At 39.1% G+C, this 144179-nt stretch overlaps 3 protein-coding genes across 3 annotated transcripts; all 3 read right to left on the bottom strand.

The window, feature by feature from the left end:
- Positions 1-550: 550 nt before the first annotated feature.
- On the bottom strand, positions 551-29346 carry LOC114557645 (doublecortin domain-containing protein 2). The gene is made up of 10 exons (XM_028581228.1): positions 29248-29346; positions 22551-22860; positions 21485-21539; positions 17475-17551; positions 17210-17344; positions 16734-16883; positions 15545-15599; positions 14291-14474; positions 2969-3039; positions 551-1950 (listed from the first exon to the last, which is right to left on the bottom strand). The coding sequence occupies exons 2-10, from the start codon at positions 22835-22837 to the stop codon at positions 1165-1167; spliced, it is 1800 nt and encodes a 599-aa protein (XP_028437029.1). The 5' UTR covers positions 22838-22860; positions 29248-29346; the 3' UTR covers positions 551-1164.
- A 3756-nt stretch (positions 29347-33102) lies between these two features.
- slc6a3 (solute carrier family 6 member 3) lies at positions 33103-48255 on the bottom strand. Its single transcript, XM_028580694.1, has 15 exons — positions 48183-48255; positions 47546-47756; positions 45423-45554; positions 42606-42822; positions 40388-40526; positions 39923-40057; positions 38588-38691; positions 37679-37803; positions 36918-37030; positions 36579-36707; positions 36258-36357; positions 34491-34591; positions 33569-33736; positions 33351-33422; positions 33103-33151 (listed from the first exon to the last, which is right to left on the bottom strand). The coding sequence occupies exons 1-15, from the start codon at positions 48237-48239 to the stop codon at positions 33128-33130; spliced, it is 1827 nt and encodes a 608-aa protein (XP_028436495.1). The 5' UTR covers positions 48240-48255; the 3' UTR covers positions 33103-33127.
- A 5872-nt stretch (positions 48256-54127) lies between these two features.
- Positions 54128-102812, bottom strand: LOC114557369 (lysophosphatidylcholine acyltransferase 1). The gene is made up of 15 exons (XM_028580800.1): positions 102350-102812; positions 93674-93813; positions 80365-80579; positions 74150-74262; positions 73552-73612; positions 72960-73018; positions 69385-69404; positions 68862-68894; positions 68368-68422; positions 67898-67980; positions 66152-66277; positions 65261-65414; positions 64646-64744; positions 62235-62376; positions 54128-58278 (listed from the first exon to the last, which is right to left on the bottom strand). Exons 1-15 carry the CDS (start codon positions 102470-102472, stop codon positions 58046-58048), a joined length of 1656 nt encoding a protein of 551 aa, XP_028436601.1. The 5' UTR covers positions 102473-102812; the 3' UTR covers positions 54128-58045.
- Positions 102813-144179: the final 41367 nt, after the last annotated feature.

The following is a 144179-nucleotide window of genomic DNA, read 5'->3' on the forward strand; positions in this document are numbered from 1 at the left end:
CTTTATAGACAATCCATGACTAGCACAGAAGTCCAACAACAAACAACCACTCAGGTTTAGATCAGGGATGCCGTTCCTCCCAATCACGCCTCTCCATGTGTCTCCATCATTGCCCACGTGCACGTTGAAGTTCCCCACTGGAGCCCCATGCAGGACTTCATTCAAGGTCTCCAAGAAGGCCGAATATTCTGAGCTTTTGTTTGGTGCATAGGCACAAACAACAGTCAGAGTTTACCCCCCCCCCCACAACCCGCAGGCTTAGTCCACAGGGGTAAACTCCAACGTAGCGGCGCTCAGCCGGGGACTTGTGAGTATTGTATATTGTTCAATTTGACAAACAAGTCTGTAAATCGATACTGACGATATTCACTGCCACAAACAAATTAGCATTATCACACTTGGTGTTATTATTTTTATTATTTTTGGACAAATTTGATTACAGTAATTTTATTTAAAGTATTTTTTAAAAGGTGCCTCACTGTAATGTTTCTCTTTTATTGTTATGGTAGAAGATAGATGTAAATAAACAAATATGCATGAGACATAATGAAGGATTATGATGTGGAACATTCAGACACATACTGTATGCTTACAACATTACACACAGCTTATTGTATCAACTTAAAAAAAAAGTTCACTTCTATCACTTGCTTTGGAAAATAGACAAAAATAACAAACATACAAAAACATCTTTAAAAACAAGCAACTAGTATAATCACACCTGTTAAAAATAAACATGTTTAAACATTTAAAGTCTGTTACTAGTAATTTTAATCACTCACTACAGTGCTCACAGACAATGTATACTGAAACGATAAAGCAGCCCAAGAGGTAATAGTATGACTTAATGAAAAATAAGAATATGTAGGTAACTTTTATTTGTCTGTTTCAGACATGATAGTTGAATAGTTGAATGAATAATGTTTCGATAAATAGCTTTTGAATACATACCTGAAATTCTGATGGTGTTTTTGTACCTGACATCATGTAGCAGCCATTCAAAGCTTCTACTACTTGCTCGTTTACTTCTCAGTGCATATTCTACATGGCCGTAAAACAACCCTTGCTTTCACTTTCTGTGAATTTGCTCTGCCACCTTCATTACATTTAGATTGTAGAAGTATTGCTTACTATTTCCAACACTGCCCATCCCACAATTTTCTCTTACATTCCTGGATTGTCTTTGTCACCATCCACCCCTTCCTCTCCATTTGCTGCGGCATCCTTGGCTGAATTCTTGTCCATGTCTAGCTCTGCTCCATTTTCCACCTCATCATCGCCTCCACTGACCTCTCCGTTCACCTCTCTCTCATCTTCTCCTGAGTCCTTGGTAGCTCTCTCTTCTGTTTCTCTCACATCTTCTCCCTGGCTACGGCCGCTACTGCTACTTCTGCCGTTATCGTTCTCTTTTGTCTCGTTACCTGACGGAGTCTTCCCTGGGTCACTGCTGTTTTCTGTCTTTTTCTGTTCCTCCCCCATGTCTACATTGTTAACTTGTTCCTCACTGCTTCTCTCACCATTTTCACTGTCTTCATCTTGCTTCTCTTCTTCTGTATTTTTGTCTTGCTCATCTTTTTCACACTCAGAAGATGAATGGCTTCCATTCTCTTTACTCTCCTGGGTCTTATCAATGTTGCTACTACTGGACTCACTCTTAACATCCTCCTTACTTTCATCTGTGACCTCCTTCTTCACTTTTTCTTTTATTTCACTCTCCTTCTCTTCAGATCCTGCTGTTGCTTCTCCCTCTTTTTCATCATTTTCCTCGGCATTCTCCTCCATCTCTTCCCCTCCCTGTTTTTTGCCACTTGTATACTGGTTTTCATTCTTTTCTTCTTTGCTTGTGGAAGTGTCTGCTTCTGTGGTGTTTTCAGAAGCAACAGCCTCCTCCTTCTCTCCTGCCTTTTCACCATTTTCATCTTCAGCTTTTGCATCACCATCTGCAGGTTTCTGTAATGCAATAATTCCACAGAAACAATTTATAGCTCTAAATAATAACAATAATTCTCCCCATTTTCCTGAAAGAGAGTGACAGCGCTATTGAGTGTTGAGCACTTACAAATCCAAATGGAGCCAAAGCAAAACACTTTTGATGGCATGTCAATCAATATGCAACAAGTAATGGAGTAACACATTAGCTGGCACATGTGAATCAATCCAATTCATAACATTACATATGGGTGACATTTATAAGAATTCTGTATATCTTAAAGCAGGGTTAAAATAGTTGAAATAGAAATTGTGGGTCATGAATATGAAAATACAGTATATACTGTACATCTTCAAAACTAAAGCAAACTCAGTTAATATTGAATACATCATTCTCCTCATATTATGGGACAGGATGACATTGGACAAAGCACTGAACCCACGTAATTATGTTAGGAAAAGTACCTGCTGTGTGGCCCAATGAGAGGTCACATCAAACACAATGTATGTCTCTTTAAAAAGATGTAATTTCTTGCTCCCGTAATGGTCTATTACACGTGTCAAACTCAAGGCCTGCGGGACAAATCTGGCCCCTTGCAGATTTAGATCCGGCCCGTATATAAATTTGGGTTCACAATAAGTTTTGGCCCGCCTAGTTGTGCGCCAAACTGCAATTATATGACATTCAAAGCAGAGTCAGATTTGCTGACACTGAGACTCAGAGATTCCCCCAGAAGCAGAGAGAGAGTTTTCGTATTCAGGGTGTAAAACAGGTTGTTAAAAAAAAAAGTATCATTGTTTTGCTTGATTTGCTCTATGACGACTAAGGACCTCTTTTGATGACTTTTGTAGGGCTTCATGTCAACAAAAAATGCGACAAAAACAAATTTAAAAAAAGGTGACAAAACAAAAGCACATAAATAATAAACTCTACATGTCTGGCCCTTGGTGTGGTTCTTTTTTTTCAGTGTGGCCCTTAGTGAAAATGAGTTTGACACTGCTGGTCTATTATGTACAGTGCTGTACTGTATGTTCATACCTCATCGGCTGGCTGGTCTGGGGGGGTCTTGTCCTCAGTATCTCTATCATCATCTTTTGATTCCAGGTCATCTGGTAATAGAGAGAACATGCAGTTATATTAACTGAGCACACATATTGCAAATAACATCAGAGAAATGTGGGCTGATTTCACAGAAAAGTGTGCCTGTGATTTTGAAGCATGTTTCAGCGTGATATTATGACATATGCATTCCGTGATCAAAATGTGTGATATTGTGTCCTGAATGGGCTTGTTAGGCGCAATATAAGATGAAACTTAGTTATGGTTGTCATCCAGGTGTAAATACATCTACATATATTGGATTTTACACAGGCATAAACAAACGTTTCTTGGCCAAATCAGACAAAATAGAGACAGAGAGGTTATGCAATGGTATGAATTGCATCAAAGACATGAATAATATTTTGATTCAACATTCTGTTTTGTAGAAGCTCAACATGACTTAATGTAGCCGAATACAAAGTAACTCTGCACATTACAGCATTGCGTATGACTTTAACGTAAAACAATCCCAAATAGGCTTAATTCAGATTAATTTAATGCCACCCTCGTTATGTTACATTCTCATACCATTTATTTTGTCTGATCCTCTACTGTAATTTTACAGGCTTAATATAAGGAATATTGCTAACTACTTTTCAAGACCCTAAACCCAGTCAGAGCACATTACATCATTTCAGAAACCCATAAAACCTCTCCTATAAACAAGGGAGCTCTTATTCATCCTCCAGTAAGTGACTTGTTGAAATTATACATTGTGTATACCGCAGCTGTGTTTTCAGTCTTTAACAAAACACAGTTCAAGAGTGACATCTGGTGGTAAAGAAGAAAAACACCCAAGCCTATTTCAGGCAAGTAAACAACTTCCCCAGACAATGGAAGTGTGGCAGAGAGAGCCAGAAAACATGGTGATAAGGTGAGAAGATCCTTGTTAGTATTATCACCAACGCAGTAATCACCCTAATAATCCCTAAAGGTATAAAGGTAGATGTTGTTCTACTTTTACCACTGGCCAGCACACAAACGTTAAAGAGATTTATTCAGGTCCCCATCACCAGTGCCTTTTATCCCAGACACTGGCTTTCAACGTTAGGCACTCAAAATTGACTCAAAGGGAGAAATGGGCCCACCTTTTCTTTTTAATTTGAAGAATTAACTAGTTTAATCTGGAGAAGCTTTTTCAATTTCCTTTATTTTTTTCATCAAAGCCACAGCCAATAGTATTCTACCCAAGAACAAAACAAAATAAATCTGATGTAATAATAGTCAAGATTATAAGAACATATATTGCCCAGTTCCCCAGAGGAACCACCCGTCATAATTTACTGTCTAAACTGCATAGTGAGTCTGTGTTTTTCTGTGTAGGAAGACATCACACCACAACTTGATACCAGCTACACACCCATTTCTATTGAAGCAATCAGCTCAGCAAGGCAGATTTGTTGGAGTGCAAAATTAATAAATTTTTTTCTTCTTCAGGTTTTCATGTGAGCATGTGCATCAAAGGCCTTAAAGTAATTAACCCTAAACATCATAAGAGGGATACAACTATACGCTCTGATAAACAACATAATTACACACTTGTTTTGAAACACTGGATGAGACTGAAATTTCCAATCAGAAATAAGCGGCAAAATGAGTGGAGAAAAAAAAAGAAAAAAGAACAGAACAGTGTAATTAATGTCTTTAATATTAGTTCCCCTTTCTACACAACTTAAAGAAGAAAAATGACTTGGGTAGAGATTAGAAGAGTTTATGGAGACATTTAATGCATTTCAAATGCAAAACTGATTGAAGTTTAGCTATGGTGGGAGATGAAACGTTATGGTAATAATAACGGACCTCTTTAAGAATATTTTATGGAAATCGCCTGCATTCATTAACAGTGAGGGCCGAACGATTGCGTGTAAGCAGTAAGCAGCGGATGAGCCGCTACGACTCTAAATATCTTAGCGTGATTTGAGGACGAGGCACGGGCTCATGAAAATGCTAAATCAAATTAAACACAATATTTAGAATCTACCCTTCTTGCTCTTCATTAAATCCAGTAGATTTGGGTTCTGGTGTTGCAACTTGCTTGTGTGCAGTCTAATGTGTCAGTCTGTCTCTTTTTTTCCTTTCATAATCAGGCACACACACACACACACACACACACACACACACACACACACACACACACACACACACACACACACACACACACATTCCCTTATGTATTATTGGCACAAACTCAGACAGAGCCCACCCACACTTCAGGGGTAATGCTACATCTCATCCATCAGTGTGAGGTAAAACAAGAATGCAACAGTAAGTGTGTATAATTACTCATTATTATGAAAGGTAAAGTTATAAATGACTGTTGTTCCAGAGAAATGTAATAAAGCACAACTGAAGATGAAGTGATAGCTGATAGTAAACTACAATAACCTCCCACTTCTTAACAAGCAAACTTCATCTCTCTCTTTACAAGCACACACACACACACACACACACACACACACACACACACACACACACACACACACACACACACACACACACACACACACACACACACACACACACACAGTCTGCCTGACTGCTGCTTTTGATTGATTTTAGTTTTAGGGAACTGGTCTTGTAAAAAAGAAAATACAGGAGTTGTGATCTCCGTCTCTACACATTCAGCTGCATACAGTTGTGCAGCATTGCTTTGATCTGTGTTTCCATTTGATGTGCTCATCCAATTCTAGGAACCCTTACACACTTCAGTGTGCAGATCACACCAGGCAACATGATGTCAATTCTATTCCATAAAGTATCTATGGTTTATATTCATCAACTCAATTAATAAAAACAACATAATGTATTACAACAGAAACAACCACCAGTGGGACCCTGTGCTCAGATAAACCCTGAAATAGAATTGTCAACAGAACTTTTTTCCCCGATTCAAGTCCTAGCACAGTGTAAGCAAACAGGTGCATCGTTTAATTTCTTCCACAGGACAGGGATTGTTGCCAATCTTCTCTTTTTTTGTTGTAGCAATGAGTTTAAACTCCACAGGGAGCTGGGTGGTAAACAATGTGTGAATAAAGCTTTTATTTTGTTGGATAGAATATTTTCATCTTTGTCTCTTTTCATGAAAAGCCTGCTGACAAATGAGACAATTTTGATGTGCATTACTGCACATCAGTCTTTTCTTGAGTCCTCCACTGCAGAGTTGGAGTGGACAACCATGTCTTGCAGAGACTAGCAGGGTCTATTATAACCATGTCTTGCAGAGACTAGCAAGGTCTAATATCATGTTTAAAAGCTTCCCCACTACTCCTTGAAGAATTTATGAGTAAAATCCATACAGCACAAACAAGTTCTTGACTCCACAGGAAATCTGTAGCAGACCAGGGCATGAATCAGGGGAATTACAAATAGGTTTGTTGAGGAATATGTTGAGTTTAACAGCTGTGTAGTCACTACGTACGTAGTAGTAGTCACACTGGAGAAACCTTCAGTTAATGTTGCAAATCATTTATTCCAGCTGTTATGCAATTTTTCCAAGATGTTCTCAGTGCTGTGACACTTCTGGGAAAACTGAATAAAGCTTTTAGTCTGGAGACACTACTAGAAAACCAAATCAGCGAGGGTTTTCAGCTCAGAGAGAGTATTGGAAATGTCAAAAACAAAACCAAATAATGGGAAATGTTGCCTCTTTTGTATTTATTCCAATAATTGCACTATCCAGCATTTCCTGTGCAACTCGAATTGACCACCTAATATCCACAGTATAATCACAGCAGATTGTTTAATCAAGCCTCTCTCACCACAACTGTGTGTTTCTTGTTTTGGCTGTAGACGAGCATATTCTTTATTTTTCAAATTAATACCTAAATGGCAGAGGTTATAGTTCTAAATAAATGATAAAAATCACAGTTTCAATACACTGTATTTATGCTTATAAACCAATGGATGGGCAAATCCTTGGCATGGCCTCAACAAGCCAATTCTACTTAGCTCTGCAGTGTTAAATAAACACTTGACGTACTACTTTATGTACCGAAATCACTCCCAACAACACTCCCTGTTTATCCCCATACAGTACAGTCTATTGCTTATTTACACCCAGCTGATTTAACCCACTCAGCACATGGCTGAGTTATGGCAGGGTGTAAAACAACATGGGTATTAACTCTGAATGGTAATTATGAAATGTTGCCACTCAGCAACTGCGCTCCAGTCACTGGCCAGGGTCATGTTAAAACATTTAATGACTGTTTTGTTTTTTTCTCTTATGCATATACACAATCTATTTGAATGCAATTCAGAGGATTATGAGGCAAAATTAACCTGACGCACTATGGTTTGTTACACAGAACCATCCAAGAAGCTGTCATTGGTAACGGTTTGCAAAAGGGCAAGCACTTTTAAAAGAATACCTGGCCGAATTTACCATCTGTCTATTGCTACTGTTTTGAACAAACAGTCGCGGCTGTCACACACACCTAAACCACGCCGTAGCTGTCAGTAGCTCGTAGGGACTAAAATTCACATTTTCAATTCTCCTCTCTTCAATTTGACCTTTCTTTTTTAAATTTCCCAACTTTATGGAATTGCAATGCTAAATTGCTCAATGATTGAGCCTGGTGGAAACTGTGCTTTGGACCTAAACTATCATAAGTATATTTTTTCTGAACATCTTTAATGCACTAAAAACAGACACACTGGTCTTATATTGTGTGTGGAAAGGACATATACAATAGTAATGTAAATTATTTCTAGTGTATAACATCCTTTAATGTTTGTTTCCAAGATGCATCTGAATAAAAGTATTATGAGTGACTTTTATCTATAGTAGTGTGCAGCCCTGTGCTTAGATAGCTTTGACATTAAATCAGAAGAAAGCTTTGCTTAACAATGTTGCAGTCAGACAGGCACAGTAATATTCATAAAAAGTCATGGCTTCAGTTAAATATTTTAATAATTTATGGAGTTGTTCTCTCTCACTTTCCTTACAGTTGCTTGAAACCTTATCATCCAGTGTCTTCATCATATCAAATGTTTATTAGGTTGAATATTGGATTATTGAACGTAACTCACAGCACAAATATTTTAGGTCACTAAAATGGAGACTCAAAACAATAATTATGTCTTAGAACTTCAATTAACACAGGCAGAGCCCTCTGTGAACTAGAAGTCGTTAGAGTAGATCATCTAAAATCTACATGTATATCTCTTTGCACCCTGAACTGCATTATTTGGACAAAAACTGATAAGTGACAGACATGTGCAACATTTGAAAGTGTTTGTGCGACTGCATTATAACTGACAGTGATGAACACAAAGCACTTAGCTCTACCAACACAGCAACTTCCTAAGCCCAGCTCCAACACATGATGTCAATTTCAGATCTTCACACATGTATAATGTTTACTCTTGCCATTTAGGTTGAATGTCAAAGCTGTTTCAGGCTGATACAAACCCTGCAGATGCTCCTATCACAGCTACTCCAGATGTACGTCTACTAGCTAAACCTCGACAAAAATGCTAAAATGGGCAACGCAGGCTAGATTAAAAGTGACAGAAATTAAGAAAATTTGCGTCATTGAAAGTGTCACACGTCACCCTAAACCAATACTTTAGGTGCCACAGCCTGGACTGTTGTATGTCACAGCTGAAACACTTGTTAACAGATTAATGTGGCAGATTAGTACAGCTACCCTGCACTTTAATCCAGTAATCCTGCATCAAAGGGTCATGAAGCACCTTTTATTTTCTGCTGTGAAAAGGAAGAGATGAAAAGAGAGGAGGAAAGAAGGAGGGGATTGGGAAGGATGGCCGTGTTGCCTGAAATGTGACATGCGAGGGAGTGCAGATAAAAACAGTCACGCATATAACACACACATAAATACTTTTAACGCAGTGCTCAAAAACCACACTTTCTAAGAACTTGGCAAGGAAAAAAAACTTCCTTTAAAGGTTGCCATCTCTCATCCTTCTCTGCTGAGCCTCTTTACACAAGCGCATGATTTCAGACACACAGTCTCTTTGTGTCCACATCTCTTGCCTCCCAACTCTGTTTTGAACCTTATTTCACTTTGACAGGAATTATAGATACATATGCTAACAGGGCTAATTCCCCAAGGCAGCATCACATTTTATGACACCAGAGGCAGAAGGTTGATCTGGCTTGTGCCTGTGCAAAGGCACGCATAAACACACAGACACACTCACATATGCAGCCATCTTCGTTCCTCTCACATTCAACTTGCAAATAATGCCAAGCATGTTTCAATTTTGAGCTTTGGAAATAATCTTTTCTGAAAAAATCCCGCAATTTAAAAGTTCCATGACTTCAAATTAAAGTCCCTTCAAGGAAAATAATAGGAAAGGACATAATGTAGACCCATTGTGTGGCATGAATTTAATTGGCTCCTTCTACATTAAAGGATGCAGCCTTGTACATAAAATGAGGCAAATAGCTTCTCAGAACATAAGGTTTTGTGTAAAGTGGATGTCTTTGAATGTTTTAATAGAAGCCTGGGCAGAATTACCTGGATTATTTGAAACTCATCTTCTCCAGATTTAGAGATTTGAAACAAAAGGCAAGATGAACCTGAGACATTATTAAGACTGTACAAGTGAGATACAAAAGTGCTCTGTCTGTGTTTGTATGTGAAGGAGCACAGGTGCAAGGCCTTAGGGTGTGTGTCTCCAAATTTTCGCTGTTGTAAAATCTGCTATTAACTGGTACTGCTTTTAGTTGTTTTGAACCATTTCTTTTTAACCATATTGCTGTTTTCCAGGCTGCTGAGAGTGTGTGGACTAAATAGCTTCCAAAAGAATCCACATAGCAACTACACCTGAAAATGTGTTCAGTATCAATAATCAGTAGACCCCCTTCTCCTTTTATTGTGCTTTCCCTCTCACTTTGGCTTTCCTCTCTCTCCTCTTGTCCATACATTTCTATCTGCCCCTCCTTCTTGAAGTGCAAGGCTCTTTTGTTGATTTTCGGAGCAGCAATTTGGCCCCAGCGAGGGGCAGAGGCAAGTAAAATTCTGCTTTGATGACTCTAAATGGGCAGATTATCCAAATGAAAGGCAATTATACAAACCCCACCCATGCCTCTAACCTTCAATATCTCTGCCTTTTTTCTCCAACACAATGCTCATGCTCCACCATCTCACGCTATTCATCATACTCCCTATTCGATTCCTACTGTACTATTTTTTCTCTCTTCACTTCTCTTCTCCTCATAATGTCCTTCTGCTTTCATCAATCTCAACCTTTTATTTCCTCTTCTTTAACCTTCTCTTTTGTCCTCTCTTCTCTTTACATCCTGTCTCCCCTAACATGCCAAAACACACGATTTCCTATTTCTAATATATTTGATTCTTCTTTCTTTTCCCATTCCTGCTGCTTCACATTTTACTTCTTCTCTTCTCTACTTTTTTCAAGAGAGCCATTAACTGAACTGGTCACAAAGGGCCTTTCAGAAAGAGAACACTGATGAGGACATCATATTTCTATTTTGAGGTTAGCAACAACTGCTGATTGGTCATAAACAACCTGAACACTGGCCAAATTAGACCAATAATTTACTCAATTTAAAAGGGCCATAAAGTATAACTATGCTGGGTGAAGCGTACGACAGGCAATGTGTCTTGTTGGTTAAGTCTTTTAAGCCGAATGTCTTTGTTATAGTGAGTTCAAATTCATTCTGTGACCTTTGCTGCATGAGTTGTCACACTGCCTCCCCCTTGTCTTTGCTGTCACTCACCACAGTGCTCACTCTAATGAAGCAGAAAAGTCAGAAGCTTTGCAATACACCAGACAGAAACTGCTGGAGTTCTCCTCAGTCTGGCTCCCTGCAGCTGATAGACAGTGAATAATGGGGACTGGCGTACCAACACACACACACACACACACACACACACACACACACACACACACACACACACAAAAACTAACTTCCCTGTCACAACAGTGTCGGCACAGAACAGAGGGAGAATCTCGAGTTACGGGGTCACTCTGTCTCATTTGTCTTTTTTCTTCCCTCTCTCTCTATTGTTTGGTTGTTTCAAAGCCGTTTAGTGTGTGCATCTCTTTTTCTCCCCCCCCCCTCCCTATCTCACAAATACATTGATAATGACATGACACCTTCATAATAATCTTTTGTTTTCATTCCAATGTTCCTGCACACCAGAGATCTGAAGTGTAGGTTTCATGCTGTGTTCTTTCCACAGCCTCTGCCAGGCAGCTAACCTTTTGGCTGCATTCCTTTTGGCACCAGATTGGGATGTGTTTACCTCATACCCAGCCGGGGCAGGGTTTCCCGAAGGGATGATACCTCCAAAAACACCTCTGTGCGGCTGTAAATCACTAAATAAAGTTGGTATGAACACTGTGTCCCTATTGAAAAGCTAAACTGGACAAACATGACCACAAGACTAAACGTAGTAGGTAATGGGTACACAAGTAATTTGTTGTTGGTAAGCCAATGGACAGCTATGATTTCAGTTCTTGTATGCTTTTGAGAAGGCAAATGCACAAATAACATTTCAGCATTGTTTTCCTTAGGGTGAGAGGAAAAAGACAAAAAGAGTAAAGAAACGTGTGGGAAACCTTAACCTGCTGTATCTTACAAAAGGTCTGTTCAGCACCATGGACAGAGACACAGAGACAGACTCAATGCCGTGCAGAGACTGCATTACATACTGTACACTACACCTACTAAGCCAGACAAATAAAGAGCATTTAAGAAAGCATTTAAGAAAGACTGAATAGGTCAAACAGTGAAGGGTGCATGAGAATGTAATATGGTCTCCAAGCCATTCAAACGATCTTTTCTAATGCCTGATCTTGTTTTCTGAGCTGCCTGTCTGTTAATTTAATCTTTGGCCAATGTCACCCAAGGGGACCAATAATGCTACATGGTATTCTCTGCCTGTAATACGACTTGCCACACAATCTGATGCACAGAGGATTTTAAGGGGGACATTACAGGTTTCAAATGCACACACACACACACACACACACACACACACACACACACACACACACACACACACACACACACACACACACACACACACACACACACACACACATTCCTCATCCCTTTTGATGCAAAATGCCAGCTCCCCTGAACCACAGACACAATTCTCCACGCTCCTTTGGGCTTCTGCTGTCAAGTCTCCTGCCAGAGGAGCAAACAGGCAACATCTATCATGAGCCACAAGATGACGTAATGGTGGTTCATACCGCAGTAGGAGTTATAATAAGGTCAGCAGCAGTCTGCAGACAATCTAAATCCCTTTTACTGTAAAATTCCCTGTCACAATGTTATATATAATGTATAAGAAAAACAGCTGTTAGGGTCACAGAGCAACAAAACATCTTATTGTTCAGATGAGGGCCACCTGCCAATAAGCACAAAAGCAAAAACTGGAGTTTCTGCAGGACATAATCTACTGATCATAAGCCCAGAAGATGGCGTAATGTGTTTCTCGTAATATAAGGTAATGTCATCATGCTAGACCTACTTTCAATACATCTTGCTATACAGTATTTCTTATTGCAGAGCAACAGTGCCACTATGTGGGCATTTAAGAATGCAGCAGGTTACATAAGCTTTCAAAGGCCATGCATTACATCATATATCTGTATATTGTATTATTCTTACTGTATATAAGCCTAGTTTGTGCACACGTTCATGGAAATTATTCATGGCAAAGACAATTCAGACAGTGATATTAAAAGGCCAGGCAGCACTTATAGCATGTGACATTCTTGTGAGAAGTGTCCTTAAGACAGACATTCATCATCTTGATTGCACAAGCACATGCAACCACACATGTAAGCATACACCCATGTGGTTATTTACTATATCATGGCTTTATAAGAAGAAACACACACTCTCTCCCACTTTAAATAGCACATGTGGACAAATATTAACATACAATTCACAAACTATTATATCCGTATGTGCGGTTAGTGCATTTTTAATATATAACATAGATATATTCATATACTAATATAAAAGACTTCTAAATCAATTGAATAATATAAGAATAGTACTGAACCAAAAAACCCACTTGTAGAAGCTACAATACTCCAAAGATACAGCCACATTGTATTTGCCAGTTTGTATTATCAGTTATGTAAACATATTGCACTCCTATCTAGGGATGGGCATGATTACTCGATGATCGATAATTGATTATTAAAAATTTCGTTGATCACGTTCATTTGTTATCGATTAAACTAATGCTGGTTGCGTTGCGTAGTGTGAGTCTTGAAGCAATGAAATACATTTCACAGTGTGGCAGCAATTAAACATTTTACCACCCGGGGGCAATATTTGACTCCATACTCAGTTACCTGGCTGCGAATTTCCATTTTGATTTCAAAAGTAATCATGAAGAGCACACGGCGCAGTGTGGCGTGGGACCATTTTGATTTTTTTTTTTTTGCCGTTTATAAGTACAACACGGCCACGACTCAAATGATGTAGCCTACAACTAAACAAAGTGCATCCGACCCTGGTTAATGTTGGTGGCGGCCACGGTGCATCCTGCTCTGTCTCAACCTAGGTAGCATAAACTCGGCATTAGCACAGAGGAGCTGCGATGCACAACGAGCAGAGAAAATTACCCAAGGGATCTGCAAGTTCATTGAGGTGGATATTGGAACTAGCATATCACATTTCGTCACAAAGTACCATCACCAGACTGGTAGAAACTCACTACGAAGAACGGAATAAGGTTCCCCGGGCTGGCCAAGTTAGCGCGGAGGTACCTGTGCATCCCAGCAACGCTGTTTTCGGCGGCTGGACTAACGGTCACCAGGTAGCGGTCGCGTCTGACCCCAGATCATGTCAACATTCTTAACTTTCTCAACAAAAATCAGTAGACTGGTGCTGAAGTTGTATGTGAGTTAGCCTACTTGTTATTTTTTATTAGGCTTTGTCCGTGCCTTGGATAGTTTTGAGTTACATTTTGACAAAACCTGTCAGATCTAAGTATTATTATGTTTTTGGTTAAGTTATTTAACATGATTGTTTTTATTTATTATTTTGGAACAAACGAGGGTCTCTGTTTAAGAATGCCGGCTCGCAGCTGCAGGTTCTGCTGCTTCAGAGCACCGCAGCGCATATATCTATAATCTATATCTATAACCTCCTTAAATAAATAATGAATTTTAATATAAAAACATTAATGATTAATCGAGAGTCGATCGTTAATTCTCCCGACGATCGACTGAGAAAATGTAATCGAATGCCCATCCCTACTCCTATCCATACTGTTCTATTTGTTTCTGCATTACCATTGTCAGAGTTGCCGAGAGCCATGCTTTGTCCACTCCTCCTCTTCCTGAGGGCCTTGAGTTTGGCCTGAGAGATCTCTCTGACGATAGAGGATATGTGCTCCTTGTTGCGGCCATTGTGGCCTGGAGGAGAGGCCTTGGAGTCTCCATCTCCGCTATCACTGCATCGAATTATAGATGTACCCTGGACAACAAACAACTCTATTTCAGTACAAAATGTACAAAATATATATATATATATACACACACGCATACATATTTATACAAATAAAACACACACACACACACACTCATATATTTTTATATATATATATATATATATATATATATATATATATATATATATATATATAAAAATTCACTGCTGCTGTTTGTCTAAAGTTCATGACCGGCAACCCAAGAGTTCGGTCAACAATCTTTAATAATGTGCCACGGGAGTAAAGGCAGATGTGTACATTGGACCGCAGGGATAGGACCTCTTCCTTCCCCACAAGGCCAAAGTGATAAACAGCAGCTGGTATTATGATTTTTTTTTTTTTTTTACAGCCGTCATCCAGAACAGCAGATGTGTAAGTGTGCAACATGGTACCCACAGCTGCAGTGGGTAGAAGGCAAAAACAATGCCAGAATTTGAAGTAGAGTGAGACTGCAGCTCTCCCTCTCTGTCGCAAGGAAAATACATACCCAGAACAGCCTACAGGAACGCTCTCTGTCTCTGATATTACCTGTGATTAACCAGGTCTCCTATCACGGCAAGATTATCTAAAGCCTGAAAACAGAGCCAAGAGGAAGTGCAGAAGTCTAGTCTTTTCTTAGACCACTTAAATTACAATATGATAAATGATTATTATGGAATTTTTGGCCAACTACGCCAAAAATCAAGTGCCTACCGCAGCTTTAAAGAGCTGGAAAAATGAGAACTGTGTTAACTAACTATTCAAACAACAACGCCAAATAATTGTTGAACAAGGCTGAGTTTTAACATTTGAACACTTATTGCTAAGCTAAATGTTTCATCCATCTACCCATTCCTCATTGAATTAACTCAAAGCAAAAAAAACATACAGAAAATCTAATACTTTCCTCTATTTGGTGTATGTTTGAGAATGCTGTGCTAATTATTTTTATGCATGTTGGGTTATGTAAGGAATGTATGGGACATCAGCTATGAAAATATTTGATTTCTTATTTCCAATTTCAAAATAAAACTAAATAATTAAAACAATGAATGTGAAAGGCACGTGAAATTCTTACATTTCCATTTTGCCTGGAGAATCTGTAGATAGGCGGTAGAGAGTAAGCTTTCATTCTGTAAACAAAACAGACACAAATAATTGTATTGAAAAGTTGGAGGTTTAAACACTGTGCTGTTTGATATTTGATTAATACGTAATATACATACCTTAATATAATATGGAAGACTTGTTAAATATAGCATGTTTAAGAAGCTGTAGCTTTGTGTATGTGCATGTGAAATGGTAGATATAGCACATTTTCTCTCTGATTTTGTTCATTTCTACAGTGTAAAAATTATTCAAACATTGCAATAGGAAAGGCAACACTTTTATTCACATGCAGCAAGGTATCCATCCTTAAAATAATATCTGGAGCTAAGCGATGCAGGTTTCAGATGATTGGAAAGCAGATATTATCCCCAGGGGAGTAATTAGTTGCCACACAGGAACACAGAAAAAAACACAAACTGAACGGTCTCCAAGAACCGTCCCTGGTAGCCATAGTACTACATTTTTACATTTACACAACTCTTCACAGAGGACAGAGGAATCTACGTACTGATGGATACTAAAAATGTGCATCATTGGCCAATGCTGTTAGTGTAAATGAATAACTTCAGGTACCTTGCTCAATAAAAAAAAATGTAAGTGAAGACATAAGCACAATTTGCATCTATGCTAGTTTTACGTAGGATCTACCTACATGCAACATTTCAAACAAATGTATCAGTTTGCGCAATGTCAAGGTTTTATCTGTATTGAGAAAATTCCAGAGCCATAAAGGCACAAGCTATTATGGTATTATTTTTGCACTGGTTGTGCTATACAGGGAAGGACAAAAAAGAATGCCTTTCTGAATTCTAATAGTTAGTGACAATGTATTATTGATGTTTCTGTAGCATATATAAGTTTTTTTGGGGTTGCTGAACCCTAAGCCCTACTGGTGTGTTTCATGTTTTGGATTTAATTTGTTAGTCCCCTCCCCAAGCTTATTGTCCTCCAGGTAATGAATTGCAGTCTCATACCACATGGGACCAGACAGACTTAGGGTTTTGTAAAAGCTGTCTCGGCACATCAAGCCCAACTAACCCCTGCTGCTGTGTAGTGAAAGCTGCAGCCAGTACACCAGTGTATCTATAGCAGTATTTCATACCAGCAGCGCAAGCCAGGGAGTGAAAGTGAGTTAAGTATTTGCAGATGTGGCTTACCCATTCACCCTCCTTGTCATTCTTGGTTTGGTGAAGAGAAGATCACTGTAGGGCAGCTTCTTAAACCTTTCTCTTCCCACAGCCACATACAGCTGACCACCCTCCAGCTGATTTCCATCAGTCACCTGGTGGCCTTCATAGGTGTAGAGACTAGAAAACAGACACAAAGTCAAAAGCCCCCATGGTTTCCATCATGTGTTTACCAGTTTGTCAAGATGCACTTGAGTTGCAGAGTATCCTCCAATAATCATGTGGTCATTTATTAAGACAGTCACATTAACAAGCACACACTGTGTTTATATACCACCAGAGCAAAGTCCATGTTAACAATGGCAACTTAAAGCAGTTTTTCTTCATTGATATGCATATGTCTACAACAGTGCAAACAAGTGCTAAAAAAATCTGTTCTTGAGTTATTTTGTTAACAAGTAAAGACAGTATATGTGAAGTGCAAGCATTTTAGTTTTTAGCTGTACCTTCGGACACCCCCCAGGACTTTCAAACCCATCTTCTCTGTGATCATCTCTAGTATTCTGTCAAACTGGCCGAGCATCCTCTGGTGGACCAACAGCCTCATTGCAGGGTCCAAGACATCGCCATTTGCTACCACACTAAGTAGAGAAAAAACACACGGTTAAAACAAACAATGACACAGCCTTGTTTCCCTCGTCGAGTATATCGCTCTGAGAAAATCAAAACAGCATGAAATGCTTCATGTCAAGCAGGGCAAATTGAACTTACAATATTGTGCACGGCTCCTTGATGGGTTTCAGGAATCGAGCTGACACAGTGATTCGATTCGGTGGCAGTGGTCTGGCCTGGAAAAGAGGGATACAAAGAGTAAAATATATGTCAAATATACAGCTGCTCAAAGATCATTAAAGATGATCTGGCACACAGATTGCCTACATCTGGTATAGGCAATGAAGCTAAAAGTACATAGAGAAATGCCTATCACCATATAAACACACATATAAGTATATTCTGGGTCCTGATAACAGGTAACCTAAGCATGCTTTGAAAGCTTGTTAGCAGATCAGTGTGTCCAGTTGGGATTTAAAGACAGCTCTTGTTTCCCAGTGGAGACTCAAAACAACAGACCTGTGCAAACTTTAGGGACTTTTGCTTTAGGGACCAATGCTTACACTGGGATCAATATTTATTTCTAGTTGGTAAGGACAACATTTAAGCTCCTAAATATAGCTGTCCATGTCAGGGCAGTCAACAGGGCTAAAACTGTAAATCCTCTAGAGCAGAGATCTTCAACAGGGGATCCGGGACCCCTAGGGGGGTCCTCAGAGTCACTGCAAGGGGGCCTCCAAATTATTGTTAATTTTTAAAACTTTCTTTAAAAACTATGCAACTTAATTTTATACAATATTAGTAGTAGGGGGTCCCTGCTCCGTCTCTCCTTCAGTTAAGGGGTCCTCTATTTAAAAAACGTTGAAGACCCCTGCTCTAGTGCCAGAACTGCTTGAAGAATCAGAGCCACCAATAGTGGCAACAGCTTGATGTAGCACCATGTGTTAATTGTAGACAATAATATGTTTATCTGTTTAAAAATCCATACACGTTTTTTCTCCGTTTGCTGTGAGAGATTTCAATACATGGTACAAAAAACACTTTGTGAAATAAAAAGCTTTTACCCCTGACGGAAAGGAGAAAGAGTTATTGTACACACTAAAATATTCTGTCTCTCATCTCTGTGACAGCAAAAGACTGAGCCCTCTCTGTAATCCTTTGAGGTTGTGGGGTTGCAAAGAGTGAGCACTGCAGGTCCTGTCCCATAACACCAGGTAACCCACTGTGACTCTAGGACTAAGATTTGGATCCTCTGAGAGAGAAACAAAGAGAGAGATAAGGAAGGAGGTATATTAAAAGTCTTCTGGGGGCCTGTGTGTGCACCCTGGCAACAGAGATGTGAAGTCCAGGAGTAGATTTCAAAAACTTACTTTATAAGAACAAAGTGTGAGACATATACAGAGGTATACCAGTAACAAAGGCATGAGGCCAGGGCACAGACACTAACTGCATAAAATACTATGGTGAGGTTCTTAAAACACAGAAGATGATTAATCACTAACAAAATGCATTTTTATTTACATAATTGCCAAAATAATCAATAATGCTTGATAGAAAAATGCAATGAACTAGTAGAAACCTCATAACCAATCCAAGCCTGGAACAAACAAGCAAGCAAGGCGAGGCATGGATCACTCGCTAGGGAGCCATTAAAAGCACTAGATTTGGCGCATGATCTTTGATTGCTCTTTTTAGTACCTATGTACACACGTTTGGCAAAAAGCATCATGTTTTACTGTTAGTGCTAAGCAGGGATGTTACAATGCTGCTTATACACTTTACTAAATCACACACTCACTCGATTCCATCTAGAGAGTGCAGATGCTAGATGCAGCTAAAATAATAAGTGCTAATTTATGAAGGATTTTGTGTATAATAAGGTACTACATCACCTATTCTCATTTCACCTAAACACTAAATTAATCTACCAGCATCAGTGTTTACTGTAACCTGTAAGTGACTTGAAGTGTAGTCAACTGGAGTACATTTTCAGGATAAAAGCTGACATTTGGCACGTTCATCTTTTTGTAAGATTAATGTATTTTGTACATTGTCCCTGACAAATAAACTAATACAATTAAAAAAAAAAAAGTATTCTCACATTTACATTTCTAATTAATGGCATGAAATAATATTAATTAATTTATGAGTTAAAAATACATACCGCTGTTAAAAATCAGGGTGCTGAGTCTAACTTCACTTTATGTTTTGTCTGTAGTTCTGTAGCTCATCAAATCTCTTCGCTTAGGGAAACAACATACTTCGATCTAGCAAGCCACACGCTAAAAATGCTAAGTTTTGAATAAAATATGGATCATGCAATAGGGCAGGCAGTTACTCTCTAACTGGGATGTTTTGGAGTGATGGCTGTGGAGGAAAGTCACACGGCGTTACACTGATAAGAGCAAATTACATTTAACCATGTATCCAGCTAATTTAAATAGCTCACAATACTGTATTGTGTGCACAGTTAACTTAATTTAATATTCTATGTGGCGTTTTCTTTTCCGGGGTGCAAATGTTCCACTAAAAACAAGACCATTCCCAAGACCATTTTGCAGAGCCACAGTCACTAAACCGGAGCTTAGCGCCGGCCAAGACAATTGTTATTGGTTTAAACTAAGAAATGCGAACGTCCCAGAGCAATTTTTATTACCCTTATTATCCCACAATGTATCTGGGGTGTAGCCAGACCTTACTCCACAGCGCAGTGGAGATAGGGCTGGCAATGCGAGACTACTTGAAGTGGGTCCTCTCAATTGTACGTAATCAAACATAGTGCAATAAAGAAGCACATTTCAAGGTAAATGGAAATTTAAGAACAATAGAAAATCGAGTAGAAGCAAAAAAAATAAGCATTTCTTTATAGCAGGGACTAGTGTCAGAAGCTGGGTTAATAATATGCCACATACAGAATAGTATATCTGAAGCAGTAACCTTCCTATAATTAGCCCTTCCCATAATGCTCCAAAATCAATAAGGACAAGAAACAAACTTGCCAACCATCCAGCCGGCTAAGAGTTCTCATCATTAATTGACACAATCGGGCAGGTTAAGTGGGGGAGTGAAGGGGAAGCAGGGTCCTTGTAAACTAAATTGGCTCTTCTTATGCTCGCCACGTAATCACAGCAGCAACAACAAGCCCTTGAGGTTACCTGTGATGAATGAGCTTACAGCGGGTGATAAGACAAAATCAAGACCACAGAGAGCAGTTGCTGATTCACTTTGTATGATTAACATGTTACCGTGAAGAACAGCAGGGCACACACAGCCAATGCTGTCTGTGGCCAGAGACAAAGTCAAAGATAGAAATGGGCTGCACACTTGTAGTACAGAGTACCCTGACAAATCAGCATGTCAAACTGTTGCACACATGTATATGTTGCCATGTTGTCATCATAACAACATGAATGGGGTTAATATGGTTTGGTAATGGGTGCTAGTACACACATCTGTGCCTTCCCTAGAATACTGTAAATGCTATTATGAAAAACATAACTCATTTGGAAAGATGACCTGAAGTTGACTTTTAAAACAGAAACAATACACCCTTGAACTAGCTGCTATTTTGCCTGTGACTTCATAGCTGGTGATTAAAGATGCATTGAAAAGGAGGGATGATTATGATCCATAAATCAATAATGCATGGCCACTGAGACCACAACAAAGTGATTCTTCACAGTAAACAATAGAGAGAAATGCTAAACATAACACCTTGTTTAAATGATCTTTCTAAAAACCTTCACACTGTGGGTGGGGGCAGGAGGGCAGAGGTGAATCCTCATGTATCTTGCATTTAGTCGCAGTTTCAAATGTTGTAAAGTTGGATTGAGTGAGAAGGCTGTAACTGAAACCCTCACCGTTGATGGGTTTCATTAATCTCTAGAAGGTATTACTTAAACATTTCACTAGGAAACACAGTTCCTACATTGCAATTCATATTTGATCTGGATTCTGGATGAATTCATTTTCATAAAGCTGGGGTCAAGACTTAAAGCTAATCCACACATGTAAACACACCGCTATTCCCTACAGCTATTGCACTACTTTCCTTACGACATTTTACTGCATTCAACATGAACTTGCCTTTCTAGACTGACTAAACACACAAATGACTTTCTACCTAAATGAAAGAAGGCATTTTTACTTTAGCAGAACTTTGGCTTTACCTGCATCGGAAGAGTCTGCATCATCCTCTTCCTTCTCGAGCCTATCTGTAGGTAACTACAGACAAAACATAAAGTGAAGTTAAACTCAGCACCCTGATTTTTAACAGCGGTATGTATTTTTAACTCATAAATTAATTAATATTATTTCATGCAATTAATTAGAAATGTAAATATGAGAATACTTTTCCTTGCTGCTATCTGTGCTACTAAAACATGGTTTAACATAATATAACTCTTATTTTATTAATAGTCAGTGTGTAGCCCCACATTATGCATACTAAATAAAAAACATTATTAAAAAGGTTAGTTGGAGAATTATTTGTGAATCTCTTGAATTAAATCAGATTTTCCCCACAATTACTCTGGGTATTAAAGCAACAACTGAATGGTATGCAGTGAAAGGACAACAGGATTATGACTATGGAAGCGCATATGTTCTACTAGTTATGCAGCGGATAACATACACAGTACCCACACCTTTACCTGGCATTAAAAAAAACTATGTCAAGGAGCATGGTGACAGTACACAAAAGTCATGGCCCCAAATACCTTCGCACTTAACTTCGTCAACCCCTACATTCTATGACTAACTCACTGCACAAATCTCATTATCTGCAGTATAAGTCCACTTATTTTTAGGTCAGAGCAGAGCACACTTCTCTGCAGTGCTGACTTCTTCTGTTTTCGTGCTGTGACTTAGCATTGTGCAAAACTGTTGAGTCACATAAACTTTAAGACCATAACTGAGTCAACAGCTCTGATGCTCAGTGACATATTGATTTTTACATTGACCACATTGTCACTGACTGTGGAATTCAGTTAGTGTGTGCCGTGTTTGACAACTAGGCCTAATATTTGAATTAGGATACTTACTATTAGCAGTAATTACAACTGACCAGCATGCCATCCTGCAGGCAATACGCCTACTGCAGTAGATGGGTTAAACCTGGTCAGCCACAGTATGAATGTAAAACTGTAACCGTACTGATATTCTTCAGGCTAATTTACTGTGAAAAAAAACAACAATTTGAAAGTAGTAATTTGTCAAACGTAAGTCAAGTCTTACTCCATTCTTTTGAATCTCTCCCTCCCAGCAGCGACGTACTGCTCCCCGCTCTGCAGGCTCTCCAAGCAGTCCACCTTGTGGCCTCCTCTCGGTGTGTAGATGTTTCTCACCGCTCCAAATGGGGCTTTTATCCCGCCGGTCACCTCTCTCAGCAAAGTCTCAAAGTTGGACACCCTCTTTTGGTTTATTACAATCCGGCGAGCGTCGTAGTAAGGGTCGCCGTTTCGGTACATGAAAATGTTCTTCACCACCGGCTGTGACAGAAAGTTTGGCTTCTCAGAGCCCATGGTTGTGCGTGAAAGCAAGCAAGCTGGCACGCGACAGAGAGAGAGAGAGAGAGAGAGATCTTTGTTATAAACTTACAGCAGCTTGACCCCAATTGCGAGATAAAGGCTTATAGGCCATTATAATAACATTAGAGCTGGTCCATCCTGGCCAAATGTTTAGGGTTGAGTGGGGATAAACGAAGTGGACAGTTTGGACACAGAAGCGTTCAGGGCGAAAGGCGACGAGCTCCCGGGTTAAAGATGAGGTTACTGAATAAAACATATGAGCGCATGCATCAATTCTGTTGATATTCCCCGGCGTTATGTCAACGCTCCATACATTTAGCAGAATCTCAATCCGTTACAGAGGGAACGGCGCAGAGTTCGCTTCGCGTGCACCGCTACGCAACAAGTGATGGTTTGGCCAAACGAGTCTCTGTAGTTTCCCCAGGATGTATGCTGGGAGCTGCATCGTGGGAGCTCATCTGTTGGGACGTATCCATGGGAACGCGCCGCTGTTTTCTCACCGCTTACCAGGGACTTCTCACAGCCGTAATGAACAGGGAGTCAATCATTAATTAAGTGATAAGTGACAACAGGCTTATTTAATAAAATGCGCACTGTCAGTGTAGGACACAAAGACGCATGAAGAGCGCTGTGAGCAGAGGAAAAAAAAAAAAGTAGAAACAATTGTTAGACTTAGACGATGCAATGCAAAACCCTCCAACAGCCATGTGAGAAAGTTAATAGGGTATCAAGAGAATTGGAAACCCAGCGGTGACATCTCGAGAGTGGGACAAAAAACATGTTTGTTCTGTGTAATTGTGTTGCGTAATAACAGGGATATACTCTATGTCCTTATTGTCAAGTGGTACGTTTCCTGTTGCAAACATAAAAAGACAGATTAATTCATAATATAGGCCTACATGTCTGGATTATATATATATATATATATATATATATTTTTTTTTTTTTTTTTTTTTTTTTAATGTAATGTCTTTAGTGTAAATGCATGTAAACATTTCCCCACTATATGAAGCCATGCATTGTTATAGCCTACATTATGTATTGATAGGCCTACCATAGTTGCGGCAAAGCTAGCCTATAGTTTAATTTTAAGTTTGGTCAGCTGCTGTATGGTACCAGAGGGATAATCATGACCAAAACCTATTCTTACTTCTTTTCCTCCTCCTTCACCGATTCAGTAAGTTTATATGCACACCAATATTCCACTATACCGAATATGACAATATTCCGAATTTGTCCAAGAGAAAACTCAGATTGAACAGATAGTCTAGCTAGCTGTCTCAATTTACTCTGCAGAGATCTGAGGAGAAGTTAACCATAGTCCTCATAAATCCACCAGAGTTTAAAATTCCAACACAAAGAAAGCGGAAGGGAACAAACATGCATCCGGCGGAATTCCCTGCGGCACCTGAGCGATCCCAGAAGTGGAACGTCAAGGATATAGACTAGTGTCGTCATGACCCCTTTTCATCATCAGCAGCAATCACCGGTACAATTACCGCTCTATTGAGACGTGTTGGGTGTCAACAATAAACTCAGTCAGGGCCAAAAGTCCCAAAAGAACTTTAGTATGATACATGTTGTGATATCATATGTAATGTAGGCCTATAGAATGTACAATAATGATGTTGGTTGTTGTAACCTACAGCAATATAGCCGCCTGCATTGCACAGCTGCACCTCAAATTTTCACTTGAGGCCACATGATGGTGCTGTATCATATAGTGTGCTAGTATTCAAAAATTGTGAGCAGAGGAGTAGCTGCAAACATAATTTCTTGAAGAACATAGGCTACTGAAATGTGATTGTATGCTCAAATATTAGAATATATAGGCTACAACAGCAAACTGGCACAGAGCTTATAATCTAATGTAGAAGTTGCAGTCATGCTTTTAGGAGCTACTTCAAAGACACTTATCTAAAATATGTTAGAGAAAAGGCCATGTATTACAGGATTTACAATGGAGTATATTAACATAAGGGTAGGCCTATATTTATTTATTTTTGTCTTTTTGTAGTGATGAATTTACCTGATGAAGGTCTGGTACCGAAACGTTGTATTTTTCTAAATAAATTATTGCTGGCGTAATGGTCAGTGTGCGGGATTTTCTCTCAACAAGTAGAGAGTGATAGAAAACATGGGGAGGTAGAGGAGGTCGACATGTGTCATCCTGATGATAAAACTTATGTAGGTATAAGATTGATTAGTTATGTTATATACATGCACTGTTATTAAGGAATTATAATTGTGTCTTGAAAAACTAAAGAAAGGCTTTAAGATGGCTTTAATTGTGTACATGCTGTTGTGTTTTCTGTTGGATTATTGGATATTATTTTAGTGCTTAGTATTTCACTGAATGTAGTTTTTGATACATGTTTTGTATAGGGCTTTTGAACATCTACTAGTCAAAGAGATATAAAGGACGCATGTTAGAATTTGTTTACAGTTCATCAATTGATTGAAATTTGATTATTATCCAGTAGCTTGCCAAACATTGTCTAGTCACGGCTCCTTTGGCAAAGATATGTTCTCTTTTTGGACTAAGGCATCTGGGCTTGTGCATGAACGTGTTGACTGTTGTGATATGTGACGATGACTGTAAACATATTCTAAAGGAGGGATATGTAGTACAGGTGTTTTGTCAGTAGAGGGCCCTGTACGACAAAAAAAAGCCCCCACAGACAGACAGACAGACAGACAGACAGACAGACACACACACAGACACACACACACACACACACACACACACACACACACACACACACACACACACACACACACACACACACACACTTTGGAGCACTCTTGCTCTCCGGTCTCTTTCTCCAAATGGCATGTTTCTCTAGGTTTATAGGACCTATTGAGAAAATAAGTTTCAAGAGCAGACGTCATTAAGTGCCTTACAATAAAAGACAAAAAACAAAAAGTAAGAGAGCAAGATACTTGAAATGTAGACACAATGCAACATAAAAAGTATATTTAAATGAGAAACTAAATAAAAGCAAGTACAAAACAAGTGGGTCTTGAGCAGCTTTTTATAGGTGTCCTCAGTGTCCACATCCCTGTTTCATATTAGGACAAAGCCAATATCATATAGTGCAGTGCACCTCTAAATAAGAAAATCCCATTCCCTTCCACATTTTCTTGTGTATATCCTTTCAGTTTCAACGTCGGTAGCGAGACATGCAATTATACATAATTACTGTTGTTTATTGGATGTGATAATGGCACCTTTTAAACCCAATCCTTGCATGGCCAAAATTGGTTTGAAATTGTCCTAGCTTGACAACATTTAGAAAATGACACAGCTAACATCTGTCAGAGGCCTTTACCAGTGTCAACAAATGGAGGAAAGGTGGAATCAAAAAAACACTCACATTTAGATTAATTGAGGACCCCTTTTCCATGTCTTTAAAATGTAAGAAGAGAATGACAGATAGTTAATGAAATGGGTTACATCAACAGGTTTACTGTAACACATTGTCAATGGAGTTAGAGTAAGTTGGATTCAATCAGTTATACAGTCACAAGACTATGTGTCCTCTTTGAGTGTATCCTAATGCTAATGTGCCATTTTTAGCTTATCTGATCTGTTCTATGAAAGTTGTAGGGTGCCAACATTAGAGACTCACTGAGTGGGTAATTATTGTGGATTACAGAGAACAATTACAAAGTAAATATTTACATTTAAAAACCCTGTCATTAAGAAGGACACAATTAACAATTAAATACAAATATATCTATTTTGCAGTTATAATTCCCTTTCCAGCGGTAGTCTGTTTGAGGATACTCTAAGCACATCAAGTGAACGTGGTCACACAGGGACAAAGGGTGCACAGGGATTTTGTTCTCGCTCAGGGATGAAATAGGGTGAAATGACAAAGATGACACATTGTATCAACAATGTTTTTATTTCTGTCTGTTCCTCTGTGTCTGATAAAAAAAAAAACTATAATAAGTTACTACTGAGCAAGACTATAATTATACACTTTCTTCACGCACAACAGGAGGCTAGACTGTCCAGCCCTAAATACAGTAAATATGAACTTTTGCAAAAGGTTGATAGCGTATAAAGCTTACAACAATAAAACTGACAGGCCACACGCTGATTAGAACAGAAGTCAATATATCTGAAATCTTTTTAGACAGTAATCATCCCCAAATGCTGTGTGCTGGATTTTGTGCACTCAGTGTCTACAGACTGTTGCGAGACAGTGTGTTTTGACTCTTTTGTTACTGTTATGAACACTGATGATTGAGGGTCATGCTAACCAATCTTGAAAAAGCTTACAATTAAAGGTACTCCTCACTACATTATGGCTGTTCTTACATTTTCCTATTTGTGCTTTCTCTGCAAGACATGCATGTAGATCTGTTTGGAGGCTACACAACCAATGTCTCATTTTGGGATATTGAACACAATATTATGATAGGCCAGTAATCTTTATTTATTTTGTGCAAGGCAAGCGGTAAAGAGCGTTAAAGACATTGAGTATAATATTACAGGGAAATGTGTTGTAGGATGCATTTTACAACTCTGATGATTGTTAATCGTGTGAGTACAGCGGTAGAACTGATGATTGTTAATTGTGTGAGTACAGCGGTAGAACTCTGATGATTGTTAATCGTGTGAGTACAGCGGTAGAACAAGGTAATATGCCATTAAATTTCATAATAATTGGGGAATGCTGTATCAATTGTAGTCTCGCATTGCTAGACCTACCTCCACAGTGTGCAAAGGACGGTCTGGCTAGTCCACACAACATTCCGGGATGGGAGAAACACGTGCTCTGGTTTATTGGCATTTCTTTAAACCAATCACAATGGTCTTGGGTGGCACTAAGCGCCTGACGGAGCAATGGTCCTCTGCGAAATAGCCTCAGGAACGAACTTGTGTGGGTGGAACATGTGTGCGTTCAGAAGTTGTTTTAGTCGTGCAACAGAAAACTCAGATTCGACAGATAGTCTACAGTAGTTAACCATAGTTCTCATAAAATCGACCAGAGTTTAGAATGCCAACACAAAGAACGTGGAAGGTAAGGGACAGCCGTCCGGAAATTAGGGACATCCGGCGGAATATTCGGCAGGACCTGAACAATCCTGGAAACAAAACTTTGTCGATATAGACCATATCAATTGTGATCATCATCCATGCATCCATACTTCTTCAACTGCTTATCCTGGGTCGGGTGCTCGATGATGTTTTAAGCCCCCCAACGTCTCCTTCCAGGCAGCGCTGCAACCTTTGATTTCAAGGCACCTAACCCTAACCATAACCATTGCCTAATCCTAGTGCCTTCCAGGCAGCGCTGCCTGGAAGGAGACGTTGGGGGCTTAAAACACAGATAAACGAGTCGGGTCGCGGGGGCAGCAGCTCCAGCATAGGGCCACTTACTTTGCTTTCCCAAGCCACATTAGCCAACTCTGACTGGGGGATCCTGAAGCGTTCCCAGACCAGGGTGGAGATATAATCTCTCCACCTAGTCCTGGGTCTTCCCCGAGGCCTCCTCCCAGCTGGACGTGCCTGGAACACCTCCCTAGGAAGGCACCCACGGGCCATCCTTACCAGATGTCAGAACTGGCATCCTTTCGTCGCAAAGGAGAAAACCCATTTCGGCCTCTTCTAACCTGGATCTTGTTCTTTTGGTCATGACCCAGCCTTCATGACCATAGGTCATGACCAAATTGACCGGTAGATCGAAAGCTTTGCCTTCTGGCTCAGCTCTCTTTTTGTCACAACGGTGTGGTAAAGCGAATCCAATACCGCTCCCACTGCTCCAATTCTCCAGCCAATCTCCCGCTCCATTTTCCCCTGACTTGCAAACAAGAGGTACTTGAACTCCTTTACTTGGGGTACGGACTCATTGCCCACCCGGAGTAGGCACTCAATTGGTTTCCTGCTGAGAACCATGGCCTAAGATTTAGAGGTGCTAATCTTCATCCCTAATGCTTCACATTCGACTGTGAACAAATCCAGTAAGTGCTGAAGGTCAAAGGCCGATGATGCCATCAGGAACACATCACCCGCAAAAAGCAGTAATGAGATCCCCAGCCCACCAAACAGCAACCCCACCCAAACCTGACTACGCCTTGATATCCTGTGCATGAATACCACAAACAGGTTTGGCGACAAAGCACAGCCCTGGCGGAGGCCAACACCCACCTGGAATGAGTCAGACTAAAGGCTGAATTACAGTGGGTACGGAAAGTATTCAGACCCCTTTACATTTTGCACTCTTTGTTTCATTGCAGCCATTTGCTAAAATCTAAAAGGTTCATTTTATTTCTCATTAATGTACACTCCCATCTTGACAGAAAAAAACTGAAATTAAAAAAGAAAAACTGAAATATCACATGGTCATAAGTATTCAGACCCTTTGCTGTGACACTCAACTTTAACTCACATGCTGTCCATTTCTTCTGATCCTCCTTGAGATGGTTCTACTCCTTCATTGGAGTCCTGCTGTGTTTAATTAAACTGATTGGACTTGATTAGGAAAGGCACACACCTGTCTATATAAGACCTTACAGCTCACAGTGCATGTCAGAGCAAATTAGAATCATGAGGTCGAAGGGACTGCCCAAGGAACTCAGAGACAGAATTGTGGCAAAGCACAGATCTGGACAAGGTTACAAAAGAATTTCTGCAGCACTCAAGGTTCCTAAGAGCACAGTGGCCTCCATAATCCTTAAATGGAAGAAGTTTGGGACGACCAGAACTCTTCACAGACCTGGCCGTCCAGCCAAACTGAGCAATTGTGGGAGAAGAGCCTTGGTGAGAGAGGTAAAGAAGAACCCAAAGATCACTGTGGCTGAGCTCCAGCGATGCAGTAGGGAGATGGGAGAAAGTTCCACAAAGTCAACTATCACTGCAGCCCTCCACCAGTCGGGGCTTTATGGCAGAGTGGCCAGACGGAAGCCTCTCCTCAGTGCAAGACATATGAAAGCCTGCATAGAGTTTGCCAAAAAACACATGAAGGACTCCCAGACTATGAGAAATAAAATTCTCTGGTCTGATGAGACCAAGATTGAACTTGTTGGCGTTAATTCTAAGCGGTATGTGTGGAGAAAACCAGGCACTGCTCATCACCTGCCCAATACAATCCCAACAGTGAAACATGGTGGTGGCAGCATCATGCTATGGGGGTGTTTTTCAGCAGCAGGGACAGGACGACTGGTTGCAATTGAAGGAAAGATGAATGCGGCCAAGTACAGAGATATCCTGGAAGAAAACCTCATCCAGAGTGCTCAGGACCTCAGACTGGGCCAAATGTTCTCCTTCCAACAAGACAATGACCCTAAGCACACAGCTAAAATAACAAAGGAGTCGCTTCGGAACAACTCTGTGACCATTCTTGACTGGCCCAGCCAGAGCCCTGACCTAAACCCAATTGAGCATCTCTGGAGAGACCTGAAAATGGCTGTCCACCAACGTTCACCATCCAACCTGACGGAACTGGAGCGGATCTGCAAGGAAGAATGGCAGAGGATCCCCAAATCCAGGTGTGAAAAACTTGTTGCATCATTCCCAAGAAGACTCATGGCTGTACTAGCTCAAAAGGGTGCTTCTACTCAATACTGAGCAAAGGGTCTGAATACTTATGACCATGTGATATTTCATTTTTTCTTTTTTAATAAATTTGCAAAACTTTCTACACTTCTGTTTTTTTCTGTCAAGATGGGGTGCTGAGTGTACATTAATGAAAAATAAAATGAACTTTTTTGATTTTAGCAAATGGCTGCAATGAAACAAAGAGTGAAAAATGTAAATGAGTCTGAATACTTTCCGTACCCACTGTATGCTTCTGCGTTAAACTGACGCTGTGGGTACGTACGTGGAGATACCGACCCTACACCGGACCGTACGCTGGACCCTACACCGTAGCCTGACATGCACCTCTCAAAATATTTAACTACACGTCACGGCGATGCACGTCGCTCGGCTGTGGCTGGGTATCGTTGCATTTCCCCTCTACTTATTTCCTGCTACAGATTTCTGACCATAGTCAGAAAGCACAGGAGAGACACTTTGTTTCTCCCACTATGCCTCTCTAGAGTCCTCACTCCGAAGCTAATCACCGTCACTCTCTCACTCGCCCTACCACACACTCCCCACGCACACACACATGCCAGCCCTGCTATTCTCTTAAAAAGATCAACGCACACACCAACGCACAAGCAACTTCAGGCCACTTACGTAGGCTACGGCGAAAGCTCTGCGAGGAGCTTCCGCAGAACCATAAATCAGCCTTTACTGCCAAGAACCAGGACACAGCTCTCACTTTGGGTGTACAGGGATTGGATGGCCCTGAGAAGGGACCACCTCACCCCATACTCCCGCAGTACCTCGTGATCATGTAAAATGTTAAATGCATTTTTAAATAATACATGTCAAATTTGTTTCAATTTGGGAATCAAGCTTCACATGATCGCCAAAATGTTAGAATTGTGATGAAATGTACACTCCAGGAGAAAACGTGCGGTCATTTTGCTTTGTTGGCTTCATGCCAAAATAACAAGGATGCAGTTTTATATGTGTCCCTGTGTGCCCTTCTATAAAACCACTGCAGTACTAAAGAGAAAGGGATACAAATTGGCACAGGACATTTTAATCACAAAATAAAGTTTAAAAAAGGGCACAGAGAGGGGCATTTTAAATGTAATAACTGAATTATTATACTTTATTTGACAGTACAAATAAAAGTCAGAAACACGACAAGGCACAGTACAGCAGCACAGGCATACAGTTTGGGACATAATTAACCCTTCAGTGTGTTACATGTACCACAAGGTGACAACAAGTCATTGCTGACAAGTTGGAAAAAATTTGTATATGGTCTCTGATTTAACAGAAAGTGTTCATGAGAAGAAGGTTTCTCATCAAGGTCTTTAAGGCTAATATGTATCAACTTCACAGTAACAAAGCAATAATCCACATATATATAATCTTGTTGGTCTTGTTATTCAATATCATACAGTACAATACAAGCCCCTCTACATTACATTTACTTACACAGATATATAACTTAAATTACTTCATATATTACATTACACACTATCCATTTGCAGCTCAATACAAAGCAGCTTTTAAACAGTCTTGAAACACTTAATACGATTATGTAAACAGTAACATTAAAGCTTTATGCTTTCTGGAAATTTGTCAGTCATAGCTTTCAAATCTTCACCGGAAAACTTTGTGAGGATAAAAACACACAACTAGTGTCCAATTAAACTAAAATGAAATGTGCAATGGCACTGATTTGTTACAATGGGGAAGAGAGATTGACCCGGCAAGATAAAGTTAACAATCAAATGGTCTGTAGATAGGTTCAGTTTTATTATTTTTTAGAATGTATTCACCAATGTGTTGGAATTTGTTGGACAGTCTTACTATAAACCAACCCTTGACAACACTACACAATTGCACTACTGAAATGATTTTTCATACTTTGTTTTAGTTTATTCAGATGATGTTATGTTGGTATATTGATGTAGCAACTGTTCTTTCCTGTACATTGTTTTGGTGTAAACAAAAGTCTGCAGGGATTGTGTGTATTATAATTGTCTTTAAGAAGAGCAAGTACATAAATAAATATAATAAACAAGACATGGACTGGGATTCAGTGAAACCTGTGGCATGCATTATGTCATCATGTCATCATGACTGACAGCTAAAAAAATTACAATTTAAATGATAAAAAAAAACACTGTCATTAATATTGTTTTGAAAGTGACAAATTGAAAATAAGATTAAAGCATAGAACAAATACAAATGATCTTAAAGAAAAAGTTATTTCCAAAAACAGATCCTGCAGTTTGGAAATTAACTTTTTCAGATGTTGTGTCCAAAATCTTCACCCAATGAAAATAAACCTATTCTTATTTACTGTGCCTACTTGCCTCAAAGAAATCCCATTTTACCATTCATAAAGAGTTATGTATTTATGTCAGAAGCAGTATGAACACAACATTATAGGTTTGACTGAATCCCATTCACTAGTGTCAACACAATGGTGGAGAGGGTCAATGCACAGCTTCACACACCCACTGCTGAAATTAAAGCACACTACAATATTTCTTTTCAGCACTTTTAACCTCCCACCACCACCCTGATCGACTCAAATTACTATTTCTTTTTTCTTCCTATTTCTTCAGACCTTTGCTGTGCATGCATTCCCACCCAAAGTCTCTCTCTCTCTCTCTCTCTCTCTCTCTCTCTCTCTCTCTCTCTCTCTCTCTCACACACACTCGTTCAGTCTCTTTATCTCTCTCGCTCTGTACTTTTCAGACCACCAGCCAGTGATGCAGCTGTGGGGGAAATTGAATATGCCCATGAAATAAAACACAGTACTTTATTATTATATTACTTAATTGAAACAGACTAAAAACAGTAATATCATTAATTTGAATACTGGTCCAAAACTGGCAACTTCACATTCAGTCGTCAACAGCAATAAACAATTCTAAGGATGCAATACAAATAAATCATAATTAAGTCAGCACTTACTGTGAACTGCCGAACCTCCCCATTATCTACCAAATGATGCTCTGTCTCTGGGGTGATGGCATAGGCCAGTCTCTGTTTAAGGAGAAAGGGATCAATTTATATAGTTTAAGTAAGTTGTAAGTTAAATTTTGTTTTTAAATTACTTGATTTTTAATGAAAGATTAAAGATTTAACATGTATACTAGAAATTCCATTTTGTCCAAAAAGCTCAGACTTACATCACAAAACTTCCCAGGCAGTATGCAGAGTTTGTAGATGGCGTATAGAGGCACCATGGACATTGAGGAAATAGCCAGACACCACCCCACCATGTTAGCCCATGGAGGAAATGTGTAGGTGCCGTAGTTTGGAGGGTTGAACGTGGCAAAGCTCACCACCACCATAAACTATGGAATAAAATAATTTGAGCACAAAGGACCTGAGGAAACATCCGTTCCAAAGATTCACTGTTCATTTCAAGTCCTCTTAAAAGCAAATTAATTGAGTGGTTCAATGCAATTTTCTGATGCAGGATATATATTCTATTAGCAGTAAAAAATAAGGGAAATATTTCTGTTGTCATGTTACGGAAGAGGATTAGGGCCACATGTGAAAACTGTATTTGAGTTCTGAGTTGAAAGTCAGAATTCTGAGTTTGGACTTTTTCCTGCAAATTCTGACTATTTCCATTTAGCTTTTTCCAAAAAGGCAAAAAAACACCTCAAGCGAGCGTAAAAACGTTTTTGCACAATCAAGAAAGTTTTATTGAATTTCGCAGTTTCCATACAGCTTTTCTAATGGGACACTTCAAAATGTGCATACAAATATGCTTGGCTTTTGCTCACTATAACCACTGGTCTGATGGATTGGATACGGTATATAGTGGTAAAAAATGACTTCATTCATCAATCAGCCTAAAAGTTCAAAATAGAATTGGACGGTTCCTGTATAAAGGACATTGGAGTCATGGTGAAAATAGTTTACATTTTTGTTTGGTGTCTTAAATTGTATGTGTTGTGTATGAGCTAAAATCATATAATGATGAGGTTAAACTCACAGTCTCAGTATTTTCATCCTGCTATCTATTGTCTGCTATCTATCTATATCTATACGAGCCTTGGTTTGGGTTCCAATGTACAATAAGTCTGTGCACAGACTCACCAGGAGGAAGCAGGGGCTGACAAACTTCCAGCACAGCCTCCAGTACATGCCTGGTCGCTGACCAATCATCTCTTCAATGTCATCACTGAATCGGTCCACTCCTGAAACACATGGAAATACTTCCAAATTTCCTTCCAAGACATGAATGAATACTGACATGATGATAAAGACATGCTAAAACTGAATATCAGATATTGAAAATATTATCAAGGCACTAGGTATTTATGTATATGGTTCTTATGCATAAGTTTAAATAAAAAGTTTTTCAGCCATTCAGAAACGCATGACGCAATATAAAAAAAAAAACCTATTCACATTTGCAGCGACTAAAGTCACTTTGCAGAGCCAATTGTAATATGATACTGCACCATTTTTACCTCCATCCTCCACCATTACAACTTTCTTTCTCTTATAAACCTGGCTGTATTGTAAATTTTGTTTCTTCTGCCTGGAAGGCATCTCTCACGACAGAGGAATATATCCAGACTGACGACCAGGTATTTAGCACAGCTTAATGTACTTGTGTAATGGACAGCCGAACGAAAGACCACAGCGGCCAGGGGTTCCTGTCAGCAGTTATGAGGATGAGGAAAAAAAAGGCCCACTGAAGCCGTAGGCTTGATTTATCTGGCTTGCCAAGGTCAGGACCCAGCAAAGTTGGCTAATATGCTGACCCCACCGCCTGGGACCTGGTTAGTATTTATCCCTTTTCTAGATCCCTCCACAGTCAGGTTCAGTAGACATGAGACAAAGAAACTGAACACGGAAGTTCAGGTCAACCTTTTCCCTAACCTTTAGATTGCTCTTATAATATTTTGTGCCTGCTGGAGTTTTGAAATGTGGGTGAGTTTTTCTGAAAAGTCAGTTTTTCTTTTTTTCAGCAAGTGGTGCTGTAAGTTAAAAATGCATCAAGGTAAATATTCATCATGCATCAGTTATTCTTTAGCTATTAATTTACAAATAAAACTGGAAAAAGGAGGAAACCCCAAATTGCTAACTGTGAGAGGTCACTAATCAGCACATAAACTGTTGAATTATGAGACACTAACATGTAGTATAGAAAGGGTTATTTACTCCTACACAACTAACGTATTTATTCCATGTTGTGCTGATGAATAATCACCCTGGAGACATGCTATTTACTCCAGAAAACGTCTTATCTTGTGCAGAGATAAACAGTAATTTATAGAGATTTGGTCTGTTGAATGGAGTGATAGATATAAAAAAAATAAAAAATTGTAACATTGTAGAGATGGCAAAATTGTGTAAAACCAAGTGTCAATACAATTTAGACATCAGGAAAGACATTGACTTAGAGGTCACCCCCACTTGCCACCCACAACAATCTACAACCTAGCTATTAGACAGCTGACTCCTGTCCATGACAAGTGTGAATTGCGTGTTCCCCAGCTGCAATTTTCTTTATGTGGAGGCTCACTACTGCTGAGTGAACACGGAGGTAACACAGGCAGAGTTCAAAACACGGGCCATTTAACCTCACTGAGCTCTTATGAGCAGCACAGCTACAGCGTATCCTTTTACCTTAACAACACATGCTTATAGACTGAAGATGCCAAAACCATCCATGGGAATAGACTGTCTAGCTGCAGTATCTTACTTCTAATCTAACGATGCTGCATTGTGGCACAACACACCCATACCAAGAAATTTCTCATCAAACCCTTAATACAGCATCAGCTTTGCTGGCCATGAAAACATGAATTATCTGTTTTATCCTTCGTCTTTCCTCCTGTCCATCTTTCTCACCATAAAACCATGCAATGCCAATAGCTTCAATAAGCACTCCAAAGAGAATCGATGTCCCTGCCGCAAAGTGGTCCAGCAGAGTGAACACATACATCCCACCCTAGAGAGAGAGAGGGGACATATAATAAATGTACAATAATTGTGCTAGTATAATAAGCTTTATTATACAGGTTAAAGTAAGAACAAACATAAAAAAATAATGATGATTCTATTCATTGAATTTGCAGAAACTTAGATTAGTATGGCAGTGTTACAACAAGAGCTTGTGAAAATGATTAGATGTATGTATGAAAGTGTATGACTACCCTGTACTATACTTACATTTGTAACACAGAAGAGGGATATGAGGAAGGTGGCAGAAACAATGAAGAGGGTGAACAGCTCTCTGTGCTTGTGGAGGCATTTAAACTCATCAATCAGCCCCGTGATCACTGATTCCATTCCACCCATCTGCAAGAGAAGACACAAGAGTTAGATTAAAACACAAAGTCAGAGAGTCACTGTTGATATCCCATTTTGTATTGCATTACCGCTGCACTGCGCCAAAACACCAAATAGTTGGTTTCACATTTTGTCCAATGAATGTCTAAAAAGCACATAATCTAAAACACCCCCAAACGCCGGAGATCTTGCAACATGTGTGAGTGGGTGCATACTCACAGCACTGTCAATTCCCAGTGTCAACAGCATAATGAAAAAGATGACCGCCCACACTGATGATCCAGGTAATGTTGCAATGGCTTCTGGGTAAATGACAAACACCAAACCAGCACCTACAGAACAACACATTCAAGCAAGGAAAATAGAAAACAGCCCAAAACACACTTAGTGTTGGAGCTTTTAACATGGAAGCGGACATAAAAGAATAGATTGCTAAAAAGCACAAAGTATGGTTAAAACGTAGATACAAGATACATGTTAATTAATACATATGGTATATTGGAGAAGAGTTTGTGCAACATGTTAAATTTGTAATGACTCTGTTAGGAACACAGTTCAATGGAAAGCATTGGTGGCATTTAAATCCAGTTATCCGGTTCATGTGGGTTTTTTCATTGATTACAGTCCTGGCAATTACATTTAGCTCATCTTTAATATTGTTGACTTGTGGAATAATGAGTGAGGACATGAGTGATGATGAGTGAAGCTTCTAAAAATGTGCTCAAGGAAATTTCATGTTTGCCTGAAACATGCGGTCCGTTTAATTTATTGAGCTCAAACTTTCTCAAAATCTACACATAAGCATGGCACATGAATACATTTTTTAAATACAACGTTACTCATCATATATTTTCAAAAGATGAGGGAAAACCCTTAACTTGATCATAGTCTGCATAGTCATGCCTCAAAATATCTACAATATACAGTATATATATATATATATACCACCACATTTCAATCACAGACAAATAATACCATACCGTCTCTTGCAACTTTGTCAAGGTCTACGTTGTGCTTGTGGGACATGTACCCAAGGAAGGAGAAGACCACAAAGCCGGAGAAGAAACTGGTTAAAGAGTTGATGGAGCTGGTGATGATGGCGTCTCTGGATCAATAAAATCAAATGAGATAAACAAAAACGACATAATTAGAATGTCTAAATGTCATCAATCAGTCAATATCATCATTGTTGACCAGTTGGCCAATTGAAGAGTATGCCATGGGTGGGTTAAAGGTGTTCTCTTGGCTTCGACATGAAAGGAATGTTAGCTTTCTGTAATGAGTCTGGGTCGCAGAACAGTTAAGATAGATAGATTTGATAGATTGATAGATTTCATGCATAAGTCAGGTAATCAATGATTTGCCACTTATGTCACAGACTTAAAAGTCATCCACCTGCCTTCGGATGGAAGGTAAACTTTCTGCCATTGCAAAAATGTTTAAGAAAGGAGAAAAGAATTAACAAATGAATGAGTTGGTCATTGTTGAATAAACACTTGGTGTGTGAAAGAGTGTGAAAGGGAAATAAGGAGAATTTATTTAACACTGTCCTACAGAAAATGTGCAATTCCTCATTAGGTAAGAACTTTTTGGCATTTTGCCGAAATATATGTTCAGTGTAGTAAAAAAGACAAAACAGGAAGATAAAAAGCTTCCTGTGGGATGATGATGATGATTTTCAAAGAGTGCGACAGTTTTGATTGGTGTTATGGCTGTCTGTTTGCACAGCATGGTGTCAAAGACATAGCGGGTTTCAAGGAGCTTCAAAGGTTATTGTAATTCACCTGCTTATGTTGCCTCTGTGTGTGTGTGTAGAAGCAACTCCCCGTCCTCCATCTGTCTCTGTGCAACCCCTCATTCCCCTCATTCTTCTCGTTGTGTGTCTTTACCTGTAACAGTTGTTGCTGAATTTGTTGTAGCTGGAAAAGGCAATTAGCACACCAAACCCCACTCCCAGAGAGAAACAGATCTGTGTCGCTGCCTCAATCCAGACCTGTGGAGCAACAGAACGAGCACACTTGTGTGAAGCGGCAAACAAAAGGCACAGGAGAGGAAAAAAGCCATTATTAGGGATAATTGCAGGAAACTCATTCAACGGCAGCAGATGAAAGACGCTAGTGAATACGGGGGGTAATTTTGCAAATTACTGCTCCATGAATCTATCTAATCTAATTCTCCAATTGCTGCCATGCATCTCTCCGTCGCTTTCCTTCTCCATAACTGAGTCCTTTAGTCCTGCATGCTTACTTATAGGGCTCCTTAGTGCTGTGACAGCTGCTTTCACAGATAAGGAACATATTAGAAACGGGTTACACAAACAATGTTTTCACACAGAAAATGCCTCTCTACTGATACTTAACATTGTAAACCACCGTTGTGTTAAATTATTTGGTCTACACAGTATACAATGAGAGGGGACTGACAGTTACCAGCTCTCAGATTGTGTGCATTAATAACGCAACAGTTGTCAATTGAGTTTGCAGGGATAGTTCCACGATCAGGCTTTCATCAGATCAAAATGAAAGACGATTCACTGTGCCAGAGACATTTTGTGTAGCATTTGCTGGGTTTGTTGCGTGTCTAATTGTGTTTAAATTTAGTTTAACTCTTTCTATTTTGTTATGGTTCTCTATTCTTATCCTATTTATTTTTTGTTCTGTGCATGTAATATTGAAACACTTGCAGCACAATCAACATTGCAAATAACGTTGATATTGCCTTTGTTCCTCCTTAGCAGTAACTCCTCATTGCTAGCAAAGCTTGAATACAGATTGTTATCTGCTTACAATAAATCCAGAGGTTAACTCACATTGTAAGAGCTCCTACTTTGAACACTTATTTGTCATTGTTAGCTATTTTGAAATGATTTAATGTTAACCTATATGCTTGCTTTCCATGCTGTTGTTAGTGATCTGCCACGCGCACAGCTAATGACGTAGTGTAATTATGTACCATTGCTATGTTAAGTCTAGCTTAGCACATTAGCATGATATAGTCAACCAACTATGTTACAAGACACTAGCCAAGTCTTTTTAGCACAATCACACTGTTTCTTTACACATTGATATACAGTAAGTGCTAATGTTAGATAAAATAAACTAAAACTTTTCAAAAGCAAAGCATTTCTTTAAAGTGTCTTTCAGCCACAGTGCCTCCTTTTCTTCTCCTGAACACAAACCACTCTCACCTCACTTGTGTCCCCCATCTCTCCCGTCCATACTCACCTTGGCATCACAGAGTCTCAGGAAGTCTACAGAGAGGTAGGCCTTAATGCCATCGATGGCTCCAGGCAGAGTGACTCCGCGGACCAGCAGCACAGTCAAGACCACATAGGGCATTGTGGCTGTGATCCACACAACCTGAAAGGGTCGCATGAGACGCGCACACACGACACCCGTACATTTACACAGAGAAAGAAGGCCACACACACACATACACAAAAAACACACACAGTCAGATTCACACATTGCATGCATGCAAGAGAGTGAAAATGCAAGTACACATTTATATACACACAAACGGTGGTCTTAAACAGCTCAGTGGATTTAAACTGGACAAGAAGACGCTGCATTTCCTTTTTAGACATTTCCTTAAGGTAATTATACATCTTAAATTGAGTCACTTGACAATTACTGGATAGGAATCATAGTATTTTCATAATGAAACATGGCTACTGTGTAATTTCCCACCTTTCCAGATGTCTTGACTCCCTTCCACAGACTGAAGTAGAGCAGAACAATCACTACAGCTAGACAGGAAGTCAACTGCCAGCGTGGGCGGCCCAGGTTATCAATACCATTACTGTCCTGGATGTGGAGCACCCGTCGTCTAAGGAAACAGAAAATTCTGGTAAGAACCATGACCACTTCTGAGTCCCCATTTAAAGTTTACAAAAATGGCCGTGACAGATATGAAAGAGCTGCATCCATATGTTCCAAATGTTAATATACAGTATATAATACATGATACATATGCTGTCTGTAACCCTAAACTGACACAAATTAGACCATGGACTGCCATTTGATAAATATTTTGTCCCAGTGTGGCCCACTTGATGGAATTTTTGCTATCACGTTTTATTACAGAAAGTGAACGAAATCCATGACCCAAATAGTCACACATTCCGTCATTGTGTTACTTATGGATGGAATTATAGTTAAAATAAATTATTCCCCTTTTTGCTGGGGACCCCCTGGAACCTCATTATTCACAACAATTGAGCTATACACTTGGACCTGGTCTTGACATCCTGCATATAAATTGGCTTAACAATCAATGCCTGGCCTTGTTGGAAGCTCAGTACCTGGGGGTGCAACAGTGACAAGAGACATGTAAGACCCTAAGCAATCTGGCCAGATGGATGCCACATGAAGTGTTGGTACATCCGTTGCTGCAAAATCATGCATTATTTAACAATGAAAAATGAATTTGCAATAAAATGTATCATATTCTGTAAAGTTGAATTACACGTGTCACCTGAAAGTCTTCAGAGGCAGCCTAACAGATGAGATTGAAAAGATCAGCTAACGCTCAGCCGATGTGGTCAAATTGTCTGCAGGTGGTTCTGTGTAAATAGCACACTGCCATTTCAACGAGAATGGATCAAATGTCGCAACTGTCACAACAGAACAACCCCTCGCTTGTTGGAATAAGAGGCACCTGGTCAGCTTCACAGAATAGAAGCTGCATAAGCTAAATGCAGCCAAACTCTAGATCCATTTTGAGGTATAAGTATAAGTATTCATAATAAGATATTCCAAGACATTCCTAGATCTATGCAAAGTGCTTATATATGTAGTAATTACAGAATCTTCAGTTATTCTGGAGACTGAGCTTCAAGCCAACTCCGCTCCATTACACCATTACTGCAACAGTTTTCATGTGCACTTCCTGCAGTGTAAATGTGTGGGTTATATACAGTAAAGCCTAAGTTGTGCACTGATGTTTTAATAGTTGGACATATTGTTATGTTTTAGTCTGTCAGCTGGTAGTGAGTGTAGTTAGCCTGATGAGAGGGTCAGACTGACAAATGACACATGAGGGGGTGTGTTGGTTGATCTGAATTAACCCAGCCATTGCAGGTGTGTGGGGGAGATTCAGATTGAGATAGTTACCGGAGGGAGACAATCATGGAAACAGCATGCTGCAGGCTGACACTGAAAACCACATGCTACCACACGGAAGGACAATTGAAGACAAAGATGCTGAAAGCCTATTCTTTTTTTTCCCAGAAGACAACTTTTGTAAATACACCTTTTAAAACCTAGCCGTGCTCCAGAATGCGGAATGACACGGTGACTGGGTGAGTCAGCTTAACACAGCACAATCCCTCTTAGGCAGGAAATTATACACTCATCCAGGCCAGCTTAGTCTCATTCTCATGTTAAAGGCAACACGCAGGGAGAGGAGAAAATACCATACCATGTTATACATGTAACAATATACATACAGTATGTTTGCCTTTAATTGATTTCAAAGTTTCCATTTTTCCTGTAGGTTCAAAGACCTCAACAAAAGATTATTATTTCATAAAATAAAAGTATTTGCTTAATTTTGGAATAGAACATTGTGTTTTAAAGTCATTTTACTGGTAGAAGTTATATAATGACTACAATGAATACAATTTAAAGGCAGTTAGATCTATAGAAATAGCCTTTTTTGTAGAACCATCATGGCAGGGCTTCTTAACCTTTTCTTTTTCCGTCACACTACTTTTAGGTCCCAAAATTCACATTCACAATTACCTGTTGCCATATAAGTTTGACTATGACACACATATTTTCAAAAGCATGGTGGGGCTCCAAACTGACTATAAATCTATGTCATTGTGTTTACCTAAATTAGAACTAACTATATCAAACAAAGATCAATGAATACATGTTATAGCCTGATTTCAGGCCAACTTACTCAAAGTACTCCTGAGCAGGGGTGGCCTTGTAAATATCACTGACTGAGCTGTTGTCAGCCCAGTCGGAGCAGTTAGGACTGTTCCAAGTGTTGTTGCAGTGGACCCACGGCAGCTCGCTGGTGAATGAGGAGAACAGGTAGAACAGCGCCCAGGAGATGATGACATTGTAGTAGAAACCAACGTAGAGAGAAATGAGGATCACTGTAAAGCCTACACCTGTTAGGGGAACACAAATGATTCATATTTATAGGCATTACATGACATAACATTAGCATATAACATCCCATCAGTGTCTTAGTCCTTCTACTTTGTACCTCAATTACAGAGTGCTGCTTTCCATGGTTGACTTCCATGGCTGCAAAGATGTCCAGGTCCAGTTCTGTACTTTACTTGAGTATTTTCATTTTCTGCTACTTTATACTTCTAACCCCCTACATTTTAAAAGGGGCATGCAGCTATAGTTAATAGCTACTTTCCACATGAAGACTTTCCATAAATGAAACATGTGATAAGCCTGTAAAATACAATTAATTGGTCCAAACTTTTTTGCTCATAACCCCTTACTAAAAAGCACTGACAACTGCAACCTTACCAGTCTGGCTGGTGAACTTTATTGCATGTCACTGTGCATCTCTCTTGGCATTTTCTGTCATCTTTCCAATGTTTGCTATCAAATAAAGGAATATTATACCCCCAAAATTAACTTGCAGGTTACTTAAATAACAGTTTGAGAACTAAAGCGGTTACATTATCTATGTATAATCTATATATATAGTTATGCTATTTGGGAAAAATCCATAATAGCAGTAATTGCATTTTGAAGTAAGTTGGAAACCACTGGAAAAAAACTACCAAATCGTATAAAAAGTAGTTTAAAATAGCTGAACCTGCCACAACAGTAAACTGCTGATACATCAGTAACGTAAATCATGTATTATATAATAATAAATCATTCAAAAGGATTTGTAATGGACAATTTAGATATTGTTGTATTGATATTTTTTCTTAATCAAAATGATCTGAATACTTATTCCACCACTGAAGATTTCCAAGTTAGGAACCAAACCTTGGACTTCTCTCAGATGTTTACCGAGTCACCTTTTCACTCTTTAATGCAACACAAACCATTAGCATACTGTATGCTTTTATCACCAAAACGTGAACTAAATGATACAGTGCTAATCTTAGGGTTTTACAAAATTCTTCTTTTTTTCTCTTAATTGCAGGAATGTTTAAAAGCTAAACAAATTATGCTTCTTAGGTATTTGGCCATGAAGAACAATTGTGAATCAGTAGAAACAGTTATATGTTCCAAACAAGGGTCAAACGTAGGCATTGGCTGTTCTGTACAGTGACTGCACCCTGACAGATTCCACCACCGGAGCGCACACCAGAAAGCACAATCTCTCGCTCAGCATGAGTACACCAGCCCGTGATACACACCTGCGGTGTTGCAGAAAGCACCACACCTTCTAAGATTGCCTCTTTATGCTTTAATTATCAACACATCTACCCTTTCTATGAATCTGAAACAATGTCCACTCTTCTAAGGCAGAATTTAATTGTTAACCTTTGCTAAGAGCCACGACCACAAGTGTGCCGTATTGATTCCTTTTGTAATGTTGATGTGATATTTGTCCAGGGAGCGATGCCTCTTATTAGCGCCACATGTGGCCATGCCATCTCGCCATCTCTCTCTCTCTCTCTCTCTCTCCGTCCGCCTCTCTCCATCATTTTCTTCAAATGCATTGATCCTGAGAGGAAACCAGCTTGTTGATCAGAATAATTACTGTCAATATGACCATGTGTGTGTATTTGAATAATTACTGTTATCCCCCTGCTGAGAGACAGAGAGAGAGAGTGAAGCGTGTGATTAGAACGTCAACCTACTCAGTTTGGTCCCTGACAGACGGCACATGTTCACACGCAGGAGGCACAAGCCCAGAGACACACACACAAACAGCATGAAGGAGCACATACAGTACACAATGCGGGCCACCTCCAGACCAACAAGGACATGATCTAACAAAAGACAGTGGTGCAGCATCATACTGTGAAGCAACAGCTGGTCTGCTGGTAATAATGTTATTTGAGGTTGCATTTCTGTTGAATCTTTAGATTCATAGTGAGGTGTTAAATATGGATTTAAGTGAAACTATAACTTTACCAGAGCAGGGTATACAGTACAAAGACAGAGATGGATGTATACACAAACGTCACAGATTGTAAACTGTGTACAGAGAATAACAAGTTGAACAAAGTGTATTATTATATTTTCAACCAATGACTTTGTTCAGAAATGGGAATTGGTCTCAATGTTTGTTTCTCCATTAGTGTATGTTTGGATGGCATTCTCCCCAACTGCGCTTTGCTTATTGATGTGTTAAAAAGTACCCCTTGAGAGTGTTCCCTGCCCGCCATTATTTGACAGGAGGATTTGAACAATCAGGACAAGAGTCTAAAAGCCCAATTTTCATTTGCTTTCCATCTGAGTGCCAACGGAACCTGATGTTCCGGGGAGGATAAACAATGCCTGTCGCCCCGCTCAAAACGGGAGACAAACAGACAAAAGAGACTGGCATGTGGACAGAAAGGCATGTGGACAGACAGGCATGTGGGCAGACAAGCAGACAGAAAGACATGTAGATATTACAGGTCTATTATCAGATAGACTAACAGGCATGTACATACCGTGACAGACAGATTTTAAACACATGCGAAAGCATTCCTGGTCAAGAATTTGCATGTGTACATCATCCAGTGTGGGCATGTGTCTGTCTGTATATCTGGATGTGTGTCCTATGACCACTTGTTACCTTTAAATATGGGACAGATCTTCCAGACGCCTGCTGCCCCCTCTCTGTTATACTGTCCCAGAGCCAGCTCCATGTAGAAGAGAGGCATGCCTGCTATCACCATGAAGAACAGGTATGGCACCAGGAACGCACCTGAATAAGCACACACACACACACACACACACACATAGAGAGAGAAAAGAGAGAGAGAGAGAGAGAGAGGTCAAACTTCTTCTCTAGATACATTCCATAATGCTATTTGTTTTAGGTGAAATTAAAAGTTTTCTGATCCCATATCAATTATAAAGTTACTGTTTTATAATTTTTTAGATTAGGTAAAACAGCCTATGCAAGGCTCTTTCTTCCTTTTTATTTTTCTTTATTTTAATTTCGAAACAAAAAATAACAATAAAATAAAATATAAAAACACAATAAGTGCGTAACAACACACCTAAAGGAAAAAACAATATCTATAAAGTGTTACAGATAATATGTTCAATCTGTCCGAAAAGCTTGTTGTTTTCCCCATCCGTCATTCAACTTTAAATAGTTCCTCTATTTATTTTGTAAATGTATGTTTCACATATTTTATATGATATATTCATAGCAAGATAACAAACACACATCAAAAATATATATTATTTTAAACACCTACCAAACATTTGTTACATTTTGCACAAAACTCATTACCCTAATCACCCACCCCAGTACAATCAGTATAACAACCCACCCTCACAATCATCTCTCTTCATCCTAATATCATTTTAATAAAGTGTTTTATACAACTTTTTTAACTTTATTATGTGTGTACAATGTTTTAGCACCTGGTCCAAACTATTCCACAAACTCACCCCACAGATCGTGATGCACATCCTTTTTAAAGTTGTTCTTATTTTGAGTTTTTTAAAGTTTAGTTCTTCGCTCAGATTATACCCACCCTGCCTTTCTATGAAATTTTTTTGTAAATTCCCCGGAAGTAAATTATTTCTTGCATACAACATGATTTATGCTGTCTTAAATGTAATCAGATCGGGGCGGCCTCTAGCTCACCCAGTAAGAGCGTTCGCCCCACGTTGGCCGAGTCCTGCAGCGGCGCACGGTTTGAGTCCGACCTGCTGCCCTTTGCTGCGCGTCATTCCCCATCTCTCTCCCCCTTTCATATCTATCCACTGTCTAATAAAAGGAAAACCCCCCAAAAAAATAATCTTAAAAAAAAAAAACAGATCAATGAACTTCAGAATGTGTAACTTTAAGAATAATGGATTTATGGATATATTATAATCTACCACAAACAATTGAATTACATAGCATCAGTAAAGTCACATAGGGAATATGGTGATTAAAAACACTCCCTCTTTCTGGGCACCATGGTGGCTTAAGGCTTAAAGCTCCCATTGTCCATGGTTTGCATCTAGCCAGAAACCTTTGTCTTATGTCTTTCGCGGTCTCTTTCCTCTAATTTACTGTTATCGATCTACTGTCAGCTATCAAATGTAAGCATACAAAATAATTGAAATTTGGGTTTTACCTTAAATTAAACTAAGCAATATTTTCCATAAATACAAGTATGACAACATGCGGGATTTGGGTGACATGTAGTCAGCCTCGACTATGGCTACAGTATCATTTATAGCTCTCAAACGTAATGAGAGCTCTATGTATGTTAAACAGCCATAATTAGTGGCAGTGATTGTTAGAGCTAATCTATTCGGAGCAGCTGTGGTGGTTTTTCCCCTATTTTGATCTCTGTGAAGGGGTAAAACAACCAGCACACACACACACGCGCGCATGTGCAAATAGTCTGAGCATGCACTTGCATGCGTGAATAGTACAAGCAGGTAAAAATATTCAGCATGCAAGCATGTGTGAATTACGTCTCACCTTGATTTCACCTTGTCTAATTTTTTCTGTATTTCACTTTTTTTCTCTTTTCTTTCAACACAACCACGCACAAACATCAACCCTTCAATTCCTTCCTTCACTTCTCTCGTAGGAGATGAGGACGATCTCTCTCACATAAAACACACCCTCCATCCTACCTTCACTTCCTAAACTCCCTTATCTATCCACTATCTCTGGTAGGGGACCCTTTAGACATGGGAACAGCATCAGCCTCCTCCCCTCACCCCTTTAATCTGTCTCACCTCCTCCATTCTTGTAGCAGAGGTAGGGGAATCTCCAGACGTTGGCGAGGTCCACGGCAAATCCGATCACAGACAAGAGGAAGTCGATTTTCTTCCCCCAGGTCTCCCTTTCGTCCTCCCCACTGGGTTTGGTCTGAGTAGGAGTCGGAGTCACTATGGTGGTCGAGGTGAACTGAACCCCATTCTGCTCCTTCACCAGGATCAGCTCCACCTAAAGTGTTAGAAATCACAGAGTTTAAAACAAGCAGAGGCAATAGGCGCTGACAAACATACTAGTGTAATTTAACGTCTCTTTAAGTCACCGAGTCTCACCCTCATTATTCACTCACTTCCCCACACATGACAATCACCTTCATTTCATCAATTCTTCATGCACCTTTATCCTCTGAGTAAGTTAGGCAAATTGTGAACATGAACAAATTAGTCCTTATTTCCATTTTAGCCTCCAGAAAATGTGGCTTTTGTTACCATTATGGTTCTTTTTCCCACCCAACGCTTTTTAGGTCTGCAGAAATTGAAAAAATAAAAATGCACTTAATTAGGAAGCTTGCCCCATGCTGTGATTCAATTAGCCCTTTTTAAGTAGTCTGAATTGCATGCCATTAATTCACTACATGTGCGTCAGATCTGCACTGACCTCTTTGGGGCCCATGGTGTTGGAGGTGGGCTTTTCCGGGGCTACAACAGAGGACATCAGGCCGACAGGGACTCTCTCTGTCAGCATGGAGGGGTGCACAGCCTTAGGGGTGCACAAGATAGAACTTTATTATTCCCTGTTTAAGAAATTGGATTATCATTGCAAACATAATCAGACTTGAACAGGATTCAACACAACAAAAGCCAATGGATTTTTCAAAATGTTAAGCAGACTGTACGGAAAGTAAATAAATAAAGATCATGGGTGATTAAATACATACATTTATTTCAAGATGTTACATGAAATTCAAAAAGAGCCAGAGGAGAGTGGAGAAAAGCAACAGAGAGTGGGATCCAGGCCGAGGGTAACAGGAGGGTGTGGAGGGGCGGGAGTGTCTCCACCAGGCCATCACAGCGTGCTCATTTTATTTCACACTTGTTGATCGCCATTTTGCTCACACATTTGGCCCAGTGTCTCCTACTCCCGACTAACAGCAACATGTTACCTACCAAATGTTGTTCAGATTTCCACTGAAATTATCTTTAGTAGAAAAAGTGCCAGTATGAGGCCCCATTTGTTTCTTAAATATAAGAAAATTATCATTACATTTCTAAATTCTAATTTCTAAAATGAGCATTATTTTTTGCTTTTTCATGTTGCAGTTTTATTTTTTCAGACTGAGTCAGAAATGTATTGTTGAAAACTGAATGTGCATACATTTTTAACATTAAACAATTCTAACATCCATTATCATATCAATGAAAACAGTTTTTTTGCTACATTTTTTGCCAAATTCAGTAATTATTTTCTGTAAATGTCCTGTCAGCATAAGACAACAGATAACACCTTAGGTCACAGCCAAATGCTGTTATATTCCCAAAAAAAAATAAACAAAATAATACTAAATACTAAAATGATACATTTATATAACAGTTATTATTATGTTACAAAAGAAACATTTTCAAGGACAAAAAAACACTCACCTTTGAAATATGACAGGTGAAAGCTTCTCCCGTTGTCAGTTTGGACAATTTAATTCCAGTTGTGCTGATGTTGTTCAGTGCGCTGCAAACTGATGCTGACCATATTTAGGCAGACCGTTCTGGATAAGTTAGAATCGGACCCAGACTGAAGCAAAAATGTTTAGAGAAACTGAAAGAAAAAAAAAAGACAGTTAAGACATAGAGTCAGGAGATGAGGATGAAGACAGAAAAAGATGACAGCAACTGGTATTCTATGAGGAGTTGTAGAAAGCCCTCCCACCCTCCTTGGCTCCAGTGACACACACACACAGAGCCCAGAGTACCCTGTGGTCTGGTATGGAGATCTGTCTGCGATACCACTCTTGTATGAGAATCAATCAACTACAACCCCCATCTCCGTCACACTCCTCCCTCCCTCGTCTGTTGCGCCTCTTCTCTCACCGTCACTGCAGTTTTTTTCTCATCTTATTTAAGCATTTTTGCAGTTGACTTTTCTTTACATCATATGTGGGGTAAAAATAAACATAAATGCATTAAATATTGCAACGTGTACACAGATACAATGAGATTTCTCGCAAGTGTAATATTTGAAATGTTTAAATAACGTAAGCACATTATGAATCTTTCTTCGCCCAGGGATATACAGTAACTGTTGTGGCAGATGCTTCAAGTTAGTTAGTGAGTTAGTATCTATTCTACATTGTGGATTCATATTCATAACATGAAGACCAGTGGAAGACGTTCACACCATGGTATCATGTAAAAACGCACCAAATGCTTTTTTAATACATAAACCATGTAGAGTTAGTCTCTTGGTAGATTAAATGTTTGAATTAAGGTTGAAACAGCTAGATGTCAGGGAACGACCAGGAGACAGACTGGAGTAGTGAAACAGAGCTTTATTACGATGATCCAAAACTGAGAACAGAGAGAACAGGCAGGAATCCGGCAGCAGAGGAGGTCAGGCTCAGAGCAGCAGGCAGACAACAGGATACAGGACAACAGGTAAGGTAAACTTGGGTGAACTAGACATACGTGAGTAGTCAGAGCGTCGTGTAGAAACGAGACTAGACAATGCGAGTGTGTGTGTCTGTACTGCTTATGTAGGTGGTTGTTGATTAGCTGCAGGTGGTGAACTGAGGATGTGGCTTGATGCAGTGCAGGTGTGTGTAATCAGTAGGAGGAGTGTGCTGGAGAATGAGAGGAGTAAGTGCTGGTGACGGTGAATGGGGAAACAAACAGAAAGTCAATGAATACCAACTAAAAGGCCATGTAAACCAGACAAAGTCCATGATAACCTGACACTAGAACTCTAAATATTATAATCAAAAAATCAAAAATTTTCTATAAATAAAAACCTAATCCAAAAACTACTAAAAAAAATTGATACATGATTATAATCTCTTCTCTTCGGGGCGGCTGTGGCTCAGTGGTAGAGCGGTTGCCTGCCAATCGGAAGGTTTGTGGTTCGATCCTTGGCCCTGCAGTCCTATGTCAAAGTGTCCTTGGGCAAGACACTGGCCCCTGATGCTGTGCATCTGAGTGTAAATGTGTGTGAATGATTATCTGATGAGTAGGTGGCACCTTGTATGGCAGCCTCACCCACAGTGTATGAATTTGTGTGAATGGTTCCTGTACAATGTTAAAGCGCTTTGAGTAGTTGTTGAGACTAGAAAAGTGCTATATAAGAACTGTCCATTTACATTTCTTAGTTTATTAATTATCTTACTGATTTCAGCGGGGATCTTAATTCTGTATCCATTCTCCAATGAATCCCGACGGTGGTACAATAGTGCGAAAGCTGTGGCTAATTCTTATTGTTATAATGTTAACTAGTGCAAACATCTCAACAAATACTCAAAGCAGTAAGATGTTTGTGAGAAGTTATGTCTTCAGCCATAAATGGTGCAAGAAAAGAAGACTGGTGAAAACTTGGTTTGACATCTTCAGTTTTTCTCAGAAACTCAACATATGAGTAAATAAGCACTAAATGCAGTCTGCTCTGTCAGGACTGTGTGGGTGTGATTTGATTGGATTTGATTGAGGACAGTGTCCTGGCAACGTAAGCAAACAACTCAACAGCTATTATCAGATTCTGATTCAAACATGGCTAAATTTTGATCGGTTCAAGGGAGTAAGTCACATAACCTTTTTCCAACCGAGCACCGCCTACTTCAATCCCCTGAAAAAAGCCAGAGACAAAAACACTCTGTAAAACACTGAACTCCCTGCCACTCCACATGAAACCAGTTGACCCTTTTCTTTTCTTCTGTTCTTGCTCCACCGCTCAAAAGACACCATTGATCCACCTTGTCAATATGGAGAAATCTCATTACCCGTAATGTCCGACAGGCCTAAATAGAATCAGCCCTCAGACACTCAGACCTCTCCCATGTCAAACTCAACCAAAACAGGACTGGGGATTTAAATATAATATTATAATAACCCAATCAGCCCGCTCCTCACGGACAGATTTATGATCCTCACGTCCAGAATGACAGCTTGTTGTTTGCAAGCCAATCGCAGTGATCAATCGGCCACTAATTCCCAACACCACCACCAGAACGCACACACCTCCAAAGTGCAATCATCTATCAAGCCTAGGGCCTCATATCTGAAATTGTTGGGTCGATGTAGGCCGCGCTGGATGTATGAGGTTTCTGATTGAGCTCAGACAACGATGAGGTGAACATAATCGAGTGTCTTGTTTTCATAAATGCAACAGCTGAGACTCAGAGAGAAGAAGGGTGAAGAGGAAGGGGGGGGAAAGAGCAGGAGATGGGTGAGGCAGGGGAGGAAGAGAGATAGGAGAGGGCTGAGGAATGGTATAAGGGGACATGAAGGGGAAGGGCAAAAAGTGGTGGCACAAATGAGAGTGCATTGTGTATTGTGAAAATGATATAATGTGAACAGCTAAAGCCTCCCTTGGCTTACTCATACGGTCACCTGCTAGCATATAGAATACATACTAACAACTATGCTCTGCTCTGTTCAAACGGTTAGATTTGGATGTTAACAAACAGTGCAGAACCACACGATTTCCTTCCACCCGTCTTACTTCATCTGAGCACTCTGAAAAGAAAAAAAAAAAAAGACACAAAAGAGGAATGAGGGCAAATTCTTTGTCTATTGAGTCATGACCATAACCACGGATTCCACACAATTAGAACTTCCCGCTCAAACGCAGACTACCAGTTTACCTGCTGAGCAACGCAGTGGAGACTCTTGATAAAGTCTCATTCAGTGATAAATGATGCATAACACGATCTGCAAGAGAGAATAGTTGTTGATTGAAAGAAAAAAATGTCATTAGTAATTACTAATTACAAACTTATTCTACATTGTCTCTGGAGTTAATGTGAAAACGCCACAATCACGTTTGTTTTAAGTTACATTCTGTATGAGAGCAGCCAAGCCCATTACACACAAATCAAAACAAGTAATACTTTATACACATACTGTAGTTGGTTTCAATTGACTGACTAAAGGTCGGCAATACTTGCTAACGTGACAACACAGACGATGCTAACATGCTGATGTTTAGCAGGCATGAGGTTTACCATGTTCACCATCTTAGTTCAGCGTTTTAGCATGAAAATAATTGCTAATGTAGCTGAGGTTGTTAGGAATGTCTTTAGTTTTGCAGGTATTTGGTGATAAACCAAAGACTGATGGAAATGGCTTGAGGAAAAGTTACAGGATCATAGAAGTTATTAGAATTCATCCTGAGGGGGAGATGAATAGCTGTACCAAATTGCATAACAATCTATCCAGTAATTGTCGAGATACACAAATAGGAACACTGATCGTGGTGCCAGAGGAGAAGTCAGGTGATGACCAACGTTGTTGGGATACATCGCCTGGGAATCAAGAATATCTGTATAAAATGTTTTACCAATCCATGTAGTAGACATTGAGATATTTCTCAGGATAAGTGAATACTTTGACCAGCTGGTGGCACTAGCGGAAAAGTCAGGGGATCATCAACATTATTAGGATTCATCTTCTAGGCAACAGGAATGTCTATACATAATGTCTTGACATGCCATCCAGTAGTTGTTGACACATTTCAGTCCAGACCAAAGTGGTGGACCAACCGGATTGGCTGAGCCATGCCGCTATAGCATGGCTAATAAAAAAATTAAAATAAAATAATACACAGGATATTGTGCCACAAAGTCTGCCAACCAGTCAAACCTGCAGGAAAAGAAACACGACAGTAACACAAATTAAAGACAGCCAGTCAAGCAAAAAAAAGAAATAAAAAATAGATCAACACATATACTGTACATAAACATAAGGAAATCCTTCAATCGCCTTCGGCACGCCAGTGAGACAGTCTATAGCAGTCTATAGACATCAACGTGTAATCAATGACAGCAAACACAGGCCTAGAAAAGGAGGGCTTTGATGCTGGTGAACTTAACTTGCCTATTAAGATCCACATCATGTTCTAATCTAGACATTTCATTTAAATATTGGTACGGACGGTTACATCCAACAATATTGATGACATGGATTCCTGCTGCCAGAGTCTTGCCAATACTACTTGTATCATGCATGTCCTGCAATAGGAATCATGAGCAACACAGCTATTTGAAGAATGTATAATGATGATTGCTCTTGATGCTCATGACTGCACTGCCACTATGTGACCTCAAGAGGGAGACATTTATGCAACAAGCTAGAAGGTGAGAATGGGGATTTGCTTACTGAAAAATGAGGATGTGGAATTACTTTGGTTTTAAGCCACAAGATCACTGCTGCATTTGTACTTTCATTAACATTACACTTTGACCATGCTGTAAACAAAATCTATTTCAAATTTGAGCAGAATGTAATCATTTTCTTGCAGTGCTGTGCTAACCCCCCCCCTCATACAACACCCTCACATTAACACCTTCTAGCTCTAAATCATGCTACCAAACACAGATCAATTAGCACTGTGACAGTGAAACAACAGTGTGTTAACATTTCAATTTTTAATTCAATCCAAGAGTCACATTAACAAGTTATATCATAGCAGTCCTGAACAGACAAATTCAAAGTGACTTGCAGTAATGACTCTTCCATCATCAAAATGCATTAATAAAATAAAACCTGTTGAGTATAGAAAAAGACAGGAAGTAAAGCTACAGAGAAAATGGAGATTTCAGTTTCTTGGTCCACAGACAATAAAGCCATCAGAAAGACACCATCGCTCTGTCAGAGTACATAAGTCTTTCGTCTTAGGCTCGCTGCTGGACAGACTGTGGTAAGCAGGCAGCAGTAGCATAGATACAAGTTTATCTCTTGCAGGTTTACATTTTATCATATAGATAACAAGTACAAAATAACTATACTATACTGGGTCCCTTTCTTTTCACACTTGTGAAAAGGAAGGGACCCAGTATTTTCATACAGCCCTAATGCCAAATTGTTCTGAATGTAAATATTGTGTGGATGTTTGTTTAAAAATAAACAAAAAAATGCATGAGGGGTTACTGTGGCTCATTACATTTCATTATGGTCAGGTCTTGAACATCAATGCTTTGTTTCAGTTGAAATTCACAGTCAGATTACCTACTTATGTACAACAACAGTACGTTTCCCTCATACATACATACATACATACATACATACATACATACATACATACATACAGGGTGAATTGTATAATTAACAACCTGCTGTAAAATCACATCACTTGGGAATACATTTAATACTTATCCATTCCACGGTGCATTTTTAGTCATTCAAATTAGTACGTTGTTGGCAAGTCCTACACGTTTACAAAGTCGTTTCAAGCTACAAAACATCCCCCATCCTGAGACAAGGCAGAAAAGTAGATCTAAAAAGTGTTTAAGATGTTAAAACTAACCAAGCTCTTTCTTACAGTACAAAAACAAATGTGGGACAAGGAACAGCTTCCTTTAATGTGTGACCCCTAATTTCCTCTGTGCTCAGAATATTGCAGCAAATATATGAATGCAAAAACTATTCATATTATCAAGATTGAGCTACAATACCTAAAAACTTAACATGCTTTACAGCAATGGGATATTTCTTTAAAGAAAATAATCTAAAGTGCAAGCACACACGTTTAATTTAAGGACAAAGTAGTAAGGGGGAAATACTAAAAGATTGTGATTTAACATTTAATTTAGGTTATACTGTGTGTGCGTATACAGTCCAGAGTTTGTGCGATGCGGCCCGTCATGTGGTGGCAGACATTACCTCAGGGCCTGACACACTGGCACACTCACATTTTGCTTATTTCAACCTGCATGCCTTAAACATAAAGTAAATGGAGAGAGGGTTCAAAAAAGGATAAAAAGTGTACATTTGAAAACCATGATTTCTTCGGGAAAAACGTCCACTGGAGATCAGCGCTTTGAGCGGCTTCTGATCGTGACAAGATTGTCTAAACATTCTCTTTTTCAGCATAAAAATTCTATAGATTCAAGGCTATCTGCTTCCATAAGAAATCTGCATTTTTGTTTCTAAGCAGTCAACTCAGCGATAATAGTAATAATATAACAACAATAAAACTGTACACTGTGTAGGAGGAATACAGCACAAAACAATTGCAGTATTATACAATGGAAAACGAAAATGCGGCTCATTTTTCACCATCAATACAATCTGCAGAAGAGAGAAGATCACAGATCTTTGTCATGGCAGTGAAAATAAAAATCATTCATATACGTATATCAAAAATTCACAAAATGTCCTGCATTTGGAATATTCAAAATACATATCAGAACTCTTCAAAAGCATATATCTTGAGAAGGCTTAAGAGATGTGAAATATTGCTTCACCTAAAACCATAATGGGAATACAAGTACAGTATGCATGGTCATGAATGGGATGGGAATGTGAGGCTCACTGACATCATGAACTTATAGAATGAAGAAAGAAAAAAAAAAAAAAAAAACACTTAAGTTGTAAATATGATAAACAAAAAGTCAACACAATTAAACCATGAATGCACCAATCCCAAGTACAACTGGCTTCTAATGTGTTTCATTTCACCTGCTCAGGAGAGGTATTCCCTTTAACAATTAATTGTGCTGTAACATGACATGTAAAGCAATGTACATTTTGAGAGAAGGTGCAGCATAATCCAATTTTCATTTTGTGTTTTCTTTTTAAGTATAAGGGTATTTTGTGTGTTACAATAGACGAAATAGATGAAACACAGCCAATTAATTGTTGGCAAATGATTGAAATGAGCATCATTGTGTGTGAAAGTTTTTGCCAATACATCCAAAAGTTGATTGTAATTTCAGAACTTCTTAAATTAAAAAACGTAGAATACTGGACTCATTACAAAATGTCAGGGGAGAATTGCAATACAACCTTATTTCCAGTAGCAATCAGGTTAACTTTGTCCTAAAATATTAATAACTTAAAGACCGCTAAATACTATTTGCCCGATTTGAGATAAATTGTTCTTCTTATCTTAAATAGTAATAATAAAGCATAGGCCCACTGGCTTGTGATTATAAACACATTGCATGGCAGTGCCCTAAGAAGTACTCAAACCACATTCAATGACAAATGTGCCTGCACCAATTAGACCACCATTAGAAAAACAAACAAGGCATAAATATTATTACAGGTGAATATTTTCCAATTCCAAAAGGTCCCTTGAATGTGATTGGATGCAAAGGAGCTTGGAGCTCTTTTAAAACATGACGTGACTAAGGGTCCAATATTTGAATATGACATATTTAAACAACTGAACAGTTTGGAGTTTCAGGTGGACTGAGGATATGCTGTGAAAATGGTAGGAATTAATAAAAATGAATCAGTGTAAGACAGAAAGGGAAGTCGTATGACCTTGCCTTTAGAATAACCAACAAAGCCACCTATGCCACCACTGACTGAAAAGCACAGTTCAAACATGACAGGTGACATTAAAATCACTGAATGCATTTTTGGTCCACGTTGCGTAATTTCAACAATAAATAAAAAGACACTTGAATGTGTCAACCTGAAATAAATCTGTGAAGTCAATGTGAATGAGGAATGACTGGCCAGAAGATTACTGATGTTGTAAGAAAGAAAGACATGCACAAAACCCAGTGAGCGTCAAAAACGATGACATCATACAAGTTACATTTTTCATTTTTGTCACTGAACCCTGAGCTAAATCATATATAAATCACTGTATATGTAAGAGGCTCATAACAATTATGACCGTCATATCACCGAGACCCGAGTTCACCTCAAATGTGGCTCCTGTAGCTCAACACTTCAAGTAGTCACACAATTGTCACTGGTACCCTCAGGCCTCCCTTCTTTAGATAAATAATCCAATACTGCTCAAAACAACATGAGCCCATGCATTCTGCACTTTCAGTTAAAAAAGGCAGCTACCATTAAAGAGAGGAAACAGATACAAGTTACAAATAAGAGAATCCAACACTGATTTTACTTAAAATGGTTTAACTTTGTTGTCCAGGGCTTGTCTTTTTCTTGCTTCCCTCATGTTAAAAACATGCAGTTAGCACTATGACATTTTTTTTATTTTGACCCATGATTTGTTTTTAATTTTAAGTGCTTGCCCTTCAAGTATTCAAGCAGTGTGTCTGAAACAGCCATTGTTCTGGCATTTTGACGACCCTTGCTATGAAAAAAAAAAGAAAAAAAATGGAAACTTATAACAAAATAAAGTGATACCAGGCTGACATTAACCTCAGTAATGTCATGGCAATACTAATAAAAAAGGATAAGGTAAACTTCTTAATTTTCGTAGTTGTGGTTACTGAAATGTAGTCCCTTACTGTTCAAACAAGTTACTAATTAAAAAGTAATGAACTACCCTCTTCCCCCTACCCAACACCCTCTCACCAGGAGAGGTGTTAGTTTTCTCCCACTACATTTTAAACCCTTTTAGTTGTGTTTCTTGAGGAGTCCATCAATTGTGCTGCCATGTTCTTTGGGGCTGAAGTCAGGGCAGATACCGTTAGCTGTTTTGGTGGTGGCAGTGCCTTGCAGGTTCCGGGCAGACAGGCTGGGCTTCGCTTGGTGACCGTGGCAGGGGCTGCTGTGGAGGCCTGCATTTTCTGTGTACAGGTACTCCTCAGCAAAGTCTGGGTGCTGCTCCACAAAGCATCTGAACTTATCTGTGGAAAGACCATAGGAGGGCGCCAGAGACAAAGGCAACATGAGACAAAAGGCCAAAAAAAATGGCCAGACACACACTGCACCTAAAACTGAAGTGGCTTGGTTGTCGAATCTACTGCCCCTCATGAGGGTTAAAAAGCCAGGAAAGTAGACAAAATACAAGCAAAGTTCAAAACAAAGATTTGATTAAAGGGAAACTATGATGCTTATTCTCTACTAGACATATTTTTCTCATACTGCCCAGGGCTGATGCACCAGTATTCACCCTATGTCTGAAATGCTCTGCAAAGGTGTCTTTAACCCTTATGTTGTCCTTCGGGTCCCAGTGACCCAAAGGACAAAACAAGAGTTACGTACTTTGTTTACTTTGTTGAGAATTGATCTCTAAACCCTGTCTCTTGTAAAGTAATTAAGTAAGTAAAGTTTATTTCTAGAGCACATTTAAACAGTTTAAGCTGACCAAAATGCTGTACAAACAAGCACTAAGGTGCTGTATTAACCCTTGTGTTGTCCTTTGGGTCACCAAGACCCGAAGGACCACACAAGGGTTAAGCCACCCCTCCCGAAAAAGCCCAATCTGCATTGATTGGCCAGCGTTTCCGGGTCATCTGCATCTGTGTCCTAGTCTGTACCGTACGTCATTGCAGCCGGGGGGTATGACAGTGACAGAATTACTTTTTACCGCCGCACGAAACAAATGTGGGGCGGTAATTTCTAAATCACATACATATGCCTGTGAAAATAAGGATAGACTTAATGTCAGCAGAAATAGAAGCATTATGGATTCAAGTTCATATCCCCCATTTGAAGCCTTTATTAGTGGGCTGCTGTTATAGACCACCTAATGCAAATTCTGATTATCTAGATAAATTGTGTGATATGATAGATGCAGTATGTGATCATGTTAATGAGATATATCTCCCTGGAGATTTAAATATTGATTGGAAGTCTTTACATTGTCCACTTAAGAATAAGATTCAAACTATCACAGATGCCTGTGGATTAACACAAGTGATAACTAAACCAACACGAGTATGTTTAAAAAAGGATGGATCCAAAACGGCAACTTGTATAGATCACATATATACTAACCAAGCAGAACAATGCAGCAAAGGTATGTCTTTGCCAATTGGATGTAGTGATCACAACCTAGTGGCTGTAGTAAGGAAAACAAAAGTCCCAAAAGCGGGACCACAAATTATTATTAAGAGAGCATATAAAAACTTCAATGAGAACCATTTCATAGAAGATGTTTGAAATATGTGTTGGGGAAGGATGATCTAGATGATGCTGTTGAGGCTTTTAATAAGTTGTTTGTAGAGATGGTGGATAAGCATGCACCTGTGAGAAAGAGAACTGTTCGAAATGTGAGATCTTCTTGGATTGATGAGGAATTGAAGGATTGTATGGCACAGAGAGATCAAGCAAAGAAAATGTCAAATAACTAATTATGAATCGGATTGGCAAGTTTACCGCAAGCTAAGAAATTATGTAACTACGTTAAATAAAAAGAAAAAAAAATGTATTATGAAAATGCAATTGGGAATGCAAAGCATGATAGGAAGAAAATGTGGAATATTCTTGAGATGATGGGCAGTAAATTTAAATCTAGTCCATCATTTCTTGAATCAGACGGACAATTTCTTACCAAGCCTGTGGATATTGCTAATCACCTCAATAACTATTTTAACAACAAAGTGCAAAAACTGAAGGAGAAAATGTGCCAAACATCTAACATACGATCATATACCTTGATTAGAGATCAAATTATGACAGGAAAAAAAATGTACTTTTGAATTTACTAAAGTGGATGTAAAATATGTGGAAAAGTTGCTTCTTAGTGGTAAAGACAAATCATCAGGTGTGGATAATATGGATATAAAACTTTTGAAATTGGTGGCAAATTTCATTGCTATTCCAGTTAGCCATGTGTTGAATAGGAGTTTAGAAAAAAAAAATCGTTCCAACACCATGGAAAACTGCTAAAATAATTCCTTTACCGAAGAATGCAACTCTACCATTTAGTGGCCCAAACAGTCGACCAATTAGCCTGTTGCCGGCTTTAAGTAAGATCATGGAGAAAATTGCTTATGAACAAATACAATGTTATTTTTCAGTAAATGATTTATACACAGATTATCAACATGCGTACAGAGTGGGATATTCAACAGGTACAGCCCTTACTCAAATGTCAGATGATTGGCACAGAGAGATAGAAAATGAGAAGTTAGTGGGGGCTCTGCTGTTGGATTTCACTGCGGCTTCTGATATAATTGATCACAATTTGTTATTAAAAAAATGTAAATGTTATGGTTTCGATTCAAGCGCAATACTTTGGCTAGAAAGCTATTCAGCAAATAAGACACAGACTGTGTACTTTAATGGGAGTTTTTCAGAGATAAAATCAGTGAGCTGTGGAATCCCACAAGGAAGCTGTTTGGGGCCATTACTCTATTCTATATTTACTAATGAATTACCTTTAACCTTAATAAAAGGCAAAAATGGCAATGTATGCTGACGATTCAACAATATATATGGCAGCATCTACAGCTGAAGGGCTTACTAGTGTCTTGAATGAGGAATTGCAGTCAGCATTAGAATGGGTAACAAATAATCAATTAGTTCCTAATGTATCTAACACTACAAGCATTGTATTTGGGACAAAAAAAGCAGTTTAGTGAACCTAAATTAAATTTATGTGTTGAAGGCAAGGCAGTTGAACAGGTACAAAGGACTAAGCTTCTTGGGGTTATAGTAGATAGTAAATTATCCTGGTCTCAACAAATTCATGGGGTGGTGAAAAAAATGGGTAGAGGTCTCTCAGTTATAAGGAGATGTTCAAATTTTCTCAATAAAAAGGTAATGGGAAACGTCATTAAAACGATTGTCCTATCCCATTTGGACTATTGTTCTGGGGTTTGGTCAGGTGCTGCCATATCAATTATGAAGAAATTGCAAATTGCTCAGAATAAAGCAGCACGCCGTTTACGGAGGCGCCCACTCAGATCAAGTGTTGATGCAATGCATGGCTGTTTATCCTGGTTAACTGTAAGGAACAGATTAACTGCCTTGTTGCTCAATTTTATCAGAAATATTTTACTGACTAAACAGCCAAGGGTGTTGTATCAGCAACTTGGTCTTAGTTCTGATAAACATGACTATAGCACAAGGCATGCTATGGAGGGTAAATTCACATTACCTAAAGTAAGAACAAACAAAGGTAAAAACACTGTAATATATAGAGCCATGATTAATTGGAATGCAATGCCTAGTCATGTCATTCAAGAAAATTGAAAACTTCAATTTAAATTATTACTTAAAGAACATCTCCTAGCTGAGCAGAACTCTGGATTGGATAATACCTAACGAATACTGTTAATATCATTGAGGGTTTTCTGTGTGCATTTGATTTGATTGGTCATATTATTAGTGAACAATGTAATACTCTTATCTCTACGGTCTGTGAATAATTTAAATTAGGTCTGGTGTTGTCTTGTGTTGTGTTGAATGTTGTTATTATTGATGTTGTTTTTTCTTTCAATGATGTATTGAATGTTGTTTTTTGGTGGTTGTTTTTATTGTAATGATGCACGTTAATGTATAGTTGCACAAGTTGTGTGTGGACTCCAGGAAGAATAGCTGTGGCTAAGGCCCCAGCTAATGGAGATCCCAATAAATCAAATACTGTACACTATACACTCCTGTACACTATACACTCCTGTGCATATATACGCGCTATATATATATATATATATATATATATATATATATATATATATATATATATATATATATATATATATATATATATATATATATATATATATATACATATATACATACATACATACATACACGCGCGAGAAAATATATATATATAACAAACGAGGAAAAGCATGATAGGTCTCCTTTAAAAAAATATTTCGGTCAATCACTGATTTATTCAGTCTCTTACCAAATGTGATCTTTCCTGTGTTTTCAGAATCAATGGCGGTAAACAGACGTGACACATTGAGGTGAGTCACTCCCAAAGCCGTCTTCAGGATAACTGCCAACTCCATCTCTGTGATGGCACCGTCCTCCTCTGCCTCAAACATCTGGAGAAGACACAATGGGGAGAAATCATAGACTGTATAAAAGAAGGGGGACGTATCCACTCTGACGTCACCCATTGGTTTGTGGACTACTGTTTAAAGCCACAAGCTTGGCATTTTGGCCATCGCCATCTTGTGTTTTTTGGAGTCAGATGTGACCATATTTGGACAAGAGGCTGGAGCCGGGGAGTGCTAAGCTAAGCACTAAAGCCTCGTTTCCACTAAGCAGTACGGTTTTGTTCAGTTCGTTACACATTAATACGCATACACTTTAGAAGATTGCTAGGTACCTTAACAGAGAGGTAACAAAAAAACAGGACAAAATGAAGTGGTTCTATGCTGGTACCATCTACAACCTTGTGACAATGGAAATGCAAAAATAACCATTCTAATGTAAATTGTAATGAACTGAACCTTACTGCTTGGTGGAAACAAGGCTCTAGAAACACTGCAGTCCGCAAATGATGCAGACGTTCCTCTGCATCATCGGTGATGAGGAAATACAGCGAGACATGGATGGAGCAGTGAGGAATAAAAATGGCTATTATCATCCAGTAATGATTACTGCCTACATTTAAGAGTACTGTCTGCGGTGGAAACGCAGAACAGATCTGGTGTTTTGGTACATGTCCCTACTGGTTACGTACAGTTCAAAAAGGTACTATACTGAGTAGTGTGTTTGATGTAAATGCGGTTTAAATTCCCAGCTAATGGCAGTGCTAGCTAGACTGCTTGGTTAGCAAGGTGCATCTGTAATTCACGTTAACCAGTCCATCCAGGATTTTGCGATGTTGCAATCGCGCCAATTCACGTGAATTCAACCAACCACTCGCAATTTTGACCAATCACTGCAACTTTCCGCAAATTTGATGAATAACCTGAAGTTTCCCGTGACTTCAACCAATCCCAGCAGTCCCACGTGCACTCTGAGAGCCAATGACCAAGCGGGAGTGAGAACGGGTTGATCTGCATCTTGTTTGTGATATGAAGACGAGACATTTGTGTAACTCAAACATCTCACATTTACCAACAAAACGTACAGCGAAAGACCGTGCAAAACATTACTGGGAAAAAAAGAACAGCTGACTCCTTAGAGTGTCTTTTAGTACAACCGACCACTGAGCAATACCTTTTAAGGTGACCAAAATGTTACAATTAACTATAATGAACTGAAAACCCTCTGTGAAAGGGTCAAAGTTGTAAGACGAAAACACGGACCAAGGATATTTAAATGTATACAGTGCCATGGCTATGCATTGCTAAGCCTCTATCCTGATGGACTAGTAGTGACTTGTCAATCACAAGGTAGCCACGCCCTAAAGCATACCCTGCTTTATTGTCTATTCTACTCTAAATGGAACCATAATTTCCAAAATGAACATCATGAAGTATTGAACAAGACTTGAAACTAGCAGTTGAGTCATGCATTGAGAAAATGCAGGGGTCATCTCTTTGATTTCGTTTCAGGCATGCCTCTCTGACACGGGTGTCAGATTAGGAGCCAATGAAAATGTTCAAGCGGGTTCCCTTTTTCATGAGCGCTAAATTCACATAATTTGCTCAACTTCAGAATTGTGAAAATCAATTCAATTGACAACATGAAGATGACTCAAACTCGAGCCATTTGGTTCACGTGCAGTCAAAACCATTTCATTTCATCTGATCTTATGAAATGCAGATCTGTGCATGAACATGAGGGGGAAGAATGTGTCAGTATTATATTACCAGTAGGTCACTTAGGTCTTCTGACCAGGTTGGCTTATTGGTTGTCTGTCAAGCTCGACATAAAACAAATGGTGACCGTGCCTTTGAAGTGGTGGCTTCAACACTTTGGAAGGCCCTCCCTGTTCTCATACGTTTTGTGATCTCTGTTGATGCTTTTAAAAAGCAGCTGAAGACTCCACTATTTAAACTGGCCTTTTTTTTTTTTTTTTTTTTTAGTTAGTTTTATTTTACATTTTTTATTTTAATTTCTATTTTAATTTTAGTGTTTTTTAATGATTGTCCTTTTACTGTTTTTTGGACTTCTTAACAATTTTACTCTTGTGAAGCAATTTGTGTTGTTCTGTAAAAGGTGCTGTATTAAATAAACATTAATATTATTAGTAGTATGCAATACAGTAACTATTTGATGACTCCGTTATACGTAAGACTATACAAGCTACAGTAAGTGGCATTTCAACATAGCAAATGTCATGCTGATCCTAAGCAAGCACAGATAACTATTCTGCCTGGTGGTTAGATAAGTGTAAAAGCTTAAAGCACAACATACCTTGAAGGCCAATTTCATCGTTTCCAGAGTTTTGGCAGGTCTGCATACAACAGATAAGGCTATCACATATTCTCTGATATCCATGCAGTTATCTTCTTGCTGGGAAAACAAGAGAAAACAAGGCGTTACGAAAGATAAGACAGAGTATATGAGCAAGACTACTTATTTATTTATTTCACTAAAATAGCTGCGTGTGATTGTTGTTAAGGTCATGAACACATTGCTGCAATAAAACCTTTACTGGTTGTTTGGGTAGTATACCCCAAATGGAAAGCAAGGTGCTGTGCTTAGTTTCAAAAATGCATCTGGTATTGCATCCAGACTCCAGCCTTAACAGTGTTTTTTATGGAAGCATTTTGTCAACTGAACGCTTGGAGCTCAATTATGCCCTAAACTGAAGCACACAGCTTACTACATACATATCACATCTATAGTTACATACTGCAACTATATTATTGTATTGCAGTTCTATATTTGCAGTGAATTCAAGTATGACATAATGGGAGTCATAATGAAGAAAGAGACAATGTAAATAATTTAGCCAGTGGCCACTAAGGAAGAATTTAGAGCTACTGTATCTTGGTTGAGGGATGAGGGAAAAACCACAGTATTTACCTCATCAAAAAGAGCAAACATGTCTCGCAGCATCTCTGAAACTGGCACATCGAGGCACTGAGCAAAGCCGTCCAAGTCCAGCTTCTGACCTTCCAGCTTTCTGGCTCTGTTCCCATAATCCTGGAGAACCTTCTCAGTGTTCTGGGGTTTCAGCCTAGGAAAGCGAGGGGAATAAACTTTATGTTAATTAATAACGTGGCCAAAGTGTGAACAAGGAAATGTGGAAAAGCCACAATCAAAAAAAAAAAAAAAATAGAATCAAAACAATACAGTCAGTACAGCAGATACACAGTTTCTGTGTCAATTTATTTTAAGACTGCACCACGGAGTTGTTTCAAGTCCTCTGACATTTTTAAACTGTAGTTTGATGGGCTGCATTCTTGTGAATTATTTGCAGTATTTTGTCCAATCTATTTACATTTTTTCCTCCGGTTATCTATCCCGCTCCTCCTTTTCTCTTTCCTGCACTGTCAGTGTTCCTTGTCACTGCCAACTGGTGGACCGGGGAAGGAGTAGACAAATGTGCCTCCACCAATACACATGGTGCTGCCAGTTGCTTCTTTTCACCTGCCAGAGAGGAGTTTCACCAAGAAACCACACCATGTGTGGAGATTACACTATCCCCTCCAGATCCCATACTGTGCAGGCACATGACCAACCAATATAAGTCAATAGCGCAGGGACAAGGACACAATCCCAAACTGCCTTCACCACCTGTGCACACAACCAGTTTTGTTTGCTGGAATGCAAACCATGCTGAAGGTACCACTGCCAGAATTTTAATCTGGGTCCCTGGTGCGTTAGGTGAATATTTTGCCCCTGTCTCACACATTTGCCCCTTACTTGGTTCTCTTTGATGGAGTATTGCATTGGAAGGTTTCAGTGACTCACCCCAGTCTCCTGACAAGCTTGGCAAACTCCAGCAGACAGGTGTCGACTGGCAGTCTCAGCTGGCCTTCTGCCATGGCCAGCTGGCAGTCTTCAAATGAATAGTCTGTGATGGGTACCCCCAGGGCTCTGAACACGGCACAGACGAGAATGACGGAACATCAGTATTTGCAAATCAATACAAACGTTGTTGAAGGCTCATAAAAGGCCAATGCACTAGTCGATATGGCTACTTTGATTTCAAGAACAATGTGTATAGTTTTTTTTTTTTTTGTGGATGGTTTACATGAATAGCAATGTTGGATGGTACAGAATTCAGGTGTCATACCAATGCAGGATGACACTTCAGAGCTTACACATGATTAATACTCATGCAGAGGAAACCATGAAGAAAATTCAAATGTTTATATTTAATAAACAATAATTTTATTTACATTTTTAATATTTTCTTACTGAACCACAATGAAACCGTTAATAATGTGGATCTGTCTTTATAACTCGGTCACCCGTCTGAGACCAAAGCTACAGAGAGATGGACCTGTGTAAAACTAGGGTTGGGTACCGAAACTCGGTGCCAATAGGGAACCGGTGCCGACGTAAACGGTAGTAACGAGACCAAATAAGAACGCATGTTTCGGTGCCTCATTTCGGTGCTCAACTTTACACTACACCTGACAGCATGTAACGTTAGCCTACCTTTAGCTAGCAGCTGGATTAATCACGGTTAAAATGCTGACAGCTAACGTTAAACAGTGTAAAGTGTGACTGTATTTCACTGTGGAGGACTTCAACAGCGGGATGTAACAGTCTGCACTGCAGCGCAGCAGCTGCTGTTGTCGCAATTCATAGATATACAGTATGTTTATATGGTCGGAATTAAACAACACAGACGGTGCGTTCACTCGCAGCTGCCGTTGTCGGAATTAAACAACACAGACGGTGCGTTCACTCGCAGCTGCCGTTGTCGGAATTAAACAACACAGACGGTGCGTTCACTCGCAGCTGCCGTTGTCGGAATTAAACCACACAGACGGTGCGTTCACTCGCAGCTGCCGTTTGTCGAAATTAAAAAACACAGACGGTGCGTTCACTTGCAGCTGCCATTGTCGGAATTAAACAACACAGATTAACTTAAAACAGGTAGCCTCGTGGTGCATTCATAGTAATTGTAAAATACCCTTTTCCCATCTGGGGTTCAACAGCAATTTACTGGTGAAATAAGTTATTGTTATAGTTATTACATTATTATTAAATCTTTAATTTTGACCATGGCCTTAGCAATAAACAAGTCACCGACTGTTGTTTACTACCCTTATTTTTTTTAACTTTATTGAAAAGTACCGGTTCAGGCACTGTTTAGGCACCGGCACCGTTTTAAAAGTATCGATTTAGCACCGGAATCGAAAAAAAAAAAAAAAAAAAAAACGATACCCAACCCCCTCGTTCCAACCTTCTCACATAACCAGATGTTGACCCAAAAGCAAACACAGGCCTCCCCTTGCTTGTTGCCCTATGTGAAAGAAGTGTATAGTCTGTGCAAGTGAGGAGCTTTCCCATAGCTCTATGTCCCTTCTAATTGCTGAGACAGACAAAATGTATGTTACATTTGTTGTTTATATGTGAATAACAATTGCTGAGAGTGATAACTGGATACCTCATTTTTTGGGTTAAACTTTGCTTTTTTGTACATTCAAAAGGATGAACTGCTATGTATATATCCACAATTATAAACAATACATTTTAACTTACTTAGCCATGACACGTCTCACGTTGATAGCATAGAGAGCAGGGTTCCTTTTCTCTTCCTCTGAGGGTGTGTAGATGGGAAGGAACTGCAGAGACAGACAGATATTAATTTCAGACAATCTCAGACATAACAAGAGATTGTATTATTATGTGGACATTTTATTATAGGTATGTATAGACAAAACATATTCCATTTATTGTGGACAAATAAATAAAAAAATGATTCCCTTGCATGAAATAAAGAATTCATAAAAGACAGAAAGGAGAAAATTCTTTAGTATCCGTACTGTTGCATACGCATTATCTTCAAAACATAAAGGACGTGATGGAATCAATGATTGCCTCCTTTCACATAGCACACATTAAATAATTTGGAATACTGCAAGCACAGTGATCATTACAGGTAAACAGGGCATGATCTACAGCGACATTCATACAGTGCATGCAGTATGGAGATATAATGGCACTCTTACCTCGACCACAAACTCGTTGTGCAACTGGCAGAGTGTCAGCCACAAGATTTCAAACCTGGATAATAACATGGTATTAACAACAATAAAAAAATATAGCTATAGACACAAACAGCCTTGATTGGGGTCCATGTGGCAAATGACTTAACACTAAAAACATACAGTGCGTTTTAAAAGGCACCACATCACTTATTTTATCAGAAATTTGCTGACTTCAATAAGGCCTTTTCCATAATACAATAAATCATTGATAAATAAATCAATAATTTAAGAACAAGATGTATCAAAGCTCAATTTAGGTATGAATACGTATTTTAAATGTCGTATTATTTTAAAGTTTCTATGACATGTTTGAAAGAAAATGCCACAAAAAGTGCATGTAATATAGTGTGTGTGTCTTTTAGAGATTTAGTCAAATAATGTATAGTTCTGTTCTGCTCAGCTGAGCTGGGAAGACAGCCAACTGGATTCAAAAGACCCACCATAATCATGGTTGCCAAACCAAGACAGGACCTAGTATTCGGAGGACGCTACAGAGACAGATAATGAAAGCAGTCTTTTTCCTCCAGCCATACAGTAACTACTCTGCGTCCAGTCTATTTGAGATCTCGCTGCAGAGATTCTGGTTCAGACCACAATGTTCATTTCCGAAATAGTAGCCTGCATTTGAGTCGCAGAATGTAATCAATGACAACCTTTACTATGATACATAATAGTGTGTGTAATCCAAGAATCATGCATTGTGTTTTAGTTTAAAAAAAAAAAAAAAAGTCTGTTTGTGGTGTCCCCTTTTTGTAACTTAATTCCCAGGTTTCAGTTGGTTCCCCTTGTGGTTTTGGGATGATTCCTCAGATCAGGACACCCCACCAAGGGGTTTTCAAAAGTATCAGATTTATATATTAACAGCAACTAGAAACTGAAGCATACCATTAATGAAATGAAGAAATTAAAATTTGTTTTTGCATTCTTTGTAAGTGGGCAAACCTGCAAAATCCAGGCCCCCCACTTATTAACAGCAACTATGTCCATGTGATTGAGTCCTGTAAAATTGAGTCCTGTAAAAAAGGACATGAAGCAAAGACATAATTAGACAGAATGAAAAACTAATGACTAGTTCCAGGATGCATTTTAGACCAATTGTTAACTTCCTTTCTGCAGTTGTTCTTGCCTAAACCTTTAATGCTTATTTGCACACCAAAAATCCGATTACTGTGTAATCAGGTTAAGGCAGGAAATCCATCCACATGTACTGTCTTGAAGGCCTTTTCAGACCCATTTACACACAAACATAAAAAACTTGAACAAAAACACGGAATATTCAGTGCCAAACGAGGCCAACACAAATATTTGCGTTCCGTGCATTCCACCAACAATGGAAGGTTCCCACAGTCACGCGATCAACTCTACAAACTAGGGAAAGGCTTGTGCGCTAGACTGTGTAGAAAAGTTACAATGTGGTCGCATTTCCTATGGGTGGCGCCAATAAAACATGTTATTGTTTCCAGTGTAGATGCTGAGTTTCACAGCACTGGTTTTCATCATTTGACTGGACCAAAGCTCCAAATGAATGTGTTTATCATATACAGTATACATACATACATATCTTATATGTGATATAAGTCTTAATGGCCAGTTTAGAATGATCAGCTTATAAAACCTTCCATTTGCCGGTAGCATAGATACATAATAGATGTAACACTATTGTTTATCTATATGGCCAGGTTTTGTAGTATACCTTTCACACGACAACATTCAATTTATAAAAGTATAATGTCCGTAGCATAACGTCAACTAATGCACTTGGAAGCAAATGGTACTCTATATGTTACCTTGACAAGAAACGCCTTTATAGGCTATCACCATCACAAGCAAATTCAACTGCTATACTTCCCCAGATGTTGTCTTTGTTTGTTCTCGTTATCTTTTTATTTTGCGAGCCCAAAGGATCAATCAGTCAATATCCATATTGCTGTGTGACGGTATGAACAGAATTATGACATTGACATCCGAGAAAATCTACTGATTGTGTGCTAAAGTCTTTATTTTATTGGTTGGCTTGTTTGTATTGGCATCCAAAATTCACAGTAAGAGAAAACCTGCACTGCAAAATACGGATTTGATGTTAATAGGCTTATAGCGATAAATTTGGGTTTGAATATTTGAATTGATGTGATTTATATGGACAAATTATTCACATTTGGTCTGAAAGACTCAAAAACACTTCTTTAATAATCACATTTGATTAACAAAATTCCTCAGCCACCTTCTAAAAATTTCTAAGGATATCTAAATGTTTGTGTTATTTTAAATACAAATGTGATCCTTTAAAATCTCAGCTACGGGTTGACATGGCTAAGTACTTAGGTAAACTGGGTTAGAAAACGTTCATTTCTAAAATTAGGTTACTGCAAAAAGTGGGAATACTGGAGTTACTATAGTGCATGCAAACACAGTGAATTGGCAAAAAAAAAAAAGTTTATACTTAAGGTATGTGTCAATCATGTGACTCCACTGATTTCAATAGCCTGACCACAGTTTCAGGACTGGCACCATTCATGTTTTGCAACTACATTTGTGATTTCTACAACTGACCTCAAGTATTGCAGAACATCTGAGCACCGTGTAGGTTTGCTGGAGTTATAAGATTCTCAAACAATTCCATCTCACAATGTCCTCAGTTGGTTTTCCACAGCCTCACTAACAAGCCCGAGCAATGCCTTGTACTTGCCTTCTGAGTCATATCGTGATTAGCCACATTCCCAGTGAGGCTATCAGAAAGTGGCTTTGAATGCTTCACTGAATTCTTCTCATAACCCGACAAACGACTTCAACTGAATCAGCCTCTTTGGCCTGCCAGTAGGTGTCTACTGAATCAAGGTTTCATTATTCTGCACAAATGAGTTTAGTTGAGATACTCAGGCTTATCTGTGCATCCAGAACTTAAACAAGGCAAACTCATGCTTTCTCAATAAAATATTTATTTGTACATAACTATTGCAGTGGTTTGTTTTAACCACAATGGGAAGTCAATTTGAATAATGAATCATGCAAATGCTTCATGAATAAAAAAATAATAGTGACTCAAAATTGCTGCTGTGGCCACATGAGTCCCATATGCCCACAGCCTGTTGCACCTACATATACTTGAATGGATTACAAAGCCTTTACATACCCATGCGCTACCTGTGGACTGCTGCGGTGGAGCATTGCAGGTGAGCAGGCACAGGCTATCAGTTAACAAAGCACCACATAGCCAGTTCTAGTGTGACTTCTGATGGCACTGAATGTGCTTTTAAAGATTAAAGAGGCTGTACTTGACATTAAGAACATTAATACAGCAGTAAACTAATATTTGCTGTGTAAAGATATGTGAAGTGAAGTAATCCTGAGCAGAGAATGAAGTCACACTGCCTCAGTGTGTTGTAATCTCAGCTCTGTACTTTGTTTTCATAGCCGGTCCGGCCGCGCATTAATGTTAGTGCCTGTTAAGTGCCTTGTGCGTCGGTATCAGATGCCGAGGGACGTGACAAAGCGTGTCACTTTGACGAGTTGGGGAACGGTCTGTGTGAGCCACATGGAAGCAATCCCAGCCCTCTTTTTTTCAGTATTTTGAGTAGAGAACCTTAATTGATTTGTATTTTAAACCATAATTGTTGACACAGAAATATTTAGGCACTTATTTTAGTTTTCAAATTTAGATTCAGCCTATTTAGCAATAGCCACTGCTTGTGTCCGAAAATGTGCTACAACTTTCTAAAACATTCACACCAAAATCACGCTGTGATCGGGGAGCTGTGTGAAGCTGAGAAAGTTTAAACTTCTCTGTAGCTCTTATTTTTTTTTTTTAAAACCAATTCTGTCACTTCTCATGTGAACAACCGAAAGCAACATTATGAATACCTTCCTGGAGAGACTGTAAATATGCATGCTACCCCTATATACTGTATATAAACAATATCTTCCATATTACCAAAACACCAAGTGTTGACTGAAGGAGGATCTCACAGTACCATAGGATTCAGCTCAGTTTGCAAATCTTTCTATATATTCGGAATATTTTCTCCTTCATGGATACTATATTTACCTGCAATATCTTTCTTCCTACCATGTGACCGGCAAGATCTTTACCTACCACTGAGTGAGACTCTGGTAAGTGGCCAAGCAGGCTACAGGACATGCATGGTACACATACAGACGCACACAATATGGCCCATGGAAATGATTCCAGAACACAGAGCACTAACATTTTAGTACTGCAGGCCCTTTATGTAATTTAATGTTTAAAATACATACTCTTAGTACTCTTATGTGTTTAGTTTATATTATAGGCTACAATCTGCTTAAATTAAAGTAAGAAAAGACTATACGATTGTTGACCGGGATCAGTGAGCAGGTGTGGGGCCACTGATTAATCAATGTTTGCACTTGATCACACAGTTAAGATATGAATAAGTCGATATGTGGGATGTCACTCACAATCTATCCCCTACCTGTTTGACAAAGTTTCAATATCAACAGTTATTATTTAATTGTGTAAAACAAATATGTGATTGAGATTTTCTAAAAAGAAATGGCATATCCATAAACAATCTTACTAGTTTATTGGGGTAATGAATCACCACAGGCTGCACTGGTACAGCTGGGATGAAGGCCCCTGCAAGAGTAAAAAAAGACAAAAGGTTTATTTAAATTTGACATATCTGCATACACAATAAATTGGGTTAAGAACAAGAGCACACTCATTAGAATAGTGCATGTTTGACAAAGTGCACTGAAAAAGAAATTGTACGGTAAAAAACACCAAACCAATGCAGAAATGTAAATGCACTTATTTGGGAATTCAAACATCTGCCAAATAAAGTCCATGAGCCATAGATGCAGCCAATCGCCCAGCCTATATCATACCTATGTGTTATTTGAATATCACAAATGTGACAGAAAAATCAGTCAAAAAGGTAAATGTCAGGTTAAACTTAGATTTAAACTTTCATATCCTAACTCAAACCTTGGGAATGTTGAATGTCGACACTGATTCCAGTTCTTATTCCACAACAATTAAGACCACACATCACACTTAAAGCTACATTTAATTTAAATAAGTCAAAATGCCCACTAGGTTGAGTATGAAATATCAGTGCATGCCAGCAAGCTGCCAGCATAAGAAGTATGATGATGGGAGAGCTTTACCTGGCTTGAAGGTGATTAGGCAGGATCTATTAGTGCATGTTCCCTCTGGAAAAATCATTATCTGTAATGAAAAAGGAAACAAATTACAAAAACAGTGGTCATATCCTAAACAGAATAGTACAAGGCAGAAATATGTAAATTAGCTTGCATTATATTGCAAGTTGCTATAAGTCAGATGTGCAGTTAGTCGTAACAATGTCTGCAACGCTGGATTTTAGTGGTAAAATGTCCATTTATCTGTAGCTTTGTCCTTTTCAGGGATGTCTAGGTCTTTTTCAAGCATTCTCTCAATTCTTCTTACTATGAGGATGCCCCACATACCTCAATCATGCCATCAGAGTACCGGGGTTACAGTTGTAACCTTAGGGGTGTTTTGTACAGATAAAATGGGTTTTCACTAGAAACCATAATGCATTCGTTTTTAAAACTGACATGGATTCAAAATGTCAGTAAATCATAGTTAAATGGATAACGGTTGCATGATTTTGTTGTCCTACATTCGTTAAAGTCTGTTGATTTTAAAATCAGGTCCCGTTATGGGAACGTGTGCCCAGAACTGAAAATACACAACTGTGCAGACAAATTTCCATCCATTTACCTGAGGCCATTCCCCTCCAGAGTGAGCTCTGCGTTTGATCTCCTCCACAGTCTTCTTTCTGGAGTCCTGGTCTGACCGTGACACAAACACTGGCCTGATGTACTTAATCAAAGCTAGAAGCAAGAAAGCAGACACAGAGTAGAGAAAATGTCAATGAATACAATTTTGTTTTATTTTGATTTCTTTTGACATCCAAGCAACTAAAGCGTCTCTGCATCGTCTGTATCTACTCTATTTAGTGGTTTATTAGTGGAGGGAGAGGGGCGAACTGACTACTGGTTCTAACTGGAATTTGCAAGAACTCAGTTGGAACTTTTCACTTCACCTGGTAATACAGGGTATGTCTGTATTGTCTCAAACAGTAGATCTTGTTGCATGATCATGACTTTAAAACCATCTGATTCAGTAGCACAAACACTTCACTGTACCGGCTAAGAAAAGCCAGAAAGGAAAGAGAGCCTCGCTCCTCTTTACATCAACCACCACTCTAATGGTGTCCTTAAACAAAGCACTTCAATCCAAATTCCTCGGCAACAGAGCTGCACAGTGGTGAAGAGTGAAAGAATGTGGTTGTACTGAAACATTCCTGTGTTTATGTGGCATTCATTCATCTGTAAAGCACAGTTGCATGCAATGCCTGTTTACTAGAAACTGTAGATTCCAGAAACCACTGTTGATGAGGGCAAAACATTAGCCACAAAGGTTTACTTATCAGTTTTCTTATAACAATCTATTTAATACTATTGAATAGTGGAAAAGCAAAAGGTGACATTCCAAGCAACATTTCATTATGAACATTGTATAGGATAGCGTCAAACTAAAGCATATATCATGAAATATTGGGTTTATAGGGCTTGCTAACAATCATTTAATTCTGGAAATAAAGTCTGTCTAAAACTTTTATATAGCTGCTGTATCTTCTGCACTTAACACAGGATCATGTGTTCCTCAATACTTGTTGCATAAGTCAGATGAGTCTTACATGTGGATCACAAATGCAAAAGAAGGTTCCTAGCCTGATTACAGGCTAGGAACAAGGTAGTTTCAGCTACAATGTTGACAATCCGGTCAGGGTCTCGGGGGCAGACTGGGTGATTTAAGATATCCAAGTGACACAGCAAAACATAAATAGCAGCAAAGGAGCAGTGTTTCCCACACATAGACAAATTTGTGGCGGTGGACCGCACTATCAACACCTGCCACCGCACATTAACGCTATTTAAAAACACACAGCTTATTTGTTCAGCTGCCATTTCCTTTCCCTGCTCTCCTCCGTCTCATTGTCACTTGCAACACACACACACACACACACACACACACACACACACACACACACACACACACACACACACACACACACACACACACACACACACACACACACACACACACACACACACACACACACACACACACACACACACACACACACACACACACACACACACGGCTGGTGAAATTCACAAGTTCACGAAAGGTTGGTATCTCGCGAACACCTTTACACAATCACACATTAAAAAGTGCTATGAAAAATATTTTATATTCTGAATACAATGTTGTCAGCGTGTTAATGTTGGAGTCCCCACCCGACTCTGAAACAGAGCTGAACAGTCCGACTAGTGTAATTGGTTAGGTTATCAATTGGTTTACAATATTTTCAGGCTTCAACTAGTGCTGCTCAATCATAAAGACAGAGTCAGGGAGGGAAATAGATAGATTTGTTAGGCATTGAAGAAAGAGTAGGAGAGAACAGCATCCAACAGCATGTCCTCCTCAGTTTTTGATACTTGATTGTATGAAAATAAGTATCTCACTTCCTTCAAGCTTGGGGCCTCTACCAGAGGCCTGGGAGCCAGAGGGTTCTGCGCAGTATCTTAACTTTTCCTAGGACTGCGCTCTTCTGGACAGGGATCTCAGATGTTCCACTGTCCCCGTGTGGGGGTTACAGCCGAGAGTGCTCTGATTACCACGGTTGCCTTCACTTTCCACATCTTCTCTAGCCATAGGGTTCTCTGCATCAGCCGTATGCTTGGCCAGCAAGGAGTGCTTGAGACTTGCCGTACTCCAGTGGTAACTCAATCAACATCGACAATACATGCAAATAACGTTAGTCTTGTCAAGAGAACCACGTGCAAGGGTTTTGAAACTTAATTTGCCATTCAAAAGACCTTTTTCTTTATCCATTTCTGCTCAAGGAGGTTTGTTTCTGCTAGCCATCCACAACGTCAATCATGCTTCAAAAAATAAGTAGCATTAAAAGGAATTTGCGTTAACTAGTTATTATTGGGTTCATTTCATTTCTCTTATTATGGTCATTTTCAGGTTCATAATTGTATTTAGAGGTTGTACCAGAATAGGTTTATGTGGTCGAAAAACCCCATATTTTTGTTGTACTGCACATTGCTGTAGCTCCTATTTTCACCCTGTGAGTTGAGCTCTCCGTTTTAGCTACAGAGTGAGGCAAACATCACTTCTGTTCCATCTTTGTTGGGAGTCACACATGCGCAGTACTTATGTAAGGACTACCACCCAGTCAGAAGCAGAGTATGAGGGCGTGCCACACAGCAGCTAGCATTAGAACGTGTGTTACAAAGTGACGCACGTTTGTCACGGAAGTAAAGCTGGACTACAATAGTGTCTACAAAACTGTAACCACACTTGAAACCATTTTATCAGCATCGCCGTGACTCACTGTGACTTCAACAAAACAGCCCACATAGTTTGCTCCGTCTGCAGCTCTGCATGTGTGTGAGTGTGTGCGTTTGTGTCAGAGCTCTGCTCTCTGTCAATTTTCAGAGAGGACCGATAAACTTGCGCTTACGTGCTCTCAGGTACCGAAATTTCAATGTTTAACGTGTATAAAAAAGGGGGGCAAATTTACTGGTCGCACATGTGCGACTGGATGTAAAATTTAGTCGCACACTCAAATTTTGGTCGCAGTCTGTAGCCCTGAGCCCTTTTTTGTGCTATTATTTGGGCTGTTATGTTACATGCACAAAAAAAAAAAAAAATATATAACATAATAAAGGAAAATGAAAAAGCCAAAAAGCATAATATGAGCACTTGAAGATTATTTTTGGGGGGCATTTTAGGTATTTGTATAGGACAGCTGAAGACATGAAAGGGGAGAGAGAGGGGTAATGACATGCAGCAAAGGGCTGCAGGCCGGAGTTGAACCAGCGGCCGCTGCATTGAAGAGTAAACCCCTATTTATTATTTATTTATTAGCTCTACCAGGTGAGCTACCCAGGAACCCATTATCGCGTTAATTTTAACAGCCCTAGTTTTTACACATTTATATTATCACAATTGATACTGACACATTACCAAAAAAATATCATTAATATTGCAATTTTAATGTAAGTTACCACCCAGTCAAACTTTATGTGCCTCACAAAGTCAAATTAGGCTATTTTAAAACAAAATACTATTTTGCAACAACCTGAGTGCTGAATGTTTGAAATAAACTGACAGACAACAGTTCACTCACCACTACAACTTTCATTTGTCTAAAGAGCAATATGACAGCATGATAGAGTGACACCATGACTGTCCATTTCACTTGATTGGGTTAGATCAAGAAAACCTTGAGAGAGCGAGGCCATGAGAAGCAGAAATTGATTCCAACTGTGAGCTGTCTGCCGACAGGAAGGGATTAGGGCTCTAGCTGTTACCCTGAGAGACACACGTCACTCTGGCTGATCAGGTCTTAATGCTTATTCTGGAATCCACTTGCTTGGCCAGACATTTGTGCCTGGTTCCTACTGTAAGGCCAGCTTGACTAGTCAAACTGAAGTTGTACAGATAACCTTTTAACCAAACATAACACTATAAATTGATCCTGAAAATGGAAGATGTATACATTGTTTATGCTACTTAGGTTCTTTTAAAACATCACGTTGACAACAATGACAATTTGCCTATGTGTCTGAATTAGAGCGGTCAATCTTCCTCTATAATGCCATTTGAATTTATTTCGTTATTTTTTTTAAATTAACGTTAAAACATTTCACAACCTTCTTTTGATTCCCAGCCACAGCCTTACACTCCCTCTCTACCGTAGTGTAAGCGCCGTGACCTAAGATCGCACAATGCCTTGTGTCGCTCACTCCTGATAAATTTATTGTTCAGATGTGAAAAAAGCATTTCGTTTTCACATGTGGGTAGGCCAAGGCGAGATTTGAAAAATACATTAGAATAGTAAATTTCAGCATTCGATTAGTGTCGATTTTTTACTATTCAAATTCTATTCGACATCCGGAATTCATTCCAACAGCTGTCCTGCAATACAAGCAAGTAGAGGTGGCGATAATAAAACGTGAGGATATTTCTCAAGGTGAAAAGTTGCTTTGCGATATCAGTACACAGTGCAGAGAAGAAGCCAGCATAACAGGAGTCTGGCTTTGACCCCGAAATTAGCATAGAAGATCCCCCACAACTTTTGCAGAGCGGTAGCAGAGTTGCATCACACAAACCAAACACACACACACACACACACACACACACACACACACACACACACACACACACAACTTCTACTTTCTTGTTTACTGCTGCAAAAGAGGAGAAAAGAGCATTGGTCGCTACAAAGAGTTTGATGGTTATTCAACTGCCTGTTTCAATTGTCTTTTCAATTGCAGGAGACATAATTAGTGCCCAAAGGTCTCAACTACTGCCTGAAAGCGTGGACATGCTCATATTCCTGAAAAAGAACATGCCTGCATCTTAGGCTGAGCAGTGTATCATGCTTGAAAGAAACAATTGGTCAGTCTCTGTTTGCACTTTGAGAGAGTTCTACTTTGATTATGGTTTGCACTTAAAAATAAGACAAAAAAAAAAAAAAAAAAAAAAAGATTTTACTTTGTTATTATGTTATTTCTAAATGGTGTTAAATCTTTTTTTTTTTAAAATACAATTTCACTTTCTACCCGGCAGAGGCTGAGTGACCAAGGGATCCTTCAAAAAGGTGTAGCTACTTTACTGTTGATTATTAGCGGATATTTAATCCGGCGAGTCGCGGAGCTGAGGTTTTACAATAACTTACGGACAAACGAGCAGCGGAGTAGTAACGCTTCAGGCAGAGAGCCAGCTTGTTTGAGTTTTAACTTTTCCAAGTAAATTTCTCTTCCACTTGCCCTACAAAAATCCACTTGTCCCGGACAAGCCTTAATGTTGAGTCCTGTAAAAGCAGTTTTTCAAGTTCAGAGCGAGCTCGGGAAACATGAAGCAAAAGCCAGTCAGCAGAGAGAGTCTGATAATGTCCCTCTGAGGGACAGAGAAGTTCTGTAAGGTAAGATGGCAGTTGTCCAACAAGAGCCTTATAGATAAAAAGATACCAGTGAGTATCCCATCTCTCTTGGAGAGAGGACCACCCAACACTTTCAATACAATGATGTGTACCATATACATTACCAGTTATGAATCTCACAGCAGAGTGATAGTCCAGAGATTTAAGAGTTGAATAGGATGTGTGTCTATAAATCAGATCACCATTTTCATGAATGGGGCCATTCATGAAGGGCATAATGAAACATTTTTCCCCCATAAAATAATTCATAGGTATTATTGGCAATTATGTCTGACAGGCTACAACACTGCTGCAACATTTAATCTTTAGATCCCTATCATTCAGTATTGTAAGGACGATGTGAGTAACTATAGAGGTATTTTCCTTCTGCAGTTTGATTGTGATCTCTTAAAACTGGCGAAGAACATTTCATTTCTGCTTCCTCATGTCATGGATTGTTTGTGAGTTTAACAATGTCATTTGTACAGAATTAACTTGCAGAGTCAGAGTTGACAAATACCTTCTGCTTCACCACAACATCACATGCATTTATTTTGTGTGTTTGCACATTTCCAGGTATACCACTACTGTGAACATTAGCCAAGCTTCAAGTCTTGTAAATCATTTCTGCAAAGTAGATTGCAAAATCCCCTCGGTTTACTGATACAGGAGGAAATTCACAGAAACAGTTGTGACCTGCCCTTTACAAAGATGCACATACTGTACATACTTAACTGGAACCCATATGTGGCTGGACCAGTTTAGATAATATCAGTGCCTATGCATAGAGGTTATGTATTTTGTTCAAATATATTTTGTAATGCTGTCATGAAGAATCAGGTCACTTTTTTCAGATTGTTCTCTCGCTCACAATTTGGTCATAGTCATAGAGGTAACAATGACAGTAAAATACATGTTTGGTACTTACTACCCCAGAGAGGTATATCCTTGCTCTCGGCCTTCATGACAATTGAGGCCATTGTCATCGTGACTGGGATGGCATCAAAGTAAGATGAGTGGGGTGCCAGGGTGAGGATGGGTGCTTCTGCAGGCAATGCCCTTCGCCCTTTCACAGTCATCCAATGGAAACCGCCCGCAAACCACATGACCCGCATGATGATCTTCAGAATGATGTCCACCAGTCTGAAAACAACAGCATGCATGTGTAAGGGACACATTTCATTTAAACTTCAAATGGGAATAACATTGCCAACACTGGTATGTTATGTGTATGATAGATGCATATGTTCAAGCCAATGACATGACTTAGTTGAAATAGAAGATTGGGTAGTTATAGGAGTTAATTTATAGTATAACATAATCAGTGAGCAGTGACAGAGTGAAAACAACACCAACAGCAAGAAATAACACCGTTAATCCTCCGCGAGGCATTCTTCCCCTGTAGAATTAGTATAGGCTAGTTACCCCATCGACTCTTTTCTGTCTCTCTCGTTCCGCGTTCTTCGTGGCCGAGTCACAAGCTAAACTGTCATCACTCTAGACCAATCAACGTCCTGGCAAATGCCATTAAATACCGTAGCTGCAACGCTAAAATAGGTCTGATAATTGCCACTTCCATATGAAAAGTTTTAAAAGAATTTAGCAGGATTGACAACCTAACAACGTCTGCACATTTTCAATCAGTGTTAAAGATTGGTTGCATGCTTAAGCCCAACAGGACGTATTATAAATTGACACGCGGAACTATTCCTACTTATATCTGTATATTGTTTGCTAACCACCTGTGTCTTTTTCTTCTCTACTTGACCCAGTTTGAAAAGAAAAAAATATATATATATATTTTTGTTTATATCTATCTATCTATCTATCTATCTATCTCCCCTCAGCAACCCACCCACACATTTAAATTACAAGCATCATTTACAGTATACCCAGTCTCCTAATAAAATATGTCATTCATTAACCTTTCAAATGGCCTTTTAGTCTTTGTGTTCAAGAAGAGAAGACTTGTAGCTGCTGTGGGAGTTTCTTGGACAGACTATTACACAATTAGGCAGTATGGAGTAGGGCTGCACCTTTTGGAGAACAAGTCATATTGCGATTGGCAATACTGTGATTGCAATTACGATGTAATGGTATCATCGGTTTACATGCTTGATTATCAAGGAAATTGCACAAAATAAAAAAAAAATTGATTTCTCAACTTGGACATTTACTGAAAGGCATTTATTATACATTATCTTTTGCCCTTATAAACAATGACATTAAAGATGGGTGTAATATAATATCTAGTGATTAAGTTACAAAATATAATTTGTACCTCTTCTTAAAGTCTGCATCCTCTGAAACCTTCTACACTTCTGATACTCCATACACGACACACAGGCTACTGCCTAAACAGACTGACTGGTCATGTTTTGGGGTTGCGTAATTCATCGTATAAATTCAACACAGAGCCATAAATCAGGCATTAGTGAGAGCGAGAATGGCAGTGTCGCTGAGTTGCGTCAGTGTCCGAGTGGTCAAGCGAGGAGAGCGAACGGCGAGTGGTGTCAGACTTACTGTAGCGGGTGTGTGAGTGAAAAGCGAGAGGAAGAAGAGATAACAAAGACGATGTAAAGTGAGTCAACAGTGAACAATAAAAACACCAAGCTTCTTAAGACTCGGTGGTTGTTAATAGTGTTGGCAAAGTGAAGGGTGTACCAACGTGGAGACTGCAGTGCACACAGAGACAAGAGTTTCACGCACACATTTGTTTACTTAAAAAAGGCCCTGAACACCCACACTGGTGTTTATAGTTAATGTGGCTGATTGGACCTTTTCCAGGACTGTGTGGGTGTGGTTAGACTGAGTGATAGACATCTTCCTGAGTCCACGGTTAGTGTTGTTGCACCTGTTAGGGCTGGAAAAATGACACCTTTGTCATCCTTATTGGTAGAAAGAATTTGTGACCTAATAAGTTCCCATCAAAACTCCGGCTCACCTTCAACCTGAAAAGAGTCTAATCAGCCAGAATAACTGAAAACACCTGTGTGGGTGTTCAGAGGCTTTAAATTGCACAATTTTTGCAGTTATGTAATTGCACAGTGACATCTATGGAGTTATATTAATGCCATTGGTTAATAGCGCATTCTTTCAATTTGAGAGCATTTCTCACTGATATTACATTCAGATTTCTTGCTCTCACAATCAAATAGTCACTGCTTGCGCTCAAAACCTTGCTCTCACACTCGAATAGTCACTGCTCGTGCTTAGATTTGCTCTGCTTGTGCTCAAACTTTCTGCTTGGACTCAGATATGTTGTTGTTTGGACAGATTTCCTGCTCTCAGCTTTGAACCTTCTCCTCGCACTCAGGCTGATTGTGCTCGCTTGCAAATTTTCTGCTCTCGGATCTCTTCTGCGCGCTTGGATTTTTTTGTGTTATAACCCTGCCAAAAGTCAACAACCAATAGAATGCCAGCTGTAGTGTTGACCAATGAAATGATCCTTGCCCCGTTGAGGGTGCGTTCACTTTACGTTAGAACGTCTGTTGAGGGTGGCTGCACTGTAACCGATAACTGTAACCAAGTTTATATATCCCCGCGCCGTTCATTGCTTTATTATAAGTATATGTCAACAATGTGCACAGAATGGTCGACGCACTTTCATCTGCACCCATCAGGAAACGGGAGAAAGCTTTGAAGTGGGAAATATGAAGTTATGTCCACAACTACGAGGGTGAGTAACATAACTTAAGCACCTAGGTACCTAGCTAACATATAGCCTAGCTTGATGTCCATAAACAAATAGATTTTCTTTATTGTATAGCTAGATTGAACGACATGACGGACTGTATGTGTATATGTGATGACCTCACTTTGTATTTTTTCCTCGTTTGGTTAACCATGTTCCTGGGATTTGGCTGATTTCATGTTAGAGCCAGTAGTAGAACCTAAACTGTAATATAACTGAAAGAACACCAGAAACTGGATTGTTTGTTCAGCTTTTGCATCACTGTTGTGTTGTTCATCAGAATTTAGTCTTCATTCCTTCATATAGCATTAGTCTGAAAATGATGAATTCATATCAGCCTGTTTAAAAAGTTGTAACATTAAGTACAATTTCACCACTATAATAAAAACAAATCTAGAAATGATATGCTTTCTTATTTGCACCTTAAATAGCAATTATTTGTTTAATTAATACAAAGCAAACTGAACTGAAAAAACAAGTATTTTGTTTCACGTTCTTTTCATCCAGGTGGGGCTAAGGGGCTCGACCCCTGTTGATCTGTGTGTGTCATATCACCAACCCATGATAGCTAGAATTCACCCTGCTGCTCCAGATCTACCTACTGTATGGCTGACTACAGACTACAACCATCTGGTCCAGATCTACCTACTGTATGGCTGACTACAGACTACAACCATCTGCTCCAGATCTACCTACTGTATGGCTGACTACAGACTACAACCATCTGCTCCAGATCTACCTACTGTACGGCTGACTACAGACTACAACCATCTGCTCCAGATCTACCTACTGTATGGCTGACTACAGACTACAACCATCTGGTCCAGATCTACCTACTGTATGGCTGACTACAGACTACAACCATCTGCTCCAGATCTACCTACTGTATGGCTGACTACAGACTACAACCATCTGGTCTAGATCTACCTACTGTATGGCTGACTACAGACTACAACCATCTGCAGGTTTTGTTTGGTTCATATGGGACTTGGTTGTTCTCCATACTGCATCACACACTATATTATATTAGTATATTTTTTGTTTTGTTATATTAGTACAAACAGTAAGTATCATTACTTAACCACATTATATATTATTCTGGTGTACAGTGTTGACTTGACTCCATGCTATTGATTATACATCACTTTAGCTTACCACTACCTCATAACTTAACCTTAATTACTCTTGTATAGTTCATTTATCTTCTACTAGTTGTATATACCTCCTATTTAATTGAATTATTTTTAATTTGTGTTGCAATACCTGAATCATCCCTCTTGTGAACACTAGGCTTATCTTATCTTTATTCATAACCCTGCTCACAAACTCACCTTAACCTGGGTCATCTGTTTGCCAATATCAATGTTCCTGCTACAGTAAATCCTATAGGCAAATTGTTCTGCTTTCACCGTAGTATGAACAATACACTTTTAAGGTTTTGTGTCAAATATTGTGCAATTTGTTATGAATTACTCATTATTTTGACAAGGCAAATTAAAGCTATTTACCAAGTGTCAGCTCTGGTCAATTTAATTGTACGGTTTCTTTTTATAAATGTTATGGAAAATGAAAAAACAATTTGCCTTGATCAGGGTTTTAATAATCTGTATCTTATTGCTCTGAAAAACTACAATGATTTAAGAAATATCAGTGATACTTATCAACATTTATTGAATTGATTGAATATATTGGCTGACATTACAGGCACCTATTCATGTCAAAACAATAGTTTGTTCTCTCTTTTATCACTTTGATTATGCAGGTGATGGTGCAGAAAGAGGGGTGAAGTCTTTGTAGATCTCTGGCACTTTGAGGACCGAAAGATCCAGCAACTCTCCACTGTAGTCTTTGTATAGTATGCTCCTATTAAAGACAAATTCATAGACACATAAGATATTAGGTGTACATAGCTTTCTTTAAGATCATTACTATAATATATATATATATATATATATATATATATATATATATATATATATATATATATATATATATATATATATATACACACACACACACACACACACACACACACACCTATATCTATATATACACATCTATATATAGATATTAGGGCTGTCAAAATTAACGCGTTCATTTTTGCGTTAATTTTTTAATATTTAACTTGTTAAAAAGGATTTACGAAATTAACGCAGCTGTGTTTGTTTACTTCATGTGGCGGCTGAGAAACGTAATACATCTCCATAACAGCAGGCGGCGCTACTCTGTATTGTTGCCCAAGTAATGAAAACCGGCAGCTGATTGGACGAACGCGTCACATGGGTTTGTTTTCTCTGGATATTGAGAGCCAGACTGTCATGGCGGCCGTTCAGAATACGATCTCATATTGTACTAAAATAGTTCTGGAAACATGTTTCTGAAAACATTTTAAGCGAGAAATAGGCCGTGATGCAGTTGCTGAATCTGTCTTCATTTCAGCTCAACAAAGGTCAGTTTAGAAGATTTTCGTCAGATTTTGAGACTCTAGTCACCTCATTGCGCTCGTCATTTCCGGGTGAGTCCCGACTGCCCTGCCGGCGACTGAACTCTCGGCTCGTTGGAGATGAACTGAACTCTCGGCTCGTTGGATATGAACTGCTCCTCGCCTGTAAAGTAGACGAGAGCAGGCGACAGCAGCCGGGGACGGTGACAAAAATCTGCTCTCAAGTCAGACAGTTTCTAGCCGTTTCAGCAGCCTTCAGCAGGACTAAGCCAAATTGTTGCTGCTGTTGTTCTGAAAGATATTAAACATTCTGAACTTAGCAGAACCTTTCCTTGTTTGTTTTTTTCTTCATATTTGCAAAGTTAAGTGATTTAGCATTTAAATATTATTACAAGCTTCAGTCTCAATTTAAAAAAGCGATTAATCGCGATTAATTACAGCAAATTGTGCAATTAATTAGTTAATTTTTTTTAATCGATTGACAGCCCACATACATACATACATACATACATACATACCTACCTTTGTCTGATTTGGTTTTGTGGATATCAGTAATTTTCTCTCCCAGGCCTGGTTGTGCACCTTGTGAATTTAAGCAAGAAACCATAAATGATAAGTGTATGCAACATGATTTTACTATTATATTACAACAGGGGTACTTCAGTCACACCTAGAAGAAGAAAAAACAAAACACTTGTTCTTTTCTGCTCAGTTTGCTTTGTATTAATTAAAAAAATAACATTTAAGTTGCAAATAAAGCATATCATTTCTAGATCTGTTTTATTATAGTGGTGAAATTGTACTTAACAGACTGGGTCCGTGTACTTTTTCGTTCATTTGATTTTCATTTCATAAACAGGTATTATAAAACAAAAAACAAATGGTTATTTGATTTTCGTTTTAAAATACGAAATTTGAAATTGAAATACAAGCCGTTTTTTCCTTTTCATGGTCAAAAGGGGATGGGAGAAATTTAAAATATGCTGTGATTTTCATTTTCTATTTCATATAACAAAAAAAAAAAAAAAAAACACTCGAAAATAGAGATGAAAAAAGGCCTGTTTTTTCATAGTCAGAGACCGGATGTTGTCATTTCCAAGGCAACAGCGCCAGCCTAGCCTACCAGTGTTGCTTTCAGCCCAGGCTAAAATTACTTTGGAAACCTGTACTCTTGATAATGCTTGGGGGGAATTTTATTTCATAATGTCACATGTATTTATTACCCTCTCTCCCTGCCTCCCTCTGACTCTCTGTCTCTTCCCGTCGCAGACAACTTCGCCCAAAGACAGTCGAACCAGCTGACTGAGGAAACAGAATTTCAGTTCACGGCTTTAACGGTATCGTTACGCCACCGTTAACAATCCCAGCAAACTTTCTGTTGCTGCCGTTAAACTTGCTGATCTGGCAGAGAGTCACCGGCGGTTCAGGATCAGATCATGGGGATCAGACCTCCGGTGCTGGGTCTAATATTCTAATATTAGCTGCTGCTGCAGCTAGCTAGCAGCTAGCCACCAGCCCTGTGACCTCGGTCCCTGCGGTTCGCTGGCGTTACCCGCTCTAGCTGAGCTGGGAATCTTCCGCGCTTGTGATTTATTCATATTTTCTTTTCTTTGCAGTGATAGGCTATGATGCACTAATGCCAGGCAGGCTTGCTGCTGCTTTTAGTCAGAGTCTGTGAGATAACAAAACTTAATAAAATATAACGTGCATATAAATAGACAGAATAAATAAAAGTCCCTGAAAATAAATAAGTAAAACGTATTTATTTAGGCTATTGAACTATAATCACTAGCTAATGCCTATATATGTATTGCCTCATTTATGTATTTCATGTTCTATTTCATAGCCATATTTATTATGTAAAGGGTGGCAAAAAACGGATTATCAGTCGCTTAGGAAGTTATAGTTTCCCTCAACTGCAGCTGGGACATTCTAACGCTTAACGTGAAAAAGCTTAACGTGGTTTAATGTAACTAAACAGTCAGTTATTAGTCACATAACGTCCATAATAATTGGACTTTGGTTTAGATTTTTTGACAGTTTTCAGTGGTTATGAGGAGCAATATGAGAGAGAAATTTGGTAAACATTGATCATTGCTTAGGTACATTAAACCACATTAAGCTTTTTCACGTTAAGAGTTAGAATGTCCCGGCTGCAGTTGTTTTTTTAATAACAGTTTATGAAATGAAAATCGAATGAACGAAAAAGTACACAGACCAGACTGATATGAATTCATCATTTTCAGACTAATGCTATATGAAGGAATGAAGACTAAATTCTGATGAACACAACAGTGATGCAAAAGCTGACACAAACAATCCAGTTTCTGGTGTTCTTTCAGTTATATTACAGTTTAGGTTCTACTACTGGCTCTAACATGAAATCAGCCAAATCCCAGGAACATGGTTAACCAAACGAGGAAAAAATACAAAGTGAGGTCATCACATATACACATACAGTCAGTCATGTCGTTCAATCTAGCTATACAATAAAGAAAATCTATTTGTTTATGGACATCAAGCTAGGCTATATGCTAGCGCCATATGTTAGCTAGCTAGCTAGGTGCTTAAGTTATGTTACTCACCCTCGTAGTTGTGGACATAACTTCATATGTCCCACTTCAAAGCTTTCTCCCGTTTCCTGATGGGTGCAGGTGAAAGTGCATCGACCATTCTGTGCACATTGTTGACATATACTTATAATAAAGCAATGAACGGCACGGGGATATATAAACTTGGTTACAGTTATCGGTTACAGTGCAGCCGCCCTCAACAGACGTTCTAACGTAAAGTGAACGCACCCTCAACGGGGCAGGGATCATTTCATTGGTCAACACTACAGCTGGCATTCTATTGGTTGTTGACTTTTGGCAGGGTTATAACACAAAAAAATCCAAGCACGCAGGAGAGATCCGAGAGCAGAAAATTTGCAAGCGAGCAGAATCAGCCTGAGTGCGAGGAGAAGGTTCAAAGCTGAGAGCAGGAAATCTGTCCAAACAACAACATATCTGAGTCCAAGCAGAAAGTTTGAGCACAAGCAGAGCAAATCTAAGCACGAGCAGTGACTATTTGAGTGTGAGAGCAAGGTTTTGAGCGCGAGCAGTGACTATTTGAGTGTGAGAGCAAGAAATCTGAACGTAATATCAGTGAGAAATGCTCTCAAATTGAAATAATGCGCTCTTGACTAATGGCAGTAATATAACTCCATAGACATCGCGATTACATTAATTGACTGAGACTGAGACAGAGGGGTGAACTAGGGATGTTAACCAATGACCGTTTGACGGGTGGTTGACCGTTTCAACGTTGACCGGTCAAAATTATTGTTAGTCGGTTAAAAAAAAAAAAAAAAGTGATCTTTAATTTAAGCAATTATAGATATTGGAATAAACGCTACTACAGTTAGCCATGTCATGCCAATATTTTTTTTTCTGTGAAGTGAAATAATCCCTCACGCAAAATTTTTCATAAGGAACAAAAAAAAAAAAATTGTTTGGTTCCCGTTTGTTTGTTGTCTGTTGAGTTCATGGGTCGATAGGGAATTTATTTAATTTTTTTCCCAGTGGCAGCAAGGGATAAGTAGGATTTTTTTTTGCCTTTACAGTAGCATGGATACTCAATATTTTCATAACATAGCCTACCTGTTACTACATGTACAGTTGTCGCTTAATAAATTGAAAACATGTACTGTAATTCACGTGCATATTAAGTAGCCACGTGTATTTGTTTTGGTCTTATAATACAGCCACAGGTTTACCGCTCCAGCGGAGAGGATGGTTCGTTTAGACAGCAGCTACGTTTACAAGAGTTTGTCCAAAAAAAATCAAGATTCGTTGCAAACTAAGAAACAGACTACAAACTGACATCTTTCATTTTAGCTTGTTTGTAAAGTCGCTATTTGCAGAGTAGAGCTTTGTTTGCACAGCGCGGTGAACAAGAGTGGACAGCGCATGAAGAGCAGACTGAAATATCGGTTTCTACATGTTTAAATTGATAAATATTGACTCTTTAATCATGGAGGGTTTATTGTAGGCTTCTTACAGTCAACGAGTGTACCGTTAGTTCATCTGCGCCAGCGGAAGTAAATAAATAATGTATAAGCTTTAGCTATCGTTTCCAGCCAGTTACATGTGCTGCGTGAAGTAACGCAGACACCTCGGCTCTGCTGTGTGTGTGTGTGTGTGTGTGTGTGTGTGTGTGTGTGTGTGTGTGTGTGTGTGTGTGTGTGTGTGTGTATCGCTGTTCAGAATCCCGTCTATCTTCCATAATGCAACGCTTGTATCCAAATGAATTGTGTTGTGAAGTTGTCATGAGCCCCAGCCCAGCCCAGCCCAGCAAACATTGGTCCGACGGCAACGTTGTGTCCCTGGCCAAAAATAGTTGCGGTAGGACGGCAAGATGTTACACAGAACATGTCCTAAAAATGCATTCAGATACATTTGTACATGTCAACAGTTCTGTGGGGTTGCATGTATAATTGTTATTTTTACTTTTAGCTACGTGTATACCATGTTGTGAATCAGTTGTAAGTGGACGTCCACTAAGTGACGTCCTTTACACGTGCATTTATAGTCCATCATGCCCCTCTATGAAATCAATTGTGATAAAGCTGCGCTAAACCCTTGCATGGTTAATACTGCAATAATTAATTTAATTCGCCAAGTTTTTAAAAGGTTGTGAAGACGTCCACTGACGTCCTTTACACGTCTAGTCAAGCAAAACAGAAAAAGAAACACGATTTGTATACAAAGTACATTTACTTTATGTTGTTTAAATAAATTATAATTACACAGGGCCCAGTGTGGTTAAGTGATTGCAAAGCCACTGCATTTTAGTCATTATTTCAAGTTTTGTTTGTAGTGAACATCAACAGCTGCACTAAAAGTCTCTTGGGTTCATATGGGACTTGGTTGTTCTCCATACTGCATCACACACTATATTAGTATATTTTTTGTTTTGTTATATTAGTACAAACAGTAAGTATCATTACTTAACCACATTATATATTATTCTGGTGTACACTGTTGACTTGACTCCATGCTATTGATTATACATCACTTTAGCTTACCACTACCTCATAACTTAACTTTAATTGCTCTCATTTTGCTCTCGTCATTTTAGTCATTATTTAAACCTGTTGTACCTGATGTATTCTTTGTTTTTAAATGAATGTATGCATACATGTAAAACATAAATATATCCGGTCACCATTTATGTCGGAGTTGGATGTAATCATTAACATATATAACATGTAATTGCCATTGACAGGGAAACTGCTGCCAAGATGTAGTAACAAAAGATCTCGCAATATTACAAAATCCCGCGATAGGATAGATTATCTCGCGAGATGTTAACGCGTTCTCCCCATAGACTCCGGAGCCAGTAACTTCAACGTTGAACAACCACGAGGAGAGGAGGAATTGAGTTGTATCGATAATATTATTAAAACTCTACTGTTGGGTAAGTACATTTTGTATTATTAGATTAACCTGCTTGAGTTTTACTTGTTTGATATGAATGAACCGAAAGAAAGGATGCCCACATTGTCAACTGAAATGTACTGAGTTTGGCTAAAATTAGCTAGCTAGCAAACGTTAGTAGGCTAAAAGTTACTTTGAACTTATACAACGGTATACCATAGTATAAAGTATGTTTAATGTTACAGTCAAAGTTGTGAAAGTGTATGTTTTAACATTGCATGCAATTGCTACGCTGCACTGTACTGTTAATCGTGATTTTTTTTTTTTTACCTTATTTGGTTATTTTTTCTAAGGTGAAGTAATCCTATATTTTTTTTCATAGAATGGGTTAAGATAGATAGATAGATAGATAGATAGATAGATAGATAGATAGATAGATAGATAGATAGATAGATAGATAGATAGATTTTAGCTTTTTCTAACTTTTCATTCATGAAACTGGTGCAAAATCTTGTTTCATTTATTTTTTTTTATTTAGTTATAGGACCATAAAAACATTTAGACAATAATTCAATGTAATTTTTTTCCTACTGTTTGTTTTGTTTATTATTGTAATATTCTCTTCCCTCAGATGCTGTGAAGAGGTGGAGCCCAAATTCAACTGAATCAGAAATTGATGTGGCTATGGCGGAACCCTTGAAATGCTCCGGGAAGAGCTGGGGGTGTGGTTATAACAAATAACTTTTCTGGTGTAAATGATGTTGCAAAAAGATGCTACACAAAGTCAGATATTTGTGACAGTGTTATTGAACTGAACTAAATTAACGGAATTGAGCTAAAACTGAATTTGTTTTGTAATGAACACGTTTTTCCTGTTTCCCGGGTGAATCTGTATTGTATAAAACGTAAAATAAATAAATGTGATTTGGAATTTTGTGGCTCTTTAGTTCATCCCGTTATCTTTATGATCATTTGTAATGAACTACTAAAATGAAAATAAGAACAGTTTATTTTACAGTTTCCTTGTTACATGTAGTTACTGTAATAACTATAAATTATGCATAATTCCATGCAACAAACCTTAACCCTATATTCAGATGCAATTAATTATATTAAGAACTTAAATGTATAAGTAAAGTGTTGTTTGATCTACACGTGATTATAACGTGTTATAGACGTTCAGGTATGACTGGACCGATTGTGGACCTTTTTAGAACCTTTGTCAAGTTTAGATGTGTAAACGTCAAGATCGCCGTTCACGATTTAACACAATGGGTGTATGATTGTTTAATATGCAGGCTTATAGCCTACACTTATGCAGAAACACACCTTATAAAACATCCAGAAGAAGACTAATTCTGGCATCCAGGGATGCGCAGCAAAGACGTGGAATTCACGGCCAGAAAAGACGTGGAATTCACGGCCAAGTGACGTCAAAGACGTCGGTTCAACTTTCATTTTGGAACTATTTTTCAACCATGACGGGACGTCTCGGACGGATGTCTTTTCAACGGTCATTAAACGTCCAAATGTTTGCTGGGAGGGACTTGCTGTAACGTTAGAGCACTCTAAAGGGGGTTTACCTTTCATTTGATCGTGTTTGCTTGCTACGTTGCCATCCTCTTGAACAACATTAAACACAACATATAGTTCATGAGTGGTTTCATCTGCCCTGTCTGACGTGTTGAAGCTCCCCGGCGGCGCTGTAGCTGGCCGCCGTGGCCGGTGAGGGCTGGTTGAAGGCGCCGTCCTCACGCTGCTGCTGCCCTAAAACTGGACACGGCAAAGTTAAGTGCCGCTGCGGCGACATTGGGTCCTCTTCCAGCATTGCTGGAGGAAAACGGGCATCTTGCATCGCAAGAGTGCTGTACAAAAATGTAATTATAGTTCGCCTTAAACTTTTTATTTGTGTATTTATTTAATTAGTATCATTTCTTCCCCAAGCTCATAAAATAAATTTGGGTCGCACATTAATTGAAAGGGTCGGTCGGAAACCGGAACCAAACAATGTAATTTTGTTTGCGCTGTAGGGGATTTAAAAAACGTGAGGTGAGTGGAAGGGCGGTGCCGGGGCAGTGTGTGTGTGTGTGTGTGTGTGTGTGTGTGTGTGTGTGTGTGTGTGTGTGTGTGTGTTGAGAGTTCAGAGTTGAGAAATTGCAGGTTGAAAATGGTCGAAATGGCTGTTATTTCAAATAGCGTAGCATATTTTAAACTAAACGGTTAACCGGTTAATGAGGCTCGGTGACCGGTCAAGAAAATTTTTTGTTTTCGCCATCCCTAGGGTGAACAACTGAACTAGCAAAGCTCAAGAATTTCTCAGCATAAAATAAGATAGGCAACATATTGGGATTTTTGTTTTTTAACCTAAAACTTTAACGGTGACATCAGACATTTCAGCTCCTTTATCATAGTTGCATTGTACAATGACAGGTGTAAAGGTCTACGAGAAAAATTTTATATATAGATTAAGTATAGGGTTACTGTTTGAAGTAACTTTCATGAAGTAGCATTTTCGAGTTATGTGATGTTTGATTCATAATGAAAAGAGCATTGTATGGCCAGCTTCCCAACGCATTCTACTGTTGCTGATGCACATTCCTTTTAAGAATTATAGACTTTCCTACAATACAAAATTCCCCATCAAACAGACAGACACACAAATGCATAAGAAAGCACCCACCTCCTCCAGAGGCACTGGGGTTCAACGGTGGTCTCCGAGCGCCCTACTGAGGCCAGGAAGGCAAAAGGCCAAGCCAGCAGCATCATGAATGCAGCTATGAGTAGACGGATGGGGAACAGTGTGACTGTCATGAATGCAATCTGGAAGAGATTGAGGAAGAGAGAAAGAAGGAAAAGGGTTAAAGAAACAGATCCAACAATACACGTCATCTCGGTACCGCAACAGTCTCACTTTGACTTTACCTAGTCTTAACTATGAAGCCCCAAATCACCAAATTTACCAAAAGTTGACTCTAAAAATAGATATGTCAAAAAATGTCTTGGTGCAGAGAAATAGGGGTCAACATTTAACGACCGCAAAACTATATTAAAATATCCATTTACAAACTCTTCCACAACTCGTGCAGTATAATCTAAGTCTTGTTTATCCAGCCGAAAGCTCAGTACTTTCCAAACACATGCTTTGAGACTAAAACCTTACTATTTACATCACTTCCGCATGAACAGTCTCTCGATTGCGCACTACTGGTCTAGACTTGCACGGACGAGTATTGCGCCTGCACAAGCTTCTTTAGAACAGTAGCGGATGAGTAGCAGAAGTGTTTTTTTTTGTAAGGTTTTGGCGAAAACGTGTTTGGGAAGTACTGAGCACACGGTTGAATAAACGACATGGATTGTACTGCACAACTTGAATAAAGGTTTTACAAGTTCTTAAAGCTTGTTGTTTTGCTCATACGCAATGTGTAGACCCCTATTTCTTGAATGCACCAGGGTGTTTCCCACACATAAACTAATATTATTATACTTACTGTGAAGGATGGAAGTACAATCTGGTAGTTTTGACAGCATTGATGGGACTTAATACCCCCGAAAAACCAGCAACGGGGCCAGTGTTTACAGCGAGGAGATAGGGGTGTCCGGTTATGGCCAAGGGTAGCACATGGCTAATTGACCGTTGATAGCGTACTTTAGCCGGCTCTTGTAAAGTAAAAGCTAAAGTAAACAGTTAAAACTATATACCGTTAGAAAGGTAAGACGTTACACTTTAGTTTTACACCATTAAATTAACTGAAAACATTAATAGATCATTTATATATTTGTACAGATATTTTAATGAAACATTAGCCAATAAGTGTCCAAACGTGGACACAGGGACGCTATCTCGTGAACACCTTTACACAATCACACACTAAGAAGTGCTATAAAAATATTTTGTAGTCCGAATACAATGTTGTCAGTGTGTTAACGTTGAGTCCCGACCCGACTCTGCTTTAGAAAGTTAACTAGTCGCAAGTGCATTAGGTTTGTCGAGGTCAAAATACTACATATAGCAGCTGTGAATTAAATAAACTCATAAATAATGTTATGTAATTTTTTTACTCTTACACTGAATGTTTGCTGCTTCAATCCAGTTGAGTATTGAAAAGTATTTTCCGCGACGGAAAAAGGCACGTGTTGAGGCTAAGGACCAGCCTGAACAGAGCTGAACAGTCCGACCAGTGTAATTAGTTATGTTATTAATTTGTTTACAACATTTTCAGGCTTCAACCAGTGAAAGACAGGGTCAGGGAGAGACCGAGATAGATTCTTTAGGCATTGAAGTAGGAGGAGGAGGACCACATCACTCAGTTTTTGTTACTTGATTGTTACGATAATAAGTACCCCCCCGCCACAAATTGCTTTTTAAATGTGTGGGAAACACTGCACCAAGACAAGTCTCTGTCTTTGGATTCTCCCTTCATTGTGGAGTCATGCAATAAAAGAGTAGAGAATAGAGTTTTAAATACAAATTTGAAGCAACCTCTCGTTGAGTGACTGATATAGCAATGGTCATTTTGAGGGTTAAGTATTCCTTTAACAAAGCACAATAAAAAAGCCCATCAGAAAACAATGGTGCTTTGTCTTATGAAAAGCAATTAACTATCAGCATCTGGTGTAAAGAAAAAAAAAAAAAAAATCAGTGTAACATAGTTTAATTCCCAACGTATACTGTAATGAAGCAGAGAGGCTTTTTCCCTTATGTGCCCGTCCTACACAGTACAGAGGGCAGCATCAGGCCTGCAGCATGGCCTCTGATCACAGTGGTCACCGGCAGCTCAGCAATACAGAACAGCAGCTACATTGCATGAAGAGCTGGGTGTGATAGCCAACATGTACTAGACAATTTAAATCAGACAGCCCTCTGGTCACAATATGGCCCTTATGTATACATCCTAATTGCGCTTCATAGAGCATATGTTCTTCATTCTTGAGGGCTCTGACAAAACCTTGCATTGTTTGGTTCTAATGGTGAGTGTTTGCTTTACAGCTTTTTATGACTCCCTGATAGCAGTGTTTATCTTCTGTCAATATTTGTCTTGATAGCAACCGCTACTGGTGAGCATAAAGCCTATCTGCATCTTATCCGGGTAGAGTGCTTGTCTGACAGTGGTCAATTTAACTCAATCAATTGAAAACGTGCTTGTTAAATTACTGACAATAAGCAGCAAACACATGTTTGAGACTAGTTGGAAAATAGTTAGTCTTAAAGTAGGCCTGCTCGATAATGAAAAACGTCATAATCACAATTATTTTGGTCAATATTGAAATCATGATCATTTAACACGACTCCTCGTTGACTTTGGGAAATATGTTGCAACTATCAAAGTAAACAAATTAACAGTGAAAACACCTTGAACTGTGAAATTTCCCTTCATACTTTTCCGTTTAGTTTTTATTCAGAACACCAAGACAAAATAAGAATTTACTTGCAAAAAAGGTAATGTGCTAAAATTGTAGTCACGATTAAAAAATGTATTAATTGCACAGCCCTATGTTAAATTAACACTTTTTACACATGTTTGCTCTCCCAAAAACATACTGCTGCTCTGTAAAATATCCATATAATATGATAGTATTACATTATTGACGTTGTGTTGGGTTTTGGTTAAGAGTCATAAAAAGTTCTCAGTGTAAAACCCCTAGTTTTTCTTTTTTTCCCCCCATAGTACTCCAAAATGTTTACTTTCCAAAGATCCTCTTAAGATACATGCATTAATTATATATATATATGTCTACCGAATGTAGGTCTATTTTTATACAAATATAAAACTATACAATTTTGCACAAGAAAGAACAAACCACGGTATTTATTTCCTATAATATAAAAAAGGGCTTGCCGGGAATGCTTGAGGGCAATTGTATACTGCCTTTGTTAAAAGATTTATTCAGAAACAAAGCATGAGAATGCATGAATGTCACTTAGAATTAAAATAAATGCAATGCCCCCCCAAGAGTTAGAATAAATGTAGGCATTGTACTGAAAGGAATCTTTAAATCCATGCAACAAGGCTTGTCACAGTCTAAAAAATAAACGTGAAAACAAAATAAATATTCAACTGGACCACAACTTGGGAAATGTAATGTAGCTGCCAAGTATGGCCTAAATTGTAACAATACTGTAAAAGGTACAAGATTAACTTGAGCTTCTTGGTATCAAAATCACAGGCTAGTCTAAAAGCAAAACTCTACTCTGTGTTGACAGTGTAGCCATTTGTAGGTCTTGCGAACAAAATGCAAGTTAGCAATTGCAGTTGTGAACCAGATGTTACCAGTCTGTTGTTATTATCTCTGCACTGATGAAGAAGACCCTTGTAGGTTGAAACTAGGTTTTGTGTGTGTGTGTGTGTGTGTGTGTGTGTGTTTTAAAATGTCACGATACAATATTGTTGTGATTTTAAACATATTGCAATATTCTGCAATGTATTGCAATTCATTACCTTTTTTCCAACTTCAAAATTGTTCCCAACTTCAAATTATGCCCCCAAAAGGAAACTTTGTCAACATCTGTTTTATCTATAGATAAATGTCCCCGTTTGTTCATCTCACACACAATTTTATTGCTGCAAAATGGGATTGTCAAGCAGACAAACACACAATAATAGATTGATACTTGGCGTCTGTGTATCGATACAGTACTGTCAAGGAAAATATCGCGATACTATGCTGTATCGATTTCTTCCCACAACGTTTTACCGTATGTAACTCAATCCACAATCAAACAGGGACTTGTGTTAAATAAAGCAAAAGAAAATCTAACTGATAAACAGCTTGAACTGTAACCTTTGCATCGGTAGGAGAGACGTGTAGAAACTTCCCGTTTTTAAAATGCAGAAGTTTCACACTTACACGCTTGAACAATGTCCTTGTTGGACTGTGTTTAAAAGGCAGGGTTGGGATTGTTGAAAAGCTAGCCAGACAAGACATTTGAATATGAAAATGAATAATCAATTGTGGAAAGAAAAAAAAAAAAAAAAAAAAAAGAGATAAAAAGCAGCACTACCACAGGTGTCTCTTGCGTGGGCATGAGCAGCTGCCCCCTAAACATTCAGCTCTCTGTCTGTGTAATGTCTTATTGAGCCAAACTGGTCGTCCAGAGAATTCACAGCGAGCGAGTGGGAGTGTTGATGACGTTTCTATCAATTAGCAGGCGCTGCCGGAACTAAACACAATGAGGGTGAAGAACAAGACGCGACAAAGACGGTAACAAAAATGCCAATCTGGAGAGAAGACAGGATTCGGAACCCCAAATTACAAACCGGGTATGTGATCACAGTGTAACTCGCCTCAGGTTCTACCTCCTGCACGCACCAGAGAGACCAGAGGTCTATGGTGTTTCAAATAAGTTGTACATTATATAGGACAATTACATTTAAAAATAATGTTTATGTTGCTATTAATACACCTATACAAGTAGTTAGCCTATGTCTCCCATTGTATTGGTTTGCCCTCTTATGGACATAACGCACACAAATAGATATTCAAATATATTCAAACCTCAAAGTGTTTTTTAGAAGGAATATTTGAACTTAATTTTTAAATTGAGCAAACTGCACATTAAAACTGATGCATATGTAGGACTACTCTTGTGGAGGAACACATCAGTTACCCACTTCTGATGCCAATGCATAGAAATACTTATAGATATTGTGGGAAAAGATATTGACTCGACGACCCTTTTGGCAGGATTAAAACAGATTTAGGCTAGTCTGTGTGGGGTTCCCCAATCAATCACACAAGGAAGGTAGATTAGCCTTGTCTAACCTAAACTGGGAATGAAATCAACTTTAACATTAGCAGCTTGCCCTCTGACACATTACCAACTTTTAGGCTTTAAATCTAGATTAGGAATGGAATGTTTGCAGATACACCTAAGTCGTTAACAGAAACAATGCAATATGTTCTCACAGTAGGTCCATGAGTCAGTGTATTAGCTCATCAAGGTGCAAAACTGCAAAAGCATCTTCATGTGGATTACAAAGTCGGGCTACTGAATTACAGTATAGCCTACTAAGGAGAATGTGCAAGTCTCTACAGTCGCTCCAAGATTTGGTTCAACTGACTAATGTGCCCCGTTTGTCAGACGTGTCCATCTTATTTTATGCCCTTTTTCTGGATAGCAAACCTCTAGGTCACGAAAAGAACTAAAAGTCACAGGATAAGCAAAGAAGTCCCCAGCTCCTCTCTAGTGTATGGGTCTACTGCACCGACTCATGCACTGTGAGCAACGCCGCCAATTTGGCTTGGAAGAACTGTTTTTAATTCAGGTACAGCCTATTAGCTTTCGCGCCTTTAGCTTAAGTTGGTGGTGTGTGGGTTGGGTTTGGTTTGCGTGGTTTATTATTAACTGTTCACACACATGTGGAATTGCGCACTGGGATCGTATGATGCCGCCTTTGCTTGGTTCTGTGTGAATAAACAAAGCCAGCTATACGCCAAACCTTCATTGAGGTGCTAATGCCGGATCTGTGTAAAAGGGACTACTGGACAATCCTTTGTCATCTCATGCCATTGAGTGACAGTATGCCACTTAGCACCGTCATTTTTACAATAGACAAGGGGCACATATAACAATCCCTTCGCTCTTTGAACCCATAACAGAATTCTGTGGGTTAATTGGTCTGTCAACTGGTAGACAGAACTATCACAGTTTGCTCTAGTCTTCAGGGTTTCACTTTCATGTTGCTGCCGATGCAAAAGCAGGATCAGTGCAACATGCTGAAAACACTTGTAGGAACTAGGAAAGACATTTGCATAGCTCCATGACCCACTTTTGCTTCAGCACTTAACCTGCAAAAAACAGTATTAAAAACATATTTAATATAAAGTTACAATATATGTAGGCATGCGTACAAGCTATGTTGCCAAGAACATAATTAAATGCCACTGGAGGGGAAAATGAGGAGGCTGTGTGTAATATTTAGCAATTTATTTTTGGCACAGATAGATAGATAGATAGATAGATAGATAGATATCTTGTATTTTAGAAGTGTATTGCTCTCTGTGTAACTTCCTCGATTTTATTATGTTCAGCCTCATAGGAGAAACCAGAAAACCTGTCTAATCCCTGGGCTTTGTTCCGCCTGACATTTTACCTTTTTCCCTTCAGTCTCAAAAGAGCCAGAAGGTAAGAAACACGAGTGAAACTCCCTAGGTCACTATTCTTACTTGTAACAAGATACTTGCTTATGCCTGCTATGCCAGAGTAGCGCCATTCATAAAACTGAGGCTCCACCATTGGACTGAACTCCGTTACTGAAAATACCTCACAGCTGTTCTCAATTCCACACCGTTTACTAATACTCTACAGCATATACCAATCTATATGGTAACAATTTAGGCAGGTAATACACAAGAAATGAATTTGCTGCTGGACATCAATCAAACTGCAACTTTGGAAAGCTGCTGCCAATTTCAAATTTGGAAGCTTTACAAAGAGAAGGTATACAGGTTTTGCAAAGATTTAATACATTTATTTATTTGTTTATCTTAGAGCATCAACAATGCACTTCTATTAAAAAGGAACATGCCGACTTATTGGGAATTTAGCTTATTCACCGTAACCCCCAGAGTTAGACAAGTCCATACATACCCTTCTCATCTCCGTGCGTGCTGTAAGGCTGTCTGACGGCTCCAGCGGCATCAGGCCAGCACAGAACATGCAGGTGAATGGTTCCAGTAATCCTACTGCTCCGAATAAGTGTGTCTCATGTTACGTTGTTTTTTGTACACGCTGTGACTCTATAAATCACAACGTGTAAATAGGAACATGTTGGCGTTATTTTGTCACTTTTGTCACAATTCGGAGCAGTAGGCTAGTTGGAACCAGTTACCTGCAGGATCTGTGCTGGGCTAAGCTAATGCTGGAACCGTCAGACAGCGTTACAGCACGCACGGAGATGAGAAGGGTATGTACCGACTTGTCTTACTCTGGGGGTTACGGTGAATAAGCTAAATTCCCAATAAGTCGGCGTGTTCCTTTAAAACAATTTTAGAATGCATGCTGGCATTTTTGTTTTACTTTACTCTGGTATGATTGTACTTGTCTCTCAAACGTCATCTGGATCCCTAATTTGCTGTAATTGTACAAATTTATGTCTCATTGAACCAGGACCTATGACTTAATGCACAGATTTATGCTGTTAATGTCACAAACACCTCTAAAATATAAAGAAAAAAAAAAAAGAGGTGAACTAAGGACTAAGGTCCCATGCGTACCTCCAAAGTAGCCCCAGTTTGAAAGAGCAAGATAATCTAATGCTCACAAAAATAGGCCACATGAGTGGAGGTTTCCTTCATTTGAACATAATGCAACATGTTGCAATATTTGCACGGAAATAGATAGAAAGGGTGCAAAATCAATCAGATATGCAGGCTGCATCCCAACTTTTTTTTTAGCAATGACGCTCAAACATAATACAACCTGTGTCTGGAGGCCTAAAGTAGCCTGCATGTCAACACCTTATGCAGAGAAGGATGGAAGCTAGACCTGATTATCAACATCAATGACGGAGGCTGCACATCTGCTCTATGTGCTGAAAAATTGTAAAAAAAAAGAAAAAAAAACATATCAGGCGACTATGGCAAAAACGTGTGTACTAACAGCTGGGGAAAATACATCTATGTTATATAGAGATGGGGAAATATGAACATGACTGTCAGTTTTCCATCCCATTCTCCACATCCACACGTGTTGGTTGCTGTTCGTGTGGGACGCACCGTGAGAAGCAACAAAGCATGCAGGAAATACAAGGGAAGCCACAAAACGGTATCGTCCGTGTTTACAATCAATGGCATATTTAAAAGAAAAACATGAAATCTTTGTCAAAGCTACCGCACAACATGCTCGTTTCTGATAGCTAACGTCATGGCAACAGTTAAAGAGCAACAAGCTAGGCCCATCCTGTAACAGTGCTGTGGAGATGGAGATATATCTGGCAATGCGAGACTACAGTTAACGTTCAGGCGGCCATGCTCAAATAGCTGTATTTCATTCTGGATTTTCATGTATAATGTACTCATGTGTTACGTGCCGTTGCTGCAGCTAAGTTAAACGTCTATTTATTTATTTTAAAAAGACCCTCATCCGTTTCCAGCAGCATTAAGGCAAGGCAGCAAGTCAACAAGACAGGACTGAGAAAGCAACATGTATGTGGCTACTGTTAGCTGGTTAGCTAACACTAGCTCAGGTGACTACAATCAGATAATGCTACAATTCAATCAGGAAAAACTGCCCAAGTTAAATGATGGTGACAGCCTCTCCACTGTGTCGCACTGAAGTGTTAATATTCTACAAACTACTAAACATGCTAACATATCTGAACATGAGAAAATAATTTGCCTGCAAACATAATTTTACCTTTGCCTTTTCCATAGGGGTGAATTTCAAGACGTGCACAAAAGGGTTTCTGAACGGAGGAGCTTGGTCCATCTTCTTCCCATCTCCTTCCACCGCACATTGTCGGTTACTCGGTAACCTCATTATTACAAGAAGTCACGTTGGGCGAGGTTGCAGCTATATTCTTAATATTCCAAACAGAAAAGTGATTTTGCCTGAAAGGTAGACTCCTCACGCAAAACGCAGATTTCCTTATCCGTCTTGCACGGTGGCTAATTGAGGTGGCAGTGCGGGGTTATTATCGTTATCTTCCTTTCCCGGACAGCATGAAGAGATAATGGTTAGCTCAAGGATTAGATGGGGATATTTAAAGTCGCCGATTTCTGCCTACAGTGCGCAGGTGTTGTTTCCCAACCAGTCCGCTAGCTCTGAATGCTAAACGCAGCCACGATTCTTCTTTTCTGACAGAGCGCATGCGCAGCAAATCCTGCCCAGAATGATGTGATGCTGCCTTCACAACTGTCCAAAATATCGTAATTTCAAAGTTGCAACATAGAATTGTTTGTACTTGGACAGAATATAAGCAACTCATTTACAAAACAGGCTTATGTAGCCTAATTGTAGCGCGCTGAAAACTATTTTGTTTTTCTAGTCAATTTCGTCATATCAATCAACGCTTAGTTAAAATAAATTGCTTTATGTACTTTGTTAATTCATAATTTGTTTATTACAAGGTTAAAACATTATATAGCCTAGTTAAATGCCTACAGATTGTGAAGGAGGAGTAATTTTAGTAGAAGAGTGTGGTAGCCATAGACTATACAGTCTATGGTGGTAGCCTACAAATGGACAGAGTTGTGTTTGTGTTGAACCGTGGCTGTATTTTTTATTAAAAGTTGCAAAATGAAGATGGACTTCTGTTAAGTTCATTCCGTGGGTGAAACATAAGCCAAAGAAAATAGCCCTACAATAAACACGTCTGCAAGGCGTATTCTGTGTGCGTTTTATTTTTTTATTTTTTATCAAAAAGCATTTGGATTCAAATCTCCTCGTCTCAATGGAAATGTAACCTTAAGAGTTATTGCATTGCTGGAATGTGTTTTAGTGAACAGATGTTGCTTTTATATTGTGTTTTGCCCATAGTCTGACAAAACACACACACACACACACACATACACACTATGAATACAATTTGTATTGAATACTTTTAATTTGTATATTTCTTTAATTCTCTGTTAGAATAACTAACAAACTATCTATCTATCAGATATATATCTATCAGAGATCTATCTAACTATCTATCTACCTATCAGAGATCTATCCTTCCATCCATCCATCCATCTATCAAAGATATGTCTATCTATCAGATATCTACTTTATCTATCAGAGATCTATCTATAACATAAGAAGCCTTAATTGTCATTATATTACAATGAATATAACACAGTTAAGACTACCCCTCCCAGCAGTGCTTAAAGAAAACTTAACAACATTCATTCAACATTCATCATAAAACCAATTTGAATATGGGGTGCTGAATGGCTTTAAATTGCTAATTAATCTGGTGGTTTGTGTTTTGATGGACCTGTAGCGTCTCCCTGAAGGCATGAGATCAGAGATCTATCAGAGATGTCTCTGTCAGAGATCTAGGCTTATTGATCTATCTATTATCTATAGAGCACTCTGGCTAAGGCTATAATAAGTAGGCAGTACCGCCTGCTTTGCTTAGAACAAAAGGAAGGTTATACATATTAGCCGTGTGTGTGTGTGTGTGTGTGTGTGTGTGTGTGTGTGTGTGTGTGTTAGTCTGATAAGTAACTGAGTGGGTGTAATGCTCTGAGTGCAGTCATTGGCTTTGTGAAATGACTCACAGCAGCCAGATATTACATGACATTCATAAATAGTTTATTCATAGATGATATATATTTATAAATAGTTTACATGTCATCATGGCATAAGTGTGGGGAAGTCCAAATGTTAAGCTTATGTGTATCTGAATAAATACAAATACATATATCACTGCATAATCTTTACAGAATGGGCCCTTTGGAGTGGTAAAGTTATAGCCTTTGTAAAAACCAAAGTATTCAATGAAACCCATAAACTTATAAAATAGAAATAAGTAAGTTCAAATATGAGGTCTGTGTTACTTCAACCAATTCCATGTCACAGCAAACATGTATTGTAAAAATAATAAAAATATGGATGCATTAAGCCTGTGGAAGATTAACTAATTAGTTTACTATAAATAGTGGCATTCATTTGACAATTTTGCACTCATCTCTTGCCTGATACCTTTTGGCTGATGGCTTACTTTACTATTGTCAATTGTTTCAATGTATTGGCTCTTCAAAGCTGATTATATGCTTCCCTCTAGTGGTGAAACCCTCACGGTACATTCAGAATGAAAAAAACAAACTGTAAACCCTCTAAATCATATGTACAAACACACACACATGCCCCGACACAAAACTGATACAGCTCTTGTGGACCATACAATCCACTTTGCAATACATTTTCATACACTCCACAACAATTGTAGCCCGCTAGTAATAATCTTTTTGTTTGTTCTAAGCAGAGCAGGGAATAGACTACTACCACTTTATTAGCAGCCGTAGCCATCAAAGTAGCCTATGGACACTGAAAAAAAAACAGATAAGGTTTATTAAAAAAAGATGAGAAACTGAATTTAAAATATCCAGCCAGAAAAAAAAAAAATAATGACTCATAACATACTAAGACTAAACTTCATCAAAGATTAAACTGTATGTTTTAATATATAGAGATGGCTTACATGTGACTTGCAAATAAAGTTATTGTGTTTATGGCACATGGTGCTGGGATGAGGCATGCTAGACATAAAGCTCTACTGGGGCACAGGCCCCCCAAAATAATTCTGAATGCCTGTTTTGTGTATGAAATGTGCTATACATACTGCCATTGCTTGGCCACTATTACTGCCATTTCAATTCTGCTGCTGCAATTGAAGCAACTGGGCACATTTTGCAATAATAACAATGAACCCAAAATGCAATAACAAACATATGAATTGCACTTTTTGATGCGAGGAAAATATCTCCAATAAGGAAAGCCATTTCGGACATCTTTAAAGACACCGACTGACAGAGGACCTAGTTATTGCACACAACTTTTGTATTTCAAGATTAAAGAAGTACACAATATTCAACAAATTTATATTTCACTAAATATTGAGAAATTGACTACAAATGCAGCTTTTGTAATGGTCATAATTCCCTCTATTTATTTCAAGCTCATACAAAAGCATCTCCTTATCTCCTTGATTAACTGTATGTATTTAATTATCTAGTCCAAATCTACATTTTAAAAGATTACATTTGAACACATCATGTTATAATATAACTTTTATGCCCAATCGCATCTCCATCTCCGCTAACATTAGCTGTTAATACTGCTATTTAACTAGACAAGCACGACTGTGCTGCCTTACAGCAACTAAAGTTATAGCTCGCCTCTGGTTTTTGGTCTAAATAAATCCTTAATTCACAGCATTATATGTAAAAAATATGCTGGCTTTACACAATGGTTTTACACATGAGGACACAGCAGATCAACAGCAGATCAACACTGGTGCACGTGTTCCTGTAAAAGGGTTCTAGCGAAGCCTATGGATGATTTCTATCCTCAACACAAAAGTAGTGTAGGCTCAACAATAATCAGAAAGGTATTACAGAACAATATGCAACAACAAAAGAAAAACTGTCATTCATTACAAATGTAAGTACCAGTGACAGTTTACCTTTCTTTGGGTGCAATAGGCTATAGCCTAACATTAATGTCAGCAGTAGCCTACCTCTTTTTTATCATTATCTGTTGATTCTTTAAAATGAATCTAGGGCTCAATCATAACATCCTGCTTTATTGTTACACTTTTACAAGTTTGATTCTCATTGGAATATGTGAGGATGGAAGAAGTTTTAAAAGTGTTAATGTGTGACTGCAACAGGGTGTGAGTAGGCCTATACAGGCTATTTAAAAAAGAAAAGAAGAAGAAAACTTGAAAAATATGTTCTGTCTGGACAGGATGTCAATGCAACTCATTGTGATACGATAAAATGCATTTATTTCAGAGAAAAGCTGTTTAGCCAATTTTGAACGGACCACAAAAGCCTGGCTGTCACATTTTTTTAAAAAGTTTTTTATTTGTGCACTGTCCGAGTATGTGATGAAGTGCTCATTATACAGAACAACTTCAAACCATAGCCCGACATTTTGGAAATAGATGTTTTTTGAAGACAAAGAAAAACAAAAAGCAGCACGCTGCACGTAGCTTTACAACAGTGCTTTACTAGACGCTGATTTGTGCATGTACAGCAGTTTCTAAAGTCCCCCATTCACAAACATATTGACTGGACTACATGTTCATATAGGTACTCAAGCATGTGGTATGAACAAAAACGCTGTATTTTGGAAGCTGTACTTTATTTATCACACTTGATTTCTCCTTGTCCTCTCAGCAGTCGTGTTTTTGCTCACGTTTTTTGTAATTGCGAGTATGTCAAGATCAGCCAGTCGAACGTAGCCTACACCTGTACACAAACACGCGGCATGCACATTTTGCTGGCACAGATGCACAAACACCATTCAACTTTATATTTTAATTTGGGTGTGGAACGTGTAGTCAAAGTGCCCTGTGGGCTGACCATATCAGGTCGTGACATTTGCATTTGACAGGAATCACATCAGAAAGGGTTAATACTGGGGAAGATGGAGGGATAGAAGAGAGGGGGGCAGGGGGGGTTGTGGAAAAGGTTTCCCCCATGCCTCCCTACATCCCTCTCCCTCTCTCTTTCCCTTCCTCAATCCCATAGCTGAGGTGCTTAAATTAAAAAGGAAGAAATGCAATTTAAAGACATGGGGTAAACAATCACAAAACACTTGTTTCTGCAGGAGACACAATTTCCTGGTGCCTTGTCCAATTTCTTATGGCCTGGAGGGCTGCTGCATGCGTTTTAACACCTGGTTCTACACCGCTGATTAAAATTGTAATGCCAGTGTTGATTCAATCCATATGACATTTTGGAAATACACAAGTATCAGGTCATTTTATATATACAGCATTTTTTGCTGTTGTTTTCATTTGGAAAGAGAAAGGTGCAAGGTGGTGACTCGCACTGGGAGTCACTGCTATGCCTTCCAACTGTTTGAAGGAGAAAAAAAACAGGAAGTTTCAATATCCTAAACAAGAATGAATATGTCACTATCATTGTTGTACATAGTAATTACTCAAAAGCCACATGTACGGTGTACTGCAAGAGCGAAAATGGGACAATAATCAATGTATTTACTGTATGTGGTTTTTGTCAACATTACTACAGGGATCATCATTAAAAGTGGCCTTAGATGTATTGCTTTAGAAATTCATGAAAATATTGGTGTACGTCCACTTCCCAAGGGGCATGTGAATGATGGCTCAGATCAGTGCAGACAGTCACAAGACAAGGCTGAGAGTTGAATGGGAATGCAGCCAGAATGAGTGAAAGCAAAAGGGAGGAGAGAAAATGAGAACAAGAGAGGGAATGTCCAGTTTTTTTGTACCACTATTATACCCCCTCAGGCCGAACATCTGAGGCAATGTGACAGACGGACCGTTGTTTGCTTCACACCACAGTAATGTTTTACCAGCCCCTGCGCCCATGTCAATCAATGGCCGGCATGTTCCAAAACATATTCAACACACAAAGAGAACACTTTGGCTTGAGGAAATGGATTGTGCCCAAGATTGGCAGGGGACTCTCCGGATGTGTCAATCACCAAAGGCCTTGTTTTACCGCTGTCCCAAGCTTCAACAACAAAGGCGTTTGCTTTTGTCTCATTTGTCTTTGCAGCCTATGCGATAGAAAGGATTGAATTTTCTGTTTTACAATTGGCTCCAAGAGAAAACACTTTTTTTTCCTAAGATAGAAAAGCTCAAACAAAAAGTACATAATTGTAAGTTTATACCAGAGAGGTGATATTGTGCAACAAGTAAAAGCGTAAATCACAATACTCAGCTTTGTGCAGGATGCTTTTTTTGGTGCTAATCTACACATTTCATAATATGCTGATGATGAGAGGAGGATGACGGGGCGGGGGAGGCTGGCAGTCCGATTGTTAGCGTTTGAAACCGCAATTTCACACAACGGACATTTGAAATCGGAGAGAGCCGCCGTTCTTTTCTCTGGCATTGAATCTAAGCCGCTTCTCTCTTGTATTTTTTTCCCCCTCATCTCTCTCCTCTTGTCTCTTGTCCTTTCTTCCTGTCTGGCCTCTCCAGGTGCCGCGCTATCTCGCAGCTAACACAGGAATCCATGAGCCATGTACATCCACGGCCCTTTGAAAGAGGAAGCCACTTTGCCGCTCATCTCGGAAAGCACCTTCCATCGTCCTCTGTGTTCCTCAGGGAGATGAAGGGGGCTCCTGCTAGAAGAGCGGGTTTTGTAACCAAAGCCACATGCTGGGCAGGACAGCCAGTTGTAAGACAAGAAAGATCTTTGTGCCGAACACAAGTGCTTGGCTGTCCCCTCGCATGCCTGTCTGTCAGCATTGCTTTGCCGGCTGAACACCTGTACAACTGTAATTTTACACAGGGAAAAACAAAGACATGCTACAACAGGGGTGTGTGTAAATAGGGATTATACAGGCGTGTGTTTGTGTGTGTGTTTTCTCTGTCAAGAATTCAGTAAGTGGTGTTGAGTGCCCTCTTCTGAAGGGGAATGTCTGATGGTGAAAATCATCACCATCCATCTCAAAAGAGTCAGCCTTCCAGGAGGTGAGACTGATGTACTGAACACGTGAATTTGACACTTGTGAAAAATGTTGCTGGAATAGTTTAAGAGATGGCCTTTGACCTTTGGAGTGAGCTAGGCTATCCTGGATGTGAGGTGTGAGCACTGAGCGACTGAGAATTTGGGATTTTCAACATGCTTTGATCTTCTATGTGTAAGCTTCACTTTCGCTGGTGTTCTCAAGCTTTTTGAAAGAAAGTAAAAGACAGAAAGATAGAAAAGACTGAAGTGCTGAATAAAACAGAGGAGGCACACCAAATAGAGATATAAGCCTGTTTGGGAATGAAAGGGGAGGTCATGGCTTTGGAATGTGACTGGATGATAGCGAGCAGGAAGAGGAAACAGATAAACTCCTGCATGCGCGCACACACACACACACACACACACACACACACACACACACACACACACACACACACACACAATACAGATACCCATGCTCTGTTGTGCTATCATCAAGAGGCGAGTGTTAGTTGACAGAAACCACTGATCTGCCTCAGCGCTAAAACCGTGATAAGGCACTAGGACATCAGTGACCTGTGTGTGTGTGCGTGTGTGTGTGTGTGTGTGTGTGTGTGTGTGTGTGTGTGTGTGTGTGTGTGTGTGTGTGTGTGTGTATGAGATGCTCATAAAACCCAAAGGCATTGCTTTTGAAGGGAAAACAGGGGCTACAGCTTAGTTTAACTTCCTTCCTCTTATAAATTTATTTTCTACTATAATTGAGAAGTATACAATGCTCACTAGATCCACCAGACTATCACAATACATTGGTTAAGAACCAGATCTTTCAACAAGCAAGTTTCTAAAGTATAAAACAACACTGTCAACATCACAGTGTGACAGGTGTTATGCTTCATAATTTAGTAGGAATAATCTATTATGTATATGATTTGGCTTAAATGATACTCACTAAAAGGCACACCCTTCACTTCAGAAGTTCACCTCACATCTCATCTCACATCTCATCACGTCTCCTGTTATGTGTGAGGTGCTTTCGGAGGAAGACCATTAAGGCTTAGCTTTGAAATTTGTCATTCTAAAATGGGCCATATTTAGTTTGTGTTGGCCAAATATAGAGTTTAAGCCCCAGCGTTTAATATGGGAAGGAGACTTATATTTATATTTTATGGTAGATTTCATGTGAGCAGATATATGTGCTGCAGTACACAGTAGATAATTAAATTCAGGTTTATTTTATGTGTCTACACATTTTTAATTCACAGTAAACAAAGCATTAGCATCACATATCCGAGTGGAAGTAATAGTTTGACATTTTTGGAAATTAGCTTATTAGCATTTTAGCTGAGAGTTATGAGAAGATTGATAACACTCACTCACTAAGATAAACAAGCTACAGCCGGCAGCCAATTAGCTTTGCTTAGCAGAAAGAATGGAAACAGGGGGAAACAGCTAGCCTGGCTCATTTCAGGTTGTTCTTGTGAACCATTCGTACATATACTGTAGCGACTTAAAGTAAAGCACTGTAATTCACATGCATTCCTCGTATTTATAACCCTAATTGTTAGTATCCAAATGATGGGGTGTCATGGAGCCACATGGGTCTTAGACATGTAAATAGTTAATGGACTGCACTTACATAGCATCTTTCTACCTTAGTGGGCAAAGCGGTATGCACTCTCATTCACACATACACTCACACCCTGTTGGCGGCAGAGTTGCCACGCAAGGTGCTGGACAGCGGAAAGGACACATGTGCAAGACATTTAGAAATGTGCTATGTTACTGCAATGTCCCCAAGATCCTACACACAAGTATCTTTACAATTATTATTTTCAGTTAATGACTGACTTCCCTACTCCCCTTCATTCTCTGCCGGTCTCATTCAAAAGAAGCAACCATCGAAACAGAACTTTGGCTCAATTACATGACACAGTAGAGGACCAGCACACACATTATATCACATCATAACAGATTGGGTAAATGTCAAGAGACGAGGCTAGGTCAGATTGTTGAAAAGCTGATGTCACATTTCTTGTGTCAAATGTTCTTGGTACAATGTTTTTGAGAAATGTCCTTCGGTGTCTCCACATCTGTCAACACTGCAACAAATGTCTTCTCTCCCCCCCCTCTCTTTCTCTCTCTTCGACTCTCCTTTGTTACATCCTGTTCTGTAAGGCAGATACTGTTTAGTCTAATTGAACATCTATGGTGATGACAAAGGTATCAAAGCAATGGCATTTTGATTTCACGCTCTCTTTTCCTGTTGCCGCTTTCCCTCTGCCATTTCCTCATCTTCTCCAGGGCATCTAGTTCAAATCTCTATGGCGGTGGTGACAACCCAGAGGTTAGAGATTATGATTGTAGGGTAGCCAGTTCTAATCCTCAGACTTGGGAACATTTCAGTGTAGAATGTGAATGAATAAGAAGAAGAACCCCCTCTCCCGTACCAGTAACTGGGATATTGCTGCTGAGCAAAGCAAACAAGCACCAATTAACCCAATGGAGCACCTCAGTATAATGCAATTGTCTGGAAAACACATCAGGTTTTTGTAGAAATATTAAAGGGTTGCTACATGACCGACCTTTATTACAATATTAAGCAATCAGCCACCTTTTCATTGGCCTTTGCATTTTTATTTCATATTCACTTCTGTCAGGTTTAGTTGACGTAATGCATCATCTAGAGATGACCTTTGGAGTTTTGTTTAGTGACGTCTTCATGGTTTGTATTTGCTTTGCATGCACACTTGAGGTACATATTAATACATTTCCCTATACTATATATTTTTGGACCATGTATTTTAGGATTTTATTTTTTGTAAACATAGTTTACATAGTGCATATTCAAAATATGCAACACATGCTTTCAACATACAGTACATATTTAAATATGTGTTACAAAACTATCATATACTGTTGAAAATAAACATTAAATGCTGAAGGACATCTGTACAAAGCAGGTCATGTTCGGTTCAAATAGGATTTCAATGGTATAAACAAATGTAGTCATAACTTTATATGTTGAGTCTTTGCGTCTAACTGCACCTAACTGTGATTTTGGTTCTGTTTTAAAAAAAATATGTAAAAAGTAATATCTTACATAACATATCTTTGTTTTTGGCTTAATTCGCTAGGTAATCCTTGCAACTGTTTTGAGTCAGAGAATTTTTATTATTACTGATGAATAAAAACGATGTTATGTACATTTGATATTTTTCTATATTCTAAATAGTTATTTCTTAATACATGTTTGTGTTGTCAGCGGCTACAAAGTGGAATATGTCCTACAGGATTTTGTTTGTTGCAGTACTAGATGTGAGCAAGTGGAGGAGCTCTGGTGATGTTATTTTGACCACTTGGGAAGACCACTGGGAGGACCACAGGACAAACATTGCGTCTCTGTGTGTGAGTGAACATCTACAGCTGCGTGTGTTACTTCTGCATGCATTGTTTGTGTGTGTGTGTGTGTATACCTCTGCACAAATATACTACACATGCATTTGTGTGGACATCATTTTGTTTGTGTCTCTGAATGGAGGCCAAGAGTGGTTTATGTGTTTGTTTATGCACGTCTATGTATAATATATGCATGTTCTTACATGTATATTGTGTATGTATGGTTGATAATGTGAATTATACATCAACTAAAGACAATGGTGTTGTGAAGCAATTTCTGCTATGGCTGGTAAAATGTTGCACTTTTAGTCAGAATGAAAACAATATCTATCTGATTTATGACACACTATTTGGTTGGTTTTGCCTATTTTATTTTAGAATCACATTATTAACTATCCTGAATGAAAGTGTTGTGTGATTGGCAGCACTTCATTTGAACAATTTTATCACAAGCATGCCTCTTGACATTAGAGATAGAAAAGGAAACATATACTACTAATAATAATAATATATAATATGTAGCAATGACAGCCACAAGCAGCAATTGGCATTTTCAAAGAACCTGGATTCTGTAGCACCATGTATTGACCTTGTTTGTATTTTGAGCTACAGATTTGCATATAGGCTGCTTCATTAAGAAAAAAGAAGAGAAATAAATACACAGAAACAATGATAATTTGAAATATACCATGACATTTCATGAACCTTAGGGTGCTTAATAGGCGAACAAGTATGCATAGCAAACGTGGAGGTAATTGGATATATTGAGAAACTTAAAAAAAAAAAAATCGTAATTCAAATAGTCAGGCATCAATATGAATCTAATTTGCATAACTTTGGGATGAAAAAAATATTGGTCAATAAGTAAAAGTGGTCGTTATGGTGCCACCATCTGGAAAGTTATGAAAATGTGCTTAAGAAGCCAGAAATATTTCAAAACTATCAGTAAAGAATGGCTGTTGTTGTTGTTGTTGTTGTTATTTTTGGCCTCTGTTTGAAGATATCTGAAAGATGAAGAAGATGAAGAAAAGCATTAGGAACCTAGAAATCCAAAGAGGCCAAAGACTGGAAAATTGGAGAGTACACCTCAATAGAGATTTGGTTTGTTTTTAACAAGCATACGATTCTCAGATTCTCAAAGTTGACTGTAGAAGAGAGCAGAATTCAGTAAAAAAAACTTAGAAAGTCAAAACCAGGAACAGAATTAAATCATACCATACTGCACCGACCTTTATTACAATATTAAGCAATCAGCCACCTTTTCATTGGCCTTTAAATGTGGCTTAGAAAGTCAAATCCAGGAACACAATTAAAACGTACAAATTGCACAAGTCTATAGTGTACAGAGTGTAATAGAGTAATGTACATAGTGGTGTAATTATAACCCAAATAATGTGTGCCTAAATGACAAAAAAAGATAAAGGCATCTGTCCATCACAAAAGAATTAAATGGAGGAGACAAATCTCAAAACAGACAGCAGTTTAACAAAGGCATACTGCAGAGAGTAAAGACATGAAGGTCAGTGAGCATTTGACTCTGGTGACTGGGGCCGACACGTTCCATAACTTGTAATTATGAGAAGAAAAAAAACTGATTATTCTTCAAAACCTCTAAAGTGTTTTGCAATGTAAAAATCAAAAGCACGAGAGGATTCAATGTAGTTTTGAAGAGTATTTTCCAATGTGGCGGAACAAAATGACATTCAACAGCAGACAGATTATCAAGCAGAACCATCCTTTCTCTACATTTAAAACCCAGCTGTCTTGTAGCCCTTACATGGTGTTAAACTGTCCCAGCACAATGGTTGACATTGGTCTTGGAGCAAAGAAAACAATGGCCCTACACGCTCCTATCAAACTCTTACTTAAATCCTGCCCTTTTATCCCGCTTTCATTCTGTGTCATTCTGCCTTGTATCTGGCCAGGACTTACAAGTCTCCGGCTGTGACATAAGGGATTCCATGTTGTCCACTCCTTACAGATTACACAAGGACGCAAAGACAAAAGAACAGCAACACGGCCTGTGCATTTATGTGCCTTCGTAAAGAGAGTTGCGAAAGAGAAGCAAGGGAGTCAAGAGAGGGAGAAAAGAAGAGAGCAAGGGAGAAAAAGAGAGTGGAAGAAAGAAGAGAATGACATTTTTATGGATATGGATATTTACAGATTTAAGAAAATGCTCAAAGAAAAAGGAAGAAAAAAGAGAGGAGAAAAAGGGAAGCATTTCTTTTTCTCTCCGGTTATCGCTGGTCCAGGCCGGCATCTTTATTCTACCAGGAGAAAATGCTAATCATCAATCTCAGGCTGCATGCTACGTCTCTGTTTAATAGCTGATAGGGAGTCTCCACAGGCTGCTTTGCTTCTTTGTTTAAAATGACATATAATGGGACTGAGCCTTATCAGTGTCTCAATGTATTCTCTCTCTCTCTCTCTCTCTCTCTCTCTCTCTCTCTCGGTCTCTCTCTTTCCTTCCCTCTCTCTTTCTCTGGGATAGCGGTCCAGTGTAAAGGAAAAAAAGGAATAGCAAGCCACGATTGATTTTGAGCCAGGGATAACTTAATCCATCAATTTAACATGAAATGAATATGCAAAAGAGAGGGGGGGTGGGTGGGGGGAAGGGCAACAATGACAAAAGAGGAGGACAAATAAATGAAACGGAAAAGAGAGAGAGAGAGAGAGAGAGAGAGAGAGAGAGAGAGAGAGAGAGAAAGAGAGAGAGAGAGAGAAAGAAAGAGAGAGAGAGAGAGAGAGAGAGAGAGAGAGAGAGAGAGAGAGAGAGAGAAGCATAACAGATGGGGATGGCTTGGATATTATTACTGCCTCCAAAAACCATATTCTCATCTTCAAGGAAAATCCATCTCTAGATGTTTTGGTTTTCACCATATTTCAAAAATACAAGATAAGATGTACTGGAGCCAGATCACAAACACAATTCATTGTTGCACACATCAATGAATCTAATGATGAAAATATATCACCGCTGTAACATTTAAGATGAATCAACAGACCTGTAGGGGGGAAAAAAAAAAACTCACAATGCATTGTATGTATGAAGAGCTACTTCAGTACCAGGTCCAGGTCTGCTGCTGAAGTTGTATTGACGAGATGGGATGCGTTAACTTTTTCAGTGGTTAACCAAAACCACAATCAGTCCCTAACCTTAACTAAATGTTAAAGATACCCTGCAGAGTTTCTGTGGCTCAATTCAGCATTGCTTTTTACATGTGGGTCCTTGTTTTGTCTGTTCAAAGACGCATGTAGTAGAAACGATACACATTCTTACTAACTGTTTCCCACTATTCCACTCATCTACAGGTGGTTGTAATGCACCAAGACACAGAAGAAGCAGGGATGAAGAAGACGGCTAGCAAGTAACGTACATGGAAAGTATTTTGGTGGGTAACACTGAATGCAAAAAGTAAACTTTGTTTGTTTACAAGAAAACTCTACAGGACATCTGCCATAAACCTTACAACACAAGCCTGTCTCTGTGTGGTGTGCTTTGTACGCCAGACCATTCACCTTTTTGTGTCTTTTTTCAAACTGGTACTCTGCAGAATCCTGGTTTGGGTGATTTTTGTGTCCCCTTAGGTTGTAAATGGGCATTGCTTTGGTGTTGTGAATTACATTTCCCTGTGATCTTACAGCAGTGTCTCTACTTCTTCGCCATCACTGGACTAAAGTTTTCAACACCCCAAATAGCTGTATCATTTCTGTATCTGTCCAGCAGTGTTGTAATGTACTTGGTACTTGGTACAAAGTAGACATTTCACGTCTGTACTTTATTTTGTTATTTATTTATACTTATTGATACTTAAGTACAGTAAATATCAGCTACTTTAAGACTTTTACTCAAGTTATATTCTACAAGGTGACTTTACAAAGTCATTTCCCGCTAAGATAGTTGTACTTTTACTCAAGTATTGCTTTCAAGTACTTTATGCAAGACTGCTGTTCAGCCATGGTGGCTTTTGCTACCCTTGCTCCTGTAAAAGTTTCTCTATTATACGTCAATGTATTCCAAAGAAACCACTGTGGCTGTATAATGCATCATTTCCTGTGGAGAAGAAGACCAACCTGACACGGTCGTAGAAAAACAATTGTGAAAGCTTTGTACTATCAGCTAATGACGGAGAACTCCAAAACAGACATTCATTTATATAAATAAGTTGCAGCTATAGTGAGGGAGTAGGATGGTGAAGGTTGTGGCTAACTTTACTCAGACTCAGCTGTTGTATTGCATAACAAAAACTGTTAACAATTTCTGGTTTGGTCATACCATAAGGCGCATGCCATCAACGACCTTTTCACCAAGGAAAAGATGGATTTTATGTTTCTTACAGAAACGTGGCAAAAGGATAAGGAAGCTGTACATTTAAATGAGCTCTGTCCTACAGGCTGCTCTGTGATTGGGACACCTCCAACGGCACGCCGAGGCGGCGGCCTTGCTGTTGTGTATCGTGACATATTCTTATGCAGAGTAATCCACTCTGAATCCTTCACCTCTTTTGAATCACAGATGATTAAGGTCGGTTCTGATAACATATTTTATTGTGTGCTAATTTACCGCCCTCCTGGTCCTGCAGGCATCTTTCTTACTGACTTTACTGATTTTTTAACCTCTATAATTAAGCTGGAGAAAGTCTTAATTATTGGAGACTTTAATCTTCATATTGATGATATGTCATGTATTGCAGCTACAGATCTCCTATCCATTACTGACTCTTTTAATTTTACGCAACATGTCACAGGACCTACACACTTAAAGGGGCATACCCTGGACCTTGTTTTCTCACTAGGTCTAGAGATAGTAAATGTGTGTGTGGAGGATGTACATGTGAGTGACCATAGTTGTGTTTTCTTTAACCTGAACTTACTTCGGGTCCCCTCGCCTCTGAGAATGAAGGCTCAAAGGAGAGTTATTAACCAGGATGTTGCTGGGAAGTTTTCTATGTTGTTTGAGCGATGCAGGCTAAGGGGTTGCAGTGATGCCAATGTGTATGCTGAGTTTTTTAACAGCCAATGTTTAGCAATTTTAGATGAAGTAGCTCCTATGAAATCAAACATTGTATCTCTTAAAAAGTCCTGCCCCTGGATAAATACATCCATTCAGAGCTGTAGAAGTAAACGTCGGAAAACAACTAAACTCGAAGTTCACAGGCTTTATCTTAGGGAATTAACTACCTCCCTAAATGAACTTCTGAAAAGTGCTAGAACTAAATACTTCTCTCAGCTAATATCCTCTAATAAGAAAAAACCCAAATTCTTGTTTGACACAATTAATTCAATTGTTTCACCATCTGTCTCTCCAATTGCGGTGTTCTCTTTGTTAAACAGTAATGTATTCCTTGACTTCTTTGTTGAGAAGATTAAAGATATCAGATCTAGTATTTTACCTCCTTAAAAAAAAAACGATGACCAAAACTTTAAAAAAACATTTTACACAGAAAAGCAAATTTGCACGGTCGACGTGAAGACAACACAAGGGTTAAGAGAATTATAATACAACACACACTGAAAGGGAGAGACAGACAGTGATACGTCTGGTAGTAAACTGAGAAGTTACAGCACTGGTTATACAATCTTAACTGAAGAAAGCTGTCTGATTATCCCATATAATCCTGCTAAGAAACCGCTGTGCTATATTGATGATGCTTTGATGTGTCTCCATACTGTATGAGAGTAAAAGGGACAGAGATACTGTAGATCCACATTACCCTCCATGAAGGTGTCAATCAATTTGTGAGAAAAATATATCTGTAGTCAAAAGGTGTTATTTGTTTTTAAATTCATATTTAATTAAACCTGTTTTGCAGACACTAGTGTTATCACACTTAGGTTACTGCTCTGTGGTTTGGTCAGGAACTACAAAGAAGAATTTAGGGAAACTACAGAGGGTCCAGAATAGAGCTGCACGTTTAGCCCTTTGTTGTACGACAAGAGCTAATGTTAACAAAATGCACAGCAAACTATACTGGTTACCGGTTGATGAGAGGTTAAAAGCGTCACTCCTTGGCTTTATAAATAAAAATAATTTATGGAAAACTCCAGATTGTCTGTATAGGCAACTTACTCTGAGTTCTAATGTACATACACATCACACGAGGCATGCCGTAATTGGTAAATATATTATTCCAAAATCTAGAACAAACTCAAAACAACATACAGTGTACAGTGTTGTATATATATATATATATATATATATATATATATATATATATATATATATATATGGTTGAATGAAACTCTCTTCCAGGTCATATTGCTAAAATTCAAAATATTATGAGTTTTAAAAAACAAATAAAATAATTTTTTATGTTAACTTATATTGGTAGATAGAGTATATTGTATGTGTATGTAGAGGTATATGTGTGTGTGCATGTATATGTCCATATGTGAGTATGTATATATGTATATTTGTATTTTATGAGAATTAGCTGTCTCGGTGTAGGATTGTTTGTAGGATGTTATGTGTTGTGTGTGGACCCCAGGAAGAGTAGCGGATGCATTTGTTGCATCAGCTAATGGGGATCCTAATAAAGATAAAGATAAAGACAAAGATAAAGAACAGTCCGTGTGTTTAAACAAATCATTCCACATAACTAATACAATCTGCATGACCCACATAGCGTAAGATGTCAATTATTCATAATCTATAAAGCCATAAACATGTATGACTGGTTAGTAGGTTCGCTGGTGATCCTCACCATCATAAAATCCCACATTGTTTTGCATTTTTCAGGCATTACTGTGGTACTGCTAATAGGTCATGTGTCTAATGAAGCACAAACAGTTACTAGTCCTGTTTTGATGCTCCGTTGACACACTATAGTGAATATGATCATTTGATTATCTCATTGATCTTTCGGGGACTGCCAGGCTGGTCTTAAATGTCCTGAAAATGTCAATGAACATACGAGTTAGGTGTTGTTGCCTTTGTGTTTTTATTGAATTAACTGTATCTGTGTTTGTTTCCAGTGTCCTGAGAGCGACCTCATTCTTGTGAGTCCTCACTTAAGGCCATTTTTCTTTATTGACTTTCTTTTCATTCTAGTTCCTGGCGGAAATAGGCTGTATTTAATTTCCCAATCTACGGTTTAAAATAACTTATTAATAATATAGCAGAATACATTTGCTTTTTTTTAATTTCAGAAATACATTTTAGTACTTGGGTTTTAAAAAGTTTGCAAACTCGAGCGTTGATCCTGCCTAAGTAATGACTTTAAATCAAATAATGTTGCTTGATATTTCCATTTCCTCACCGTCGTGCTTTTACAGGTTGTCTCTGTTTATGGTGGTTTCGGGTCAGCTGCTTGTCTGTCACATGATCAGGAAGGAAGAAAAACATTAACATTGAACATGGGCTGGAGCAGATGAAAGCTCTTGGCCTGACTGTCAGTGCTCTGAGGTGATGAGAGATGTCATTACTTATTCATGAGTCCTAAATGCAGAGCAGTGGAGATGGGCATGGCTGAGCCTGAATCATAGGGGGTGGGTTACGTGTGTGTGTGTGTGTGTGTGTGCGCGTGTGATTGAATTAAACTCAGTACGCCAGCTGTGGCGTTGATGTTATCTACAGGGCCATCTAAGATAAACAAAGAGCATATGCAATCTTTATTTCTAAAACATGTTCTTTGGTCATGCACATACACTCCAAAGTTTTTGACAGAGAGCGACGAAGGAGTTTGGAGTGTGTGTTGTCTCTTGGGTTCTTTAAGGATAAATTGAACTTCATTAGAGCTCTGGATACAGTATTAGTTAACATTTGTGGAAATACATTTGATTTTACAACTCATGACCAACAAATTGTATACACTCTACAATACTGTTGACAATTTTTCAAAACATAGCAAAATATTTTAGATTGATGGGATGGTGCCGGCCTGGAACTGGTACTGGAATCTGACAATGCTTTTGTTAGTATTAATGAACAAAATAATGTGTAATTCGATAAGAAAGTACCTACATCCATCTTCAAAAAAAAGAAATTAAGCATTTCAAATGTCACCAATAACCTTACAAGATATTGGACTATTCTCTAAAACCACCAACTGCGTTCAATGACAACACTTTAAACATTCTTTCCTTTTACTATATCAGTGCATGACAACTAGGGTACGGTTAAGGTTACACATACTAAACAGTTATGGTATGGTTAGTGTTAGGCCACTAAAACAGTTGGTTAAAGTTAGAGTAGGGAAAGATTGTGGTTGAGGCTAAAAGAAAGGAGGAGACCCAAACTCAGGTGCCCTGTATACAAGTTGGACCCATTACAAACCGGTCTACTACCCCTATTTTTATATTCTTACTCTCCGCCTCTCTACAGGGCACAGTCAGACTATTTCCCTCCTTGGCACTGAATGTAAATAAGAATTTAACAAATTACATTTTTTGTGCTTCCTATTATTTCATTAAAATTTGCAAACTATTTTTTCTAGCTTAATTAATCCGCCATATATGTAGCCGATTATTATTAATTTTATGTATTCAATGTTATACACGTTCTGATGAAAATGTTGAGAAAGGGTTGCAAGAGTGCAGAACCATTGGTATGATTCTTTCAGTAAACCTAAAAATAAGTTTCTTAAAAAATCTTTAGTCATGAAGTCCCATTATAAAGTGACAAAAAATGGAGCCACTGTAAATGGCAAGTACAAGAACACAAGAAAAGTACACCACAGTAGTAAAAACAATCAAAGTTGTTACTGATTTCAAAAATATGCAAGTAGTTTATACAAGAATGCAGTTGAATAAAAAATACCATATAATTAGTTGCTGTACTTCCATTCTTGAGAATTATGAATAGCACTTATTTTGCTATGAAATAGAAGAAACACTTTGCTGCTTCTAAATCCTACATAAAAAAAAGTGTAATGACTTGGATTAGACTGAATGTAGTTTGTCATTCTCTTTGCCCATTGAACACGAGGAGACACCTGTTCCTCCTTCCTCCTCACACTTTGTTTGAACTCTCCACTCCTCCTCCCTCCTCTGCTGAGTTGAGTTACAGTGGAATGCTTTGGATAGGATATTTTGAGTGAGCAGCATCCTTTATAATCCATATCCAGTTATCCACACGATTCCCTGCTGAATGCAGCTCTTGTGTGATCAGAGACCTGTCCACAGCTGAGGGTGCTACTGTTTCAAAGCAGCTGGAAACGACCTGTCATCAGGGGTGGGGGATGATGATGATAATGGATGGGTATTATGGGTTGTATCCAAGAGCTTCAGAACACCATACACACTTAACACTCATGCACACACATGTTGTGTGTTAAAAAAAATACCTGAAAAACAGGGTTTGAAAACTGAAGCCAGACAGCTGAACTGGTACGATGTTACTCGTTAACGCCACAGCAAAAGATTTGCCAAAATAAACTCAACATAATACCCTGAATAATCCCTTTGACTGTTACTATTGCGACCATACCCAGCCCTCACAGGTCCAGTGAGCAGTTTGCCCGATTTGAGCAGCTGGCCGTGGATAAAAGATGTAAACTTAGTGCCAGTCTTGTATAGACCGATGATAGCAGGTAAAAACAGTGTTGCCTCATGTTCCCAACCTGATTTACAAACTCTGTGCTCTGTTTTCTATCTACCAGACTCCCAAGCAAACAGGCCATAGATGTTACACTAAAGGAAATCAATTTGATATCACATAACTATTTCTATTTGATGGAGGTGGGTGTAAAATATGTTTCTTGGGACAACCCCGCCATGCTGTTATTGACTATTCATTTTTGCCTGCTTGTCATTGATGTACTGTACATATGTTGGCAAAGGAATAAGTAATGCATATGTAACTTATAGCATATATACTCCTTTTTAAATATACATTGGCCAAGAAGTAAAAAGCTGCCCCAGTGATTTTTCCACAGTCCTTATCTGCATTTGCAGGTTGCCCAGATCCATCAATGTTTATGAAGCCGAGGCCAGTGTAATTCTAGCACATTTATCCAGTTGGAACACACACGTGCGTGTAGACATGCACATAGAAACATGCAGTCACAAGCACACACACAGGGAATTTTCCATTATGCCATGAATATCTCTGGCATGGCCAATATGTTTCCCTCACCCCCCTTTATTAATATCCAAGCCAGACAAATATCTTGAATTATTTTCTCAGAAGAAATTCCCAAATATTTTATAGTAGATAAGGCGAAGATATGGCTGAGGGAGGCTTCTGGCTGGGCATCACTGGAAGATAACTAGGTTTTATTAATGACCTGACAGCGGAACAGGCTAAAGTAATTAGGCTCTTCCCTCTCTCCTGCCCTCCTTCCCTCTCACAGCCGCGATAGATGGGCGAGCAAATTTGGGTGATAGTTTGATAACCAAAGGGACACCAGCGTACTGCGGACAACAAAACGAAAAAAAGAGCAGAATGAATGAGTGCAGTAAAAAAAAAGAGGGATGCCATTGATGTTATCGAAGTTCATTCGATTTGCTGCGGAGAAAGCAAGGCGCCTATCGGTTACATTCACCTGTGAATGGTTAATTGTCCAGCACATGCATATGGGCGAGTCATTAATAACATTTGACTAATGGTTTAATTCTCTCTCTCTCTCTCTCTCTCTCTCTCTATCCCTCTTCCTTATTTGCCCACTCTACAATAGATGAAACAACATCACTGATGTTTTCATATTATATGCAGTAGCCCATATGGCCACAGCAAATAATGCTCACACTCACAGCAACCTAAAGGAAACTTTTAACATTAAACTTTACTCAAAGCCATGTCCTCTAACATCTTTCATTGTTATGTATATTTGTATGAAGAAAAAAGTAAAGAAAAGTGTTGTACTGGATTTTGTTATCCATTGTGATGATTAACAAAACAAATAATGCAAGCTAATGTATCTGAGTCACTATCTAGCTCTGCATACCCCAGACTCTCTCTCTACATCAGGAGCGACCAACATTATGCAAGAATTGATATATTTGCAATTTGGCACCTCTTCAGAGTGGTTATAGGGTTAGTTAGGGTTTGGGTTAGTGTTAGTGTTACTGTCCTAATAGACAGCTGTACATGTGCATTTGTTGACAATCTGAAAGTTTTGGAACCGGCAAATACAGAAGCTAAACCTAACTGACTTGGCTTATGAGCAAAAACTAGCGAGTCGACAACTTTGCTAACACAGCCAAACATCAAGCAAATGCAACAACAACAGACAAAGCAAGCCAGAATATGAATTATTAATATTATTATTATTACTTACTAGGTTAAATTTGATGATTTTACGGTTTGTCAGATGACAACTGAGACAATAATTTGCTGCTGAACCCTGTGGGCCCTCTGCCTCACTCCCCGCCGCTGGGAGACTGCTTTGCCAGGGGGAGAGCGGGCAGCAGCTACGGGGACGGACCTTCACTTGGCAGCTGTGGCGGCTAAAATTCGCCCAGTGCATACCTCAGCACCGGGGGGCTGATGCCGGTACGCCCAGATCAGCACCGCTGATTCGAGATTCGGGCTTGTGTTCTTATAGCTAGCTGGTGGTGTAAAGTGTTGCGCACTTCTCCCAGGAAATCATACCCACTCAACAAATTAAATAGTGCAAGAAATAGTGCAATAGTGCATGCCCTGCGTTCAGGGCATGGAGTGATACGCTAGCCGAGACGGATCTACAGAAATACAAAAGCTACAACACGAATGCAAAAGCCACGACACAAATACAAAAGCAACAACACAAATACAAAAGCAACAACACAAATGCAAAAGCTACAACACAAATGCAAAAGCAACAACACAAATGCAAAAGCTACAACACAAATGCAAAAGCAACAACACAAATGCAAAAGCAACAACACAAATGCAACAACCGTCTACGCAGCGGTGTCAGCTGAGAAAATAAAGAGCATTTCATGTCACAGCTGACAACGCTGCGTAGACGGTCACTTCCGTTGTCGTTCATTTCCGTTGTTGCATTTGCATTTGTGTTGTACCTTTTGCATTTGTGTTGTGACTTTTGCATTTGTGTTGTGGCTTTTGTATTTGTGTTGAACTGTCTCGGGCCACCGTAGAGTAGGAATGAAAGAAGCACCATTCTATCTATTACAAGTCAGTGTAGCATAAAAATTATTTTGAAGCTGTAAGATAAAAAAGTTGCTTAATATTGCTTCAAAGGAGATTTAGATTCTAGCTCAATTTGATCATGCTCATTTTTTATTTATTTCAATAGGTATCAGATTTTTGGGTCTGATTCACCTTTATGCATTGTTAAGTAATTCTGAATAAGATGCCAGCACGGTACAGGACAGTGAACACCAAAATACAGGCTATATTATCAGGAAATATTATCACTCATACTAGTGTGCATTTGTGAGCACTGTGATGAGAAAGGAGCAAGAGACTTACTACCACTTCATTTGCTTCTCGGAAATTTCAATTTCAACCATGAGAAAAGGCCGGAACTTTATGTCAAACAAAAGTCATTTAAGATAACAAATAAACCTCTCCCTTGCCATAGTCTATGAAACACAATTCTTGCTAGTGTAAAATAATAAATATCCACTCGTAACAATGTGAAATTGTAGTAATCCTTCTTAGCTGTTCAGGATGACAGCCACCTATGACAAAATGACTGGGAACAGAAAATCATAAAACATAGTATTAAGTAGTATACAACGTGATACATTGCACTGCTGCAGTTGCAGAATACATTTTCAGCTGAGCAAATAAAATAGCATATGATAAAAATCACTAGACAAAGAATATGTCTCATAATTATCTCCTCAAGACACACCACCCATGTGGGATAGCTATACATTTTAAAGCCCCATTTGTCTTTTCATCCATTAGTAGAAACATCTGCAGTATCTGTCTATCTCTCACAGCAGCTGTAGGGTGGGGAGGAAGAGTTTGAGATACATTAAGACAGCCAGTTGGTCTGTTAAGTGTTTAAATGTGATGCTATCCATCCCCTGGGTGCTCAACCAGACCCCTGTGTGCGTGTGTGTGTGTGTGTGTGTGTGTGTGTGTGTGTGTGTGTGTGTGTGTGTGTGTCTGTGAGATGTGCAAAACTGTGTGTCTATGCTAAAAATTTGTGTGATCTGATAATGACCCCGGCAATGTTTCTGAATATGTATATGTGCATGTGCATGGTGCGCATGGGCGTGTGTGCGTTTGTGTGTGTGTGTGTGTCAGACAAGGCAATCAGGCAGACAGACAGAGAGCAACAGTGAGTCACTCCAGATAGATCCAATGTCCACTTATCACAAAGGAGAGGATAAGGAGATAATCTGTAAATCAAAGGTTGCCAGTGTTATCTCAACTGGTACTTCCCTGAGCCGTATGGACAGGCTTGTCTCTACTCCTACTGTCTCTTGCCTTCTCCCTCTCTATCTCTCCCTCGCTGCCCAATTTTATCTTTTTCTTTTCTTCTTTCTTTCTTGCCAATGTCTTTCTGTCTCCTTGTCTCTTTACGTGTTCCTCTCACTTTATCATTTTTTTGTCTATCTTTTTCTCCCTTCATTTCTGAAACTATTTAACATTATTCTTATCCAGAAAGCTGAAGTCTTTGATATGGGCTGCAGTTCAGATGTCTCTGTTCCTCCCTGAAGGAGCTTTGTAAATGCATCAAGTTCAAGCTTGTTCCACCTTGGGGTCGGTGGAAAGTTGGGATTTGGACTCACTGTACGACTTTGTCGTATATATGAATGGTGGTGGTTGAGGGGTAACATATTTCTTTTAAAAGTTGAAATAAATTATATCAACAAGTTGGCTGATGAAAGCACTAAGAAAGTAGACTAATTGCATCTTGATATCTTAAACAACCCATACATAGCAAATCTCTGTACAATAGGAACACTGACAACAAGATGATTCTGATGAACACAACTCATTTTATGACGAAGTCGTCGCATTGCGTGTTAAGTGTGTATATCTGTGTGTGTGTGATGGGGTTTTGCCCACAGGACTGCGTTTGACAACATTACCAAAGAACGCCCCCAGTTTCGTTTGGAGTATACTAACAGCCTGGGACAGTTGTTTTTATCTATTTACTGTGTGTGTGAGGAAAAAGGAGAGGGAGTTGGTGGTAAGTCAGACATCAATATGACACAGTATGCATGTACTTATTTGCGCTATTTATGTCTTTGTAATTATGTCACTGTGTAATGGTGTGTGTAGATGCATTATGGCCATATAATCAAGTCAATATAACATTTTCTTTGAGTGTGTGTGTGTGTGTGTGCATGTGATGTGTAAAATCCAATAAGGCATAATAGCCTCAGTTTGCAGCCTCAGGTTTGTAACAAGACAGAAGAGATGTACTTCACCCAGTACAATGATGGACCCTTGATTTAAGATGTAGTACAGCAGTTTAGCTCTGGTGTACATGTTAGACAGACAAGATGTTCTACAGCCTTTACAATGACAGATCTGCGGTCGGAGATGCTTGTGTGTGTGTGCACGTGTGATCCTGAGTGTGATGGATCAGCACTGGGTTGACATGATGTCCAACAGGAGTGTAGTACAAGCTCCAAAAAACCATGTTGCTTCTGGTCAACATGCTCTGTGCATTTGCTCAGCTAACTAGGTTTCCTCTTGTGGTAAGCAACAAGCACTTTTCACCCCCAGGCAGCTTTCTTTCCTCTCTGGCATCCTTCCTTCCGTGAGTACTTCATTTGACCCTTTCTTTTTAATTTCTTGTTTTACTCTAGTGTTTAATGTTTAACTTTTGTCTCGCTTTTTGACAAATACAGTTTGTCATGCATAAAGTAATATGAGGCGTGCAAAAAATAACATGGGACATCTTAAAATATCACACAGTTTAAGACATATTGAACATTTTTGCATTCCTATTGTATTATTGAAATGTTTTAAATTGTATGGCTTGTTCTATCTATTCCATGTACATACATTACATTTACTAAAGGCAAAACCTTGAGCATCTAAATTATGACAGCAAAATTGTCACATTTATTTCAATTTTATTACATTGTTATTGGAATGCACCTTTTCATATGTACCTCTTGTCTGTATCATTTATAGTTAGATGCAATAACCATGTTTTAGCATATAGGCCTACATTTTGTTTTAAAGGAGTTCCTGTTTGTCTGTTTGTGATTTTTAAGTGATTGGGGGTGTATTTTAGGGGTAATTAGGGCAGAAAAGTTGCTGGATCAAATGTGTATTTCCCTGTACTGACCTTCTACAGTTGCCTGGCATCGCAACTCAAATCCCCACGGAAAAGCTCAGTCTCTCTTCTTCCTCAATTTACTTTGTCTACAAGGGCTGGAGAGTCCCCGCAGAGCATCACTACAATGCAACACACGCACTTAGACAGACGCACACAAAAGGCCATTATAAAATGCCAATTTATATTTCATATGTTCCTGTTTGAATCAGTTTGGGCCACACAGTTACAAATGGAGGCGACATGGTTAAAGTATTTATGCTATGCAACCCAACAGTCTATCTATTAGTAATACAGGGGAGTGAAGGGAAACATATTCTTTGTCTTATATCCCATTTGTTGTCAGGATGGATTCACTCATTCAGCAAGATGCCATACGGGGATAACAAGGGGGTTCATGAGGGGCTGAGAGGAGTGTGTATGTATGTGTGTGTGTGTATGTGTGTGTGTGTGCGTGCGTGTGTGTGTTAACTGGCTGTTTACTATGAGAATTTTACTTATCTGTGTCAGTGTTGGTTGGGAGTAGGCAGGGCTGAGGTAACATGTATGCAATTGTTATGTTGTTATGTTTACTGTAAATGTATGTTCTTTGTATTGTCTATTGTTTATGTCTACCTGTCCAGTATGTAGACATGGAAAGTGAAGGAGACATTAACTAAATAGTGTACACCAAATCATCTATTATTTATACATGCTTATATATGTTCATGATTATTTATATATGGCTTGATATTCATTGTTCCTGTACAAAAATTGTTAACACATAAATAAAATGTGTGAAAAGCATTTATATCATGGCACACAGGTGAAACACTTGGAACCTGTGGCACACACTGCATAGAACTGCATCGTACAATTTGGAAACTTACAGTGCATAAAGCTGCCAAAAGTACATGAATTTCTAACGATGCTATTTTACTATTGCTTCATTTACTCGGGGGAGTTCATCAGTCGCAAATTATTTCATTATTAAACGTTAAATCCCTACAAATTCTATTGTTATACCCAGTTGTGAAAGAACACATTTAAACTGTAGTCCATGGCTCAAATCATGACCATATTACCATTCAGTCAACTGTAGTAACAAACCAATTACTTTTACTACGCAATAAGAATGTCTGCTCTTCTTGCAAATATACTGATTCACACTTGTACTGTAGGTATACCGGTAACATTGAATCTATTTGTTGAATCACTTTAGGAAACAAACAAACTAATGTTGCCACAGTGGTAGTAGTCAGGCTAACATCATGTAAACAAGGAGAACTGGATGCTGCATTAGGCTAAATGACAGTTAAATCTAAGGCATGCAGAGCTGGTAGCGATATGCCAAGTAGCAGACAGCAAAACAAAAAGAAAGATGTTTACAATAGTGTGACAATGAGCCATGCCAGGGAGAAAGGTAAGAATTAATAGTTACAAAATGAAATCTTGCTTGGGATGCATGTTTACCTCTGGTTAAATGCATATTAGATGACTGGGTGGAACTTCAAAATAAAAGCAAATATTTCAAAGCCAGGCTGAGGTGCACAGGGGCATATTGCAATCACAACATGCTGGAACATAAGTTAAAAGTCTTTCAGAATTTATATAACATGGAAGCAACATTATTTTGCATGTAAGTGAAGAGGCAAATTTGCATGAGATATGCATTACTTATGAGGGCACAACACAAGTTTTTTAGTACTGCAGGCACCAATCAAAATGAATTACTTCTATTGTTAATTTTTTATTGTCTCAACACGCGACTGAGAAAATGCATTAGTCACTTAGCATCCATTTAATTTTTCATGGCAAGCTGCTTGGGAGAAAAAAAATAGTCACCAAAGAGAAAACAACAAAATGAAACTACACACAGTTGTCACACAGAGAAAGACCTTTGATGCCTTGTTAACATATTGGCATATAGGTGAAGGAATTCAGCATTTAATTTGAGTTTTAAACCCAGCTGAGAATACTTATATTCATTTTTTACTGAACTGAGTTAAACAATGGATAACAACTTTGAGGAGACTGAACTGAAGATTTCAGAATTGAGGATTACTGTATTATTTTATTCTACTGAGTACAGCGGACTGCTTGTCGAAAATAGACGGATGGAAATGTTGCCAAATATATGCCTCATACCAGTACAATTTGTGTCCATCATTCATCAGTTATAAGAAGGATATGGGCCTCACAGAATATGGTTTAAATCCCTTTTTTTCTTTTAGATCTCTCAATCTTTTCCATGACATTACCAAGCTAACTGTGTGTGACAGGCGCCATGCATATTAAAGACGTTCGTTTTAGTGTCAAGTCATGATGATGATTTGTCTGAAAATATGCTCAATTAGCTATTAATCCTTTACCTCTGTGCAATTAGCATTCTTTATGGAGGAGGGGGGATTTGGGTGCCTGGTTATAACAGTTTGGGTCCAGAGGTACCGGAGGTCTTCAATCTGATCAATAATAAAGGCCTTAATGAGGCACAACCTGCCCCCAACTGGGAAGATTTCATCCAAAATTCATTAATTTCCTGTTTTATTAATCTGGAACCACAAGCTGAGATGTTCAAAGCTGCAGGAAAGCCAGAACCTGTGGTGCAGGGAAAGAGGGCAAATAAGTGTGAACGGGAAAGAGACTGGAATTATGTATGCATGTTTGCCAACACTTCATCAGGAGCCCCTACCATCCCTATCTTTAAAGTTATCAGGAAAGTTACTAAACTCTAAAGAAGTTTAACCACACATAAAGCTGCCTTTAATCTGTCAATTCAATGCAATGCAATGTGCAGACTGGAAAGGTTAAACTATTGTAACATATTTACTTATTATTCAGATATCCACACTCACTGTGTGTGTAGAAGCTAAAGAGGGTCATCCTGCATATTCAAACTTGAGATGTAATAGAGATAAATAGTGTTGGTTGAGGCCTACCCAGGTGTCCACCAATTAGCTGACGAACCCTCCCAAACTGCCAGCTCAGCCAGGAAAGCATGAGAAACCAACAGCAGCCATTCAATTATGTATGCATCATTCAAACTCAATATTTGGAGCTGAGTCTTAAATGGTGTGTATGTGTGTGTGTGTGTGTGTGTGTGTGTGTGTGTGTGTGTGTGTGTGTGTGTGTGTGTGTGAGAGAGAGAGAGACAGAGAGTATGAAGGATCTATCATAGTGTACTGTATAGCACTCTTTGCTTTCATTGATTTTAACTTTCAAGATCCAGGTTCCTTTGAATTGAATGGCCCATAATTCATATAGATTCATATTTTTAAGTTGTGCATTCACATGAGTGGGAATCAACCCACCCACACACATACATACAGTACTCACATGCACAGTTTTGATGTATATTTCCATACATTTATCTGGTGTGAGATGCCGCTAAATTCACGGGGTGTAATGCTTTTAAACTGACTGGGTTTTTGCATCCACACCGCATATTTAAAGAACGTATGGTGAAGACGGGGGAGGTAGAAGGGAGTGAAGAGGCAATGGGAATGATATGGGGGGAAAATGGAGATGGAATGATGGAGAGAGAAAGCAATGGACACTGTACAGTATGTTGGGACATACTGACTGCAATTGATTGATTTTGATCCCAAATTCCGCTGTTATAAAATCATCATCATCCTTGTCTAATTATATGTGCCTGTGTCCATAATGATGGGATGGAATGATGGTTGGCAAGAAAGCGATTTGTGGTTTCTCAATCAATCCATTCGGGCTAATGTTGAAGAAAGATGACGTAGATAAATGAACGATGACATACAGGTTTTGAACAACCTTTTTATGTGTGAACATGCAATGGGGAAGATCAGGTCCATGACAGTTACACACTTCCTATATGTGCAAATAAGTAAATAGCAACAACGTTCAGACATATTTGTTTAGTAATGACTACACAACAGGAGGACCAATTAGGTTTCAGCTCCTATGAAAACAAGTTTATTTTTACAAATCTGAACAGTCACGTCTTTGCAAATGTCTGTTTGTATACTTTTACCAAGGTGTCCGGTATTTTAAACCCATGCATTTGTATCTAAAGGTTAGGCCGTCTGTGCCCTTTGAACAGATCTTTTTTAACTACACCCTTCTCCATGCTTCTGGACCTCCCATGGCTGCTCTTGCTTCCATTTGCATTCATTTTCATGATTGCTCCATGCCTGTCTCTCTCTCCGCGCCTCGCCTTCCTATTACCTGCCTGTCCACTCAGCTTTGCATCAGTCTTCAGACAGATTTCACCATATTCTCCTCCTTTTCAAAACCACAGGCATGGTTGAGGGGAGCTGTAGTCGAAACCGTTCAAGTGTGCTCGTTCACTTTTTTTAGGGGCTTGTCATTTCACAATTCTACCTTTCCCAACGCTGCTGTCGGATAGAAGGGGATTAATAGGCATCACCCCAGTGCTCTTCAGACCTGATTTTTTTCCTTTGCCTTTGAAAATATTAATATAAATTTATCTTTTGCTGAATTTATGTATTTTCAAACATCTTTCCTGGCCAAGAGAATATCAATCATATATAACAATCAAGGCAATGAAAAGTGTTTTCTAAGATCTACGCAGGTGAGATTTACACAAATGTCTTTGCTTTACATCTACACCAACTTCTTCTCAAACCAACTGACATTGAAGAAAGCAATGATTCTTTGAGTACAGCTTAATTTTAGATACATTTTTCAATGAAGTAACTATGCCAATTAGCCTACAGGCTCAGACATTAGCCTACAAACTATTTTAATCTTCAGCTATACCCCAGAGACTGTATTGTGTAGTACATTGTATTAGAATAGTAAGGATCCATACTACACTCGATAAACCTCAGAAACACCAATCAATCAAATTAATCCAATAAGTGTTTGTAGTTTCCAACAGTTCTTCGACCATACAGCATCATTTAGTTAGTTGCCTTTGTATTAGTAAAAAAAGGGGGAAAATAAACAGATAGACTGAGAACTAAATGTCTCTCCTGTAGAATGCATCTCTTCTTGTCATACTCGATATATGAGTCCAACGGGCGACAGTTTCCTCACTCGCAAAAATACGCCTCACTGGACAGTGTTGTGCCTGAACACGTTCAATGAACGATAGTTCATGAACTCGTTCATATTTTGGGTGAACCTGAACTGAACGTACTGTATTACTGCCTGATGAACTCGTTCAATCTGGTGTCTGTGAACGGCACGCTCTCTCGGTTTAACTTTGTTCAATAGTGTGCCAGATTTCTATAGAGCCTTCCAGGCGAAAACTCGGCTAAAACACACCGTAAACAGGCCTTAATATGTAGCGGAAAAAACGCCCAATCTGGCAACACCAGCCACCAGTGTCACACCGCCGCACGCGTCATCAAAACAAAAAGCAGCATGGAGGCTTCTTATATACTGTCTATGCATGTAGGCAAACAAGTTTTATGACAAGATTGGTGAGGATGGGAAAAATCGTACATTTCTTTGCCCGCCGGCTTTCAAAAAGAAAATCCGCACTTCAGTGACATCCACAGCAAACCTGAAACGGCACGTTGAACTGAAGCACCACATGGAAAAGAAGAACTATGAACTAGCTCATTTTTGGAACTGTGACCTTAGTTCAAAATTTTGAAGTATGAACTGAACTAGTTCATTTTAAAATTTGTGAACTAAACTTTGAACTAGTTCGTGTAGAAAGTGAACTTTGCCAACACTGTCACTGGAGTTTTAAAAACTAGTCAAGGCACATGCACACATGCCTCTTTGATTTTGTGATGTACACCATCATGCCACACTCATGTCAGGGAACTTATCAAGGCCAGGCCGTATTGTGAAGTGCCTTTGGTATAAAAAATACAACCGTCATTATAATATTCATGAGCATTCACATCCATCCCCTCCCCCTTTTCTGTTCTTCTCTTCTGTCCTTTCCTTATTCCCTTTCCTCCTTTACTCCTCCAATCTCCCTCTCTTCTCTCCTGAATGCGAGAGGTGACAGACAGATACTTTCTTGTCTCTTAAATCTTGTCTCTCTCTTAAATACAGAAAAGGTCAATTCCTTCAGTGTGTACAGACCTCATTTCAACCACCAGGGTTATATCCCTGCCCCCGTCTTTTAAAGACAATGTTTCAATTTTTAAAACCTACCTGTCCTAACCTATTTAACTCCAGCTGATCATTCTACAAAAGCACATGGCACAATAAAAAATACATTGTAGCCAATCTTGGAGAAGTTTTTAATGGTTGGGATGGAGAAACAGAAACATATGTATCTTGTATCCTTTAACGCCCATCTAAAACAATCATCGAGAACAGCCTTTTTTTATCTTCGTAACATTGCCAAAATTAGAAATATCCTGTCTCAAAACGATGCTGAAAAACTAGTCCATGCATTCGTTACTTCCAGGCTGGACTATTGTAATTCCCTACTGTCAGGTTGCTCCAATAAGTCCCTTAAGACTTTCCAGCTGATCCAGAATGCTGCAGCACGTGTTCTGACGAGAACTAAGAAAAGAGATCATATTTCTCCTGTTTTAGCTACTCTGCATTGGCTTCCTGTGAAATTCAGGATTGACTTTAAAATCCTTCTCCTGACCTAGAACAGCTCTTAGTGCCTTATTGTCCCACTAGAGCACTGCGCTCCCAGAATGCAGAGTTACTGGTGGTTCCTAGAGTCTCCAAAAGTAGAATGGGAGCAAGAGCCTTCAGCTACCAGGCTCCTCTCCTGTGGAACCAGCTCCCAGTCTGGGTTAGGGGGGCAGACACCATCACCTCATTTAAGAATAAACTGAAAACTCTCCTCTTTGATAAAGCTTATAGTGAAGAAGTGAGGAGTTGCAGTGTCCGCCTAACCCGGCCCACCTGCTTCTCTTCGTAGTCATCAGATTTATTGATCATATAATCAATAATATAGTGTGAGTAGAGGGAGGCAGGCCAGTACAGCCTCTCATCAATGTTTTCATTCGTTGTTACTAACCTAGCTCAGGGGAGTTTACTCCCCGGAGTCCTTATGTTTCTTCTTCGCAGAAAACGCCCGGCCGCGTCCTGCTGCGTCTGCTGCACCCACCCATGCTCTGCAGCGCCACGTTTCATCCCGCAACGTCCTGCTGTGACATGAACTACAACGACTACCTTCAAATTCACTGTTCCACTATCTTTAATGCGACTATTATCGGCATTACACCCCCAACCAAGAGTCTGGGTCTGCCGAGGTTTCTGCCTAAAAGGGAGTTTTTCCTTGCCACTGTCACAATAGCCACTGCTAATGCTTGCTCTTTAGGGAATTACTGTAATTGTTGGGGCTTTGTAAATTATAGAGTGTGGTCTAGACCTACTCTATCTGTAAAGTGTCTCGAGATAACTCTGTTATGATTTGATACTATAAATAAAATTGAATTGAATTGAATTGAATTGTTTGCATTTCATAATGAGGAGGACTCACTAATTTGGTGTCTGGGACTTCAGAGACTCAACCAAATTTAACCAAGATGTCAAGTGATATGCTTGGGTTGTCTTAATAAAATAATTACTTAAAAATAGAAACTATAAACAAATTTGAACTATCATACAACTCATTCTAATTCAAACGGAAATGTAGTGTTCGCACATAGGCCATTCAAAAGTATTCAAGGTGTCTCCGCTGCCTCACTTCACGGTCAAGATACAAGTTCTCCAAATTAAACAACAAAATATGCTGCTGGTCAATGCGCTCCAGAATCACATGTATAACTGATCTGATCTGACACCACTATCAACAGAAAGATATGGCCGTTTTAAAACTGTCTCTGTTTTCTGATCTTTTACACAAATATATATATAGTGAATGTTTGGCTAGGTCACAAAACGACCTGAAACATTGTGCTTCGGGTAAAAATAAGTACTTTGTTAAGGTTATCCTTGATCATGCTTTAAAGAAACCAATGTTGACTGTTGGTAGGAAACAGGAAATGGGCAGTAATGTCTAATGTAGAAGTCCAAGGTTGGTGTTTTTTTAAGATCACTTTTTTGGCTTTTTATTTTATTTTATAGAGATATATAGACAGGAAAGGGGGAAAAGAGAGAGAGAGAGAGTGGGGATGACACGCAGCAAAGGGCCGCAGGTTGGATTTGAACCCAGACCGCTGCCAAAGACACTCTACTTGGTGAGCTAGAGGTTTTGTCAAGAGTTGGGGCCCATGTTGACTCGCTTTTCTTGGAAGCACAGTTACTTCTTGGATGCACAGTTGTTAAAGTCAGCATGCAGATGGACAGTGGATATGGCAAGGCCTGTTGCACTTATACAACAAGAGTTTTGACTTTGAAAAGGTGATTACAGATTGATTGTTCAATTTCTTACCACATTTGAAGGTTACTTTCAATTTTAAATAAAAACTGACAGCCCTATGCACTATATATGAATGTCAAAAGCAAAGCTGGAGTTGGGAAATTGGTTCTGCGATTGCATGATTATACTGTAGTAGGCTCAATTCTGAGAAAAATATGAACTGCTAATACTGACACCACATAACTTTAATAAATAATAGGGGCAATAATAAAAAAAACAGATCCAAAGCACCAAAGTCCGCTTTGATATTTCCTGTCAACAGCCAAAAGATAGAGGATGTAACTGAGCGGTGAGCGCAGTAATTCTATACCATACCATGTAACTGCAATGCCGTGGTTGAGTCGGACCAAAGACCTTGATGTATGCCATTTGTGGATGACCCCTTTCCCCATATTCCTGTGGTCGCTGTCAGCTATCTAATAAATGTCATCAAGCCGATCAAAGGTGTCATCTTACAGCAGCAGCCATTTTGTAAGATAGGACCAAATGACTGCTCCTTTGTCGACATGTGTATACAATACACTCTGTACTTTCTTCAAACTCTCACAATCGCTCACTCGCATACTGCTTCAACTACTCAACGTCTCCCTTTCTATCACACACGCACGCATACACAGTACCTATCTCAGTCTCTTTGGCTCACTCTGTCTCCTCTTATCTCCAGCTTTCTAACAAATAAGACAACAACGAGCAGAAAAGTCTGCTGGACGTACACATGCGTGCACGCACACACCTTCACCCTGCCGCCCGTGCCGCAGCATCTCTGCACCGCAAACAAGCATCTGGTTGTTATCGCTCTCCGCCATGCTTGCTGAGCAAAGTTTAAGCTGATTCGGTGACAACCCAAACCAAGCCACCCCGGCATTTCCTTACAGCGAGGCCCTAATCTGCCAGACTGGGGGAGAGACAGAGAGTGGTCCTCTCTCTAATTCGACAGAGAAGCAAGGCTTGAAACAGCACAATTAAAAAGATACTGTTGTGTTTACACTCGCTGGCCTGTGTAACTGCTGAATGGGGGACATAAACAGCTTAGCTGCAGCCAGTGTAAGTGGCCTGCGTGGGCCTCCTTCTGCTGAATACGAGAAGACTTACTGTATTCTGTCACACCGCATTTGACAGGAATTTGAAATCTGCTGCATTATGTGCTTCCCACAATAAACCTTGTGTTGTTTGAAAAGCCGGCATTAGACAGCAGAAAACTGGCATCAGAGAAGGGAAATAATTTGATCTTGTCTAATCTGGCTGAGGGGGGAAATATCGTAATCCCCTCCGTCCTCTGCGATATGTGCATGTGCCTGTATCTGTGTGTCTGTGTAAGTTTGTGCATTTGTGCTCATGTAGGGTTTTGCACATACATTAGTCACCATGCAAGACAGAGGTTTTTGAAAGCATAATTCTGCTATTTGGTCCTTTGTGTGAAATTGTTGATATTGCCTTTTCTGTTGGGGTTCCCATAGGTGTTTCTCACACAGCAGATAATAGCACGAGACTTGATTTGGAGCTGGAAATCCTTTGCATGCATGCATGCATGCACGCATGCACGCGCACGCACGCACACACACCCACACACACACACACACACACACACACACAATGCTCAGTCCTCGCAGGGCCATCAGAGCTCCAGTGTAAAAGCTTCTGGTTTTATGAGGAGTGCAGATGTAAATCCTCACATTCTCTGTGATATCTCTTCAGCATCCTGTTGTCTCTATCTTTGATCGCCTATCTTCTGGGAAGTGATGAGTTCTGAGAGCCAGAAAGGGAAAACAACAGACACATTAGGCCTGTTGTATTTATACCCGCCCATAAACAATGGACCTGTGTCAGGGCGATTGTTTCCCCCAGCGACTCTCAGGGAAGGCTTTGGAAATTGAGAAACAAAAACTTTTTGTTTCACACTAGCCTGTTCCATCTTTCGGCACCATTGTCGTTCCTAGCTCTTTGATAAAGGCCTTGAACAAAACCTCAAACTAATCTCACATGCTCTCATTCATTTAGATCCTGGATCATAAAAAAATTGACATTTTTGGATTGTTGTTCAACCAAACTCTTTGTTGCTTCTTCTCTATGCCAAAATGTTGTAATCAGTCATTGTCGTTTTCTGTTTTGGCAGATGAAAGCTACCGTATAGTTCTAATGGCATAATAGGTAATCAGGTGTTGTGAGAAAGGGGCCTTTTCTCACTTTGTCCTTGTTGCTGGAGGGATCAGGGGAATGATTAGCAGGGCGCACTCACTCAGGGAGAGGAGACAATGAGCGGAGTAGATTGTCTTGTGTATGACGATAAACTAAGAGGCTCATTATTATCTGTAGAGTGATAAACCACATGGATAGTTCAGATATAACGCTTATACAGCTGCTGTGTGGTTTGGTCTCCTGCTTCAATCTGAGCACATTGCACTGGATTAAAAGCATGAACTTTTGCGGAAATCACTGTTAATAGTTTTTCAAGATCTTTGTACAGCCAATCATACAATGCAGGACTAAATACAACCTTCATACGGCTTATTGTCTTTCCTGCCCTACAACTTGTGTTTGTCAGCTATCCTATTAAACTACTTTGCTTCATTGTTTAAAGTAATTTAAAATAGCTTATTTTATTCTGAGGGACTCAAAATAACCAGAAATAAGATGTACATATTTTTTCGAACGTGAAAAACACAAAAATTCCAAGAACGACATTCAATTTCTGTTACTCTATCCTGCTTCTTGAAATACTCCTGCAGATCGGGAGAGTTGTGTGACTTATTTGTCCTGTCCAGGCTCTCTGTGTACAGCGTTGTCAACAAGATGTTAGCACTCAAAGGGGAAAATAACTGCAAATATAAACATGCTGAGGTACATCTCGAGCTGGAACAAACCTGCTTTTCTGACAGCTTGACAGCCACCTGAGGGTGAAACAGATTCCAAAATCACTGTCCAACCGGCCACACATTGTCTTGCTTTGTCTGACACACACACATACACACACACACACACACACCCACACCCACACCCACACCCACACCCACACCCACACCCACACACACACACACACACACAGAGCAGTCCGCAGAGGGGCCAAGCAGGAAAAGAGGCTGTCTCTGGCTGGGCAGCTGTACGGTCAAGCAGAAATATCTGAATGTTTCCCCTCCAGCAAACTGCTAGTATCAGTGGTGACAGACAGACAGTCTGACAGTCAGACTCTCTCTCACACACAGACACACACAGATACATGCATACACGCACAAACACACAATGATCGACAGAGAGATAGACGGACAAGACTAACAGACAAAGAGGCACATTCTATAGGCAGAAAGAAATGCACAAGAACACACACACACACACACACACACACACACACACACACACAACAACAACAACGACATGTAATCCTTCATGTGACAGAAATATCTGTTCTGTGGTCCTTAAAACGACTTCCCACTGTTAAATTAACTGACATTTTGTAAGATTGTCTACGTGTTTTGAATGTTCATAAAAATAAGATAAACACTTTTCACCTTATCTAATCAAAGTAGCTGTTGAGAAAAAAAGTGGGACATTTTGACCAGCTCTAAAACCTAATTGTTGGGTTTCAATTCAAATACAGTTTTTTTCCAACTGCTTCCACACGTTTTCAAAACTATCTATGCACTTTGGGGAATTGTATGCACTTTGTGCAAAACAAAGTCTGATTGATTTGTAATGCTGAAATAGTCATTAGATAGTTGCATGCAGTATGGATGCCACATTAAAGCTACTCAAGGCTTCTCTCATGGTCAATCCGTGGTTGATCACATGATGAATAAGTGTGGCCCTGATCTCATCAGAGATGACTCTCCTTCTTTTTTCTCGTTGTTGTCCCCTGACTCTCCCTGCTCCTCCACTTGCTCTCTGTCTATTGTTGGCATCCATTGTTCAAATCAGGTAATCTGACCTTTGACCTATGTATAGGCCTATACTAAAGCAGAGATTGGTTAGTGTTCAGTTATGACATAATGTGTTTGCAAATGTGAGGAGTGTGTGTGTGTGTGCCCTGGTAAATAAGTGAAGCATTTGGATTGGTTGTGTTTAGAAATGGAAAGCATGTCACTTCCTGTTAGATTTTTGTGTCTTAGGTAGAGAATTGTGTGTAATGTTTTGAAAAAAGTGTTTTATGCAATTGAAAACTGAGTAAAAGGCTGAGAAATAGCTTATGGTTTTGGAGATTTGCTGTGTAGTTTTGCACTTTGAGTGAGAGGTTTCAAAAATTGTGTGACATGAAAAGATTTTGTGTGTAAGCAGTTGGAAAAAACTGTAAAAACAACTTGCTGTTCTCCTCCAATGCTGTACTTCCCTTTTTGAACCATAGAGGTCACTGTTGCTTTACATACTACTAAAAACAGATGGGCTCAGTGTAAACCTCTCTTCCTCCCTTATAAAGTATCTTGATCCACACTTTTTCTTTACTTTTTCATTAAAAGCTGTCCGTTATATATTTTCTAAAAAAATGTTTCTCTTTCTTTAAACTCTCTCTCAAGACTAACCCTGAAACCCTGTGCTATCACAGTTCAAATGGGAATTAGTGTATTGTTGATGTAACATTTACTCCTACATGTTATTAAAGCTGCTGCTGTGAGGTTGATTTCTGCATGTGGTTTTAAGATAGGCTACTGGTTGTTGCACACACCAGAGTGTCTAAATTGTAAAAGAGCATAAGCACTTAAAGTGCAACCTCAAACTAACCCCAAACACTTCGCAGAGCACTTAAGACTCACTTCATGTGGTTAAACTTGCTACAAGGAACATACCTCAGGTTTTTAGCTGGCAATATAGAAACCCTATTGAAGAGCTGCACCTGTTCAACAACCACAAAACCCAACAGTTAAAGTCAGTGTTTTGACTTGTAATGCAAGTGAGTGGTGTGCCCACAAGTAAAGGTGGGAAACATCTTAAACAGCTTTAAGTGCTTTAATTAACATGATTTACCTTTTAATTAAGCAAATGCCAAGTTAAATGTAGACGTGTTAATGGTAAAAACACTCTGAGGGAGGATACTCCATATTCACCTACTTTTGTTTTCTTTGAACTCTAACAGAGGATGAAGAAATGCCTTGTTTTCTGCAATGTAAGCAGTAAAACTACTACCACGAGCACCATATTCTTATATGCAGCTAAGTGCTAGCAGGCAGGCTACAAAAATAAAAACGCTTCATCAACATGGTCCTGACTTTTGATGGGTTGGTATGAGTGTGTAAAGATATACTATATGTTGTTTTGCCATACAACAGCACCCCCACATTTCCTCTCAGTACACAGGCGTCTTACTCAGTTCAGTAGTAAGTTTCAGAAAACAATGAGCTGAAAAAAAAAACGTATTTTTGTCCATCTCAGACATGATTCAATACAATCTGCAAACAACTCCAATGTAATCCTACTAAAAGTGAACCTGTGTTTCTGAAATGTGAGCTCAGTTTTTAAAAAAATGACCTTGTAATTAGATAACAAAATAAATGTGATTTGAAAACGAAAAACAACTTTGTCGTTGGAATTTTTCTTGACAGCAGTTCTAGCTTTAGGCTATCATTTTCAGCGTAGCTCACACTCATCACTGACTCTTCTGTGGAAACTCCTGTCAGTACTACTCACCTGTCGGACTACCTCCTGGAAAAATATCGTGTTTACACTGGCATTAAACACAATATCTAACATGGACATATAGTACCAGTCCAAAGTTTGGACACACTGTCCAATTCAACTGAATGAGAAAGCGTGTCCAAACCTTAGACTGGTACTGTACATGTATAGGTTATTGTCTGCTTTACTACTGTCTCTTAATTTCAACTGCTATGGAAGCATTTCAACTGACTACCTAAAGCAGAAAGTGTTTTTATTCTCTTGTGCATATAACTATGATGTGATTTCTTTTCCCCGTAAAAGATAGAAACAAAAAGAAAAAACGCATAAAGGAACCACAGCAGTGTCATCAAGCACAGTCTCTGCCTCTGAAACACACACACACACACACACACACACACACACACACACACACACACACACACACACACACACACACAAATCAAACCCAGTCTGCTTGCATACAGTATATAAATGCACACTTCACAAGTGACATGCTGAGTAAAAGTATACAAAGTGTGCAGGTGTCCATGGGACATGCTAAGCAAGTTCAACACACCTCTATACACGCTGACAACCATGCCCACATTTAACACATGAACTTCATGTGCCAAACGTTCAAGCTCTGCTGGCTTGTTCTGGTGGTTTGCGCGCGCATGCACGCACACACACACACACACACACACACACACACACACACACACACACACACACACACACACACACACACACACGCACGCACGTCTCATGGAGAAACTCACTAGAGACTTTGTGGCTTGGTATTTGGCCCATCAACATTCTATTTCCTCTCTGCCCCTCTCTCCTGAAGTCTTATTTCCATCGCCTGACAAACACAAAGGCAGGATTCCCCTGCCCACTGAATCTGTTAAAATAAATAAATAAATCTTCACTCCACTGTTACATCAGTTAATTATCTGTTTCACTGAGTGGCAGACTTCACCTTACTTTCAGTCTGCATGTTTCCACACACACACAGGCACACACACACACATACACACACACACACTGAGCGATAGAGAGGGAGGAAGAAAGAGAGAGATGGCAGACTGCCACAGTGGCTTTCATTGTAAAGTTGTTAAGTCAAAATAAGAAGTCAGAGGATTATGAAAGACTGTAATTAGGTGTTGCAGAATGATTGTGCAAAAGTGAGTGACTGCGTGGCATGCTTCTGACTTACCTTGTTGAAAAGTCCTTAAGGTGAGTTGGAATGTCATTCAGGCTGTAATGCCTTACACCTAGCGGGGGAGTTTTAAGTCATTTTGGCATGTAATTATCAAACGAACACTTTGTGATAGATGGCAGAGTCAACGACTGAGAGATCAAGGGAGCAAGAGGAAAAGAGAGAGTGAGACACCCCGTCTGAACCTCATCATAATTAGAGGATTTCTCTGACTTTGATCCAACGGATGAGAGTTTCCTCATGAATCCTTTTAAAGTTGATATATTAGACCTATACCTGACAGACATGCATGCACCTGTCAAACAAACTATTCTAATTAGCTGTCAAAGGAAAAACTTCCTAAATGTGAACCTTTGGTGGTAACAAATTGCTGAAGCCAAAGTGTGTGAGGAAAAAGCACAAATAAAAGCTTTGAGTATGGCAATAGGTATTCTTGGTGTTGTTAATGCTTTACAGTAATGTGGCAGCACTCTTTAGCCTATTACTGATGATGACACATGATCCAAACACTTTTTATCTACCCTAGGTCTACAGTGCATTGTTATGGAAAAAAGCATCAACAATCGGTGGCTTTATTATGTTGCAAAAACCTTAGCAATACTGTGGCACAGCATACTTCATTTGCACGTCTTCTCAAAGTACATGGTTCTATAGGCTTGGCGATGTAGGGCTGCTGTTACTGCCGAAAATAACAGCTAACATGCTGGCCAGCTTGGAACATCTTAGAGGTTCTTTCTATTGTGCCATTTACTTGTTCCTGTAATTTCGTTTTCCTGGCTTACAACAGGACACAATATGATACGATTCAATTCGATATGTTACGATAAAATACGATAAGATACAATACAACATACTTTATTGTCCCCTTAGGGACATTTTTCTTGGGCTCAGTGTGACTGTATTAGACTAGTGTACATCATTTCATTCAATAAAGAGTTTTTAGGTGGGAAAAAGCTCTTAGCAAGATTGTTTGCCTTGTTACTAATGGGAGAATACGTCAATTTATTCAAAGGACGTACACCGACTGCTCTGCTATACTCTAAAAGAGAAGGTTAAATACCGCTTTGACCCAAACATAATTAAAAAAAGTTTTAAATTTAAAAATTAAAAAAGCATTTTTGACGACAGAACACACTTTTACACTAGTCCTGTTAGGAAGGTTTTCCTGAGATAATATTATTCCCCCTTTAATTGTAAAAAGTGAAAGATTAAATATTACCATTAAAGCATTGCATTAATCGCACATTAGAGTAGCTTGTCTATCAGTCACATACTACGCATTCCCTTGTCAGGCTACTGGAGTTGTCAAAATTATTTTCTCTGGCAATTAGCATTTTTCAAATTGTTGAGTCAATTTGTGCTCCTCATCACCTGTGACAACTGTAATTATTGGCTGCTTGATAGATGATTCACTCCATAGTATGTTTCTGCAGGGGTGTTGGACAGGGGGTGGAAGGGGAAGTACCCAGGGCCCAAAAAG

Source organism: Perca flavescens, chromosome 6 (genome assembly GCF_004354835.1).
Source record: "Perca flavescens isolate YP-PL-M2 chromosome 6, PFLA_1.0, whole genome shotgun sequence".
Taxonomy (NCBI): domain Eukaryota; kingdom Metazoa; phylum Chordata; class Actinopteri; order Perciformes; family Percidae; genus Perca; species Perca flavescens.

Bases quoted from the DNA above. Each gene is read 5' to 3' on its own strand.
- LOC114557645 (XM_028581228.1), bottom strand. From the start codon at position 22,837: ATGGGCTCTGAGAAGCCAAACTTTCTGTCACAGCCGGTGGTGAAGAAC. The intron at 21,540-22,550 runs GTAAGACTTGAC...TTTTGTCTGTAG, and splicing joins GAGAGATTCAAAAGAATGGA to TTACCTACAGATAGGCTCGA. The intron at 3,040-14,290 runs GTAATGCAGAAA...CTCTATTACCAG, and splicing joins TCTCGGCAACTCTGACAATG to ATGACCTGGAATCAAAAGAT.
- slc6a3 (XM_028580694.1), bottom strand. From the start codon at position 48,239: ATGTCCTCTGTTGTAGCCCCGGAAAAGCCCACCTCCAACACCATGGGC. The intron at 47,757-48,182 runs GTCAGTGCAGAT...CTAACACTTTAG, and splicing joins ACACCATGGGCCCCAAAGAG to GTGGAGCTGATCCTGGTGAA. The intron at 37,031-37,678 runs GTATGGTATTAT...GTTGTTCTGTAG, and splicing joins TGACAAAGTTGCAAGAGACG to GTGCTGGTTTGGTGTTTGTC.
- LOC114557369 (XM_028580800.1), bottom strand. From the start codon at position 102,472: ATGAGGTTACCGAGTAACCGACAATGTGCGGTGGAAGGAGATGGGAAG. The intron at 69,405-72,959 runs GTAAGATTGTTT...TCAATTTTACAG, and splicing joins TTCATTACCCCAATAAACTA to GACTCAATCACATGGACATA. The intron at 67,981-68,367 runs GTAAGAGTGCCA...CTGTCTCTGCAG, and splicing joins ACAACGAGTTTGTGGTCGAG to TTCCTTCCCATCTACACACC.